Raw genomic sequence first — 144179 nt, 5'->3', positions numbered from 1 at the left:
CAATTAGAGGCCATGGTAGAGGTCATGGATGAGGAAGAAACATTAGTGTACATGAGTCTATCCACGAAGGCCTTAATCAGGAAGATGATAGAGAAGAGCATATCAGTGAGCATCAGGAAGAGAACCATAGAGAGCAGTAGGCTGACTCAGAGGAGGTTGACCTGAGGAAAATGATGAGAACCATCATGGATCACCTACCTCCTCTTCAGGGTGTTGGTTAGGATGGAACACACCAAACATGGAATGAGAATAGACCTATGTCTAGGAGCCCTCAGAGGGATCGAGAGAGATCAGTTCTAGCTACTCAAATGAAAGACCTTTAGAGGTTCGAGGTCAAACCCTTTAATGGGTTGGGATTAGGTTATGTAGTCAAGCAATGGCTTATTGTTCTTGACAGGGTTTTTTCTATTCAGGACTTTGACACTAATATCAAAGTGAGATTTGCTATCACCAACCTAGAACTCTTTAGAGCCACATGGTAGACTATCAAAGAGAAGAAACTAGGTATAAACAAGAACAATGTCACATGGGAGCTATTTTTGGAAAACTTATGTCAGGGATTCCTACCAGAGCAATGGAATTAGTAGAGAGATGATGAATTCCACAACTTAAGATAGTTCACTATGACCATAGTAGAGTATGAGCATAAATTCTATGAGCTCATGCCCTATGTGGGAATTAGTGATAACTCAGCACAGTTGGCACAACATTTTATCAAAGCCTTGAACAACTGTCTAGTTGGGGGTGTTAAGGTATTTGAACCTAAAACCCTCAAAGATACGATACATCAAGCCATACTTGTAGAGCGGAGTGTTAAGCTAGGAGATGGGGGTTTTGTGGAAGCACCTATAGTATTAGGATCTAAGGGTAACCACAACTTAGGTGGGAATAGGAAACCTCCTTTTCCTAAGAAGAATCAGAACGAACAACAGCCACAGCAACAATAAAAACTGAAGGGATCATACCCTCAGGCATAGAGTGGTGGTAGTGGTTCTACCTCTAAGAACTATCACAATACACAACGCAATAGGTGAAATTAGAACACTTAGTCTGTGTAGAGCAACCAGTCTTTTTCTAGTAGGGATAGTCACCAACAGTCGAGTGCACCTCCACTAGGGAGGGGATCTGACAGAGGCATATGATTTTATTCTTGTGGACATTTTTGACAAATTACAACCCACTACCCACAACGTACATCTCACTATTCAGGTTCTAGGCTAGCAATATCTGAGCCTATAGTTGGGAATGCAGGTAGAGCTCACAAAGTATTTGGGGTGGTGGATCATTGTCAAATCATTAGGGGACTGTGGTTGAGACTATGGGAGCTATCCAAGGTACACCTCTCTCCATCTTGTTTGATTCAGGTGCCACAGACTCTTTCACTTCACCATCCTTAGTTGCTAAATGTAAGTTGGAAGCAGTTAAGAAAGGTTTGGTTTGGCAAGTGGAACTAGCCTCATGCACTAGGGTTTCCACAGATTTTGTGGTATAGAAGTGTGAATCAAGCTTAGGAAGGTTTGTGACGTCAGTTGACCTTCGGGTCATTACTCTTGGCTCTTATGATGTGGTCTTAGGTATGGATTGGCTTGGCTCTCACAGAGCTAGTATAGACTGTAAGAAGAAGACCATTGTGTGTCAGTATGATCAAGGGAAGGATGCAGAGATTGTGGGTATCTAGAGACCTATATCTCTATGGATGATTATGCTATGCAATTGAAGTAGAGCTTTCGTAAGGGATGTCAGGTATTTGATATTATGGTAAGCGAGTTGGAAGAAGAAGACCCTAATGGAAAGACTATAGACTACCCTATTCTACAGTAATATGTAGATGTCTTTCCTAGTGAGATTTTGGGCATGCCTTTGAAGAGAGATATTGATTTCAGAATTGATCTCATTCCAGGAGCGGAGCCTATTTCTAGAGCTCCTTATCATATGACCACTTAGGAATTGAGTGAGTTGCACCTACAACTTGAGGACCTTTTGGCCAAGGGTAGTATCTAACTGAGTGTATCTCCATGGGGAGCACCAATGCTCTTCCTGAAGAAGGATCGTTCATTGTGCTTGTATATTGATTATAGATAGTTGAATAAGATGACAATAAAGAATAGGTGTCCTTTTCCAAGGATTGACGATTTATTTGATTAGATTAAGGGAGCTATAGAGTTCTCCACAATCAATCTTAAGTCAGGATACCATCAGCTTCACATTTGGGATGCTGACATTCATAAGACTACCTTCTGAACTTGCTATGGGCACTATGAGTTCATAGTGGTCTCATTTGGACTAATGAACACTCCATCAGTTTTCATGTGTTTGATGAATGGAGTGTTTTATTTTGATCTTTCTTGATTTGTACTTGTGTTCCTAGATGATATATTGATATATTCTAGATCCTAGAAGGAGCATGATGTACATCTGTGTTTGGTTTTGTAATGCTTGAGAGATAATCAACTTTATGCCAACTCGATGAAGTGTGTTTTTTTCAATTAGAGATACAGTATTTAGAGAATATCATATTAGGTGAAGGTATCTCTATAGACCCTGTGAAGGTTCAGGCAATGGTAGATTGGCCCACACCCACTACTGTATCAGAGATTGATAGCTTCATGGGTCTAGCTAGTTATTATTGCAGGTTCATCCAAAACTTCTCCAGAATAGCACATCCTATCACTTCCCTTCAAAGGAAAGGAAATAAGTTTTTATGGAAGGAGAAATGAGAGGAAGCATTTTGGAAGCTCAAGGAGCTTTTGACCAGTGCACCTATCTTATTAGTACCTGATCCAACAAGTGACTTCATGGTGTCTATAGATGCTTCCCTTGAAGAGATTGGAGCAATATTGATGCAGGATGGACCAATGATTTCATATGAATCACGCAAACTCAAGGATCATGAGTTCAATTATCCTATGCATGATCTTGAGCTAGCTATGGTATTTCATACCTTAGTGAGATGGAGACATTTCTTGTTGGGACACAAATTTGAACTTCATAGTGATCATCAATCTACAGTACATATTCGCGTTGCCTAATCTGAATGCTAGGAAAAGGCGTTGGATGGAATTTCTTTGTGAGTATGACTTTGAGGTGAAATATTTTTAGGGAAAGGAAAATGTGGTAGCTAGCACTTTGAGTCATAGGAGACATGTGACACTATCTTTGACTCTTAGTGTGGATTTGAGGAGTTGTATACTTTAGGAACTTCCTACAAATATTTGGTATCGAGAGGTGAGTAGAGAGATAGATTCAAAGAGACCATTGGAGGGAAAGTTCTCAGGTTATGCTTTGGAGTTAGATGGCCTTTTGTGATATTCAAGAAGGATCTATATACCATTACTAGATGAGATTTGAACATTGATCCTATCAAAGGCCCATTGTTCACCTTACTCGGCACATTCAGGTGTCAAGAAGATGCATGCAGATTTGCGATGTCTATACTATTGGACAAGGATGAAGTATGATATGTTTGATTTTGTGGCTAGGTGTCTTGAGTGCTAGAGATTCAAGGCAAAATAGCAGCATCCATTAGAGCTTTTATAGCCTAATCCCATTCCTTCATGGAAGTGGGATATCATCTCTATGGATTTCATTGTAGGATCACCTATGACTACTCGTCAACATGATGCTATCATGGTCACCATTAATCAGTTGACTAAGGTGGCACATTTTTTACCAATGAGGTCATCCTATGCTGCAGCTTTTGTAGCTAATTTCTTCATGCATGATATCATGAGATTATATGGTATTCCCTGGAAGATCATTCTGGATAGGGATCCTATGTTCACTTTCGTATTTTGGACATCACTGCAGTATGATCTTGGAGTGTAGTTGAACTTTAGCTCAACTTATGACCCAGAGATAGATGGTCAGACCAAGAAAGTGAATTAGGTTCTAGAGGATATGTTGAGGATGTATGTGATGGACAGACAAACTCTTTGGGAGGATTATCTTTAGCTAGTGGAGTTTGCTCATAATAATGGATATCATAGTTCTATTGGGATGGCACCTTTTTAGGCTTTGTATGGTCGTCCTTTTCCTACATCTTTGAGTTGGTATAATCTTGAGGATCGCATCCCATTGGGTCTTGAGATGATTCGAGATATGGAGCAATAGGTAGTGCAAATTCGTGAGCATGTGTCTAGAGCACAGGATAGATAAAAGAAATATGTCAATGTTCATAGGATATATAAGCAATTTATAGAGGGTGAGAAATTTTTCTTGAGAGTGCATTTGCAGAAGAGTCCAATCTATTATGGAAAGGGTTCAAAGCTAGCACCTCACTTTGTGGGACCATTTGAGATTCTTCAGAGGATAGACCCAGTTGCCTACCGTCTTGCATTGTCACCCAACCTAGTTTGTGTTCATGATGTTTTCCATGTTTTTGTACTTAGAAAGTATATTCATGATGTGATACACATTCTTGATTGGAATATGTTACATGTAGAGGATGAGCAACTGGTTTTGGAGTTGGTTTGCATTCTACAGCAGTGGCAGTTGACCCTCAGAGGTCAAACCATAGAGTAGGTAAGGGTCCAATGGGACCCTACTAATGAGTCATTAGCTACATGGGAGGATACATTTGGTTTACAGGATTTATATCCCTACTTGTTTGTAGGCTTCCAGGAGTAAGCCTAAGTTTGGCGGGGTGGATGTAGTGCCAACCCCTAGTTTACTTTCAGTTATTATTGCCTAAACCTTTTAGGCCAGTTTATGTTTATGCTTGAAGATTAGTAGCATTGTTTTCCAAATTATTGGATGTTGTTTTCATCCTTAGTTGATTGTATAATGAGACTAATTTGGTACTAGTTACTTCATATATGTGTTATTATACTTTGATGACGATGATTTATAGTGATTTCAGTTATTTAATGATGTTAGCTAGATGGATTATTTATTTTTATTTTCTATAGATACTGACCCCATACTACATGTGTATGGTGTGTGTGTGTGTGTGTGTGTGTGTGTGTGTGTGTGTGTTTGTTTTCTTTATGTATGACATTTTTAGTGTGGTTAAGGGAGTCGTAGTCACCTGCTAGTTAGGATCTACATGATGCACCACTTCCAGCCATTGCATGTTTAGTTTAGAATATATGTGTTTGTGTTTGTACATGTGTGGATTTTATGCAGATTGTAGGTATCGAGTATCGACTTCCCTGAATTGCCAAGATAAGCGTACCCTATTGCAATATCTCAATGATAAGAGAGGGGAGATAAATTCTTGAGTCTAAATCTTAACCTTAAAACCAATTGTCCTAAAAATTAGGACAAGTATCTAAGATGATTACTTTTCCAAATTTGTCATATGACATAAATCCATGATTTTATATAACCCTTGAGTTTGATCTTATATGTGGTATTTCATGATGGGTTTTCATATTTTGTCTTTTAGATCTTTGGTGATTTTTTTGTTAATTAAGTCAAATTAAAAGAATATTTAATGATTCAATTTAATGGAAAACTATTAAGATAATTTTAATATTTAATTAATTAAGAAATTAATTAAATAGAAGAATTAAATTTAAATGATAAAATTATAGTTTTTATTTTAGAGCATAATAATATTTATTTAATTTAATAATAATATATTTAGGAGATTATTTTTTTTAAATAAATGCTAAATATTATTATTACTTAAGTTAATAAATATTTTATGAAAAAAATGCTACGAAAATTAATTAAAGAGAGAAAGACAAATTAATTTAAATAAAATATTTTAAATTACAAAAATGGTGCATGAATATCCAAAAAAAAAATAACAAGTTAAAATATTGTGATCAACGAGTTCCCTCCTGTGATTGCACAATTAGTGCCACAAATTTAGGGGAGAACTTCTTATCAAAGATTGAGAGTTCATTTTGCAGCAACCGAGATTTTGGAGGAGGGATTTTTAGAAAGAGGGTTTTGAGAGAAAAGAGAATTCTCTCACAATCTTCAAGTGGTTGCGCATTAGCATCAGAATCAGGTAGAGTCTTATGTTTTATTCGCACAATAAATTATGTTCTTCAAAATTCCTATCTACATTGTATTTGTTGAATCTATTTTTTTCAAAATGCATTATGATGAATCTTCCATTGTGAATTTACTGATATTCATATCAAATTCTATCTATATATGAGCATTGAAATATTAGAAAACCCTCGTTCTATAAAATTGAATAGTTGGTTTTCTTTTAATCAGAAAGAGTTTTTGAAAAAAAATTGAAATTATAGAGAGAAAACTTGATTGGTTTGATGGGCTTCCTCTGTTAGATTAAACTCTTATATTTTATATAATTAAAATTATTTTTATATATGGGAGGGGGCTTTTTTTTTTTACTAGACAAATTTATATATAAATAAAATAATATTACGAGGATGGGGGTGGGGCCACCAAACCCCCACCCCTCCCCACCATTGTTATGCACGACAGCAGAATTATCGGCAGCCTTTAATGGTTGTGCACAATAGTTACTGCTACTGTGGCAGCAAGAGTAGCACCATGGGCAATACTCTGCTACCACATCGTAGCCTGCAACTACTGCCAATGGTATAACTGGTCGACGGGCATTAAAACGCAAACCCTTTTTTAAAAAAAAATTTAATTTAGTTTTTAAAAATATTTTTAATTAAATTAAATTTTATTAATCATTTTTAATAATAGTTTTATTAATTATTCAATATTAATAATTAATAATTACAGTTACAATTTAGTATTTATTAATTAATTTAATTAATTTAGTTTGATTAAGTTTAATTACTAATAAAGTTTATCCAATAAAGTTTAAATTTATTTATTTTATTATTATTATTAATGATTTTGGTTTTTAATAAAATTGTAATTATTTTATTAGATAATCAATAATTATCATTTTAATAATTTAATAAATAATTATCTTTAAATTATTTTAGAATATTCTATTATAATCCTTGTAATCTCATAAGATGAGGGTAATTGTGTAAATTGTTCTATCATGATAAATGGGTTAAGTGGTAAGGGTAAAATGTAAATCTCATCTACTCAAAAACTTACATTGAAATGAAAACTTAAACCTTACTGTAAACTCAGATAGTTTGTCTTCAAAACCAAACAAAACTATGAAACTACATTGTTAACTATATGTTGTCTTATGTTGGGATTTGGGTTGACTAAAATGTTGACCACTCCTAGGATGTTTACCAGAGGCTCGTGAGTTTGGATTTTGTGATAATGTTTTGATCTCAATCTTTTATACTCAGCCATGGTAATGTGTCTGGTATGCTCTATGATGAGTCTAGATCTATTGTTCGTTATTGCTTTCCAGTGTTCTTGAGTGAAACTAAGATGAATGATATGACCTATTTGACTTAACCTTTGAGTCTTCAATTAGTTATTTTTGGATGCTTTCCTATTGCTTGTAAAGGACTAAGGTGTTATTGTGAATTTTCTTTTGATGCTTTCCACTCACTTATATAGGGCTAAGGTGAAAACTATGATTCTTTGATTTGTATTTTTATGAGCTTAGGGTAGGTTATCTGTATGTAATGTTAAGAAGTGGCTTCCAATGGAGGTCGGAGGCCAAAGTGGTTTCCTGGGTAACCCATTGTAGGTTATTTTAATAATTGAAAACACTACACTAAATGAGAGTAAAATGAACCTAATAAGAGTATTTGTCTTTCCTCACCCATGCCTTGAGTGCTAGTACAAACTAGAATGGGAGTAGAGAGGACGTTTGGTTTCGACCATGCATCGTTAGTATGCCTTGTTAGTATGAAAGGATACTAGTCCCGCATAGAGTCACTAAGGGGCCGGGATCAAGTTAGACTACCAGGGTAACTCTAGAGTTGACTCATGGGATAACACTTGCCCGCTTTCATAGTAGATTCCCTATGTGTCTTTGTTTGCCTTTGTGTTTAGATGTCATTTTATCTTGGAACCTTTGAGTTAGATTACTTTTAGGGTTTTCCTTAACCTAGATATTACTTTTGATTTTTGGGATTTTTATCTTGTTTGGGACTTGAGACTATCTCCTCAACACGATGGGATTGGACCTTTTTGGGTTACCACGAGGTCGAGTGGTAGTGCTTTTTACTTTTACCATTGAGATTTGTCCATTGATGTCATGGCTGGAGTTCCTTGTTCTACATTTTCCTTCATTCTATCTTTGTGTATCATGATGGATGATTTTACTTATTGTATTGTATTTTGTTTCATGGATCCAAAATGGATGATGTAATCTATTTATAAATGTATATTCTTTCAGCCTTTCATACCCTATGACATGTACAGTGGATGATTGTGCATTCTGATTATTGCCAAGTGGCATTTGGAACAAATGTATATTATTTAAATGAATTTGAGCTTTTAGTTATTCTTTTATGTGGCTGTGTTATTTATTGGACTTAATATTCTTTAAATTTAAATGATTCAATGTCCTGGGATCCTTAAGGAATGTAATATGTTATGTGTTGCTTATGGATGATTATACATTATTGCGTCCACTATTTTATAATTATTGCTATATGTTATCTTTAAAAATTAAAATGTTTGCTAAACATAGTAAAACTTTAGGTTAGTTCTTTTGGATCCCTTGGTGGGGCATTACACATAGAGTCCATGGTCTTGCAAGGCAGAATATACGTGTTCCACATGTTGTAGATGTTGTTCCCAAGTTTTGATAAAAACAAGAATGTCATCTAGATATGCTACTACAAAAGAACTAGAGTGAATGTCCTAATTAGATCATTCATCATCCTCATAAATGTGTCTAGATCATTTGTGAGGTCAAAAGGCATTACCAACTATTCAACTAATCCATGATCCTTAGATTTAAAAGCATTATTGCATACATTTGTAGATCAATTGTCACTTGATGGTACCCAGATTTCAATCCAATTTTAGTGAATAATGTTGGACCCTCTAAGTTGGTCCACTAGATCATCTATCAAAGGATTGGGATAACTTTTTTCACAATGATCTTATTCAATGCTCTATAAGCAATAGAAATTCTTGATGTTCCATCTTTTTTCTTTGCAAAAATAATTGGACTACCACAAGGAAATGCACTTGGATGAATATGCCCCTTTTGAATCAGTTCTTGTATCTTCCTTTTGATCTCATTATTTTCTGACACAAATCTCCTATGGACTAGCTCAATAGGCCATAGTGTCCATGGAATCAAATCTGTAGAATGTTTGACTTGTCAATGTGAGGGTACTCCTATTGGTAACTCAAACACGTTTTGATATTTTATTAAAAAAATTTCCATTGACCCTTGTTGTTTTTTTGTGATGGACATGGTAATATGTGAATTACATACCATTTAGTTACTTCCTCAAGAAAAATCATCAATAACACAAATGTACCAGTTTGGGAAATCAATCTTCTACATTATTTTGCACTAATGAAAGATGCAAAGTGTGCATGACTTACCTCTGGTATTTGATACTTTTGTTCACCCAATTTGATTATCACACTTTGTGGCCTAGACTCATACACCCCATGGTGTTGATACAACCATGGTTGTCCAAATAAAATATCGCATACATCAAGAGGAGCTACATTGTAGATCACCTCATCTTTGAATGGTTTTATGGAATATGAAATATGACATTTCTTGTTTACTTGAATGTCTCTCCCTTGGCTTACCCATCGCATAGAATATGGTTGTGGGTGTGGTGTTGTCTTCAAATTTAGTCTTTTTATAGTCTCAATAGATATCAAATTCTTTTGGCTACCATTATCAACAATAAAATGCAAATATTTTCCTCTTACCCACATTTGTGAATGAAATAATCTCTCTTCATCAACCTAAGAAAATACCTTTGTAGTGGCCACTATGACATTGATCCAACCTCAATGATGTTGTCATATTCCTTTTGTTTTCCACAATGTGTCACCTTGGGTTTAGTATCTTCTTCATGGTTTTCCATCATTAAATTCTTTATAGTTCTGCAATCTTTAGTGCTATGAGAGGGACTTCTATGGAATTCCCACTACATACTTGATTCTTGGCATATTTCTTCAAACCCCATGTCTTCTTTTCTAGTGAGTTTGGAAATGGATCATTGGCTATTTGTTTCCATGTAGGTTATTACCTTCACCTTTCCATTCTTGTTCATTGGATTTTCCCTCATTTTTTGTTTGAACTTCTCTTTATTTTTTATGCATACTTGAAAGCACTGGGCAGTGTCTCTATATTCAAGAAATCCTTTTTGGTTTGGATGTATCTATGAAAACCACTCTTATACTTCAAAACTCAATGTTTTTTTTTCAATTATTTGATGTTAAGCTTCACAGAGAGAGAATGAAATATGTCAGTGTACTCTTGAACTAATTAGTCCTTCTTCTATCAAAGTAATTACCATTGCATATATTTATGTTTATAAGTATCTTCAAGGTAATATTCTTGTTTGATGTGCTCCACAAAATCTTCCCATATGGGTGTACTATCCAATAATACAAAAAATCCATGCTCATCTCGAGATACTTGGGCTTCTTTAGTTTCTACATAAACTTCCCATGCCAACTTCACATGATTCTTAGCTTTGAGGAGGGAAAATATGATTTTTTCAATATCTATGAAATTATTAACACAAAAGTACCTCTCCGTTTTAGTCAACCAATCATCAATAGTGGATGCATTGATTTTCCCTTGAAAATTTGGGATATCAAAATTTACTTGTACTTTAAATGGGCTTTGCCCACCAAATGTTGAATTCCTTGGATTGGCTTGCAACTCTTGTTTTCCCAACATCTATGAAGAAACCTTCATTATTTCTTCACATTGTTTATTCAATGCATCTTCCACTATTGTTTTGAAGGATTCTTCCATCTTGTCAACTTATTATTTTTTTCATTTGAGATTGTCTGTGTCTCAAAGGATGATAATCTAAAATATTTCAAATACCCAATCCCAACCTTCAATAAGTTGATTGTGTATGATGGGACATACAGGAGTGAACAAGATTTGATATCACTGATCTGAATTATGATTCCAAATTATAAGACCTAGTGTGATACTTCTGGTATTGTTAATTCAAATGCAGATAGAATAATTTGTGGACAACATATTATACAAGCCAAAAAGTAATCTATTTCGTTCAAAATTCAAGTTTATACAAAGTACGATGGATCAGAAGAGCCACCAACATCCCTTCAAAAAGAAATGAATAGTCCACATATTATTTATTACAAAATAAAATATAAAAACTATGAAAACTAATAAAAAAATAGTTGAAAATTTGTTACAAATTGTAGAAGTCATAACTTTATGTAAATAGCTCAAAAATGCATGTCACTTACACCATTGGAAAGATAATTAAATTATCTATCTCTAATTTTCAAACATATAAAATCTTGGAAACTTTCAGGGCCCAAAAAAGCCCCAAAGGCTTCTGAAAATGCCAATTACTGAAACATAGAAAATAACAAAAATTCAAATTTTTATATTTTCCCATTTTTTCTTCTCCTAGCCTCCTCTAGATCATCATGGACCATGTTCTGATCATTCCTCCTCCCTTGAGATGCAGTGGGACCATTGCATCTGCAATATGCAATACGTGTGGAAAATGAATCTGTATTTGTTCATGTGTAAGCCACTTCCCCTTATGAGAAAATTGATCTGCTTTCCCTTCACGATACATGTAAATAATCTAGTTCTTCAGGTTCTTCACGAACTTCTCTATAATTTGATTAGTTTGGAGTGGATTAGCCACTTCTAGATTGATCTCCTTAGAAACATTTGCAATCTCTCATAATGGAGGAAAATAAGACTTCAATAGTACAACATTAAAAACTATGTGAATACCCAAGAATGGCAGAAAATAAACTTCAAATGCATTTTCACCAACTTTTTTGATAATCTTGTATGGACTATAATGAAGGGGACAAAGCTTTCTATGATGACCTTGCAATCTCTCCTTCTAAAAAATGCAACCATACCTTATCACCAACCTATAAATTATGAGGAGTTTGATGCTCATCATGCCTTTGTTTATGCTTCTTAGTGGACTGCTCCAAAATCTCATGAACATGTTGTTGCAAATGGTGAATTTTGTCAATGAACTTCATTGTTTTTTCCTTCTTCTTATCCAAGCATGGTGTCAAATTAGATTACATAACTAGGATAAAAATATTTGTTGGTGCCAATAGATAATATCAAGGACAAACTTCAAAGGAGCTATGGCTAGTTAAACTATGAATTGCACTATTGTAGCTATGTTGTACATGGGGAAGGATTTCATCTCATGGATGGGAATGTTTTGAGTGAATCTCTAAAGATACAACATTTTCAATAGACCCTAAATCTACTATAACCTTACATACCTTTCCATGAGATTTGTATGTGTCTCTAAATAAAGTCTTTCTTTAAGGAGGCTATTTGTTTTGAGGTACCTTCAAGAGTGTCTTTCTCAACATTAGATTCTCTCCTTCAAGAACTAGTCCAACTTTTCCAATAGGTGAGGTCACACTAGCATTATATTCCTCTTGAACAATATCTATCCTTTCAATAACATGAGAACTTGTAGCCTTCTCTGGACATCTGCTCATGGTGTGCCCAATTTCACCAGAGTTATAGAATTTACCAATAAATAGTGTATTACTGCTGCCTTGTCCACCAAACATGCCTCTAGAATTTATCATGTCTCTATAACCCCTTCTATATCCTCTTCCAATGCTTTCTCCATGTCTTTCTGCTAAGGTGGCTTCACCACTTTTCTTGAAAGACTGGTTCCTTCCAAACAAACCTCTTCCTCTATATCTTGTGTTACCTCTGCCTCTCTAGTTTTTCTCTCATCTTCTTTTTTGTTTGTCTTTTTCTCTTAAGTATAGCTGAAAGAATTTGTGCACTATATCAGGTGTTAAGATATTTATTTCATCTTGGATATTTTGTATCAAGCCATTGAGGTACCTAGCCAATTTATCTACTTCACTTTCTTTCCTTTTTTACCTCAATTTGAGTTTGTGGAACTCCTGTACAAAAGCATTGATATATAAGTTCCTTTGATTAAATTTTTGTAACCTTCTATACAATTGCATTTCATGGTCAACAAAAATAAATTAGGTTTTGGGTCTAATAAGCAACCTTTCCCAAGTAGGGATTTTCTTCTTACCAACTTGCACTCTTTTCTCTTGCATTATGTTCCACCATATTAGAGTTGATCCCTTCAACCTTTCTTTGGCCACAATTACCCTTTTGTATTCAAACACCTCTTTAAGGTCAAAATGGTTATTCATTGCATCAATCCAACCCACTAACTCCTCTCCATTGAAATCACCATGGAAAATGGTTAAGCCATCAAAATGATCTTTATTGATTGACTTAAATACATTCAAAAAGATCTTTTGTTCTTTAGCCAATTCAGGAGACACAATGACTCGTACATTAGTCTTTGCCTCTTCTTCCTCCTCTTCATTAGTTACATCTCCCCATTACATCAACTTGCCTTTCTCCTTACTCTTTTCTACCTTGGCTTCTTTCTTTTGGGCTTCCAACATTTTTGGGACTAGCTACTTCACAGCTTCAACATTCATTGTGTTGGAAGCATTATGCCAACCTCTGATTCCCTAGGAAACACTACTTCTTTGGTATCTAACATACACCAAGGTTTTACTTGCATTATTAGATCTGATACCAATATGATGCAATGACACTTGTGAGTTTACTAAATGGTCAATTGTTTCTTAAACTAAGACTCTTACCCGTCCAAGGGTGAGAAATGCCAAGACTTTTCCAAGCTCATAAAGAGTTGGGTGCCACCTTCCCAAGGTGTCTATTACCCAACCTATTACTTGCTTATCAAATTCCACTAAGAAATTTAACTCCACAAAAAGGAACTAGCTCACAAGTGCCTCTACCAAAAAGGTCTCTTGTTTCTTTGGGGTTTCATGTCACTTTAACATGTCCCTCTCAACCTTTGAGTTGGAATCAGTTTATCAAGATTCGGTAACTTGTGGTAACTAAGCCTAATAGACCTACTAGAATGAGGCCTTCATTTTGAGTATTTCCATCATAACTTTCAAATTGATTGAGCATGGTTAGGAACTTTTCACCTTTTAGACACCCATTTGGATTTTTCATACAATCTCAAAATATTGGATCTGGGTCTTCTCTTTAACCTGCCTAACCCACTTTTATCCCTCTTTTAGGCTAATGAGGCTTAATGGGGCAACAATTGTTACTTTGAGTTCAAACTCACTATCATTGATTCAACTCTCAAATTAAGCACTTAGATGAGGTCTATTAGAGGTTAACAAACACCATTCCACCACTTGATCTCCTTATTTAATCCATATAATGAACTTTCATGGGTTTTTTCCAAGCTTTCCTAGCTCACCACTTCTGAGTGATCAACCCAGGGCATCAGTTTAAAAATAGTAAACCAATCAAGCTCAACCAAAAACTACCAAAAATAAAATCTATACATCCTAACCTAACATTCTACCAAGCCATTTAAAATTCTAACCATGGAATGTCAGGTTTTGAGCCATTTCTTTGTGAAAACCCTGATTTTGGAGGGTTTGTGACCAGTTTGGCTTCAAACTCAAGGTAAATTCACCTACAAACACTTCAAACTTCAAACAAAATAAAAATGAATGTTAACTCACTATGCTACAACCTCCAATCAAATTTACTTTTAGAAAGTACAGTGGTGTATGGAAATGTACAGAAAATAAAGAAAACTTACCAAAAACTTATCTTGATTGATCAACTAACTCCCAAAATTGATTTTCCAAGGCTCTTAGATCAGTTAGGATAATTCCTAACTATTTTTTGATTCCATTGTGCCATTTTCGTTATCGTACTCTAAAAGATGCAAAAGTTGTCAATTTGCAACGTTGCAACTTTGCTACATCACTACCTAACACTTATCCTAATCATCAAAACATCAAATATGACCTCTTAACTTTGACTCATATTCTTTGACCATCCTAGATAGATTTGACCCTCAAGTTGCACTAAGACAACCTCTAGGACTTAGATGTGAAAAATGCTTTCCCTTGGCTCAATCTCACTAGTTTTGTTGCCAAAAGGGTTTATTACATCAAATTACCTCAAACACAGGTCACAAACTTGCAAACACAAATTAGGTTCTCCTATACCACATACCATTTTGAGCACACCTATATATCATTATAATTATATGAAAACACATTCTCTTAGGCATTTCATAAAGTGGCCACTAGTAAAAAATATATCTTACTTGATCGACTAAGGCTTCATGTTTCATCAAACTAGCGTCCCTTATCACTAATAGAAAATAAATATTTTTTGACTTTGGGTTCTCTAATTAGCATGTTAATGACTAACTTTGTTTTTTTTTAAAGTCCCTATTTGGTACATTTTGCATTATTTGAAGAAAGAATAAAACTTTGCAATACAATCAATTATCAAAAGCTTCTTATTGAAGAAAATAATCTCATTGTTCAAAATCCTTAATTTTCATTAAGAATAGTTGTACAGGTTCTTGGTACTCAACAAGACAAGCTCACAAGCATGTTTGATAGTCTATTACTCCAAAATTTTGTTCTCCTCTCATTTCATTGATGAAGGGAGGACATATATTTTTCTATTATATCGTAAAGCTTCATTTTGCTCTCACATTAAACACCTATCGACATATCCCTTGCATCATCTTTAAGTAAAGTTGTTAGTTCTAGTTTTTATGGAACAATGAAAGAAAGAATGACCTTACCCAACAACAAAAAAAGACATTGACCATACTAAAAAGTGTTTACCAATATTGTGACACACAAAGGACTTTCACCCATTACCACTTGTTTCCATAACACATTAAAAACTCGACCAATGAAAAAATAGCATTTAAAATTGATATTTAGTTGCCAATGTTTTAGATTAAGGTAAAAGCAGGTTTTGAAGGGGCCCCGTAACCCATTACATCAAAGAGAAAGATAAACCATTAAGCACAACCAAGTTTTAAAAGGACCTGAAACTAGCCAAACAACTAAACCAGGTTTTTTAGGGACCTGAAACCAGCAGATATGACCAATAAAATTAACCAAAAACTCTAGAATCTGAAAGGACAAACAGACTGGAGCAAAGCAGCCAGGAAGGCTATCCAAACCAAATACCAGAAAACCAGAGACAAGACCATAACACCAACCCAGAAGAACCAGTCAGCATAAGGGAACAAAAGATTATCCTTTTAAAATGAGGTTACCCTTATGCGACCGAAGGGTCATATCTAAAGGGGGAGCAGAAGGCTTAGCCTTCTTCCCTTTAACCACAATCCAACCATCCTTAAACTTCGTTGCCTCGGTCACTGAATCCTCAGAGGACAAAGACCCATGGATCCCAGGGGACACAAAGGCCTCAGCAAACACCCTATGAGATACAGACGACAACTGATCCCTAGGAGGGTCAACCGAAGCAGGGGGAGAGACCAAATCCTTAACCACCAGCTTGAAAAGAACTCTGCCCATAGCCACAGAATCCACAGGATGAGACGCCAAAGCAACCTTCGCAACCACCGGCACGAAAGGAACACTAGCCTCAACCTCTAAAACTGTAGGAGCAACCGAGGATTGTTTCACCGTATAATGCTCAGAGGAGGCCCCAGTCCACCAAGAGGGGGAACGCCTGGGTTTGGATTTCTTAGCTACACAACGAGCAGAAACGTGACCCGTCAAGTGGCATTTCCTACAATGAAAAGGGATTCCCTCAAAATCCAACATTTGAGACCAAGACCCCCTCGGGGAATCCAAACAGACCGCCTCAGGAAGACCTTTAGAAACATCCAAGTCAACAAGGAAGTGAGCACAGGTCGAGTGGAAAATATCCGAAGTGTCAGCATCCACATATAAGAAATCCCCAATAGCGTTCCCAATAGATTCAAAAACTGAATCCTGCCAAAGATGAATCGAAAGATTAGGGAACCGAACCCAGATAGGGTACTTATTAAAGGATTCTGAGAGAGGATCAAAATCCATATGCCACGGTTTGGCCATAAGTGGAAATCTGCCCTGCCAAGAGAAATTATTGTGACATAAAATAATCTTCCTGTCATTAGAATCTTGAAACTTAGCTATAAAAAAACCTTTAGCACACGGAAATATGTGAACATTATAATCAATCAGTGGCAACCAGTTCTTGGAGATCCAACCATGTAGATCAGCAAGGGAGGGCCAATAGCCACGGAAGCAAAAAATTGCAGCAAAAGAAGAAAGGTCATCTACCGTTTGGAAAATGTCTTCAACTGAATCTAGATCCAAAGGGACCCTAATAGGCTTTAAAGCACTTACAAGCAAAACCAGAGAGGGGCCAGATGAGTTAACATGAGGGAGAGCACCATGAAGCCCAACCTCAAAGGCGGCAACGTCAGCGAAAGTTCTTCCCCCAAAATCAAAAGAGCCTGAACCAGGAGCAGGAGAACCAGAAGCCGACAGAGGGGCAAACGGGACCCTACCCCCATCCGCAGAAGAGGTCGGGCAAGATGCAGAAAGAGCCTTAGCCCCACCCACAGGAGGAGCGGGAGCGACTCCAGCAGCTAATGTTACCTCTATGTGACCTCTACAATTAGAAGCATAGAAAGTTGTCAGTGATAGTGAGTATTGAACACTCAATAGTTTAAGCCTAATAGTAAGGATGAAACCATGGAGTGAAGAATCCACTAAGAAAGAGTTTTAGTTTATAGAGAGAGTGAACTAGAAAGCACTAGGAAGGGAAATTATAAAAATAAAAATCTGGGGTGTGGGTTTGAGGTGGGTTAAATGGTTTTTCCAGAAGCAGTACCTTGTTTAAAGGAGACGACGAGGTGTGGCAATATTGAAAGTCTAGTCCTCCTAGCAGTGTTTCATTACTAACATAATTAAGTTGATAGGCTAATTTCTATCAAGCTTTCCATTGGAATGTTGTGACATTCTGGTTGCGTCGGATGCTATGAAAAAAAACCAGACTTGCACCTCAGTATGGAATGTAAGGCCTTTATTTCAATCTCAAACTGAATTTATTTCATTAAGTCGATAGGATTATTTCTATCAGGCTTGCCACCATAATATTGTGACATTTTGGTGGTGTTGGATGCCATGAAAAACAAACTGGACTTTCCAGCTGCTCGCACTATAAATTGTTATCACTACTAGGAAATGATATCTACAGGTTCTCCTCCATTAACATATAGTAGTCTCGTGCATCTGCATTGAAGTATGTACCAGGCTTTATATAGTTATACTCCATGGTCAACAAGAGTTTGACTATCTCACATCTCCATATTTTAAACAAATCATCATTTAATTATATATAGAGGAAAGAGGTTATTGCAAAGAGAGCTCCATGGAACACGTAGATGGCTCGTCTAGTAGCATTCTTGGTGCTTGATGTGGAGCACACAGCAGAAGGGTGAATAAAGCCCAGTCAATAGCTCATCTAGTAGCATTCTCGGTGCTTGATGTGGAGCACACAGCAAAAGGGTGAATAAAGCCCAGTCAAATATATTCAAACACTGCATAATTACCAAGACAATATGACTGTGCCTGATGGCCAGCGGGAACAACAATTCCCAAACATATCATATTTCATTAGTTCAACTTGCTGTTACATCTTGCCTCTCCTCTATCGAGACACCATCCACTATCCTCTTCTATTCTACCATTACTACTCCTGTCTCTCCTTGTCCCTTATCGGATTTCCTTACATTATTTATAGCTTTGCAATAACCGAATAACTAACTCCACTAATTACTAACTTCCCACAACCGAAAATATTCCTATTCTAAACACATTAACTAAACTATAAAGTTATCATGGTTTATTCAAACCTTTCTAAATATCGATAATACTTAGACCAATTAGACTTACATTCAATTTTTCATAACATCAATTTATCGTGCACTACATAGTTCTTGCCTTTGATCTTGGTGTTCCTGCACCATACTCCCTGACTTAGAAATTGTTCCAAGTCCTCTTGGAAAGCTCTGTCAAACAAACTTTATCAAATGTAGTTCCATTTCTTCTCATATCTTTGACACATTTGTACTCATCTCCTTGATGCTCCATCCTTGCTTGTTTTCATGAATATCTTGTGACTATACTTTCTTCCTTGCCATGCTTCTCCACGGTTGATTCTTGCTGTCCACACTGATTATCTATGTTTTCATACACCTTTTGGAAGTGTGTGCCCTGTACTCTCCTTCTACACCTTCATTTCTTCTTCTTGTGCTTTGGAGTTAGTGACCAAATTAGTATAAAGAAAAGGGCATAACATAGCCCTGCCATTATTGGGCTTTGACACAACCTTGTCAACTCCATCATGCCATAAATCTGTACCACAATTGGATATACCTGCAACACAAACAAACTTAGTACCAAAAAGCATAGTAATATCTTCATACTAGTACAGGCTTCCCCTATACACATGCTTGGACTGATTTCCTCATGACTGTTCATCCTTATGTTGTTCTCATATTCAGTTACTTCGTGTTTATACACCTCCACCCCTATCAGTAACTTATCATCATCATTTAGCCATGCTCCTTGTCCTTTCACCTTCCTCTTGGTGACTACCTTACCATTCTCCCCAAACTTTAATGGACATAGAATTGTACCAACTAGTATCATTTTTTCAGCATCAAATTTTACTTCTTCCTCTTTGTCTTCATCAGAAATTGTATTCTTTACTACTATCCTGCATCTTAGAACCTCTTTATTATGAGATTCACTCCTCTCCGTGTAACCTATCTGCTGCAATCTTTCTTCTTGTCCCTTAGATGGACCACATACCTTTGTATCAGCATTCTCAATGTCTTCATGCTCCAAAGTACCATCACTCTTCCTCAACATTTTATCTTCGCCTTCATGTTCCTTACACCTTAGGAACTCTCTTCTTCCCATCAACCATGTCCTTGACATTCCCCATGTAGCCTTATCATCTTACAGTGAACTCATCACAAACTTCTTTCCATCCTTGTTAATAACATATTCATTTTTCCAACCACAATGTATGGCTTTGACATCAACTTGCCATGTCCTACCCAAAATCATATGACAATCATCCAAAGGTACAATATCAAATAATATTTTATCAACATATGGACCAATACTGAAAGAAACATATGCTTGTTCTTTGACATTAACCCACTGATCATTATTCATTCCATACATTCTATAAGGTGTACTATGTGCTATCTTCTCAATATTCAACTTAGAAATCATTTCACCTGAAACAAGATTAGTGAGAGTACCACTAGAAACAACCACCCTACATACCTTACCCTGCATTTGCATTGCATCCTGAATATGGATGACCTTTGAATGTACCTTGTACCATCATTATCTACCATGATGACCTGCTACCAACCTTCTTCAAACAAAAACCTCATAAACCACCTTCAATCCAAGATCTATCTTACTTGGAATCACCACTTTGGAACACTCCTGGAGGATGATTCAACTCCAAGCATCAACAAAGGACTCTTGGTCTTCAAAATCTCACATTTTCACCCCAAACTAGATCTTTTACTGTGCTCTGATACCAATCTGATGCGGAGCGCACAGCAAAAGGGTGAATAAAGCCCAGTCAAATATATTCAAACACTGCATAATTACCAAGACAATATGACTGTGCCTGACAGCCAGCGAGAACAACAATTCCCAAACATATCATATTTCATTAATTCAACTTGTTGTTACATCTTGGCTCTCCTCTATCGAGACACCATCCACTATCCTCTTCTATTCTACCATTACTACTCATGTCTCCCTTTGTCCCTTATCAGATTGCCTTACATTATTTATAGTTTTGCAAAAACTGAATAACTAACTCCACTAATTACTAACTTCCCACAACCGAAAACATTCATGTTCTAAACACATTAACTAAACTATAAAGTTATCATGGTTTATTCAAACCTTTCTAAATATCAATGATACTTAGACCACTTAGACTTACATTCAAATTTTCATAAACATCAATTTATCGTGCACTCCATAGTCCTTGCCTTTGATCTTGGTGCTCCTGCACCAATGCTTATTTTCAGCCTTTGTGATGTGGGCTATCAACATGTTGGTTATGGTTATCATCTTGTTTCTGTCAGTGAAGAGCCTCATGGTGACCTGATTGGAAGCTTGGAAGTCATACAAGAGACTGAAACATATGGGTCTGATATTCCTTGTCTCAAACTTTATGTCAAGTATCCTTTCTTTGTGTTTCATTGTCACTACATTACTGGTTTTCTTTCACTAGATAATAAATGTGTTTTGGGTTTCATCTTCATGTTAAGCATATGCTCATTTATTGTGATTTTAGTTTATTGCCCACATGAATGCGTGAGCCCTTCAAAATGTGTTAGTATCACACTCGGTAGCTTTTCTTTTTCATTTTCCATATTTTATGTTCCAAGAGTTGTAAATGTCATATAGATCCATTCTTGAGAGCAATCAAAAATTAAGTTATTGACAATTGTCCTTACATTAAGTTTATCCTATTCAGTTAAATGGATCTAGTCGTAGTCCTGGGTTGGCAAATGCATAATGTTTTTCTAAAAAAAACATACGGAGCCAATAATCCAGAATCAACTTTTCAATTCTGGAGACAAAAGCCATTAAACGTTCATCTAAAAAATTAGACCATATAAATTAAATGAGTAAAACTCTATATTGTATATACTCTACAAATCTAAAAAAGAAAATACATGAAGAATTATAAATAGCCAAGACATTCCTCTATCCACTGAATAATATTTACACTTGCAACAAATACTAATCATTATCAATTCGTAAACTTTTCTTGATAACTGGTAGGTAGGATTTTAAAATTAATTTTTGCAAGCTTACGTGTTAAAAAGTGCAATGCTTGTTTATTTTTTATGAGAGCCTAATAAGTGGTGGGTGAGTGGCTTCAATCTTTTTGCAATTCCTATTTTGCCCCCTTTTTCTTTTAAGATATAAGTATACGATGAGCTTTAAAAATCAAATTTGCATAGACTTTTCAAATATATAGACAATTTTGACATCTAAAATATTTTTTTTAAAGGATTGTGGATATTAGTTATGATTACATTTAATTAAATATTTAAGATTTTACTATTTTATATTTGATTCAAAATATTTTATTTTTCTTATTTTATTATTAGTATTATAAATATGAGAGGTATGAGCAAACCAATTCATTTTATGAAACTTTTAAAAATTCAAATTTTAATATTAATAAATATTTTTTGAAGAGCTTTGTCACTATTTTCATATATATATATATATATATTGAAGAGTCTTTGTAAAAATGTAATATTTTTTGTTTAAACATATATGGTGCTTGGATAGATAATTTATGGGACGGGAAGCTTGAATCTTTTTTTTTTTGCAAAATGTTTTGATATTTGTAATAATAAAATTAGTATTTCTTATAAAATGTATATTACAGTTTTTGGGGCACGAGTTTAGAGTTTGACATTAGGACCAAGCATTCGATTTATCTCTCTCTATTTGCACAATGCTTCTACGAAAATGTATTTGTTTTAAAAAAACATAAAGGGTACAAAATAAAACTTGTTTCATTAATGTATAGCTTTAAAAATAACTTTTAATATTTAACATAAAAGATTATAATTATTGTATTTAATAGAAAAAAATATAATACAATAAAATATATCATTCGTAGGTTTATTATTTATGTTGAGACAAAGACATTAAATTATTTATGTTGAGACAAAGACATTAAGTAAAATTAAAAAGAGTTTTTAAAATATAGTTCATTTGTGGCAGTTTGGAAAAATAAAATTTTAAAAATTAATAGCTATAGTAAAGATATGTAAACTAAAACAAAATTGGATTATGCTCAATGAGATTAAAAAAATATGTCATTTTATCTTTTCGTGCAATACCCCAAAAAATCTATTCAACTAAAAGATTTGATTATAAATATTAAATATTTATGAATTTATTATTATTATTTAAAGATTTTATAAAAGTATTAAAGATATTGTTAAAATATAAGTTAGAAGTATTGCTAATATATAAATTAGAATACTATAAGTAATTTAGAATTAATTTAAAATGTAATGTAAATTAGGAGTGAATTTGAGTGGAGTTATTATGGAAACTAGGAGTGAACAAAATTGCTTACAATACAGTTATATAAATTAGAGTAATCTCAACTAACTTTGATTGAGTGAAATATCCTTCCTTTATTGTATTTGACGTAGCCAATATACTATTTGTTAGGAATAAATCACGGATAGAAATAACAATTACATGCAAACATAAACAATATCAGGAAATAATAGAACACAGAGAAGAACACAGGACACCAAGATTTAATGTGGTTCACCCAATCCCTGGGCTACATCCACCAAACAACAAGTCTGATATTATTACGATCTAGTGATTACACCCTGATTACAATCCGTAATCCCTTACAGCTCAATACCGCCGCAAGAACCAATTTCGCATCACCTACTATGAAAACAATCCCTAATCCTAAGCCCTTTTATACAATTATTTTTACCACTTTAGGTTTACAATTAATAATTACATGTCAGCCCAAAATCCTGATAAAATAGGGCCCAAAAAAAAAATCGGCGAGGAATTATGGAGTATGTACAGTACTTCCCTGATCAATCACCACAATCTAACACTATTGCATTCACTTCTTCTTATCGAGTGATTAATCTTTTTAATTTCAACGAATTAGAACTATGTATTTTTATTTTGAATTTTGATATTTTATTGTTCTAATGTATATTTGTGAGTTTTTTAATTTCTAAAATCAATTTAAATATCTTACTTCAATATGATTGACTCATATATATGACGTCTTATAGGGGTGTATTTCTAGGAATCACTACTCGTAGTACAAGGTGATATTTTAGCATGTGTAATTTAATGATCCTAATCAAAATTTGAGAACTCTTATGCTACTATTCTTTTAAGAGAGCTATTTAACAATCATGCGTAAAAATAATAATTAAAGTATGCAACAAGATAAAATTTATTGATTAGTTTTTAAATTTAAATAAAATACACATACACTAAATACAACTAAGCTATACAGTAGCATTACATTAATATTATAATTTTTCAATTATAATAATCTAATATTATTATTTTAAAAAAATCAAATATATAAATATGTGTGAGTTTTGCAAAGTCTCATTTAAAAATGTTACATATTACTTCAAATATTAAAATATTAATTAAATTATATTAAAAATTATCTTATTTTTAATTTTACAACACTATCTAATTAAATTAATATACTCATGGCAAATACAAGGCACTATGTGACACTTGTTTAAAGAAGTATTGAGTACCTTATTGTTGATTTTCTAGACAATTATAATTATATCATTGAACAACTAAGACAACAATGTTAATATCTTGAGTGTGGGGAAGAACTTCAAATTTACATTTTTTTATGATAATTTCTTTTCACCTAGCTTTTGTTGTGTTAGATGCATATTACAACACCACAAAAGAAGCACATTATGTAAGGCTCTATGGAGTTGAAAGTGAAGGATATCTCAAGTGCTCATTTTGTAACTTCTTGAATCAAGTGTAGCATTCACATATACCATGGAGTAATTTTTCTTAATTAGTATTATATAATATTAGAATAATAGCTAGAAACATATCCTTGATATTAATTATCATATTTGTATAATTTAAAAGTGTACATGGCTTACAACAACTTAGATGGTGCATTATGATTATTGCCAGGTGACATTCAAGATGATTGTATATTATTTAAATGGAATTTGTACTTGTAGTTATTCTTTATGGATGTGTTATATATTGGATTTGATATTAATTATTTTAAATGTGATTCAACGTCATGGGACCCTGAAGAATTGTAATCTATTTTATGGTATGTGTTTATATGTTGTTAATGCTTCCGCTATATTATCTGTTGTTGTTAAGTTATTATCTTCAACTTTTTTTTAAAAATGTTTGAAAAACTTAGTGAAACTTTAGGTTAACTTATTTTGGGTTCCCTGGCAAGGCGTTACATCTGGTATTGTGAGGCCTCGCCCCAACCCATCGTAGCATAGTGATACATTATTATTATTTTGATACTCACGACTCGAGATGTCGAGACATTATCAGATACTTGAACATATTATATTATTTCATGTTGTGTGATGTTTACTTTCAGATATTTGAGTTTGTCATTTAATGCTTTATGAACATGTATGTTGACGAAATAAGTAAATGCAGGATTAACACTTTGATTATGAAATTTTTATGATTAAGAATATGAGTAGGATGAGAGAAACCCTGATTTGATTTATAGATGTATGTTTTAATTTATTTGATTCCCTGATACGTATATACATATGTGCATGTGATTTTATGGGACTATTGATGTGTGCAATGAGTGTGCAGGATATTTTAGCCGAGAAACCCGACAGAGGAACGGAACTAATCCCTATGTGCTATTTGTGGAAACCTTGTTGTTCGTAACTTAATTATTTTGTGAGATGTATGAATGTATTTTTCCATGATTAGTAAATGTTAATGTTTCGTAATTATGTTCTTATAGTGTCACTTGACACTCGTGAATTGCATATGCATTTCAGCATGCTAGTTAGGGTTAACTGTGTAACCTTTGGACCTAAGTCAGTTTAAGTTAGTGTCATTTTTTTTGCTAATTTTTTTTTTAATCAAGTTTAGTTACCCCTAATCTGGATTAGTGCTTAATCTGCATTTTTTGGAGTTGTTAGATGGTCCTAATTATTCCTAGCTTTTGTTGGGTCCCAAATCAATTCCTAAGGCCACAAAACATGAAATCTTTATACCCAAGGGTTATGGGTATGGGTTGGGGCCATTTTTCACCCCCTAAGCCCCTTTTGTTGACTTTTGAGGTCACTCAAAAAGTCTATTTTTGCCTTTGTGCAAAAATTGAAAGTTGTTACCATGAGTTGAATAACCACAACTCCACTTGGAGGTTAACCTTGGGCTTGGTTGAGTTAGAAACTTCTAGATTTTTAGGTGAGTGGGGGAAGTTATTGCCCTTTTGGTGGTTGAGTTTGGATATTATTTAGAGGCCCTTTTTGGAGTAGTTTTGGTTGTTACCCAATATCTACTTTTAGAGAGGAGTCTTGGAAGATTGAAGGCAAGGAAGGAAAAGCTCTTCTCAATTTGATCATTTTACCATAACCTCTTTGTGAAGGTAGGAGTTCTTCATCTTTGTTTAGATTGTTCATGCTTTTCTCATGCTTATGTTATTGTGATTGTTTGTTGGTATGCTTGTATGTATGTTGGGTATGTTTGGGAAGGATTGAAACCATGTTTTCTTGAATGCTTTTCTTTCATGTTTTGCTTGAATTTCGAAGTTTTCTTGTATGGGTGTTTTGGCATTACTCACCCTTGGATAGGGCAAAAGTGGCCAATTTCGGGAAAGGTATTCAGTTGGACTCCAACAGTGTAGAGTCTCTTCTCAGGATGAGAAGAGGGAGAGAGGGTAGGGTGTTATGGGGCCCTACCTGTCTGCACAAACCTTGTATGATTTTTGGCATGTAAGAATGGAAGAACGAAAGTTCTTGAATTATAGCCCCAATTGGGCATCTATTTTGGTGTTGTGTCTGACATCTCCTGTTGGAAAAATCCACCTTTCCCTAGTTTTGATTCTGTGTTGGAATCCTGTTGTGAAAACCTAGTATGGATATGAATGTTGATTTTGTCTCCTTGTTATGTTTGTTGTCCCCTGGTCAGATTTCGTTCCCTCCACGATCTTAGCAATGTATTGCAGAAATGATATGGATCCCTTGATAAGGGTCATGAAAGAAATTTATTTGATTTTTGTAATTTTGAGATTGGAATCCTATGTAAATGGTATTAAAAACTTTGTTGTAATGGCAACTACGTCGGGTTTTCTTCCTGGTTCTTTCTCGGCTGAGCCTTTGAATCAGGTTGCCAATAAAATAGTGATTGAGTATTATTGCTTCTCATGAGTTTTCTTTGTAATTTTCGGTTATATGGATACACATCAAAAATAAGATGAAATGATGATGTTCAATTAGACAAAATTCAAGTTTCATATATGTTGAAAACGAAAAATTAAGTGGTGAACGTAGATTCATTTTCGTGATTTTTGAAATAAAAAAATCAATCTTGCAATGTTGTTTAAAGAATGTTATTCAATTCTTGACTTAACTATGTTTTAGCAAAATTCAATAGCATTATATATATATATATATATACCTTCCTTTGAATAATGGATAAAATTGGTATTCACACTTAGAAAAATATTTATCTTTATGCCTTTTGTCCTTAAAATTTGCAACACTTAGAAAAATATGACACAAACAAAAAATTAATACATTCCTAGAGCAAAAGCCCTCTGGATTTTGTATGGGCTTGAGTTAAATGTCACATTGCAACAGAGAATATTCTTGAGAATATTCTTAAATTTAAAATTAGATATTAAAAAGAAATATATGTATATAATAACAAGAAATTGTATAAGTTAATAACTTATCTAACTTAATATCCTAAATATCTATCTTCTACCAAATAAACTTTTTGCATTAACTTTTTCTTGTATCCACTTGGCGCCAGCTTTTGTTTGGAGGGGTATGATTAATTTTAAAACTAGTCAAATCTCATTGTGGGTGATAGCACCCTGTACTTTCTCCCATCCTTCATTGCCATAGTCAACCGCTTGGGAGGATGCACTAATGTTCCTATGTCTTTTGGAGATTTCAACATCCATATTTCAACCTGCCTTTGCTTTTATCATGGTCGCCACATCACTTGTAAGCTTGTGACAGTGCTAGGTACTCTTGGGCAAAGCACCTCTTCCTTGACAAAGTGCTTGAGAAGCGCATGGTTTTAGGAATATGCGCTTGGGGGTGTAGGGTGTAGGGTAGAGTTTGGGGGGGGGGGGGGGGTGTAAGTGGTAGGTGTGTTATATGGTTGAGTTAATTTAAGTAAATTTAGTTTAAGTATCATGTTTTTTCTTTAATTTATTTAGTTTAAGATTTAGTTAGATTTAATGCTAGTCTAGTATTAATGTTAGGATTAGTTTTAGTTTTAGTATAGGGTTAAGATTAGTGATATCATTTAAGTTGTTAGTATTATAATGTACTGTTAGTATTGGTTAGATATTAGAATTTGTTGTAATAATACTTAGATTTGTAGTGAGTTTCAAATTTAGTTAGTTGTTTTTGTGTTGATTTTTTTAATATTTATTTTAGTTAAAGTTTAGTTGTAATAAAAATTAGATTCATAAGTAATGTTAGTATAAGTTTGGATAGTATAAACGTTTTAAATATTAGTTGTCTTAGTATGTTTTAGTTTAGATTTCATTCATTCAATTTTAGTTATATAATTAATGTTATTATTATACTAGGATAATTCTTAAATTTTAAATGATTTAGTTTTAGAATAAAGTTTAACTATAGTTGGGATTATTATATGACATGATATAGTAGAAATTAGTTCTTGGTTTTTATGCTATGAAAAAATTAGACTTATACTCCACCCGATCAATATTAGAATTTATACTATATATTGTTCATTAATATTTTGCTCGATAATGTTTTAAATGGTTAATCTTCATATGTATCTAATTAGATGACAATTATGTTTTGAGTGAGTTGATTTATTTTAACTGACATATCAATCTCTTGTACCCTAGTGAACCTGGTAAGTTTAATTATTCTCTTTTTTAAAAAAAATTGGTGTGTTTTGGCCCACGTATTTTGGGCATGATAGGTATCATAGCCCGAGTTTCTACATTGGGAGCTCTATGTATATTGCAACACCACTAGTTGTTAACTAGTTGAACTGAAACAGAACTTGAACTATATATATATATATATATATATATATATATATATATATATATATATATATATATATATATATATATATATATATATATATATATATATATATATATATATATATATATATATATATATATATATATATGTATGTATCTATTACAAACTTAATCACTTGAACTAATTGAACTGAAATGAAACTTAAACAGTGTTGAGTATCTTTTGCAACTTGAATACTTGAAACTTTAGACTTGATACTTGAAACATAGAAAAAGGCAAAACTTGTAAAACTCTTGAGTTGGATTTCAGACATATTTTCTTATGATTATGCTTTAAGGTAGTATGCATTTGATTGTCTTTGCAAGCATTATGTTGTTCTTGTTTAGGTGTTTTCAGTGGAGTTGCAAACTTGAACCTAAACAGTTTGAACAAGAAAAAAAAAATTAGAAGCAGTGGAACTTTTGAACATAAAATTTAGATATGGAAAATGCTTTCCCTTGGCTCAATCTCACTAGATTTTCTGCCAAAAGGGTTTATTACATCAAATTACCTCAAACACGGGTCACAAACTTGCAAACACAAATTAGCTGCTCTTATACCACATACCATTTTGAGCACACCTATATATCATTATAATTATATGAAACCACATTCTCTTAGGCATTTCATAAAGTGGCCACTAGTAAAAGAGAGGCTTCGTATTTCATCAAATTGGCGTCCCTTGCCACTAATAGAAAATAAATATTTTTTTGACTTTGGGTTCTCTAATTAGCATGTTAATAACTTTGTTTTAAAAAAGTCCCTATTAGGTATATTTTGCATTATTTGGAGAAAGAATAAACCTTTGCAATAAAATCAATTATCAAAAGCTTCTTATTGAAGAAAATAATCTCATTGTTCAAAATCCTCAATTTTCATTAAGAATAGTTGTACAGGTTCTTGTTATTCAACAAGACAAGCTCACGAGCATGCTTGATAGTCTATTACACCAAAAGCTTGTTCTCCTCTCATTTCATTGATGAAGGGAGGATATATATTTTTCTTTTATATCGTAAAGCTTCATTTCACTCTCACATTAAACACCTATCGACATATCCCTTGCGCCATCTTTAAGCAAAGTTGTTAGTTCTGGTTTTTATGAAACAATGAAAGAAAGAATGACCTTACCCATACTAAAAAGTGTTTAGCAGTATTGTGACACACAAAGGACTTTCACCCATTACCACTTGTTTCCATAAGGCCCCGTTTGGTTGGGGAAGATGAATTTTTCTCATAACCAGGTTATCTGATAACCAGGTTTTCGAAAACCTGGTTATGTATTTTAGGAAGATAGTTGGACCGTTTGGTTGACACGGAAGATGAATTTTCAAATCCATATTCTGTGTTTGGTTGCCAATTTAGAAATTGGAATTGGAACAGAATATGACTAGGAATATCTTTTTGTTGTGTTTGGTTGTTCATTTTCTAATTGGAATTGGAATTTGATGTAAATTTTTTTAATCTTATTTAATTAGTGAAACACAAGGATTAGAATGAGTAAAGTATTAATATTTATGATTTAATTTATTTATAATTAGACTACATTATTATTATTTTTTATTCTTGAATATTCACAGTTTTATTTTGTTAGTCAATAATAAATAAAATTATTATTATTTTTTATTTTAATTCTATTTATTAGCAAAGAAAAGTAAAAAATAATCATACATGCAATCATTTGTACGAAGTTATTTTTTGTCCCATTGTTGGAAATTGTGATCATATATATTATATATTTTTGAAAAATTGTGTAAGACAAATTTATCATCGAATTGAATTTATTGTCAAGTTCATCCGAACTTCATAATTGTCGAACTCAAATTGAAACTTGAACCTTGTGACTTAGCCACTAAATATGTGTGTTTGTGTCCTCTCTTTATCCCTCCCTGTGTTTGTGTTCATCCACATGATTTGGCAGAAGGATTGGACACAATAAATGGTGTTTATGCAGATGAATTATTATCTACACTATATGAGAATTATCGCATCTCTTAAGACTAGTTGCCGACACAGAGAGGGATTGTGAGGCGTGTTGTGGCTCTTGGTCGGTATCTTCAGAATCCATTGGCCATGGTTGCAACATTATATAGTCTTGGAAAAGAAATATTATCATTGAAGCTTCATTCACTGGAACATTTCCTTACTCCAGATGAAAAGTATGAAGCTGTTGAGCAGGTAATAGTTACAGCAACCAACTATAGAGGCTATGAAGCGACTTGTCTTTATAAATGCTATTGGTTTTTTTAAGGGTTAGAGGGAATGGACAAGCAGCATCCGAAAACCATGTTATGGATCCATTGGATGATACTAGAATTCATCCAAAGTCATATGAATTTGCCATGAAAATGGCTAAGGACATATATTGTGAAGAAGCTGGACATGATATAGATGATATGGATGAGGAAACACAAGAAATGGCTGTTGAGCATGTCAAAAAATATCATGATATGTTAAATGCCCTTGATATTGATGAATATGCTAGAAGTGTGGAGCAATGGACATCCAATAAAAAGCAGGAAACCCTTGCTAACATAAAGAGTGAATTGTTACATGGATTTCAGGATTTGAGATCGCCATATAAAGAGCCATCCCAGGATGAGGAATTTTATCTGCTGACTGGAGAAAATGAAGAGACCCTGTTAATGGGAAAAATTGTCCCCGTAGAGTCCAAAATCATCGTATAATTTTTGATCTGGAATCAAGCTTGACATGAATAATATTGAAAGAGGAGCTTTCTGATGATCTAGATATAGATCCTTTAGAAAAAATTGCAGAAGGCAGCATCCTTACTTGTTGGGTGAAAACTATGAAAAAAGTGAAGTACCTAGTTGAGTTAACTTGCAAAGAGAGTTCACTAAAGAATGATAACTATCAGGGTGAATAGGATAAGGATAAGGAGGTTAAGGATCCATATTTTGTGGAAGAGGATTCCATTTCACGAAGTGAACAAGAGAATGAAACCATTAAGTTCCTAACAGATAAAGAGCCAGGGGAGAGTATTATCCGTCCAAGCTTGAAAGGGCCTACTCACTTGATTCTAACACTGAACATTTTCAATGGAGTTTATGCACACAAGGATATTGTGGAGGGAGGAAAAGACCAAAAGGATTTTGCTAGCTATCTTCGACTTGGAAAATACTTTCAATTGGGGAGGAGACATTTGAAGATCTTGATGAGGTCATAGACAGATATATATTCAAGAGAGGATAAGATATTTCAGTATTTCATTCTACTGTTTGGTGAGTCATAAAACACACATCAACAGATACCTTTCTACAGATGCAGGAACACACAAGCTCCTCTCTCTCTCTCACTCTCTCCCTCTATCCCTCTGTCCCCCCTTCTAATCCCACACTCTCTGCCCCTCTATGTATCTCTCCCTTTTAATAAATGTATTAAGTTAGTTAATTATTCAACAAAATATGCAACTAAAATTTTACGTGAAATATTATATAGGAAAAAATATACCATTTTACATTCACATACATTAAACATTTGATGATAACTTTAACAAGAAAAATGATGCTTTGTTAATAATTGCTCTTAAAAAATGTGGAATTTTGGCAACATAGATTTTACATGCAATTTTAAAAAAAAATCATGAAAATCATTAATCATATAAATCATATTTTAACATCATGAAATTCTAATAATGAATTTCACATAATTACTACAATATGAAAACTTGCTAACTTGATAGAACAATATCCATGATTTGATGGTGGTGTGAAAACACACCGTTAAACACAAAAACACTGAGAAATCCACGATGTATGCCTTTATGCCCCACATTCGACGACACACCGTTACATACGAAAACACTAAGAAATCCATGATGTATGCCCTTATGCCCCACATTCGATGGCAACCCTCTCATGCTGCTCAATCTTCCCATTACTGTTTATATTGTTAGATGGTCAATCCTGCATATATGAACTAAACATGCTTGAAAAATTAAAACCTGATTATTTTTTTAATGGAATACACCAAGGAGTGGCATCAGAAATATTGATCGTTTACAAACACAGTAAACAATCATCAGATAGCTCATTTTTTATCAGCATGTGTGGTCTTGCAATATTAGCAAATCAAGAGCAATAAAAAAATACAAGAGAAAGACACTTTATCAATACCATTGACAATCTTGTCAAGAAGCACATACATAGGAAACAAAATTGTGGAAAAAAAAATAAGAAATTTAAAAAATATCCAAGCAAATTAGGAATATACATATAACATGGGACAAAATCATGACTGTACAATCATCTACCAAAAATCCTCAATACTTTTGATAATCTTGTCAACGAGAACATACATAGAAAATCAAATAGGGACAAAAAGACAAAAAAATAAAAACATATGCAAGCAAATTAGGACTATAGATATAACATAGGACAGAATCATGAACTATACAATCATCTAGCAAATCACATTTCTATATGCTTTCAAGTTCTACAATTGAGCATTCATCATTTGCCACTCCTTGTGTATTCCACGTATGTATGGTTCAAATATAACTCTAATTAACAATGCAATGAACAACTATACCAAACGTTTACGAGATCATAAACTATGTGTTGTGAGAGATCAATGCAATACCATTAAACAAAGCCAACTAACCCTCTAGAATTATTTCACATGCCAATCGTGTGAATGCCAATGAAATGAACAACTAAACTATGTACTGACCAATGCCAATCATGTCAATGAAATGAATGACTAAACTATGCATATATCAAGTATGTATACATACGTACATACATGCGTGAACATACATATGCACAGACATACATACATACGCACATACATACATACATACACATGTACATACATGTGTACATACATACGCACGTACATACATACATACGCACATACATACACACATACATACATACATGCTTAGCAAAATAGAAAAAATGTGCTCAGTAATGATTTCCAATATAGTGTTGTGACAGATCAGTGCAATACCATTACACAAAGCCAATTAACCATCTGGAATGACTTCAGATGCCAATCGTGCGAATGCCAATGAAATGAACAACTATCCTGCGTATTGACCAATGCCAATCATGTCAATAAAATGGATGACTAAACTATGCATAGATCAAGTTTGTATACATACGTACATACATGTGTGTACATACATATGCACATACATACATACATACGTACATACATGTGTGTACATACATATGCACACACATACATGCATATGTACATACATGTGTGTACATACATACATACGCATATACATACATACATGCTTAGCAAAACAGTAAAAATGTGCTCAGTAATGAGTTTCAGTATAGTGTTGTGAGAGATCAATGCAATGCATAGATCAAGTATGTATACATGCGTACATACATGTGTGTACATACATATGCACATAATACATACATACGTACGTACATACATACATGTGTGTACATACATACTGTTTGTTTCAAATCTGTTTAGCAAAATAGTCAATATGTGCTCACTAATGAATTCCAGTATAGTGTTGTGACAGATCAATACCACTGAAATGGACAACTAAACTTTGTAACATTTTCTTGCCAGTAATGAGTTCTAGTATAGTGCTGTGAGAGATGAATGCAATACCATATAAATAGAGCCAATTCATAAGCTATGTATAGATCAATGGCAATCATGGCTTTTATCTAGACATAATCAATATGTGCTCAATAATGAAATTTACAAGTATATCACTAGCTTTTATCTATACATAGTTGACCTATACATAGTTTATCATGGTTCTATTTCTATCTGCTATCTGCTTAGCATAGTCAATAGATGTGGTAACTATTTGTTTCAAATCTATTTAGCAAAATAATCAATATGTGCTCACTAATAAATTCTAGTATGGTGCTATGAGAGATCAATACCAGTGAAATGAACAACTAAACTTTGTAACAGTGTCTGGCTGTTTGTGTCAAATCTGTTTAGCAAAATAGTCAATATGTACTCAATAATGAATTCCAGTATGTGCTCATGTAATTACTTGTATATATCATAATGCCAATCATAATAGAAAAACATGGAAATCATGCTTTTATCTATACATAGTTGACCTATACATAGTTTATCATGGTTCAAATCTGTTTAGCAAAACAGTCCAATATATGTTGTAATAGTTTGTTTAGAATCTGTTTAACAAAATAGTAAATATATGCTCACTAATGACTCCCAGTATAGTGTTGTGAGAGATCAATGCAATACTATTAATCAAAGTGAATCATGCCAATGAAATGAACAACTAAACTATGGATATATCAAGTATGTATAGATCCATGCAAAATCACTCAACATACTTATGACGTCATAAACTATGTACAAATCAATGCAATACCATTAAACGCAGCCAACTCATAAACTATGTATGGATACATGGAAGATCAATGACAATCATGGCTTTTATCTATACATAGTTGACATATACATAATTTATCATGGTTCAAATCTGTTTAGCAAAATAGTCCAATACATGCTGTAACAGTTTGTTTAGAATTTGTTTAACAAAATAGTAAATATATGCTCACTAATGAGTTCTAGTATAGTGTTGTGAGAGATCAATACAATACCATTAATCAAAGTGAATCATGCCAATGAAATGAACAACTAAACTATGGATATATCAAGTATGTATAGATCCATGCAAAATCATTCAACATACTTATAACGTCATAAACTATGTACAAATCAATGCAATACCATTAAACGCAGCCAACACATAAACTATGTATGGATACATGGAAGATCAATGACAATCATGGCTTTTATCTATACATAATTTATCATGGTTCAAATCTGTTTAGCAAAACAGTCCAATACATGCTGTAACAATTTGTTTAGAATCTGTTTAACAAAATAGTAAATATATGCTCACTAATGACTTCCAGTATAGTGTTGTGAGAGATCACTAATTAAATAGTCAAAATGTGCTCAATAATGAGTTCCAATATAGTGATGTGAGATTAATATAGTTTCAGTTTAGTGCTATTAGAGATTAATGCAAAACAATTGAATAGAGTAATCATGCAGCATAAGTCATTGCAATCCAGTCAGTAGCTGAAATAGCTAAATGGTACCAAATGTCATTGCAATCCACTCCACTCTCTCCACCTCATCCATCATCAAGAACCCTTTGGCTCTTTCACATTGAAGCACGAAGGTATCATGTGCTTTCACGAAAATTGCTCGACTCAGTTCAGGGACAGCTTTGAGAGCAGTATATGCAGCAGTCAAAATATTATCATCTTCAGTTTTTCGACTTTTACAATCTGAGGCTTAATGAGGCCATCTTTCAGTTCCTTCATAGTTTCGCATATCACATCCAATGATGCAGCCAAAGATGTCTTCTTCCTCTTTCCCCTCCTTGATGATGATGTTGGAGGAGTCCCTCTAGCACTTGCACTTGACTGATTGGAATGATATAACTCTTCATCAATATCTGGTTGGCTATCAAGAGGTGTACCACAATTGGTATCATCCTCATCAAGCACATTAAATGCATCGTTCATAGGGTGCCCTTCTTCAGCATCAAGGGGTGTTGTAGATGCGAACCCTTCAGCAATGTCATTACTGACAATTATAGCCAACTCATTGAAATATTGGAAAGGTGACCTCTTATACATTTTTGCATTTTTGAATTCTCTCCTCTACATATAAGCATTAATAGATAGATTAGGTTGTAAGTTTTTCATTATTAAAATAAGAAGGGAAAATTTCTTCAATGAAAAGAGTACAAAGATCATCCTACATTCAAAAGGTCATCCCACACTGAATCCTCAGCATCCACAGTTTGAGTTTCTTCATTCCAAGCTAACCCACTTGTATTTTTCAAGTCCTTCATTACTTTATATCCTACTTTCCATGTTTTTAGCTTATTCTTAAAATGATCTCGTGACAGATTCGAGTTCATCGTTGAATTGAATGTCCTCTCTATCGCAGTCCATGCCTATTTTTTAAACCCACCTTCACCTTTCCGTCTGAGATGGACTTGTTCAAGGAGCAAGTCTAAAAACTTGTGTTCCATCAATTTTGTCCACATTTTCTTCTTTGAAGAAGATTTGTTGCTCACAGCGAGGGATCCATCTATATCACTCAAAGTAATGGGAGAACACATCTGGTTCACATGATCAGATCCGTCCATGCTCATCATGAGCTCGGTATATGCCATTGTGTACTCCTTCCTGTATTTCATTTAAATTTGAAGTAGAAAATCTTTAACTATCAATTTGTAATACGTCATAATGGAACAAGGCTAACATATTGAATAGGTAAATGTATTACGATTTAAAGTAATCATATGACTGAAATTGAAAGTTATTGCTCTTTAAATTTAAATGGAATACAGCAAGCAGTAACATCAGAAAAATAAGATTTTCAACGAATTCGTTGTTCTCTTCTTATTAGTGGGCTTATGATCTTCATCATTTGGTACTCCTTGTTGTATTTCATTTAAAATTGAAGATGATAAACTTTAAATATCATTTTTTAATACATCCTAATGCAATTAGGCTAACATTTAATAAACTTGAAAGAATTTAACTGAAGATGATACACATTTTAAGCAATAATTGATGATAGCACATCAACATCAAAAAAACTACCAGTAAGACAAAATGGTGATATCAATGGCAAGTAAATAGTCATGAGCCCCATTATGAAGCATGTTATTGTACTTTCTCAATGCAAAGATGTATAATAATTGTGCTTTCTTGCATTTAAATCAATGTAATCTATATTTCAAGTTGAATTGTGTATTGTAGATATGATCAACAATTTTTGTACATAATGTAGGTGTGAAATTGAAAGTTAATGTTCTTTTTATTTAAATAGAATGTAGTAAAGACTGATATCAGAATAACAAAATCACACACCATCATTGTATATGCATACATCAATTTAATCATATAAAGCACATTGCCTTCTAATAAATCATTTATTCTCGAGATCTATAATCTTCCCACATCCTATTTGCTATATCTTCTCGAAATTGGGCCCACTCATTTCTATCCTCCTAAGACAACCCATATGTCTCAAGCAGTGGCACCTCTATCCCATCACGATCATCTTCCTCTTCAATAGCTTCTTCCGATGGAAGGTCATCCTCTATCGTAATGAAATTGTGAAGTATGCAACATGCTAAAACAATATAGGATTGTGTCATGATATCATAAGACGTTGCATGTCTTAAGATTGGAAAACGCTGCTTCAGAATACCAAATATACGTTCTACTGCATTTCTAAGAGAGGAGTGTCGATGGTTGAACAAGTCATGTGCAGAGTTTATTGGGTTTTCTCTTGACCACTCTTTCAAGTGGTAGCGTGTACACCGATAAGGAGCGAGAAATCCAGGTGCATTTGGATATCCAGCATCCACGAGATAATATTTTCCTATATAAAGAAAGTATATTGTCAATACTTGAACCATTTAGCATAACCTTGAGTATATTAAAATGTGATTTGGCTTACCACGGGGAAATACAAGTGGATCTGATCTGGATAGAGCTGAGGCTAGAACACGGATATCTGCAGCAGAGCCTTCCCAACCAGCAAGGCAATACTGAAACTTACAATCAAAGGAGAAGACACCCATAACATTTTGCGATAGGTTCCCTTTTCTATCACGATATTTACCCTGTATGTCGACATCAACTCGCACTGGAATATGGGTACCGTCGATGGCTCCAATGCAATCCTATGGGATATGATACACTGATCAAATGTATGCTCAAGTAATAATAAGATAAGGACAACATTCTAGACAATAAACTTGTAATAATGTGTGATTTACCTTGAAGAATGGTTCAAAACGATCCTTCCCACTAATTTCAGGAGGAGTGCCTGGACTAGGTGGTATGAAGTAATCTCTGTGAAGGGCTAAGATAGCCATCAAAACCTTGTGGAAGTACCGACTGACTATCTCTCCTGAGTGCCCAAAGTTATGGGCAATCTTGTGGTTCCTTAGATTGTGCCCAAGGGTGTGGAGGAACATCACTAGTTGTTCCTCTAACTTCAAGTGGATCGTATCTCTCAAGCTTCCTTTCAGCCTCAGAATACGAGCTAGAGAAAAGAAGGCTGCCCTACTCATTCGAATCTGATCATGACAATCCACCTCATTCGAATGAATAATGTCTCTACAAAAGGAATTTCCTTTTCTTATTCATTTACCCATTTGACTACCTTCTCGGGCTACCAATAATTTGGCTATGCCAACAAAAGCAAAAAGAATTGTGAGAATGCGGGTGTATGTGGTCTTCCTAACTATGCTTCCTTGGACCTCTATACTCTCCATAGGATCCATCAGTGACCTGAAAGGTGGACAATTTAAACACTATCAGTTATGAAATATCAACTATCACCTATCGAGATACAACATGATTATTTGCTAGCCTCATTGCATTAAGAAGTCAATTATTTATTCAAATACAGCAAGGAGTACCAACTACCGAGGATCATAAGCCCATAAAGAACAAATTACAATGTGTCATTATACTCCATGTAATCTATCTATACCAATGAAAGCATAATATTGATTCCATTTGTCTATATGTATACACACATGTATGTATATATGTATGTGCACACACATGTATGTATGCATGTATGTACGTACACACACACACACACACACATGTATGTATGCATGTACGTATGTACACACACATGTATGTATGTGTGTATGTACATACATACACATGAATGTATGTATGTATGTATGCATGTATGTACGTACACACACACATGTATGCATGCATGTACGTAGACACACACATGTATGTATGTGTGTATGTACATACACACACAAGTATGTATGTGTGTACGTACATACACACACATGTATGTATGCATGTACACACATGTATAAATGTACAAACATATGTATGTATGTACACATACACATGTACAAACTATAACTTGAATTTGGGCTTTTATGAATGTGTTTTAATAAATCGTCGGGTCCGCTGAAACTGAGGCTCGTCTTTTAGAAGATGAAAAGTAGCATAGTTGGCAATGGGAATAGAGTTTCTTTCTGCATTGATCTATACATAGTTTGAAATCATGGCTTTTATCTATACATAGTTTATGACCTCATAAGTATGTTGAATGATTTTGCATGGATCAATACATACTTGATATATCCATAGTTTAGTTGTTCATTTCATTGGCATGATTCACTTTGATTAATGGTATTGCATTGATCTCTCACATCACTATATTGGAACTCATTGGACTATTTTGCTAAACAGATTTGAACCATGATAAACTATGTATAGGTCAACTATGTATAGATAAAAGCATGATTGCCATGTTTTGCTATTATGATTGGCACTATAATATATACAGGTAATCACACAATCACATACTGGAATTCATTATTGAGCACATATTGATTATGTATAGATAAAAGCCATGATTGCCATTGATCTATACATAGTTGATCCATACATAGTTTATGATTTGGCTCTATTTAATGGTATTGCATTCATCTCTCACAGCAGTACACTAGAACTCATTACTGGCAAGAAACTGTTACAAAGTTTAGTTGTTCATTTCACTGGTATTGATCTCTCACAACACTATACTGAAAGTCATTAGTGAGCATATATTGACTATTTTGTCAAACAGATTCTAAACAAACTGTTACAGCATATATTGGACTATTTTGCTAAACAGATTTGAACCATGATAAACTACGTATAGGTCAACTATGTATAGATAAAAGCCATGATTGACATGTTTTGCTTGATTGGCACTATGATATATACAGGTAATCACATGAGCACACACTGGAATTCATTATTAAGCACATATTGAGCACATATTGATTATGTATAGATAAAAGCCATGATTGACATTGATCTATACATAGTTGATTCATACATAGTTTATGACTTGACTCTATTTAATGGTATTGCATTCATCTCTCACAGCAGTATACTAGAACTCATTACTGGCAAGAAACAGTTAGAAAGTTTAGTTATTCATTTCACTGGTATTGATCTCTCACAGCACTATACTGGAATTTATTAGTGAGCACAAGTTTATGACTTGGCTCTATTTTATGGTATTTCATTCATCTCTCACAACAACATACTAGAAGTCATTACTGGCAAGAAATTGTTACAAAGTTTGGTTGTTCATTTCACTGGTATTGATCTCTCACAGCACTATAGTGGAATTTATTAGTGAGCACATATTGACTATTTTGCTAAACAGATTTAAAACAAACAGCCAGAAACTGTTACAAAGTTTAATTTTTCATTTCACTGGTATTGATCTCTCACAGCACTATACTCGAATTTATTAGTGAGCACATATTGACTATTTTAAAAACAGATTTGAAACAAACAGTTATCACATATATTGACTATTTTAAAAACAGATTTGAAACAAACAGTTACGCTTGAATGAACCAAAAAAATTTTAAAAAATCTAGTATGCAAAGGTGGGTGTGAAAGGAGAACCGTTTACCGCCGCCGCTGTTCAAAGTGGAGAAGAGAAATCACAGAAAATGCCACGGCCACAGGAAACCACGGCCACAGAAAACCCACAAACCAGAAACCCTCGCAAACCACGGCCACAGAAAACCCACAAGCCCAACAAACGCAGCAAACCAGAAACCCTCGTCTTTGCACAACAGAGCACGAAAACAATACAACCGTCGTCTTCCAAAAAACCCAATTTGTTCTTCCAAAAACCTAAGGCGGATTCGGCGGACCCGACGATTTATTCAAACGCATTCATAAAAACCCAAAACCTGGTTTTTATTTCAACTTCCACCTATTTCTTGGAAGAAATTTCTTCCAATTTTTCAGCGAAATTGATAGACGAAACCCGAAACCGGGTTATGCGTTTGATGAACCAAAAGCCACCGTTTTCTTCCATAACCCGATTTTGACGCTGAAAACCCTATTCCGCGCCCGGTATTCCCGTAACCAAACGGGGCCTAACTACATTAAAAACCCGACCAATGAAAGAATAGCATTTAAAATTGATATTTAGTTGCCAATGTGACCTCTATGTGACCTCTACAATTAGAAGCGTAGAAAGTTGTGAGTGATAGCGAGTATTGAACATTGAACAGCCTAAGCCCGATAGCAAGGCTGAAACCGTGGAGAGAAGCATCCAAAAAGAAGAGTCGTAGTTTATAGAGAGAGAAGCTTCCAACTAGAAAGCGCTGGGAAGGGCAATTATAAAAATGGAAATCCGGGGGGTGGGTTGAATGGTTTTTCCAGAAGCAGTCCCTTGTTTAGAGGAGACGGCGAGGCGTGTCAACTGTGCCCTCTTTCCTCGGTTAACACCGTTTGTTTTGGGAGCGACGGTCTTTCCTCGGTCCACCGTAAACTGTGACGTAGTTAACACTTACTCCGTCCACAGTCCACAGATCAGTTTGCGGATCTTGCCAAACCGCTACAATATACATCTGAGTCTCCTTATAAATAGGCATAAAGCTCACACACCAATGTCGAAAGCATAAGAAAAAGAAATTGAAAAAGATAAAGATAAAGATGGAGAGTCCAGTGTGCGTAACGGGAGCTGGAGGTTTCATTGCCTCCTGGCTTGTCAAGATGCTCTTGAGTAGAGGTTATACTGTTAGAGGAACAGTCCGCGACCCTGGTCAGTATTACCATTTACGTATTGCATTCACATATTTCTTTCTTATCTAACAATTTGATCTTTCTTTTTTAGGCTTTGTGCAGGGGACCTCATCCCCTGCATTTTCATTAACGTAGTCACGGTTTCACATTACATTTCGATGAGCAACATATAATTACATTTCAAAATAAATATGCGCAGATGATAAGAAGTATGCCCATCTCAAAGAGTTGGAAGGGGCGGAAGAAAGGCTCGAGCTTGTGAAGGCAGATATTCTGGACTATGACAGCTTGATAACAGCCATCAGAGATTGCAAAGGAGTCTTTCACACGGCCTGCCCTATTATTGAAGATCCGGTAATGTCCCTTGCTTATTACCAAATTATGCGTTTGATGACCAAATTATGCAATTAAGTTTTGAATGAATGTAAAATGCCCACTTGGACACTGGACAGGCACAAGTGGTGCAGGCGGCAGTGAAGGGGAGTCTGAATGTGTTGAAGGCCTGCAACGAAGTGGGAGTGAAGCGAGTGATACTCACGTCCTCCATCGGCGCCATTTACCTCGACCCCAACAGAAATCCGGAAGCCATTGTCGATGAGGACTGCTGGAGCAACCTTCACTACTGCATCCAAACCAAGGTAATTACCCATTTGCTTTGCATTTGTATTTGAATTTTGTATTTGTATACCATGGAAAGACTTGTTTAAACTAATATCCATATTATCCCAACTCCTCTTTCTCTTTTGGTGCTCAGAACTGGTATTGCTATTCAAAGACGGTAGCAGAGAAAGCTGCGTGTGAGTATGCGGAGAAGGTGGGTATGGAGTTGATAAGGATTAATCCCTCTATTGTATTGGGTCCTCTGCTCCAGCCCACTATGAACTTCAGCACTGCCCATGTTTTGAAGTATTTAACTCGTGAGCTTCAGCTAACATTTAAAGTGGTCCTATTCCCCCTCATGCTCATGCTCACGCTCACTCTGTCAAATTAACTCTTTCTCTTTTTCATTTCAATTCAATTCAATCCAGGGTCGGCCAAGACGTATGCAAATGCAACTCAGGTATACGTGGATGTAAGAGATGTGGCGAGAGCGCATATTTTGCTCTACGAGACTCCCTCTGCCTCTGGTCGATATCTGTGTGGAGAAAGAAGCCTGCACAGAGGAGAGCTTGTGGATCTCTTGGCACAACTCTTCCCGCAGTACCCAATTCCTACCAAGTAATTATGGATTCTTAGTATTTCCCTACTTTCCTACTAACCCTGAATTTTTATTATAACATGGGTTTTCATTATCTTCCCCTCCTCTGCAGATGTTCAGACCAGGTAAATCCAAGGAAAGTAGCATACAAATTCAGCAATCAAAAGCTAAGGGAATTGGGTCTCTCATTTACACCCATAAAAGAATGTCTGACCGATACAGTGGGCAGCCTGAGGGAAAAGGGGTTTCTTCCCTAGCTACATGTAGACAGTAAGAACACTCGAACGACAATGGCGTTACACCCTCCTGCTGCTGTTCTCACTCAATTGTTTGCCATAATATGGCATTCCGCATCTCATTTTTATATCCGTCCTGTACCGTCCCCAATCCATATTGTAGAGTTTCTTGAAATAAAGAGTGTTACACTCATAAATTGTAACCGTCAGGTAATATGGAATTGAATTGGCACCTTCATTACCGTGCATTATAGTGTTATTGAAGCATTCTGTCAAGAAATTGTTTGTGTTCAAGTATAATGAATTAGAATGCATTTTCACCTTGTTCATTAGATGGAAGTCTATATTGTTAATAGAAGCATATGTCTTATTATGAGTAATGATTAGGATTTTCTTAATTGTCTTTAGATATGATTGTAATTCTTATATACAAATCATCAGGATGATGCATTTTATAAAAGGAGGAGGATGTCACAATCTGTAACTCACATAAATTGGAAAATTTATTGTCACATAGATTTTGTTAGGCAAATTGATTAAATTAATAGCATAATTAGCTGGATAGGAATCATGACATCATGAGAAACAACGAAAAAATAGGTTGGTGCGAAAACGTGAGAATTGGGTTAGATATGTACCTAAGAAAATTATAATAAATATAATAACTAATCTTGAAACATAACACACGGAGGCGATTGGGAAATTGGGGAGAACTGGAAGAAGCAGGGGGGGATAGACACATGCAGTCTGGGGAAGAACTAGGAGAACAAAGAGAGGAAGCTTAGGAATCGAGCTTCTTGCAAGCAACGATCAACTACCAGGTGCTCCTTTTCACTGTATGTGCATATTCATGATTGCATGTTGCAGAAGACAATAGGAAATGAATTGATGATGGATTCTTTGTCTCTTTTGCTTGTGTGTGTGTGTGTGTGTCTGTCTGTCTGTCTGTCTGTCTGTTTGTCTGTCTGTGTGTATATGTATGTATGTATCGTATTCTTGTTCGAAAATCATAGTGTAATCATTTGAATGCACCTAGTAATCGGATATCAAACTTAGACTACTCCACTGTTAGAAATTGGATATAGTCACGCAAGCATAAAATATGTCATATTACTCATTGATGGGAAGCCAAGGGAGTAGTTGTCCAATGCGGGAAAAGAGAAGCTAACACCTCCATAAACACAATCAAGAAAGCCATAGGAAGTCTAGGAAAACTATATGTCACCATTTGTTGTTTTCAAATCGAATGGAATTAGTGGCATTATATAATTATTAACTAGCACTTGCAACTTTGAAGGGTGCAAGGGTTATGCCTATAGTCTTACATATTATTGAGTATTTTTATTTTATTACTAATTCGAATTCAATTTTATGGTTTAAGCAAGTTAATTTATTTAACATTATCTTTTTTTATTTCTTTTCATGTTCGGATATAAACATTTTGTTTGAAGAGTCGGCGAGCCTCTTCCTTTTTCCATATAATTATATATGGACTACTTATCATTTTGGAGTATCTTTCAAAAGTGAAAGTTTCTCATGTTTATACCTTCCATTTGTCTTGTTGTCTCTATTGTTTCTATCTACATCTTTTTATCTCCCTCCCTCCCAATTCTCACAAAACATCAACTTATTGCAAAATTCAAAAAAAATATACAATTGAAAATATTTGTTAATATGGGTTGTGGTTGGTTGACAAATGTCTTAAATGAATTAAAATAAATATACATTAAGTTTCAATTTTAAATAGAAATGAATCGCCATTGCAAATGTTCAATATGTAATCAATATTTTGGTTTATTTTGTCATTTGAATTGTTAATATGTTTATCTTACATGTATACAGTTTTCTCTCTCTGGCCCTTTTTTATCCTCCTTGTTTTTACCCCACCCTCTCTCTCTTTCTCCCCTCCCGCTCAACACACCCCCCCCCCCCCCCCCCCCCCCCTCTCGCTCTCTCTCTCCCTCTCACACACACACACACACACTTATTCACTCACTCACCCACTCGAACATTTTATTCTTGTAAATTTGATAAATAAAATATATTTTATTTTTATATCTATTAAACTAAAATAATTTTGTGTTTGTATTCGACTAAAAAATTATGTGTTTAAATATTTATTATATTAAAATAATTTTGTAAATATGAAAAATAAAAAATTATAATTCTAAGTAGAATATATACAACTAATAACATGTAATTAGGATTAAGGGTTGTTTGAAATTAATAATTTATACAATTTTTAAAAAATAAAGATATATTTCAAAAAATCTTAACTCATATATTCAAATTTATTTATTTTTAAAGATACCCTATTTTTCAAATGTGTAATTAAGATAATAAATTCTATCTCTTCTCTCTTTATATTACAAACATCTTAAATCAAAATAATTTTGTTTTTATATTCCACTACAAATTTATGTGTTAATATAATGTTAAAATTTTATTGTGTTTACATTTTTAATTAATATACTTTAAAAATATAATTCTCAGTATAATATAAGAGTCGTGAGGCGTAGTGTTAGGCTAATGATCTTGGTGCTACGCATCAACTCCGGTTCGAGTCACACTAGGTTACCACAAACCCTTTTAAGGGTGAGTGAGTAGCCGAGTTGGTGTGAAGGCGAGTCGTGAGGCGTAGTGTTAGGCTAATGATCCCGGTGCTACGCATCAACTCCGGTTCGAGTCACACTAGGTTTACCACAAACCCTTTTACCAATAGTGGCATGTTGTGATGGTTAAGTTGTTGCATTGTTATCCTTGCCATCCAGGTTCAAATCTCATGGGGATGAGGTCCCCCGTTTGTGGCCTCACTGGTTCATAGCTCTAGGTCAAAGCGTTGGTGGTACCGGTGGGCATGTCGTGCCAGCGCTACCGGTCACGTTAAAAAGTTTACCAAGCACATTTATATTATTAAAAAAAAAAAAAAAAAAAAAGTAACTAGGACTAAGGGTTGTTTCAGATTGAGATTTCATTTTTAAAATCAAATCTAAATTAGCCTTAATTTGTTCATTTAAAAAATAAAGATATATTTCAAAAAATAATGTAAAATCATTTTTTAAACTTAATTTATTTAATTTAAAAAATTATGTATGAAATTTTATTATTATGCTAATACCTATTAATTAAACATTCTAATGTTGTTTCTATGTAATTTAGAAGAAATTAAAAATGTTTTATCGACATCACATGCTATTTATTTTATTTCATATTGTATTTATTCTTATTATAAACTTTGATCCATATAAAAATCAAAAAGGAATTTAAAATTATTTTTACCTGAAGTGTATATATTGTGACAAATGGTCATTAATTTTTACCTCAACTTTCAAAAATCATAATATAATTCATTATAATCTTCTTAAAAAAAATTATTAAAAAAACTTTTTAATTGAGTATCCAAGAAATGTAAAAGCATTAAAGACAAAAGTTAGAATATAATTAAATGAAAAATCATGGTAAATTTGTACGCCATCTTTATATTTTACTTATTCACACACATAGACACTACTTTCTCCCTCCCTATCTCTATCTTATCTTACCTCTCTTTACCTGTTTCTTAGATGAACCTATATTTTATTTATTCTATTTGTTTCTTTCTTCTTTGCCTTTTCTTTCATATTTATCTCCTTCATACAGATAATGTCTCTCTTGCTAGTTTTCCCTCCCTATTTTGGGTTCATCAATATCAATATTTTCACTTGTATATCTCTTTTCTCTCTTCATATTATTTATCTATTCAACCCATGCACAGAATATTTTATCTTACCATAAAAATAAACAAAATAAACACTTACAAATCTATTGATTAATATAGGCTAGGCTAATTGAGAAATGTGGTCGAGAAATAATATATATGTTCAAAAAAAATTTGTGCTATAATGTGGTCTAGGAAAAGTACAGGTGCTTGATGACTGATACATAAACTATATATATATAAGATGTTGTAAGATCGATGCTCATTTCATAAGCTATGTACATCTAAGTTGTTGTAAGCCATGTACACTTTTAAATTGTACGTATATGATAATTAATATCTAGGATATGCTTCTAGCTATTATTCTAACATTATAGAATAATAATTAAGAAAAATTACTCCATGGTATATGTGAATGCCACACTTGATTCAAGAAGTTACAAAATGAGCACTTGAGATATCCTTCACTTCCAACTCCATAGAGCCTTACATAATGTGCTTCTTTTGTGGTGTTGTAATATGCATCTAACACAATACAAGCTAGGTGAAAAAAAATTGTCATAACAAAATATAAATTTGAAGTTCTTCCCCACACTCAAGATATTAACTTTGTTGTCTTAGTTGTTCAGTGATATAATTATAATTGTCTAGAAAATCAACAATAAGGTACTCAATACTTCTTTAAAGAAGTGTCACACAGTGCCTTGTATTTGTCGTGAGTATATTAATTTAATTGAATAGTGTAGTAAAATTTAAAATAATATAATGTTTAATATAATTTAATTAATATTTTAATATTTGATTAATATATAACATGTTTTAAATGAGACTTTGCAAAGTTCACACAAATTTATATATTTGAAAATTAATATTTTTTAATAATATTAAATTATTATAACTAAAAATTTATAATGTTAATGTAATGCTATTGTTATAGCTTAGTTATATTTAGTGTATGTGTATTTTATTTAAATTTAAAAATTATTCAATAAATTTTATCTTGTTTGCATACTTAAATTATTATTTTTAGGCATGATTCTTAAATAGCTCCCTTAAAAGAATAGTCGCATAAGAGTTCTCAGTTTTTTATTATGATCATTAAATTACACATGCTAAAATATCACCTTGTAGTATGGGTAGTGATACCTAGAAATCTAGCCCTATAAGACCTCATATATATGAGCCAATCATATTGAAGTTGAATATTTGATTTGATTTTAGAAATTTAAAAGCTCACAAATATACATTAGAATAGTAAAATATCAAAATTCAAAACAAAAATACATAGATCTAATTCATTGAAATTAAAAAGATTAATCACTCAATAAGAAGAAGTGAATGCAATAGTATACTGGCTACGTCAAATACAATGAAGGAAGGATATTTTAGTCAATCAAAGTTAGTTGAGATTACCCTAATTTATATAACTATATTTTAAGCAATTTCGTTCACTCCTAGTTTCCATAATAACTCCACTCAAATTCACTCCTAATTTACATTACATTTTAAATTAATTCTAAATTGCTTATATTTATTGTAATTTATATATATTAGCAATACTTCTAACTTATATTTTAACAATATCTTTAATATTTTTGTAAAATCTTTAAATAATAATAATAAATTCATAAATATTATATTTATAATCAAATCTTTTAGTTGAATAGATTTTTTGGGGTTTGGATGGAAAGATAAAATCACATTTTTTTTTAATTTCATTGAGCATAATCCTATTTTGTTTTGTTTACTTATCTTTACTATAACTATTAATTTTTTAATTTTATTTTTTCGAACTCCCAAAAATGAACTATATTTTAAAAACTCTTTTTAATTTTACTTAATGTCTTTGTCTCAACATAAATAATAAACCTACTAATGATATATTTTAGTGTATTATATTTTTTCTATTAAATATACTAATTATAATATTTTACATTAAATATAAAAGTTATTTTTTAAAGCTATACATTAAGAGCTTGAAACAACTTTTATTTTGTACCCTTTATGTATTTTTTAAAAACAGATACATTTCCGTAAAATTATCGTGCAAATAGAGAGAGATAAATTGAATACTTGGCCCTAATGTCAAACTCTAAACTCATGCCCCAAAAACTGTAATATACATTCTAATTTTATTATTGTTACATTTTACAAAAAAACAAAGATTCAAGCTTCCCACCCCATACATTATCTATCCAATCACCATATATATTTAAACAAAAAAAATATCACATTTTTACAAAGACTCTTCAAAAAAATATTTATTAATATTAAAATGTGAATTTTTAAAAGTTTAATAAAATGAATTGGTTTACTCATACCTCTCATATTTATAATACTAATAAAATAAGAAAAATAAATATTTTGAATCAGATATAAAATAATAAAATCTTAAAGATTTTATTAAATATAATCATAACTAATCTCCACAATCTTTTAAAAAAATATTTTAGATGTCAAAATTATCTATTTAATCCATGCATGCTTGAAAAGTCTATGCAAATCTGATTTTAAAGCTCATCGTATACATTTCTAGGGCTCATTTGTTTGTTGGAATAGGAATAGGAAATGTATTCTATGTTTGGTACCACAAATCGGAATAGGGAATAGGAATACATATTCCAATTTTGCCCCTAAAATGAGCATATGTCCATTCCAAAAAAATAGTTGTTATTGGAATAGGCCATTTCTATTCCCAATCTGATTTTTTTTTAACTGTTAAAAAAAAAAAATCTTTTAACATTTTTTCTTTTAACATGGCACATTGTTCAGTTAGCTTGACTAATAAAACTTATGAGAAATCACTCAAACTTAAAACTCGATCAATAGATCCTCAATAGAGTTTTTTGACATACCTTGTCCATTCCACTCTGCATTCATGAGGTTTTGAATCACATCCCTCGCTTGGAAACGAACAATCTTCACTCAGTAGAAAATAGGGTAACCAATCACACGATGAATGATGGACTTTGTGGTCTTGCTTGGCCCATTTTCTAGCCATAACTTCATGTCATGTATCATGTTTAGCACAATCTTAATCCATTCAACCTTAAATACCTTTGGAAATGCTAGGGCACAAGTTAACCATTTCTCGGCCACGATCTTGTTTTCATCTTTCAACATCTCATTTTCACCCAACTTGTCATAGGCATTCCTTTGCTCAAAATCACCTATCTCTCAAATCTTACACATATAACACGATCTAACATCATCAACCATTATCACTCAGGGTGGAATCGCACACAATACTCCTGAGAAATCTCCAATTAGCACAATGTCAAGGTATGCCTTGAACTTAGGTGGAGGCCATACATCATTACAAACAATTTGTGCTTTGTTATCCTTCAATGCTTCCCTCTTCTCACTTGCATACACAGATGGTGTCATTCTCGCAATCTAGGGTTTTCAAATTCAAACAAGTTCACAAATTTACAACTCAACTCAAATGACTTTGCACAACTTACACGTTAAACCAAAAGCAAGCACTAGAATCTCTTTATATTCACACAAATTGCTCTACAAATTGCCTTAATTATTTTCTATGTAAACTCAATAACCTAGAGAGTCCAAATGAACTTCAAAATCAACTATATAGCTTCAAAAGGTCGAATTGAGATTCCATTAAATGATTCATACAATATTAGGTATGCACAGGGTGCATTACAGCTATCTCGGCTTACACAATAAAACTTGGCATGCACACATCCTTCATCGTTACTTAGTTAATATCAAAACTTGGTTCATATTGACATTCAAAACTGACACTCAGTCTCTACCAAATTTTCAACTCAGTGCCACAATTCAACTTCAACTCAAACATTAACATACGTCCTTATACATCTTCAATCATGTGGATTTGGACTTTCATGCATGCAATATTAGGAACTAATGTATGATATAGCAATCCATAGATACCTTATTATTTAGTTTGAGGTGGGAGAATCACCTAATCCATTGGATTCAATGATCACAACTTCTCCATTTGCATTGTTGCCTTCATTTGACTTCTTTCTCCATGATTGATTCATTTCACTCCTTCAATATTGACCTTTGCCTTTCCATTGTTTACGTCAAAATTTGATGCTAGTGTTCGATTCACATAGTCCTTGCTTAGATGACCGACCTTCTGAAAATTGAAACATACTAGTCCAAAATTTCTCCAATTACTAGATCTTCCTCTAAGATGTATCCAAGCACAATTTGCTACAATGTGTCCATACTTTTCACAATATTGACAATTTACCCCAAGTATTGTAATCCAAATTTATGATATTAGCTTTCTTAAGTGTTTTGCTTTGACGTTTAGGTGTCCAATTGTTCTTTTCCTTAGATCTTCAATCTTGTGTCTTATGACCATATTTCTTACACATATAACAGTAACCTTCAAATCTAGAAGTTGGTGGTGCCTTATTGACCTTTGATTTGCACTTGTGTGCTTGATGAACTTGTTTGTTGCAAGAAAAATAATAACCATTGAATTTTGGTTTAGGGTATGGCTTACCATTCTTGCTCCTACAAATGTTTGTTGTGTGGCATGGTTTTCCATAGTGATAGCATGTAGGCTTCTTGTTCTTTGGTTTTACAGTCACATTTGTTTTTCCTTGCTTTGATGATTCTCCTTGCTCAGCACCTGATAGGAACTCGACATATCCTAGTCTAGAGGTGTCATGGGGTGTCCTAGGTGCATTCATCTGTTCATTTAGAAATCCCATAGTCTCTTTAGGTTCATTCAACCTCTCAACGAATTCCTTTTCAACTTTCAATTCATTTGTCAGTCTATCATTTTCATATTTCTAATTTTTATCTCCAATTTCTTTCTTGCAATCTCATGATTTGCACTTAACAATTGATTGAGCATATCAAATTGATTGTGTTAGTTTTTTTCTTCTTTGATTCTTTTATCAAGTCTGGTAACCAATTGTCTCTTGTCTTCATCAACCAATGCCTTGTCATCTTTAGCCTAAATGCTTTGTCTTCCTCGGCCTTATTCTTTTGTTTGGTCGCTTCAAATAGCTTCACTCCTTGAATTTCATGCTCTAACTTCTTCATTTACAATATTGTTCCTTTCCAACAGATCTGTTATTGTTGCACCAAATTCACTAGAACTTCATCAAATAGTTCTTCAACAATCTCTTCTTGGTATTAGGTGTCATTTTATTGTATGGCCATCTCCTTCCTTCTCTTCAAAAATTGCCTTAGTGTTTCCTTTGCGGCTTTCATTTGTACATCTACAAGATGAACATCAATCTTCTAGTTCTCAATGATCTTTCCTAGTTTATAGGTTTTCATTCAAGATCTTTTACTCCCAAGTGGTTAAACTTCTATCAAGCTCATACACTGCTCTGATACTAATTGTTGGAAATCTAGTAGGGAAAGTATGATACTAAGAGGGGGGAAATTGGGATCTATAAAAATTCTTTCACTTCAACATGAAACATAGTTGATAGCACCACATAAAACTCTCATTAAACGTTCATCTCATATAAATGCAACCATTCACATTAGCATAATATCAAATCTTCCTTCTAACTGCATAAATATAAACTTGTAAACACATCACACATTAACACATAGATTTGGTTACACAGAAACCCTCCAAGGTGAAGGTAAAACTGCGGTGGGGATGACACCCACAAAATCTTCACTACTACGACAGTAAAGTTGTGCATGTTAAGGCTACAATGATTTGATCACTTCTTAAGGCTAAAAGAACTGTTAGGTTCTACCTTGGTTAAAGCATTTTTACATCACAATGAAGTAAGTACTTTGTTATGAGATTTACATAAGCCTGTTAAAGCTACTCTGTTAAGAGATCCAAACCCTGAAACACCTATTAGAATGTTCAGTACATTAACCTTCAATTAGCACTTTAATGCTTGATAACAAAGCTCTTCTATGCAATAAAATATCACCTGATTGTGATAGATCTCCTCTATCTTTGATCAAAACTCTTCACTGCACTAATCAATCTCAACACTCTAATTCACCTTCAAAACTCCGCTCTTCACTTATTCACACACATGCTTCTCATCCATAATGAATTAGGTCATAGACCCTCCTTAAATAGAAAATTGGAGGAACCTTCTAGATCCAAATAAATGATCTAGAATCAATCCTTTTTCCATTTGGTCCTTGCATTTTTATGATTGGTAGATTTTCGTGCCTAGGGATTAATGATCTCCCTTTGAATGCGTAATCCCCTCCTTGATTACCTCCTCAATCTTCAAAACACGATTCCAACTCAACAAAAATGGTTAACATAGGATTCAGTGCCACTCCAAACAAAAATATGAAACTATGTTACTCGACACTTACATCACACCAGTTCTCGGCATATTTGTTTCTTCATGTTGTCCCTCGAACTCAGCTATTCTTCGCATGAACTAAATAACTCAGCGTTTATAACACTCGACATCCACTATTAACTCTAACTTACTCGACAATCACACTTAAATATTTGATAAGTCTATGATAAGCTCATAAATCATTGGCTCGCATGACATGCATTGGATTACTCAACGACCATTAGCTCGCTTAGCAGTAAGTACTACTCGGCACATTACTTGGAATATGTACAAGTCTCCATTCATTTTCTCAGATATATAAGATGACTTGGTCATGGTGATGACCGAATAATCCTGCCTCGTGAATGACTAAGTGTTTGACACTAATAAACAACATGGTTTAGGGATCAACACAACTAATCTGTGGTACCAACGTCAAATTTCTCAGACAACACACAATATTTCAACAATTGAAAAACATGAGTTAAGCATGAGACATTCAAAGTAGGTTGTGACCTTCATGTAAATGGCTATCAGCTAATTAGGAAGAACTAATGAATAATTGAGAAAGGAAGAGTATTACAAAAGTTACAACACGTATTTCTATTGAATAGTGATAAAAAAAAAAAAAAATCATAAGGAAGTTGTTTAGAGAGGAATGTATAACATATAAAATATGTCTTAGTTCTAGTTTCACATGAAACATTGAAAGAGAAAGAGTGATTGACCTTACAAAAAAACAGTGATTCACCATACTAAAATGTATTGGCCAATATTGTCACACATGAAAGGACTTTCACCCATTACCACTTATGTCGTCACTACATCACAAGCTCGACCAATGTAAAAATAATGGCAATTTAAATTTATTTTTGGTTGCCAATGTGACCTCTACAACTAGAATTGCACTTTTGCGTGCAATGGGTACGTCGAAGAGGTGGAGATTTTATTAGGAAAATTTTTTAATTTTTGTTTGCATATATTTTGTTTAATAGGCAAGATCAATTGGTAGGTCTAGGAGATATGGAGTAAGAAAGGGAGGGAGGGATGGGAAAAGATAAAAGCGGGGTGATATGGATAGAAAAAGATAGATAGGCGAGCAAGAGGGGCATAAAGCCTGAGAAATATATTGAATAAGAGAGGGGCATATATAATGATATATAGATATAAGACTTGGAGAGATAGGAACACGATAGTAAGATAAAAGGTGACATAGATAAATAATAGAAAGATATAAAAAGCGAGGGACAGAGAGATAGAGAAATAAAGATAAAATATTACTAAAGTTAGGACTTGTGTTTCAATCGAATAGTGATCAAATATTTTCTCCAAAATAAAGTTGTTATATTGCTATCAAGAACTAGCTTCATAGTATTTTGAGTCAAACTCATTGACCCATGTTTCATAAGTAGTGGTTCAAATGAATTCATCTCTTCTGAGAATAAATGGAACAATTAGCACTCATTGCATCTAAATGATATAGAACATATAAAATGTGCCATAATTCTAAAGAATGGTTGACCTTAATAAAAAGAGAGATTGACCATACTAAAATGTGTTTACTAATATTGTCACCCACGAAAGGATCCACTTCATTCAATGACCACATGACAAACTCGACCAATGTAGAAAGAATGGTATTTAAAATTGATTTTTAGTTGTCAATGTGACCTCTACAACTAGAAGCGAAGAAAGTCGAGAGTAGTGATAGCGAGTATTGAACGTTCTACTGAAGCCCGATAGGAAGGATGAAGCCGTGGAGTGAAGCATCTAGTAAGAAAGAGCTTCAGGTGTTACAGTCGTAATTTATTGAAAGAGCGAACTAGAAAGCGCTAGGAAGGAATTGAATGGCACATCGGCATTATAAAAATGAAAATCCGGGACGTGGGTTTGAGGTGGATTGAATGGTTTCTCCAGAAGCGGTCGTTTGTTTCAGGGAGGCAGCGAGGCGTGTAAATTGTGACGTGGTTAACACCGTGTGTTTTGGAGCGTCAGCGGCAGTCCACCGTTCTCAGATCAGTTTGCGAATCTTGGTAAACCGCTGCAGTCTGCGAAAACATACATCTAATTCTCCTTATAAATGGGCAGAAAGCTCACACAAGAATGTCGGAAGGAAATCCAAGACATAATAAGAAATTGGAATTGTTAAAGATGGAGAGTGTACTATGCGTAACAGGAGCTGGAGGTTTCATTGCCTCTTGGCTTGTCAAGATGCTCTTGAGCAGAGGTTACACTGTTAGAGGAACCGTTCGAAATCCTGGTCAGTATTAGTTATTTACTTATTAGTACTGCATTCACATATTTCTTTGTTATCTGGTAATTTTATCTTCTTTAGGCAGAGGACCTCGTCCCCTGCATTTTCATTAACGGAGTCATACTTATCGATGAGCAATATAATTACATTTCAAAATAAATATGCGCAGATGATAAGAAGTATGTTCATCTCAAAGAGTTGGAAGGGGCGGAAGAAAGGCTTGAGCTTGTGAAGGCCGATATTCTGGACTATGACAGCTAGGTGACAGCAATCAGAGGTTGCAGAGGGGTCTTTCACACGGCCTGCCCTCTTATTGAAGATCCGTAATGTTCCTTGCTTGTTACCGAATTATACAATTGATTTCCAAAATAGTTGATTTTTAAATGAATGTTAAATGCCCACTTCGACACTGGACAGGCACAAGTGGTGCAGGCAGCAGTGAAGGGCAGTGTGAATGTGTTGAAGGCCTGCAACGAAGTGGGAGTGAAGCGAGTGATACCTCCAGCATCGGCGCCATTTATCTCGACCCCGACAGAAATCCGCAAGCCATAGTCGATGAGGACTGCTGGAGTAATCAAGGATTACTACATCCAAACCAAGGTAACCCAGTTAATTTGTATTTGTATAGCATGGAAAGACTTGTAAACTTATATCCATATTCCAATTTTATTAAATTAATTTCTCCTCTCTCTTTTGGTGCTCAGAATTGGTATTGCTATTTGTATATGTATAGCATGGAAAGACTTGTAAACTTATATCCATATTCCAACTTTATTAAACTAATTTCTCCTCTCTCTTTTGGTGCTCAGAATTGGTATTGCTATTCAAAGACAGTAGCAGAGAAAGCAGACGTGTGAGTATGCGGAGAAGGTGGGTATGGAGTTGATAAGGATTAATCCCACCATCGTATTGGGTCCTCTGCTCCAGCCCACGATAAACTTCAGCACTGCCCATGTTTTGAAATATCTATCTAGTGAGGCTTAGCTTGTCATCGTTCCTTTTGCACTCAAGCTTACTCTATGAAATTAATTATTACGCCAATAGGCGTCCCCTACAGTGGAAGAAGGATCATCAAAAATCCATGTTCATGTTTATTCAATCATAAATTGTTTATTCAATCATAAATATTTGACGTAGTTTGACTTTTCAATTCATTTTTTTGCGATAAATACAATGGTTATTCAGTAATAAATATTTGTTGATGACAACTGCATTTTGACTTTTGCATTGATCTTGTGATAAATACCAACTACAATTTGACAGTTTCTAATGATCTTTCTTCGGTGATAAATACCAATTACAGTTTTACTTTTCCGTTGATTTTGTTCTCTGATAAATACCAACTACTATTTGACAGTTTCGAATGATCTTTCTTCGGAAATAAATACTAACTGACAACTACAGTTAAACATATATTACTTAGGCTGACAACTGCAGTTCAAAATTAAATACTTGTGTCTGACAACTCCAGTTCTCCATTTTAACTCTATAACTACTATAGGCGCCTCAAAAAGATATCGATCAACATATCTAATATAGATATTATCTAAATAAATATATATATAAGCTAGTTTTGTTTCAATCATGTTGTAAATGTAGGGATAGCCAAGACGTATACAAACGCAACTCAGACTTATGTGGACGTGAGAGATGTGGCGAGAGCTCATATTTTGCTCTACGAAAATCACTCTGCCTCTGGTAGATATCTGTGTGGAGAAAGAAGTTTGCACAAAAGAGTGCTTGTGGATCCCTTGGCACAACTCTTCCCGCAGTACCCAATTCCTACCAAGTATGGATTTTTAGCATTTCCCAACTTTCCTACCAACCGTGATTTTTTATAACATGGGTTTTGACGATCTTCCCCTTCCCTGCAGGTGTTCGGACCGAGTAAATCCAAGGAAAGTGGCATACAAATTCAGCAATCAAAAGCTGAAGGAATTGGATCTCTCTTTTACGCCCATGAAGGGATGTTTGACTGATACAGTGAACAGCCTGAGGGACAAGGGGTTGCTTCCCAAGATACGTGTGGACAGTACGAACAATAACGATAGTGGCATTACACTTTGATGCTGTAGACATTCATTTTTCATTTCTTAACTGCAGACATTATTGCTATTCTCACTCAGTAGTTTGATAATATAAAATTCAACCTCACATTTATATCCGTCATGTACCATCCACATCCCATACTATAGAGTTTCTTTAAATGATTAGTATTTTATTCTTCAATCGTGGTATTATCCACAATAAAATTGAACATTTTTCATCTCTTAACTGCAGACATTATTGCTATTCTCACTCAGTAGTTTGATAATATAAAATTGAACCTCACATTTATATCCGTCATGTACCATCCCCATCCCATACTATAGAGTTTCTTTAAATGATGAGTATTTTATTCTTTAATCGTGGTATTTATCCACAATAAAATTGAATACCATGCATAATATTTTCTGGTTTATCCATTCGTGAAGCAAAAATGAAGGTTGCAAGTTAAATGTTAGGCAATTGTTTGTGTTTTTGTCTTATAGAAAAGGAGACAATGAAAAGGAGAATATCTTATGCAACATAAGAATCATCTATTTTGTAATTTGGGCATTTAAAGAAATTAAATTACATGCAATAGCTCTCATCATCTATTTGACCAATCATCTGATTTAAGGAATAAAGATGAAATATTAGTTCTCCTACTGTGTACACATATAGCTGATCAACATGTACCCAACACATCTGCTCAATAAGTTTACCACCTTATTATTATTTTACTTGGTAAGTTGTGTCAAAACAATTGATAAGTTCTAATTGAATATAAACATATATACACTAATAGGCATTGTGTATAATAGCATTTAATTTCATTATTACACTGATGTACATCCTACACTCATAATAGGGTCTATAAGAAATCATCACAATCCATATAAGTTTAAAAAAGAAATCCAAAAAAAGAGAACATAAATTATATTTATTTTATTCTAAAAAAATAAAAAATTTGATCTTAAAAAAAAAATGTGATTCCTTTTCAGTTGCCACAACAAAGGTATCAATCAACAACTTAATATTAACAGCTTTTGCGAAAAATAAATCAATTGTATAAATGTATTAATATCATCACTTATGCGGCCATGACTGGAGGGCATTTTGTTCTTATCAAATTAATTTTATGAGAAACAATAAATTAACAAGTTATTCTGACATCAAAACTTGTTCTTCCAGTAGACAAATTAGTCAATTACTACAATCAATCTGTAATACTGAAACCACGAAATAATGTCATTGTGTGAATTATCAAACTTAACATTGTCAGCTCGAGCAAATTCAAACAGTTCTCAATTACTTGTTTTTTGAAGTGTAAGCCAAGTGTATAGTACAAGAATAATACAGAATTAGCAGTGTCTATCGCAAACTTGTAGCAAAGTTTAACTATATTATGTTCACCATTGGAAATTTTCAATATGTAATTAAGAGTGGCCATTCTTTTAATGTTTTATTCAACCACAAAGCCATGGGGGATACTATGTGGAAGAATGGCCAACTTTTATCAAATCCATCACTTCACCTTCTATTCTCTTTCAAAATTCAAAAAGCCTTCTGAATCTCCTATCACAATTATCATAAATGTAAAATGTATCAAACAGTTGTATGGTGATAAATTAATATAAAAAATATTTCCGACAAAAATAAAGTGCCTACATCATCTATACAATGTAAGCCCCAATTACTTAATATATAAAGTTAAGGTCTATAGTAGAAATTGACCAAACAGATTTACTAGCGTTACACACTAAGAACAAAGTTCAATACTGAACAAAATCAATGGCATTGTGCCTTGTTATATGGAATTATTTTAGCCGGTTACTCATTGTTACCATTTAGCTCCAATTGCACAAAACTAGAGATACGAACCGATCAACACAATACCATGGACACTGTGAAGTGGGGAAAAGGGAGTTTCTATTAACTTTAGTTTGCTAGATAAGTTTAACTTCTTTAAAATTATTACCTGAAAATACAATAAACATTTCAAGACAAAGTAACTGAAAAGTCAACATTCTTTTTTTAGCAAGTAAGCATGCCAAACATCTGAATGATAGGCAGGAACAAGAAATGAATATCAAAAATTTTTGAAGCCTTACGAGACTTTCCACCATTATCTAAGTTGGCATTATCCTCTTACAATTATTGGTCCTCTGCAAGACGAGACAGACCTCTCTCAACTTCCAGTTGTTTGCCTGGAGTTTCAAGCTATGATGAACAAAAACTTGCATAAGCAGCACAAATGGAAAACATAGGCAACCAATGTTGTTAACACGATAAATCTGATTCAATCAATGGGCAGCAATTCTAAAACACAAACAGTCCCTCACATTGTTACAACAACCTCTGTGCCCGCCCATAAGTAAAATAGCAGTATATCCCACTGCACACATGGAGCTGAAGACCAAGCAATGCTCCAATCAAGGCAAGACCACACGTCTTACTGGTAGTATGTCAATATATCCTTGAAGACCTGCTCACAAGCACGCAATTAGCAAACCTATCCAAAATCCTGTAACACAAAAGTATATGATTTTATAATGTAACAGAATACAAAAGCAACATACAAATACAAGCTTATCATTGGTCAAAAAAATACAACATTATCTTACTACATAAAAATTGGGCTTGCAATTTGTAATCTCTAATGCAAGAAACCTAATCACCAATCATACTTATTTGCCCTGATCTGAATTATCATTTTCATTTCATATTCCTCAAACACTACAAGCACAAAAGCTACAAGGTGTGAAATGCAAATTTTCAACAATTTGTATAGGCTCCTTGGCCCTTAACCAAAGAGAACTGGATTTCTCTCTGAAATTAACATGCTCCAAATTTGATTTGTTACCTAGTTTTCTTTCTTAAAACTTCAAGCTTCCGCAGTCCGTAATTGTTGAAAGGAAGAATTTCTCGATAAAAACTGCGTAAAAGAGGTTGAAACATGATTACTCTTTTGACAATCTTTGCTCTATTAATCTCACTTGAAGCATTATTTCTCTTAACACTTGTGAACTCCTCAATTACAGTACTAGTACACGTGATGTTACCAACAAAATAGACTAATTACAACTATAAGCTACCATATGTAAATTACAAATGCAACATGCACAAAGGAGCTATGTTTGTTGTATATATCTTACACTAAATAATCTTTCAATCTGAAACATGCCCAGACATAAGTGATAGACTAATAATATACAAATGAAAGGCTACAAGTAAACTGCTCCCATGGAGATGTTGTCATCTAAAGGTTAAATAATGAAACAATTATTACAAATGGTAAAAACCTTATCCAAGTATTTAAAAGTAAATAAGAAAAATTCAGTAGCATCTTTATAAAAAACTCATGAGACCAAATATAGAAACAGAAGGTATCATTTTCTCAACCTTCTTATGCAATATAATTGCATATTAGAAGTTGTAAGGTTTCAAACAGAAAATCTAAACAATTGAATTGCCTCGTGAAAACTTATTAAGAAATCAAGTTAAGGATATAAATAACTGTTCTTACGGGAAGTGCACATATAGTTATAACTTAACAGCAGTCCTCAGCCTTGTTGGATCTGCACTGAACCAGATAATAGCAAAACTGAAATTTTAATTAATTATACAAATAATATCAAAGTTGCATATTGATTATCATTAATTCATCAATGATCTAATACTTGTTTCCTTAGTATAAACATGCTTTCAGTAGTCCATCTATTCAACAGCCTACAAAATAAACTGTACACAAGTGAAGCCAAAATTGAACATAGGATCAATTCAGGAAAAGTACTTCTCGTTTGCCAACCAATGGAGTGCCAAGTTCATCTCCTTAAAGGTTCTAACCCTACAATAGGTTTTCCTATTGGTATAAAGCACAAACAAAGAAAACACATAGTGATGATGTAGACATTTTTCCTAGCCTTAAGGTGATTATGCCGAAGAGAAATGAACTTGATTTTTTTTAGGTTGAGAATGGCCCCATTGGCGATAGGAAATTATATTTCTCAAACATTGGTACACATTAGAAATGATTAACTAATCTTAAAAAAATTAGCTCATTCGATGGTTGGTTACTCCCAAGAAGTTTTATAAATTACAAGTTTTGTATTACATATTTGTTCTTCAATATTAAAAACAGAGTACTGCTTATTTAGGATATCTTGCTTTTGTGTTTATTCTGTTTTGTGATGCGTGGCATCTGAGCCATCCGAAAGAAATGGAGAGAGTTGTGATGAGACATTCAGGTGTTTCAGAAAGAATAGACTTGTTAGAAAAGGAGAGGATGTTTGTGGATTAAAAAGGATGACTGTTGGTTTTAATTTGCCTCAGTGCCATATTTGGAGCCACATTCTGCAACCCTGAAAATGTGTAATCTACTGTGCAGATAATTGTTGGTTGAAGAATGATGCCATCATGCTCATTTTATTTTGCATAAGCATCATATCTGGGGTTGCAACACTGAAATACATATAGTACTTGCAAAAATAGTCACAAAAGAATGCATAAGAATTACAAATTAAACTTTGGCTAACTAGTATATGCTAAGTACTAAAACTACTAAACAGTAAAATTTATACTGAAGTTGTGAACACATTTCAATTATTGCATTAAACAATTTCATTTTGAAGTGAACATTAACAAACTAACAATTAAAATGTCGAAATTGAAATTTATATTCAAATTTCAAAATGGTGTTTACAATAAATAGTTTGATATCTCAAAATGGAGCAAAAATGAGGCCTCTAATCATCCTCAAACTCGTCATCACTATAACAGTTAGACTCGACATTCTCAAGCTATTCCAAACTAATACCAATCAAACCAGCCTTAACTATGTAACATCCTCATCAATACATACTAGCTCTAGCTCTACATCCCACCATGATGGTAGAATCTCCTTGTATGTGTCTTGAGATCAATGAAATGTAAGGTAGTATGTACAGCCACAAGCTTCTTTGCTCTCCTAGAGGTAAGCTTCTCACTCTTAAAAGAGTGGATGGAGCTATAAGTAGAGCAGATCCTCTCAACAGCAGAGCTAGAAACTTGTGTTAGCAAATGAATGGTTGAAAATGTAGTTATAAAAGTCAGCCTGGGCATAATCCACCACAAAATGAGTCCTCTTATGCCATAGTTTCCCTATCCATCTCGTCATTCTCAGAATAACCTCTAAAGGTGGCAAATTTTGTCCACTCAACAATGAGGCTGGCCTCTACGAGGAAAACAGTATTTTAGAATTTCCTTCATGGTTCTTACCCCCTCCTCAGCATCTTTTACGAGTATAACTACTTTGCATGTATCACTAGGGGGTTTCAATGCATAGGCGACCATGTACAAGGGAGTGTTGAGCTTCTCCCATCATTGATGAATGATTGGCTGAATGTGCTCATTGTAGACTGCTAATGTGGATTCCTCTCACACAAACAGCCTTCATTTGGTCCAACATAGAATTAATGCACTCATGCACTTCGCCAAGGCTAAGTGCATTGATGTCCTCATATATCTAATGATGGAGACAATATATTTTGCATTACAACAAAAAACATCACTCTTCACTCCATCCTCAGCCTCTTCCCTAGCTCTGTCTTGAACTCAGGCCACTATTTTCTTTCTGCTGTCATAATCATTAGGTGCAATGCTTCTTGCTACTCAACCATCCTCTCCAATAATACAGTGCATATATAGTCTCTACATGTTTCAATAATTCCTTCTTTGTGAAGGTCCTCAACAGTGCATGTGAAGTGCAATAGTTGCATATAAACATTTTCACATCTCTAGCATCACTGACAACTATTTTGATCTTTGACTGCATTATTCATAGCATGCACATAACAAGAAGTATGTGGAAATGAAAATCGGCATCCCTGTCATGTACTAAAGAATCAGAAATCCTAATAAGCCCTTTAAACATGTAACCATGATATCGATGAGTGGGCAATTTCTGAAGTCCATCCACCCATTCATGACTATGCTGCATACACTTGTGGCCCAGCATTCCTTCATTTTCTCCAATGAAATATTTATCTTGGAATAGTTCTTACCCAAGATTGTTGTCCTAACTTTTGCCTCTCCTAGGGCACATACAGTAGTCCTACCCCTGCTATCTTCACCATTGCATCCTTATGATAAGGAGAGACAACCCTATGGAATGGAATGCTGTTGGCAGTGCAAAGAAGAATTTGTTAATGGGAGCAAATTGAGGTATTCTACTATTGGTTTCGGAGTATCACTTGTCATCTTGTGATCCACCTAGGCTCTGCTACCCTTTAAGTGAAAGAGCTGGCATATGCACAACTCGTCTTCATAAAGTAGTAGAAGTAAAATGTGTCCTTGAAGACCCCTCGACCTTAGAGACACATAAGCAGATGCAAGTACAATGTCATCACTATCTGACCACCCAATAACCTACTTATCTCAGTCCTAAAGTTCAATCTTCCAGTCTACTTCTCACATACTTCTACATCTTTGTTTTGGATATGAAGCAACTGTGCATGAACTTCGGTAACACTGCCCTGCAATTCTAAGTCACAAAAGTGGCACTTCCACAGCTAGTGCCCCCAAATACCCCAAGTTTAACTTGATATTTTGTTGCAAACTGGACCCTGAGCATATTTTGCCAGTGTTGTGGTAGGGCAATCAATATTTACACTAGCAATTGGATACATAGGTCCAATGGGCACGCGGATATTAAAACTTTGTTAGAGGTAGATACAAAATGTATGTAGTTTAATGAATGGATTAACTGCAGGATAGTGATCAGGAACTAACTTTTATCACAGAGCAATAGGCAAAATATTAGAACTAAAATCCATGTAGCATAGCTGAGTTTTTATCCCAGCCGAAATCTATTAAAACTAAATAATAAATTATTAGAACTGAATCCTTCATAATTGAAATTTTGAATTTGGTATCATATCTGATCTCAACATGAACGTAACTAAAAAGGGATGTCTTGCAATTGAATTATACTTCTTCATAGAATTTGAAATGTATCATTCTAGGATCGATCTATCATTTAAACTCTATGTTACCCGGGGACGCGTTTCCGGCAAAAATTGACCCCGTCCCCACATCCCGGAAACTCGGAAACTTCCGGAAACCTTTCCCTTGGCTGTCCCATAAAATTAATGTTTCAGTTTTGATAATTTGTTTGATTTCCACTCTCATGTGAACTCTAAAGTTAAATTATTTAACACAAACATTATATGTTAAGGTTCTACAATTTATATAAGCATGCATTATCCATGTTTTTATATGAATATTTAAATTTCCATGTATATTTTAAATTTTCCCTACTTTTTATATAGCTGTTCCCACTGCCGTCACCTGCTGTCCCCTGCTCCGAGAAAAAAAAAATGTCCCGGAAACCCATTTCCCCGTCCCGACGTCCCCTCGTCCTAAAAACCTGGGGTAACATAGTTTAAACTAGGATCGATCTATCATTTCATAGTATGCATGAAATGTAGAATGGCATGCACATCAGGAGCATTCTATTCATAAGACAGAGTACCCAACTGCATTATTACTCATAAATTTAAAAAAAATTATGTTAAATTATTGTGACCTAATTAGAAAGGTAAAGATTCTCAGTTGTAATGTCCCCATTTTTGGGTTCCCAATGAACCTATCAAAATAATTTATTTTTAAGTTGTCCAGAAAAAAATTATTAAAAGCCAATGTTAATTAATCATTTATGAAATGACAGAATGCCTAAAATACTAAATATTTAAGTAACCACATGGTTGATCAAATATCCAACCAGAGAGGGTCTCAACAGCAGACTCATGTCACAAAGCATTCAGAGGAGTCAGCCTTCTATACATTCATGGCCAAAAGTCCAGCAGATTCTGCATGATAATTAGTAAAACAGCAAGGGGGTTAGTAAAATAACAGTGCTATACTTCGTTTATAATGGTCATTTAAGACAGAGTACCCAACTGCATTATTACTCATAAATTTAAAAAAAATTATGTTAAATTATTGTGACCTAATTAGAAAGGTAAAGATTCTCAGTTGTAATGTCTCCATTTTCGGAATATATTTTTAAGTTTTCCAGAAAAAAAAAATATTACAAGCTAACGTTAATTAATCATTTATGAAATGACAGAATGCCTAAAATACTAAGTATTTAAATAACCAGTTGGCTGATCAAATATCCAACCAGGGAGGATCTCAACAGCAGACTCATATCACAAAGCATTCAGAGGAGTCAGCCTTCTATAGATTCAAGGCAAAAGTCCAGCAGATTCTGCATGATAATTAGTTAAACAGCCAGGGGGTTACTAAAGTAACAATGCTATACTTAGCTTATAATGGTCATTTAAGTTTGCTAGTTTATTAACATTCTATTCTGTAAGCCAGTTAGTTTAGTAATTTCTATTCTGTATTTATTTAATCATTTCCGTAATGGAAAAATCTACCTGTAATTGTCTATATAAGGATTATTCCTTTCCTTTGTTTACAAGAACATTGAATTATCATTTCAGATTCTTAGCCTACATAGTTAGCACTTTGGCATATCAGGCCACACTATTTATCACAAGGACAAATATATTGGTGCTCTCACAAGCCAAAAACACATACTTTGATTAGTGTAAATAGATGATGCATTTCCTTTATTTGCCTCATTGTGTTAAACACATGTAGAACCAAACCATTCAAATCAAATTTCTTAAAAAACAAGTGAAACCAAAACGTGAAATATCCTTCATGTCACCTACCACTAGCACTTAAATGAAAGCATAACGTAGAATTCCATGAAAAGAATCATTTTCTTCTAGAACACCAATGCATCCAATGTCCTTACATGTTGAACAAGCCTCTCATCAAATTCCACATGGAAACCAACAAGATGGTGATAGTGATAGTGATAGTGATAGTGATACTCCCTAATCAAGCAAATATTACCACAATTATCATGATTTCCTCAACTCTGAACAAAAAGGCACCCCTAATGGACTGACTCATTAATCAAAATAAGGATGGCATACTTAAAATATTGTGGCTAACCTCAATATCACAAACCAAGATCCAACCAAGAACCCAATATTCATCAAACTAATGTTGACCAAGACAATGTTTATCCAAAAGTACATACTGTCAATATAAATAAAGATTCACCTGACCCACAACATTAAGACAATTTAACAAAGTGAAGACCTCGTCACTTGATTTCCCGTGGCAACCAAATGACTATTCAAAATCCTCAACAAAATCAACCCAATCAATACAATGAAACAACCAACACAATCCAGACAAACAAAGCAATTTGCAAAATCAATCCAATCCATACAATCAATCAAGTCCATCTAATCCCAACAATCAAACATACCTACAATATGTGCATAAGCAGAAATAATCAAACACCCCATTGGCAGGCCATTTAAGATATAATAAAAAGTTTACAAACAAAAACCAGACTCAATGCAAGGGATGCTCTTTTAGAAAAATATGACATTATCTCTTAGATAGAACCATGAAACAAAACCCCATTCCTTCACATTTCAAAATTCTACATTTGATAAATATAAGGGAAAGGAAGATCCTTGAGAACGTATTGAAGAATTCAACATGGCTAGCCAAGAAGTTATTAAAGAATTATGTTATTTCCACAAACCCCAGTCAAACAGCCCCTTGAGAGGTTTTTACACTTCAGATAACATCAACACTTTGAAAGATTTAGATTAGAGATTTTTCAAATATTTCTCATATAATGTAGAGCTCAAACACACCATGATGGACCTTTGTAAAGCCGAATAACAAAACTAGGAAAACTTCTCATCCTCCTTACAAGAATAGAAAAGCATACCAAGTGAGCTTCTTGGCCACTACCTAAATAGCAATTGGTCAATATCTTGATTGCAAACCTAAACTAAGAAATGGCATTTCATTAACAAGTACTGATTTGATAAGCACAAGTTCATTAGCAAAATCAAGAACGCAATTGGCGATGTTGTTACCAATTCAAAACATGTCCAAGCTTATGACAACCCTAACAAGACATTTAACTTAAACAATACACACCTTTAGGTGTGCCATTAGAGATACTATTCCATAAATTTCTCAAAGTAAACATGATCATCTTCCCACCACCAAAATTTGATGAAAACAAACCCAAACCTGCATGGTACAATGAAATTAAATAATGTGAATATCACAAGATTAAAGGACAGACTACTAATAGATGTATGAAATTGAAAATTCATGTCCAAGAATTCATTAACAATGGGGTTGTTGCGATAAAAGGGTGCAAATCATTGTCGCAAAATAAACAATTATGGTTATATCAAGACCCCTTTTTCAAAGCATGATCATAATGCATCAATCACCCAACCAAAGTCAAGATGCCCTACAAATAATATTAATTAAATCTTTTTCATACATATAATGCTATAGGAAATCATATTCAACATTTTAAAAACCAAATAGCCACAATCAAAATCAAATCTCCTACTTGTGTTATTACCACAGGACATAGGGAAGTCACTATCAAAGGGCCTCCCTTGCCTACTCATCGAGTAATTGCTTAAGACTCCAACAAAAAGATCAATCATGAAGCATCTAAAAATATATAGTGTTCATAAGGATGTGATAAACATAGAACTCGAGCAATCAAGAGTCCTACCAGTAGCTATCAACCAAATAACTAATTCTCCCACAACAACAAAAGGCTGTCCTTCACACGTTAAGCTAACACTAGCTTTGATACCCAATGTTGAAAAAATCTACTTAAATACTTAGATTAATAGCTAAGTTGCCAGTTTGGGTATGGGTGTGAGAACCTAGTACGTAGGCACGTGCAAAATTACTTTTGGGGTTGTGTATGTTCGAATACATTTGTGTGTGCGCACACATGTGCTTATACAAATAAATTAAAGAAATATAGAAAATTGTAAAACAAAGTCGTTTGATAGAATCATCATGATCAATGCCAAATGCCAAAGATATATATTAAATGTGAATTGAATAAAACTCAAAGGCACAAGAACATCAGCAAATACACATACTATGCAAGCTCAAAGTTGTAGTGCAATTCGAAAATTACTTTTGGGGTTGTGTATGTTCGAATACATTTGTGTGTGCGCACACATGTGCTTATACAAATAAATTAAAGAAATATAGAAAATTGTAAAACAAAGTCGTTTGATAGAATCATCATGATCAATGCCAAATGCCAAAGATATATATTAAATGTGAATTGAATAAAACTCAAAGGCACAAGAACATCAGCAAATACACATACTATGCAAGCTCAAAGTTGTAGTGCAATTCGAAAATTAAATGGGGGCTTGGGGGCATTACAAATAAATTAAAGAAATATACAAAATTGTAAAACAAAATTGTTTGATAGAATCATTGTAAACAATGCCAAATGCCAAAGATAACTATTAAATGTGAATTGAATAAACCTTAAAGGCACAAGTACATCAGCAAGTACACATACTATGCAAGCTCAAAATTGTAGTGCATTTCAAAAATCAAATGGGGGCTTGGGGGCAATGCCCCCAAGGGGGTCGAAGGGCAACACCTGTTGCCAAGGTTTGGGGGCAGTGCTCGCAATGGGATCAAGGGGCATCACTCCCTGAAGAGGTTGAGGGACAGCGCCCCTCGCGATGTTCCTAGGCGCATTTGGACCAAAGCACATTCAGACCTAGTGTGCACCAGCAAGATGTCCATCTGGTAACTTAGAATAAAGGCATAAAAAAGGTTTTTATAAATTGGAAATACAACTCAAAACAAAGCCAAAACACAATATTTGTCCTAGGAAAATCTTTTCAGGTATAAAGCTCAACCTTGTATGGATATCCTCACTAATATTATCTTAAAACAAGCTTGCAAATATAATGAGCCAAACTAATAAGTGATATAGCTACAGCCTCCCCAATATTGGAAGAATAGTACAACTAAACTCCACACTCAAACCTATGATGATCAAACCACCATCACATGGCTTGTATATATAGACAAAACACTTCAGTAAAAACTACTATTTCTTTCCAAAACCATGGACCTCCAAATGTCACCTCATTAAGGCATCCCAATGAGGTTCTGGAGCAAAAAGGTAAAAATAAAAAACAATACAACAAGATCTCTTCAAAGCTTATGCAAATCTAAAATATGTTTATTATTACAGAACCAAGATTAGAAAAAGATAATTAGATCAACAATAATAAAAAAATTAAAAAACCATATTGACATGGGATTTACATATAGAAACCAACTCAAGAAAAAAAATCCAACCAAAACAAAGACGAATGTATTCTTTAGTATACATACACTATCAAAATGCTAACACTACACTCTGACAACATTCCAACAATGCCTATGTGCCTATAAACAATGATGTGAAACCATTATCCCATAGCTCCGATATACAAGAGAAGTCAATATTACAAAAGGTTTTAACCAAAACCATGGTATTATGCAAAAATCCCCATACCCACTATGGAGAGAATCTTCCAAGAATGGTAAATACATCAATGAATTCAGGTGTGAATCGCATGTACTCAATCAATGAGTCCCTAAATAGTGAACATAATTGTAAAGGTGTGTATCACTAATAACCCCTTGACGTATCCTCGATTGTAGCGCTCTGTTTTCAAGTCCACTAACTCATAGCAGCCACAACCAATATTACAAGATTCTCCACTCCTTCCTCTAGTGTCTAAGAATGGAAAAGTACCTTTAAGGAAATCAAAGCCAATTGTCATCACCACAACTCCATCATGAAACTAAATACTATGTATTTTCCAACTACTTCCTAGGCATCCAAGTAGACCTTCCAAGAGTGTTGGAGATACATAACATATGAGTAGGATCACAAGGTAAATGGCATCTTAACCCTAATAAAGTGGAACACATTCCAATACCTTTCTACCTAAGGGCCCGTTTGGCTGTGGGAATAGGAATACGTATTCTAGAATAGAAAATGGGGCTACGTATTCCTATTCTCCGTTTGGTTCAGCCAATATTTGATGGGAATTCCGGACCTCAAAATTTATGTTTTCTAAAATTTAAAAAAATGGAATAGGAATGCGTATTCCAATAACACCTATTTTGGTGGAATTGCAAAACCCCATTTTTGGGCCAAAAATGGAATACGTATTCCATTTTTACTTCGTATTCCAATTCCGTTTTGGTGCATCCAAACGAGGAATTCAAAATTTTTGGAATTTACATATGCCTATTCCGCTTGTATTCCGCTCGCCAAACGGGCCCTAATAGAAGATGCTTTTACACGTATTACCAGCCAAATCTAAAAAATTGATTCTTTTTTACTTACAGCTTAAAGAAATTGGTCTTCTTGGGGAATGTGGTGTCCCATTCCATCTAGCTGTCCTTTGCATCACTTAGCAATTCAAACTAACTCCTGATGTGTCACATCACATGACAAGTGTCCAAATCCTATATCCTTTCTACATGGGGGTCTATCCCTCATATGGTAAATATCTAGGGAAGCCCCATGAGTAAACAAAATTAATGTGAAGGTTGCACAAAACCTTTAGTCTAAAGTTATTATCATGTGATGATTCTTCAACAATCATTAAATCGCTTTGAAAACATTAGGTAAACAGTTGAAGACATCTTACATCCACACAACTAAATTTATTTTTTCTTATTTATCTCCTTGGAGTTTAGGTCAACCAAAGCTTGTTGACTGGCAAGCAATGAAACACGACACATTCCCATCCCCCCCCCCACTAGAACCATGCGTTTTTCGAGACAAGGACATCCCTGCAACTTGGAGACTGGGTCAAGGCATCCCCCCACCACTATTGTCGAAGTGGCTAAAACAACGGAGAAGGCTAGGGTCTCCAAGTCATCTCAATGAGACCCAAGAGCCCCCTAAGCATCTCGATTACTTTTGGAAGTCTCTTGTCTGTAGATGTCTCGAAAGTGAAAAATATTAATTTTAATATTTGCAAGCAAATCGAATATGTGTGTATTTTGGTTAATTGAACATTTTCAGATCATTTGCAAACCTAATATGGGTGATTTATGAGGGTTTCTAGCTGCTATTGCATACACTTGCTGATTCTCACAAAAAAGTGAAATTGGTGTAATCTAAAGGAGTTTTATATAACTCAAAAAGCTGATGAGGGCTTCGACATCGGGCATAAAAACTTGCTTTTTATTTTGCTTCAGTTAATAAGGCAACTATATGTTGAAGCTTACTCTACCACAAAATAGCTCTGGAGGTGAATAAACAGATGGCTTATAGTTGATATTTAAGTATAAATTGAACCAGTCCAATTGAATTTTGTGCATCTTAGCAACCTGAACATTTTTGCCCTCTATTAGAGAATTCAAGACTAGTTTTGTTACTCACCAACAGTGGTCCACTACCCATTGGGGACGGAGGGACAGAGAGTGTTGGCTACCCTAGAAAAAAACCAGAATTGGGGTTTCTACATTGTTGTTTCCATGTTTTCAATTCATGTGATGTTACTATCATATTTATCCAAATATTCATTATCCAATTCCATTTTCATATATGGTCAATTTCAATGTATAAAGGTTTCATATAATAAGTGGTGAATGACAGTATCACTGTCCATAAAATATCAGTCATATTTGACATGTTTGAGACACACAATTGATATCTCAGTATTTAGTATTTGTAATTTTGCTATTTTACTCATTTGTCAAAGTTTCATTTGAAATGTAATTCTTATACAACCTTTTCATAACTAGTTTTTTCAAGTACTATATGTATATTAGCACCACCTCCTCCCCCTCCTCTGCTGTCCTTACACCCTTTGTCCCTCCATCCCCAGTGGGTGGTGGAATGAGTAACAAAACTAGTCTTGAATTCTCTAATAGAGGGCAAAAAAATTCAGGTTGCTGAGATGCACAAAGTTCAATTGGACTGGTTCAATTTATACTCAAATATCAACTATAAGCCATTTTTTATTCACCTCCAGAGTTAATTTTGTGGCAGAGTCAGCTTCAACATATAGTTGCCTCATAACTGAAGTAAAATAAAAAGCAAGTTTTTATGCCCGATGTCGAAGCCCTCATCAGCTTTTTGAGTTATATAAAACTCCCTTAGATTACACCAATTTCACTTCTTTGTGACAATCATGTCTAGAAGTTAGGCATAGACCCAAAATATCATGCTCACACCAAGCAAATTAAGGTTCCTCGTCATTAGGTTTGGCAATTGGTTGACAATTCTGATGGAATTACCACACAATAGGAGACTGTCAACTAGACTAATGACTAAAGCTATCACTACTATTCTATATATCAAGATTTTCAAGACAAAATTAGAGTTGCATCTAGTTTAGTCATTAGGAGGGTATTAGATATAATAAAATGTTAGACATAGAGTAACATTGCTACACATGTACTATATACTTAGTTTAATGATGTAATAAGACAGCATTATTAGTGACTACAAAGGAAATTTGAATCCAGTTGCATATCCATTCAATAACAATATAATCTTTGAGATAATGTTACTCTTTGTCGCACAAACATTTTTTACATAGGTTAATGATTTAATAAGATCACATCAGTATCGTCTAAAAAATAAACTAGAATTAAGTTGCATGCCAATACCAAGACACTCATTGAAGTGAATGCCATCCAATTCTCTCAAACTTGTGCATTTATTCTTCCAACACATTTGCGGAGTACCTTGTCATTGTTTGTGGCTTACAAGCAGCTCATATCTATGCTCCCGTGTTTCCAAGATGATGATGAAAATAGATGATGGAACTCATTCCCTATAGGTTCTTTTTTTCCATTGGGACAAGAGAAGAAAGCTACTCAAAATTAAGGATTTTTTTACAATATAAAGAAGCTTCAAATACTCATATGCTAGCATTGATAAAGCATTCATTGTAGATATTAATATATTATAGAACCTTTGTGAGCACAGGTAATTGAAGCAGAATTATGATGTTCTTTATAGTCACACATGAGCATGTGTTAATATAGACATCCTGACCCATTTCTATAATCAAGTGCAGGATTTTACTAAGGTTTTATTTAAGCTAAAAAGACTGCATATTTTGTTGTCAAACTCGTTAACAAAGAGCATAATATGCAAACCTGTTTCCCAAAAAATTTGAACTCCCCTTTCACCTTTCAATGATTTAGATTTTCAGGCATGTTGTCAAAAGTTTGCAGATTCTCTCATGATCCAGATTAATCAATGTCTTTTGAATGGAATTATGTTTGCATATGAACTGCAACAGACTTCCCATTCACTTAATTAGCAGACAATAATTATAAGTCACAAAGTTAGATGCAGAAAAGAGTCTAAATTTAATCTATAACCTGTTTGAACATCAAACTAATAATGATCGAGACTTTGAAGATGGAGATATACCATATCTTTGAATAGCAGTAAGTTTCAGACTAGAACACCATATACATATATAAACACCAACATTCACATCGAGGAAGTAGTACCATCAGCATAGAGTTGTTCAGACCTGGTCTAATCCATTAATGGAAACCCACAACTTGGTATGGAGATTTCAAATTTAACATGCCCATAAATTTGTCCTTACATGCAGATTGGAGTTTTCAAACCATACATTGCATACTGAAGTATTATTCAAAACACATCTTACGTGCATCCTAGTAAAGAGATGAAGATCAACCTGCAGTTGTTACACAAATAATGGCTCCAAAATGGTACAGACCTGCCCACATCTCAAATTACAAAGTTTCTGCTCACAAACTATGCACAACTATACCTTGTTCAATACAAGGCACAATCATTAGAGTTTATTTTTCCTTTAATTCCCATGTCCAAGCTTCAAACTGCCTTCTACAACTGTCACCCAGAACTTAATGCACTCTGACCTCCACAAAATTTAAATGCTGCTATTTAATCCGGAGTTTGTATTTATGCTCAGGAATGAATAGCCAATCAGCTTGCAAGCAAGATAGCTTCATGGTTAGCATAAAATAATGAATAGTCCCCATATAAACTCTCATGCCAAGCATTAATACCTTCAACCCTTGCTCAGAAATACTTGACTCCTTGCTTATTCATTGTTGAAACCCCTTCGACCCTATTAATATGCGGATTTGTTCCTCTCTTAGCTACATGGGATTATTGGTGCCATGAACTTTGCTCTTAAAATATCATCAACCAACAATAATTTCTTAACACCGTGCCCTTCAATATAAACACAAGGAAATAATATGTTTTATGTCTCCACCAAAATTGACTTGCACCCAGCAAATGACCTTGAAAGCTTTATAGAATTTGCTCAATCATTTTTCCAGCAATAATTTCTTAACACCGTGCCCTTCAATCTAAACACAAGGAAATAATATGTTTTATGCCTCCACCAAGATTGACTTGCACCCAGCAAATGACCTTGAAAGCTTTATAGAATTTGCTCAATCATTTGTCCATTGATACCTTACTACTGCATGCCTAGGGTTGAGTTGAAAACACCTGAAACGTCTTCACAAAGGCTGAACTTGGTAAAAAGAGCAACCACCATCGACTATAGGATACAAAATGCCTACAAAATAGTTTCTTTGCAAATGTCTAAGTCCAGATAAGCACAGCTTCATTGAGTTCATGTGTTTGATGTTTGAGCTCTAATAGCCAAACACATTTTAGATTATCATTCAAAGATAACAAATAAATCCATGCATAGTCCAGGTGGATAGTCGACTCATGTTTTGAATATTAAATCACCTCCAATATCAAGACAGCAATCATTTCATAAAAATACAAGGGAATATAATGTTTTATGCCTCCACCAAGATTGACTTGCCCCAAGTAAACGACCTTTAAACCTTTCCACAGCTTGCTCAATCATATTTTTATTGAACCCTTAGCATGCCAAAGTATGAATTAAAGAACAGCCACCATCGACTATAAGCTAGGATAGTGATGCACAGGGTTTTGGCCCGGAAGCGGAAGCGGAAGTGGAAGTGTAGTGGGCCAAAGGAGGAGTTGAGTGCCCTAGGGATGCCACCCGGCACCTCCACAAGGATCCAAGTACCCAAGATGTGCTTTCGGATAGCGTCCACAAGGCACACGAGCACATTTGTGGGCACCCAAGAGTCCAACATCTAAAAACATGCTTTTTTCAAAAAACGAAAAATACTTAAAAGCACATTCTAACATGTGCTATTTACATTTTTCTCTTTTTTTCCTCCTTACCCTAAAACGGCCCCAAAAGAGGTCATTCTATGATTTTGCATCTCATTTGGTCTCCATTTTAGCATTTTGAAGGCCAAGTGATTATTTTCACAGAAGATCGTTTGTGGTGTCAGATAGCCTCTGCAAAGGAGTTTTAAGCATCTAAGCTAAGCATTTGATCCTATTCTCTAGTCCTTTAATGGCTTTTTTTGAGATTTTGATGAATTTTTTCAAGATTAGGGCAAAAAAATTCAACCTTTTTTTTAAAGAAATAAAGAAACAAGTTTAGCTATCTATTCTAGTAGTTTTCTATCAATTTTTTGCACTCGTATGCTTGATGTTCATAGTTTTTTTCTAATTTAAATTTATTTAATTTCTTATTATGGCATGAAATTAGATTGTGTTGTGCAAGATTGGCTGCCACTAGAAGTCAAAGTTCATTGGGTGGACAAGGAGGTGATGGTTTCAAAATTAATGTAGGATGTCCTTTATGGAGAAATACCACAAGAATGTCACAAGTTTCAGGAGGTGGCTTATATCTTTGGAAGCGTAATTATTGTCAAAGTAATTATGGCAAACCATTCAATGGCTCACATTCTCAAGTCAAATTTCACTTTGTGGGCCCTCCTAACCATGGAATGGCAATGTGCAAAGGCACGGATGGGAAGGGGCTGTCTAATGCACAAAGAGCTTCATATGTAAAAGAACAAGAAGTTGCTGACAAATTGGTTAAAAGATCAAAACAAAAAAATTGTCAACCTCCATCCGGAAAGAAAACAATGCAATTGCTCATTGAACCAAATGTATCCTCCAAAAATCCATTCTGCAAGTACTTGTACCGGGAGAGGAAGAGGAAGATGTAGAAATTACTACCCCCAAATATGTACATTGGACACCACATTTAAAATCAATGGAAGAGAGCTAGATAATAAAGTCATTGGACGTTGCCTCTATGCCAATGGTCTTCCTTTCAACTTGGCGAGATCACCATATTGGAAGGAAATGGTTGCAGCCATCAATAAAGCACCGGCTGATTACACAAGTCTCGAGAATGAAAAGGAGTAAACCACTCTATTGCAAAAAGAGAAGAGTTCTTTAGAGAGAGTTATTCAACTAATTAAGAAGTCTTCGAAAACTTCAAGTGTTTCTATTGATTATGATGGATAAAAAGATACAAAAAACTGACCATTGATTAATGTTATTGCGATGTCCCTCAAAGGGGCAATGTTTTCAAAAGCACTTGACTGTAAAGGGGAAGTGAAAGATTCACAACTCATTTATGGAATTTTAATTGGGGCTATAAGGTGGGTAATAAGAATGTGTTGTAGGTGATTATAGACAATGCCAAAAATTGTAGGGGTACAGGTGCTTTGGTTGAGAGTTGTTATGACCATATTTTGTGGACACCATGCACAGTGCATTCCCTCAACTTGGACATGCAACAAATTGGCACTCAAATAGATTGGGGGAAGCATATATACCAAAGGGGGGAGGAGATACAAATGTTTGAACCATCACATGTCACCATCAATTTTCAAATCATTCTCCAAATTGGAGTTGTTGAAGGTAAATTGTAATTACTAAATTTAATTTCTTTATTTTATTTGAATACATTTTATGTCATGTTCAACTATCAATTTGTATATAACTTTGTAAATATTTACTGACATATTGTTGTTAACTTGCTTAGGCTGTTGAGACTCGCTTTGCATCTCATACTATTGTTATGAGACGTCTTGTCAAGGTGCAAGGAGTATTAAGCCAAATGGTTATTTCTAGACAATGAAGTAATGGGGCTCCGAATTTAGAGAGGGCACAAAAGGTCAAGGTATTGGTTTTAGATAACAATTGGGGGGCTCGTGTGTAATTTGTATCAGATTTCACCAAGCCTATCATGACAATGCTCCACTTTGTTGATACAGATCAACCTTGTTTGGGGGATGTGTATGGTAGTATGGACACAATGATTGAGAAGGTAATGTTGATGTTTTGGTAGCTTTAGTAGGATAAACCTGTGAAATCAAAGAGAAATTGACATAATTACAATGATATATATATAATTAAGTTTGCCATTATATTAATTATATTGATGAATAGACATGTCCCTTCTCTTGGTTTATTCCTCATACAAATAGACATTATGGCAATGCTATTACATTTCTAGTGACCCTCAGAACTTTAACATAGTATTAGAGCAGATTCGATTGAGGTAGAATTATGCTTTGATATTGAAGAAGAGCTTGCGGTTGTGCAAAGACCAATGGAGCAATCGTGAACAGTAGAATATGTTGCAGGTAGATTGTGTTGTAGATTATTAGATATCAAATAAAGACAATTGTTGCCGCACCAATAATATCACAGAGATTTTAGATTGAGGTCGTCATGTTTGTGAGTATAATCTGAAAACACCAGTTATCACAAAAGTATGCAAATTGTATTAAATAATGGTTTATGTGAGTCAAGAAAACACATAAGAGTGCATACTTGGATTAGTGCACATCCAAGACATCCAATGATATTTACAGAATGGCAAATTAGAGAAAATTAGAGAAAATGTCATGTCATAAATGTGAATACGGTAACTTCATATGATGTGTCCCGTAATTATATTGGATCCTATAGCTTCATATTGGAACCTAGACAAGATCAAGTTAAGTATGAGACTCAGTTTCTAATTCGTTGTTATCACTAAATGGCGATGGAGTTGGAACTTTAATTATATGTAATGGAAATGAATATCCAACTTGGATCTTTAATTATATGCGATGGAAATGAAAATCCAACTTGGATCTTTAATTATATCCAATGGAAATGAAAACCCAAATACACCAGTCAGCAATGCCAGTTTTCATGGAGTTGGAGATGGGCAATGTAAATTCTCATGGATTTCTCGTGTCATGCGTTTGGTTCACTAGTGACGAATACTACCACTGGGTTAATAACGGTGGCTTTTTTATCACATTTTGTATAGGATTCAATGCAAAAGGTAGACGCACAAGGACTTTCGGAGGTTGTTGGCTAAAAGATTAGGCAGGGTGTAGAGGCAATACACTCTGACCACCTCTATAATCATCAGGTCCTATCTGAGTCGCAACATTATGCACTTCAGGTTCAACCGGAGGAGCTCGATGGGAAATACAGGCCTAAAATGCCTAGACAACACTAGAAAGATGAAAGCAACTCAAGGAGGGAGCCACAACAAAAGGAAAAGGCAGATGCATGAATTGTCGAGCTCAAATATGGGAGGAGACTCGTACGAGCTAGGATGGTGGGTTGAATAGCTATATGCGGGTTTTCTTCTTGGACCAAATCTATGCACCCGATCTGACATTGACCTTGACAGGTGGCAAACTCATGTTCAAAAACATAAATGATTTTAATCTTGAATATCGAGTTTGATCAACATCATATGAATACAAATGTTATCGGCACTAGGAATTGTTGACTAGTCCAACGACTAGGATGTCATCCAGAAAACATGGCAGATACATGGTGTCAAGATGATTGCCAGCAAACACACAAATCTCGGTTACGAGACTTATTTATGAAGGATTCATTAATATAGGAATGGAGTAACGCACATTGTCACAACCTATGAAATAGATAAGATATTAGAGCTGCTTGTATAGTTACTGAATCAACAAGTATGGGGCCTTAGTGAAATTCATTGATTTGGATATAAAATTAGCTTTTAACAAAGGCAAACTGGTTTCATGAAAACTAACTTTATATCAAAAGGTAAAGACATTTAAGATGTGCCTCTTCAAAAATGGAAGGTGCTAAGCAACTACAATAGATATAAATTTTTAAAAAAAGGTGGGAAGTAAATGAAAATGAAATTAAGAGTCCAAAAGGAAGAGATTATTTTGATAAATAGGTTATGATGTTGTGCATCAAGAAATTTTGCAAGAATTCAAAGAGTGTGTGTATATACAAGAACTTGAGATTCAGAGGGAGTATTGATATTAGCATAAAGAGGATGAACCAAAGTACAAAAGATTGCATCAAAGATGTTGAATTACAAATAAGTAATTGCCTTGAGTATTATATTTATCTATTCATTACAATCTCTCTCTTATTTATATTTACATACTATAAGAGCTATGTGCCTCGATCTTTTCCTCCGAGAATGTTATTGCAGGAAGAGGGTTATTGAGATTCAAAGGGAGCCTGACATTTCATTAGAGGCAACCTTGAAAGAGAGGGAGCAGATCGAGGATATGATACAATCAACCTTCGATGATCTCGGTCATATTGATTCAAAGGGAGTAAACCATGTTGAGATGGATTCTCCAATGATCAATAAATTGTAACAGTCAAGAGGACTATGATTCATGAATATACCTCGTGACTGTGATTTAAATGGTCTTACCCCCTATGTACATCATGAGGAAGCGAAAACTTCCAAACGATGTCACTTGTATTTGTAGAAATTATTGAAAGTTAACGCTCTTACAATTAATTAATTTTCTATTATGATTGATATCTTACGATGTCTATGCAAATCATGATAGATTATACTTTGTATGGTGGATGTTTATATGATAAGCATTATAAGAATGTATGTGCACATACCTTATAAACATTTTTTGAGTACATGGTGAATGTAATGCAAATTAATGTTCTGGAGGCCATTACACAGAGTAGTTGGAGAATATCATGCAAATTGATGTTCTGGAGACCATTACTCATATTACTTGGTGAATATCTTGCATCTCAACATTTTGAAGGCCCTTACTCAAAGAGTATTTGGTGAATATCATATATTGTTATTCTAGAGATCAATACTCAAACGTGATATCAAAATGGTGAATATCATATGTTGATATTTTGGAGACCATTGTCTTATAATTGGGTACATGGTGAATATCAAGTGTTGATATTTTGGAGACCATTACTCAGAGTTTTGGTGAATATCATGTGTTGATATTTTGTAGGCCAAGACTCTTGATATCATATGTGATATCAAAATGGTGGATTTCTTCTAATCAAAGATATATTTAAAATTTGTCACACCTAATATTACCAACGGTGTAATATGTGTCCTGTGTTTATCCTCTCTAGCTAAGAGGGAGTGTTGATGTTTTGGTAGCTTTAGTAGGATAAACCTATGAGATCAAAGAGAAATTAATATAATTACAATTATATATATATACAACTATAATTAATTTTTCCATTATATTAATTATATTGATGAATAGACATGTCCCATGAAGGGACATGTCTCTTCTCTTGGCTTATTCCTCATGCAAATATAAGAGTACGCTGCCATTTGGAAAACACATACCAGACATGATAGCAGTGCTATTACATTTGCAGCAATCTTCAGAGCTTTAACAGATAAAACTTGCCATACAAATACATGAGAGTGACCATACAAAATGTGAAACCTTCTGCAATAAGGTGGAAAGCACCATTCATCATCGTTGGGAGAAATGACCACCCCATTGCACCTCCTTCAGTATGCCCTCTCTCTGATGTGCTATAGCAAGGAAATACTTGCCATGCCAAATAGAATAGCACTATATGTGGATGAAGAAGTTGCTAATAAGTGCTACAAAGCTTTTGCAAAACTCTTCCCAAATAAACAAATGCACAAAAAGTTTTTGGAGAGCTTATTTGCCTTAGGAGGTAAACTTGGTCCAATTGCAATAAAAGACCAAGCAGCATGGGAGCTATCACCTGCTGGTACCTCTATGGTCAACCATTTAAGCATCTACAACCTATTGCAATTAAGGTCCTCTCACAAGTAATTTTTTTGTGTTTTTTGTTTACCATCTGTATTCAACATTTCCTTAATTGCATTCTAGAGACCATTACTCATAGTACTTGGTGAATATCTTGCATCTCAACATTTTGAAGGCCCTTACTCAAAGAGTATTTGGTGAATATCATATATTGTTATTCTAGAGATCAATACTCAAATGTGATATCAAAATGGTGAATATCATATGTTGATATTCTGGAGACCATTGTCTTATAATTGAGTACATGGTGAATATCAAGTGTTGATATTCTAGAGACCATTACTCAGAGTTTTGGTGAATATCATGTGTTGATATTTTGTAGGCCAATACTCTTGATATCATATGTGATATCAAAATGGTGGATTTCTTCTAATCAAAGATATATTTAAAATTTGTCACACCTAATATTACCAATGGTGTAATATGTGTCCTGTGTTTATCCTCCCTAGCGAAGAGGGAGTGTTGATGTTTTGGTAGCTTTAGTAGAATAAACCTATGTGATCAAAGAGAAATTAATATAATTACAATCATATATATATACACACACAACTATAATTAATTTTTCCATTCTATTAATTATATTGATGAATAGACATGTCCCATGAAGGGACATGTCTCTTCTTTTGGTTTATTCCTCATGCAAATATAAGAGGATGCTGCGATTTGGAAAACACATACCAGACATTATAGCAGTGCTATTACATTTGCAGCAATCCTCAGAATTTTAACAGATAAAACTTGCCATACAAATACATGAGAATGACCATACAAGATGTGAAACCTTCTGCAATAAGGTGGAAAGCACCATTCATCATCGTTGGGAGAAATGACCACCCCATTGCACCTCCTTCAATATGCCCTCTCTCTGATGTACTATAGCAAGGAAATACTTACCATGCCAAATAGCGTAGCACCATATGTGGATGAAGAAGTTGCTAATAAGTGCTACAAAGTTTTTACAAAACTCTTCCCAAATAAACAAATGCACAAAAAGTTTTGGGAGAGCTTATGACCATAGAGGAATACTACCACTGGGTTAATTCTCATGGATTTAATTTTGTATATTTCTTGCATTTCTTTGTGTGTGTGTATATATAACATAGTTACACCACCCTGGGGGACGGGGGGACGGCGAAAAGGGGGGACAAGTTTCCGGGACGGGGGGACAGAGGGGCCTTAATTTGGGGACGGGGGGGGGACGGTGGGGGGACGGCGGTAGGGGACAAGAGAGGTGTATATATCTATGCATATGGTATTTAAAAATGTTAGTTATGAAAATATGTATTGCAATATAGGATGTAAAGATGTAAAAGAGTGAATACTTGAAACATTGCATTGAATTGGAACATCGAACATTAAACATAAATAGTTGAATTTGCAAATAGTGAATAGTAGGATGTCCCCCATCCTCGGTGGAGGTGGTGGAATCTAGTGGCACCGCTGGGGACGGGGAGACGGAGTCCCCAAGTCTCCGGTGCGTTGAAGTCTCCGAGACGTCGGGCAAAAAGGGGGGGGACGCGTCCCCGTGTTACTATGATATATAATGCATCCAATACCCCCAAAAAATTATGCATTTGCACACCCAATAATTGCATCTGCATCTGAATCAGCAACTTACAATATAAGATATAAAATACCCAGCAAAATAATATTTTTGCAAATGTCTAACCCCAGCTAAGCATGACTAGCTCTAGCGGCCAGAAACATATTAAATTAACATTCAAGGATCGCAAATAAATCCACACATAGTCCACGTGAGTAATCGACTCATGTTTTGAACATTAAATCACCTCCAATATCAGGCCAGCAGAAAAAAATAAGAGTTCTCCTTTTCCAATTGCCTTCCCCTAAAACTCACACTGCTTTCATAACTTCAAAATAATACTTATTTATCATTTATTCGTTCTTTGAAACAGCAGACCTCACAAATATCTACATAGCAACATATACACAGCTCAAAAAAAATCACAGAACCCTAAACTGCAAACCATGAAAAATAGAAACACATTTTTAGAAAAAACAACCAGGGAGTCTAAAGTGGTTAATCGACTCATGTTTTGAACATTAAATCACCTCCAATATGAAGCCAGCGGAGAAAAAAATGAGAGTTCATCATTCCAATTGCCTTCCCCTAAAGCTCACACTTTTTTCAAAACTTCAAAATAATACTTATTTATTCCTTCTCTGAAACAGCAGTCCTCACAAATATCTACATAGCAACATGCACACAGCTTTAAAAAAGTTACAGAACCCTAAAATGCAAACCATGAAAAATAGAGCCATATATTTAGAAAACAACTACAGAGGTTACTTCCCATTTTTTATGCCAACATCCTTATCTACAGCAAACCATGGCAAGAACATCTTAAGCATATTGAATAAGCCCTAATCATTTTGGTACAAGAATCTCTATATACCAAGGGCTCCAAATGTAAATTTGGACAAGAAGAGATCCTCCATCTTGCTCATAAAATCAATGCACAAGGGGTGAGTGTGGATGAAGACAAAATCAAGGCTGTTAAGGAGTGACTAAAATCGAGAACTCCAAATACAGCTGAAGGGCTTTAGTGGGTTAATGAATTTGTTATCCAAATAACCAAGAAAGGGGCCTTTGTGTGCAATAAAGTGACTCAACTAGCTTCAAGAAATTATTAATTAATAAAAATAATGAGCTTGTGCCTACTCTTAGCCATTCCCAGATTTACATTACCTTTCAAATTGTCAATGTGATACTTCTTGCTGAGATTAGGGGAGATTGATGTCGATTGTTGAGTTGAAATTGTTGTTGACATTATGATATGATCACAAGTTTTGTCATTGATGTCAACATATTCTGCAGTTACAAGACAGACTCAGATTCTATATGTTGCGAGGTATTAATCAGTACAGAACAGGCAGTGTACGACAGTCCTGAGTATGCGAGCATGGATTTGTGTTGCAGGATGAATATAGACCTTAGTCTGCAATCACAGCTTCTTATGTGTTGATTTGAATGTATTACAATTGGTTTGGTGAAGACTGGTTGTAGGCCAGCGTCAGGGAATTATGCCAGAGGCAGTTGCAATATTTGGTTATAACATGATTGTGATTAAGGTTTGTGAGCTTAGAGGATGATAGAAGACTTGGTCGTATGCATATCTTCAGATTTGTCGGTCATTTCGTTCATGCTGGATTGATTGCTAGCGTGTCGCATGTGATTTATCATTCTAGTAGCCTACAAGATGATGTAGCGTGTTAATCAATATGGCAAGCATTAATTGTGGATCTTGGCATGTATCTTATGAATGTTAATTGTTGTATATTTGCTTAAGGAGGCATATATGCATGGGTTTATTCATTTATTTGTGCTTGGGGGAAGTCCTAACAGGCTGACCTAAATGCTTGTTTGTATCTTGTATAAAGGAAAGTAATTTCCTCATTTGTAATGTACAGAAAGGGAATGAGATTATATGTGCAAGTCTTTATACCAGATATCAAAGCAGAGATGAAGGATTGCCATATGCTTTGAGAAGAGGTATGAGTGGAATTCGTTATCAGTCCTAGTGGACTTCAATGAAACTGTAAAGGCAATTGAATTGTTGATCAGTCAGTTCAACAAGGTTGGATTTAACATTTACTCTATCAGACAGTGAGTCTCTTGAATGTTTAACCTTCTCCTTTGGGTAGTGTGCTCGAGCAATGAGCCTTTCGTTCTCGTCAACTTCTAACAAGGTTGTGAACCTTTTAACAGGGACTTTTCCTTTAATAGGGACAAATGTACTAAATGCATTATATCAACTACTAAAAGGGTCAGATCCTTTAACAGGAATATTTATGTAGTACATGATCTAGTCAGTATCATTCCTGCCGGGGTTTTTTCCTTAACAAGTTTTTCCTCGAGAAAAAAAATATGCGTTCCAGTGTTGGCTTTCTAGTTATTGTGCATTGTTGTATTATTGATTGGTGATTAGTTTAAGAAGTTTGAATTTCATTGTTATTACTCACAACTGATTCACTCACCCCCCAATTGTGAGGTATGGACTTTGGTTACTAACACTTACAGGGAAGGTACTAGAGCAATCCTTATGCAAAAATAAGCATCACATCGCATATGAAAATTGCAAGCTCACTGCAACCATAAACATTACTTCATATACAATAAAGAGATGATGATCATTATGCACACATTAACCAAGTCTAAACAGTGCTTGGTTTGTGGAAAATTCTGTTTTGAGACATCATAATAGGTTAATGTTCTTTATGAGTCAAAAAGGTCTAAACAATAGAGAGTGGATGTGGGTAAGCAAGATACGAGCTTATGAATTTAACACTAAATATGTAAAAGGGGCAAACAATGTCGTAGCAAATGCCTTATCATGATGACCTTATTTGAACTCCCTATCAAGCATCGCATAGACTAGAAGAATGGTTTCATTGCCAAACATGTCAAAGACCCAAAAGCTAATGGTATCATAGAAGGATATTTACCAAGTAAAAAATACATGGTAGTAGAACTTATCATATTTGAAAATGGGATGTTCCTTGTACCCAACCGAAAGATGAAAGACAAGATCAAGGGAATACCACAACAATCCCTTGGTCGGCCATCAAGGATACAATAAAGGATACAAACAAACAAGGGAGATATACTCTTGGAAGGCCTCGGCAAAGATGTCCTTAAGCATGTATAGGAATGTATGACTTGTCAAAAAACAAAATTGAACAAAGCCATCCAATTGGTCTTGTACAACGTTAAACCATTCGAAATCAAAAATGGGAAAGCATCTCTATGAAATTCATAACAAGATTACCTAAAGTTCAAGGTAAGGATTGCATCTATGTAGTAGCGGATCGATTCACCAAGTACACATAATTCATAGCAATATATACTAAGCATCAAGCTCCGCAAATAGTCGAGGTATTTTTCAAAGATAACTTCAAAAAAATGGTCTTCTAAAAAATATTGTCAAAGACCAAGATAGCTGAGTCTTTAGCTTATTTTTGCAAGTACTCTTCTACTTAGCAAGGAGTAAACTCCGAGCATAAGTTATCACCATCAAATGGATGGACAAATTGAGATTGTGTACAATCAGGTGGAGGGCTAGTTGAGAAATCATGTCACTAGCCAACAAAATGCATAAATAGAATTATTACACCTTGGTCAATATTGCCACAATACCACCCACCACATGTCAATCAAGATTAGTCAATTCAAGGCATTGCATGGTTATAAAGCAACATCCTTTGGAAGTGCGATTTTACAACATAATTGGGTGCCAAGGGCCCCACGGGCATGGACATTATGAACACACTCAAGGACAATTGACAATGCAATGCCTCTTTCCTATCAACCTCTGACTTTTCCCTAAAATCACAAATGCAATTAATTTAGGGTTAGGGTTTACCATATATAGGGTTTCATTTATGTAATTATGTAACTTGAAACCTTGCAAGACAATTAGGATTCATTTACTATCGTAATGTCATATTTAGATTAAAAATAACATATATGAGGGAATACAGATCAATTCAATTGATTGTTGGAGTTAAGGGCAACCCAACCATAGAAGTGATATGCTGGGGTGACTTGATGAGGTGACCCTACAACCTCCAACCCTGACTCCGAAAGCAGATTTATCATCCCTCTTGGCCTCACGTGAATCATGCCATACATTTAGGTGGTACAACTAGTGTGAACTCCTATCATCGTTCTTCTTCATCTTGTCACTCCTAACTTGCTTCTAATGATTGAACACCCATTTACCACACTAGGGATTGTGAGGAGCATTCAAAAAAAGGCAGGGGCAAATATATACCAATCGTAACAATGCGGGGGCCGTTGAGGGTAACTGGAGATGGCAGAATGCCCTTCCTAAGCTCACGTTTAAATGTCTGCCCTGAATTTACTGTATTACTGACTGTGAACGCTCGCTTTGATGTTAGTAATATTTCGTCCTCCTATCATATTCACAGTCTCTTAATGCCTAAGTGTATGTGCTTGTATACTGACAACGTTAACTTCCTAGGCTATGCCATTGCACCCACACTCTGCCAATATAATGTATGTGCACCACTGAAGATAATGGCCACTGAATTGTTATTGTCTAAGCCGGTCGTCCTCCTAGTGATGATATTCAGTGTAGGACGCTATTCTAAAACAAACCGATTCCCTTGTCCAGTTCCCTTAACCATGATACATCAAATCCAGAGATTTGTTGCTAAACAGAGTGGTCACGGTCGACTGGAATGGAAGATATTCACATGGGAAATTATTTCAATGTCCAAGAAACACTGTTATTTTCTTTCAATACCCATACTAACCTGTACCTATTACTTCTTAATGATCTTCAAATACCAGAACACTCTGTGCCATTGCTTTCCCAATACTGAAAGATATTAATCTAAAGTGAAAATGGTGAAGGCTAGGTTTGCATCTAGTCTCACACTTTTCCTTAAGGGGTTCCGTCCTTACGAAAATATCCAATCACATTTAAGCAACCATTAGGATTTCGTAGAAATAACATATATTCGTTGTGTGAATCCCAATGCAAAAGGCTTCCTTTTATCACCTTTAAGTGTGGAGAGATACAAACAGCTGAGCAATGTGGGATAAAAGACTATTTCGTCTTTTAGTCACTTAAGTTAATTTGTCCTAAAGTGACTTTAAATAATTAAGTACTTTACATTACAATCCAATAAAATAAAGTGACTTAAATCTTAGGATTTCCCATTTAAATCTCCTCAACTGAAACCCAAATTCCTGTGACTTGCTGGCATCCTAAAACATATGTCGTTGGCTTATTCGGATGAAAAGATAGACCAACTAGGCGCTATTAACTAGCGCGGAGAAGGGGACATTACATGACCCCTTGAGGAATCCTAGTCACAACCATGACTTGGCATGCTTAGAAGATAGCCTGATCACCACTCTCCCAATTGTGATTAACTCATTTTAATCGTCATGGTTGATTACAACAGTCAATAAATATAAATAACATCCTATACATAGTTTCCATATTAAGTAATTGAACCAGCAATGTACCTATCATTGCTAAATCATATAATTATAAAATGCATATTAATTGGTATGGAAATGCACGAGTATATTGGAACACCTTATTTTAATAGTCACTCATTGAAAGCATATCTCTAAAATGTACATAAAGTCCAAACAAAGAATAGTCGTAAAAATATTTATTGTTCAACATATATATGTGTGTGTGTTAGATGACACTCATACTAAGGAATCGATACCCTGAATTATTACGTTTTATATTTCTCTTTGTCGATAACTAAATGATAAATATAGACCAGTTGAACTAATTGAAGAATTGATTGCGAGTTTGTTTGCTTGATTCCCAACTAATATTTGATGAATGATAGAATGATTTCCTTTCATTTGACGATTTGATAGTTTAGTGAATGATAATTAAATGAATGTGGAACTCATTAATCGAGGAGTGATGATTTGAGTGTTGATTTGATGTCTTGGTAAATGACGATAGATAAATGATCCTCGAACGCTTAAAATGATTTCTCCTTTATAAATTATTCATGAAAGCGTCAACAACTTTCATAAGAATTGAGTCACCACTTTTTATTGTGGCCTTTGAGAATAATATATTATTTCATAACTTTATCTCTCTTAGATGCCCTTCTCTAATGAAACCTTCTCTTTTTGTATCTTTCAATGTGAAAGAGCCCATCTCTTCACAATATTTGCCCATTGCAATGGTCACAACCTTTCACAAGTACACCCTTTAAAAGGGTCACAACCCTTCATCATTGATGCCGAAGGTACTTATTTATTCTCTTCCCCTTCTTTCTTCCCCTTCCTTGATTCCTATGCTCCCTTTATGCCTATCAGAATTGTCTTATAGCTCAAGAAAGAACTTATGATGGTTACCTTCCTTATGATGATCCCTTCATGCCTTACAACAAATGACTTTCCCTCCTATTTATATTTTCATGATGGAAGAGTCGCACCCTTTCATTATTATAACCTTTCAAGAGTCACAATCTATCATCCTTTACACCTATGGAAGAGTAACAACCTTCCATTACTATCACCTTTTCGTAGAGTCAAAAACCCTTCACAGCCTTTGCCTTTTAAAGGAGCCACTTCCTCCTCGTTTCTTCTCCATTAATTTTCTCTTGATTCCCCTTCAAATTATGTCATCTCTCTATACACTTTTTTAACCCTAAATTGACTTTCCTTTCCCAATTTCGAGCAGCATATACTCTCAATTTAATTCTACTACGCTCTTCTTACAATTATACCTTCAACCTTTCTTCAATGGTCTTCCTCTTTTCTTCTCCCTTGTAGAGCTGCAAATGTAAGTCTAATATGAACTCTAGCTCCACTCAAATGCACTATACAACTTCTTGATATATCTTACCAAAAGTGGTTTCTCTTCCACTTTTTTAGCTGCTCCTAAACTACTCTCAATTGTTGCTCTTTGTTTCTAATTCAGATTTATTTTTGAGTTATTTTCCAATTCTGAGTATTCCATATTTCATCTTCCAATTTTCCTTGCTCCAACCATGACCCCTTCACAATGAAATATTCTTTCTTTTATATATTATGTTGGGGGAGTTGCAACTCTTTAGCAAATGCCACTTGACCTTTCATTAAACTTATCTAGCTTGTAATTATATTTTATATTTTAAAATTTTTACTTTTTATTTATTATAAACTTCTATTTTAGAAAGGGGGCATTACATGCATCAAGCACAAAATCATCAAAATATCTATGCTAATTGAAATCATACTAAAAGAATGTTTTAAGTGGGAGACTCAATCTTCAACTACAACCAGATAAGCAATCCTCAATCAAGGTCAACAAAGCAAAAAACTAAAACTCAGATTTTATAGGCCACATAAGATCCTAAGGAAGATAGGCGAAGCAGCTTACAAATTCGAGTTGTTCAAAAATAGTCGAATTCATAGTGTCTTCAATGTGTTCTGACTAAAAAGTGTAATAAAACAAAACATCACCCCATGTGTGGGGTTACACCCACATGTAGATAAAGATAAACTCATCTTGGAACCAAAGTCGTCCTCAATATAAGGGAGAAGCAATTGAGAAATAAGAAAATTCCTAAATTCTTGATCAAATTGAAGGGTCTATGATGCAGGCAAGGGATGAATAACTAGGGCCAAAGGCACACCCAGCTATCCAAACCACCCTACAAGAGTTAACACAATGGAAGCAAACATGAGGAATAGCGCCAAGGAAAGAGAGAACAAAGATATATTTATTGATTCGTCAAATATTCAACATTCATGCCCAGCTGTAAGGCCTTCTGGATTACAGCGAATTACAAATGTACAACTTCCAGATCTCCAAATCAGCGTTTTAAATCCACATATCTCTTTTCTTTTGAACTCTCCCCAAAATCTGCCCTAACCCTAAACCTAAACACCTTACTTATACTTGCCAAAATGGCTTACGGATAATTCTAGAACATAGAGAAACCACAAGTCGGCCCTCATCAAATATAATTAACTATACCAAAATTAAATGTGAGCAAAGTCGGCCCAATTCGAACTAGACAGAATGAACTAATGTGCAGGCTTACAAAGAAACCCAGGATGCTCCTGCATTAGACAACCAGGGTTGGGAAAAAAAATGATTCTCCTAAATCATGCAAGTGTCACACCCTGAGCTGAATCCAACTCAGACTAAGAAATCCATGTAGCATCTTCAACTGGTCTATTCTTCCACTTCACCAAATATTCATAGTAATCTTTTCCTCCTGTGCTCTTACCAACTCTTTGATCCAGTATCTGTTCAACCTCTTTATTTTGCTTCTTAGGATAATCATCAGGTACAGCAATTTCATCCTCTGACTCATGATACTTATACAAATCAGCAATATTGAATATAGGAGATATATCCATGTCATCAGGTAACTCAACTTCATAAGCATTACCACCATCAAACTCCTTCAAAATCTTACAAGGTCCAAATTTCTTCATCTTCAGCTTACTGTATGTTCTAGCTGGGAATCTTCCTTTCTTCAGATGAACCATCACCTCATCACCAACCTGAAAATCATGGTGTCTTCTAGACTGATCAGCATTCTCTTTATACTTCTGATTACTTTGTTCCAATCTCAACTTCACTTCCTTATGCAAAGACTCCATAAAATCAGCAAATTCTTCTCCTACAGCGCTTCTCTTTTCTTCACCAACAACATCTCTCAAATCTGATATGCCTCTAGGATGCATTCCAGTAACAATCTCAAAAGGTGTCTTCCCTGTACTCTTATTCACAGAATTGTTATATGCAAATTCAGCTTGTGCCAATACCATCTCCCAATTACTTGGCTTATTCCCAACCAAACATCTTAGCAAATTACCCAAGCATCTATTCACAACCTCTGTCTATCCATCTGTTTGCGGATGGAATGTAGAACTAAACTTCAACTCAGTACCCATCTTCTTTCACAAAGTCTTCCAAAAATATCCAACAAACTTACTGTCTCTATCAGAAATAATACTTCTTGGTAATCCATGCAATCTCACAATCTCTTTAAAAAAAAGTTCAGCAACATGCTCAGCATCTGATGTCTTCTTACATGGTATAAAATGAGCCATCTTAGAAAATCTGTCCACTACCACAAATATGGAATCATACCCTTTCATTGTCTTAGGCAATCCAAGAACAAAATCCATACTAAATGTCAGTCCAAGGTTTCTCAGGAATAGTAATAAGTGTATAAAAATCAGTATTTTGACTCTCTCCTTTTGCAACTTGACAAACTCCACAACTCTTTACAAATTTTTGAACATCCTTATACATTTGTGGCCAATAATATTTTTCTTTCAGCAAACCCAATGTCTTATCAATTCCAAAATGTCCAGCTAATCCACCACTATGCTTTTCCTTAATTAGATTCAACCTCATAGAACTTCTAGGAATACACAACTGAATGCTTTTGAACAACATACCTTCTTGAATGAAATACTCATCATACTTACTTATGTGATCTGTCAGATTTGGTGCTCTACACTCTCTCCATGCCTCAGAAAAATCAGGATCAGCATCATATAATTCTTTCATCTCATCAAAACCAAGAACTTCAACCTTCATTTCAGTCAACAAAGAACGTCTTCTACTCAATGCATCAACAACTTTGTTAGTAACTCCACTCTTATGCTTAATCACAAATGTAAAACTCTGCAAATATTCAACCCACTTCATATTTCTTTGATTCAATTTATGTTGACTTCTCAAGTATTGTAAAGCTTTATGATTAGTATACAACACAAACTCCTTAAGCATCAAATAATGTCTCCACTTCTTCAATGCTTGAACAATAGCATAAAACTCTTGATCATACACAGAATATTTCCTTCTAACATCATTCAACTTTTCACTAAAGAAAGCAACATGCTTACCTTCTTGACTTAATACAGCTCCTATTGCATTACCACTTGCATCACATTCAACTTAAAATACTTTGTTGAAATCAGGCAAAGCCAATATCGGTAACTCTGCAACCTTTTGTTTCACAGTCTCAAAACTCTTATCAGCTCCATGTGTCCACTTGAATTCCTTTTTATCGCCCCTCATTGTCTCAATCATAGCATTGCAAACAGCACTGAAATTCTTTATAAACTTTCTATAAAAACTAGCTAAACCATGAAATGATCTTACCTCACTCACATTCTCAGGTGTAGGCCATTCCAATATTGCTTTAACCTTCTCAGGATCCATCTTCAAACCATCAGCTGAAATCACAAATCCCAGATACACAATCTCCTCTTACATAAAAGAACACTTTTTCAGATTAATCAGCAACTTTTCTTCTTTCAACCTCTGCAATACTTGTCTAATATGCTCAAGATGTTCTTCCTTAGTCTTACTGAATATTAGAATATCATCCAAATAAACAATCACAAACTTACCCAAAAATATTTTCAGAACTTCATTCATTAACCTCATGAAAGTACTAGGTGCATTAGTCAAACCAAAAGGCATAACCAACCATTCATACAAACCATCTTTTGTCGTGAAAGCAGTCTTCCATTCATCACCTTCTCTGATTCTGATCTGATGATAGCCACTCTTCAAATCAATCTTGGTAAAATACTTTGCTCCACTTAAACAATCCATTATGTCATCCATCCTTGGCATAGGAAACCTATATTTCACTGTTATCTTGTTAATGGCTCTGGAATCAGTACACATTCTCCATTCTCCATTCTTTTTAGGTGCTAATACAGCAAGTACAGCACATGGACTCAAGCTTTCTCTGATCAAACCTTTCTGCAACAACTCATGCACTTGTCTATTAAGTTCTTCATTCTCTATAGGTGTCAATCTATATGGTGCTTTGTTTGGCAAACTTGCTCCAGGAATCAAATCCATACAATGACTTATACTTCTTACTGGAGGTAATCCATCAGGAAGATCATCAACAATAATGTCTTTATATTCATTGAGCAATTCTGCAATTTCTTCTGGCACTTGGTCAATACTACCATCTGTCAATCAGTCACCACTATCTGGCACTCGATTAGCATTATTCTCTTGCACTTGGCCTTCATTGACAAAACTTGGTTTTCTTGAAATTATGGCAAAACAAACCAGATTCTTCTTCACTTCCTTTTCAAATTGTTTCCCATTAACCATACAAATCTTTACAGTAGTACAATTAACCTCATCTGAAACTTCAATCAAAGGCAACAATGTTTGTTTCTTCCCATTCACCCAAAGAGTATATTGATTCAATCTTCCATCATGTACAGCATGTCTATCATATTGCCAAGGTCTACCTAACAAAATATGACAACAATCCATGGGCATAACATCACACAAAACTTCATTAACATAATGTCCAATTTTAAATTTCACAAGGCATTGCTCACTTACCAATATCTTATGCTCATCTTTGATCCATGAAACATGATAAGGTTTGGGATGTTTTGGCCTCTCTAACTGCAACTTGGTAACCAGCTCTTCTGATGTCAAATTTGTAGAACTCCCACTGTCAATGATCACTTTGCAGCATTTTCCAGCCATCTTACATCTTGTTTTGAAAAGACTTCTCCTTAAAACAGGTTCCTCATCACTTCTTTTATTACATAAGGTTCTTCTCACCATCAAATTTTCTCCAACCTCAAGTCCACTTGGTGAACTTTCAATGTCTTCTTGAATCACAGTATTTCTATTATTCTGTCCACTTTCAGAGGATCTACATTCAAAAGATCTATGCCCTTCTTTGCCACATCTAAAACAATTACCATGAAATCCACTTCTAGAATAAGAATTACCTCTTCCCCGGTAAGAATTAGTGCCTCCTTGGTAAGAATTACCAACTTCCCATTCGGTCTTGCCTTTATCATCACTCTTCCATTCAGATTTGCCTTTATCTTGCATAGAATTGTCAGATCTACTACTTTCTCCATAAGATCTACCTCTACCTCTTTGGAATCTACCACCTCTACCTCTTTGTCTTTGTTCATGCTTCTTTGTCAAGATTTCCTCAGCCTTCAATGCATACTGGTATGCTTCTTTCACAATTTCCAACCTCACAAAACTTATCTCATCTTGAATTCCAGATCTCAATCCATTAATGTACCTTGCAATTTTCTCAACATCATCATCCACCTGTCCAGATCTGATGTCCAATCTATAGAATTCCTTGGTATATTCTTTCACAATCATGTCCCTTTGTTTCAAATTTTGCATCTTTCTCAATAAGCTAACTTGGTAATCAGCAGGAAGGAATTTGTTCTTTACCTTGTTCACCATCTTTGACCAAGTTCTTATCTTCTCCTTTCCTCTCCTTTGTCTATCAATTTGCAAGTGCTCCCACCATAATGATGCATGACCTTTCAGCCTAGTGACTGCAATCTTCACCTTTTTATTATCAAGAGTGTTTTCATACTCAAAGAACTTCTCCATATCAGAGATCCAATCCAGCACAGTATTGTATCCAATTTCCCATCATAAGGGACAACTTCTACAGCAGGCTTTGAATTTGGCCTAGACAATAATCGCAACAATCTTTCCTCATCTCGATCTTCTTCAGGTTCTGGATTATGGTTTGGTGTTGCTGCTTCATCATCACTTACATCTTCAAGATGCGCTCCTCTCCTCTGGGCTGTCTCCACAGCATCTAATCTGGCTACAATTTGTCTTAACTGATCCAATATAGCGTTATGCAAGTTATAGGTCAAATCCACAAATCTGCCACCCTACAACCAGATCCAAATCAGGGTTCTACACGATCCAATCTCCACAAGGATGAACTTCGGGCTCTGATACCAACTGATGCAGGCAAGGGATGAATAACTAGGGCCAAAGGCACACCCAGCTATCCAAACCATCCTGCAAGAGTTAACACAACAGAAGCAAACACGAGGAACAGCGCCAAGGAAAGAGAGAACAAGGATATATTTATTGATTCATCAAATATTCAACATACATGCCCAGCTGTAAGGCCTTCTGGGTTACGGCCAATTACAAATGTACAACTTCCAGATCTCCAGATCAGATCTTCAATCATCCTAATCAGCTATCCAAACCACCCTGCAAGAGTTAACACAACGGAAGCAAACACGAGGAACAGCGCCAAGGAAAGAGAGAACAAGGATATATTTATTGATTCATCAAATATTCAACATACATGCCCAGCTGTAAGGCCTTCTGGATTACGGCCAATTACAAATGTACAACTTCCAGATCTCCAGATCAGCTTTTTAAATCCACATATCTCTTTTCTTTTGAACTCTCCCCAAAATCTGCCCTAACCCTAAACCTAAACACCCTACTTATACTTGCCAAAATGGCTTACGAATAATTCTAGAACATAGAGAAACCACAAGTCGACCCTCATCAAATATAATTAACTATACCAAAATTAAATGTGAGCAAAGTCGGCCCAATTGGAACTAGGTAGAATGAACTAATGTGCAGGATTACAAAGAAACCCAGAATGCTCCTGCATCAGCCTACCTATGGAAGATGCTATTGGGAAGTAGAAGAGATCTTCAATCATCCTAATCAAAAATTGCTTGAGAGCAAGAAAGTTTAGGAGAGGCAAATTGTTTTACTCCCACCACGAAAGTGATATCTATCATAGAGAGAGAAGCTAATTATGAACAACAGCAATACATATAATAGCAATCAGTATTTTAGGTTATCAATAACTATTAAGACGGCAATAATTATCCAGCAAACTTTATTCATTAAGAGATAACAATCTTAATCAAGGAGAAAATTACAATAATAACATGAAATAAGACATAACACGAACTAAAGGAATAATCTAGGTTGTGATTAAAGAAACTATTCTTTAGTTAGCAACCAACTAAAGGAATAAAAAGCATATGTGTCCCCTCACAAAGGACGGCCATCCTAAAAGGACATGCACCTTCAAGGATTGCCAGAGATACTTAAAAAGGCTACTAGAGACGAGAAAGAATCAACAGGTTAAGCAAGAAGGCATTCCAATACAAGGAAGCAAATAAACCTAAGATCAAACTTCTATATATCCATCAACACATACATCAATTATTATCCACAATGGTGAAAGCATTAGACTAATAATCTTTCCAAATTTGTTTTTCTAAGTATTCTATAATATTACAACTACTTTGCGGCAAATATATCGCTTATGCATAGATAGAAAATGATTATCTATTTTATATATATATATATATATATATATATATATATATATATATATATATATATATATATATATTCATATTCATGTGACGGAATAAAAATGCATATGTATGATGATTAAACTATTTGAAAACCATCTTGTAAGAACGATAGGTGATGTAAGAGAGGAGTTATAAACTGTCTACCTAAGTAAGTCATCCTAGGAATGTCCATGTTGCTTGCCCCTAGGGGCAAGACGGCTCTAAATACCAATCCAACACTCTTGGGCTTACATAGAACAATCAAAAACCCCACTTTACAATTTCCTTTCCGACTCTACAATGAAGACTCTTGGCTTTGGGAGGGGGGCTTTTTTAATAGGGAATGTGGTCACAAGCATCCCACCAAATAGACCACCTTGATGGGTGTCCAGGTTGCCTTGCAACTAGGACCGAGAGCATGAGTGTCATATCTTGCGCTTAGTGTATGTCCCTTCCTCCAAACCCAAAGAGTGTTTTAAAAATATTATAGATATTATATGTATGTTATGTATTCTTGACTAACCCTAATAGTTGGAAGAAATATAAGATCACATTATTTAAAGGGGATATTTTACTTGGTAAATATGTAACCCACTATGGCAAATTTAGAAGGCGATATTATAGAGAGGTTGGTGGTTGCAGTGGAGGATTAGAAGCTTTTGTTATTTACATTTTGCAATCTCTACTTCAGGTGTTTATGTTCCCCCTTTGCTAATTTCTCTCTCTATTCTCCACAAACAAGCTAAAACCCGATTCAAATGCCAAATATTAGAACCTTTATTCAGGAGTACTCAAATTGAATCTACAACCTTATTATGCGATTTAATAACCTTTCCAAATTTACCTATATAACTCTCTACCATTTGGTAATTTCTATGTTCCACTAGCGTTGAGAATAGGGACAAGGGCAACGTAGGGGACTGCAATGTGTTTCCAATACGAGTATGGTTCAGGGCCAATTTTTTGGAGACAGTAGAGGATGGCTATTTATAAAATAGGGCAAATTTTATATGCAGAGAAATTTTAAATCTGTATCGTAACATTGATAAAGCATTCATCATAGGATTTGAATTGAGATTTCACATGTGAATCAATAAGAAAATTAACAAAATTCAATTGATTTTCATCATCTGATTTGAATTGAGATTTCACATGAGAATCAATAAGAAAATTAACAAAATTCAATTGATTTCATTGTCAATATATGGCATACATGTAGCAAAAATGCCCAAAGAATTCAAATTTCAACGATGACATGACATAAAATATTAAGATGTAAATACTGTAACGAGACTACTAAACAGTAAACATATAAGGCTGAAATAACATACAACTGTCCATAATCAGCAAATGGTAGGTCTAGAAGTCTAAATCAAGTAGATTTGATGCCCTAAACACCCCTTTCAACTTTTGTTTGCTCCTTGATCAATTGCTCCTTATGTTGTTACTCTTCTCTTTTGTGAATTTAAAAAAGACTATTTTTCTTCTTTTTGGTTATTCTATGCTTAGATTATGTTTTGGTAGTGCTAAATGTGGTTTGGGTGTCCTTGTCGGCCAGTCAGCAATCTTTGAAATTTTAAAAATGCATTATTATTTAACACTGGTGGACAAAAAAGGCTTCGGCCATAGGGGACGGCCAGAAGTTCCCAGGACAGCTAGTGATCTTTTAGCTGTACCCCTGTACCCTGCTGCCCTCAAAGTGGCATTTCAGGGACAGCCTCATTTTTTAACATTTTGTGAACACCATTGGGGAGGGAGGCAGGCCTAAAAGGCCAGAGGACGCATCCTCATGGAGCATAGGTAATAACAGAAGTAACAGAAAGCCTACACCAGATCCATCAGTTCCAGATTACATCACCCTACTCTGGAAGCTCCCCAACTTCCTCGAGCAATCTAAGCAGATGCATAATTAAGTGTAAAAGTCCATTGGAAATTATGTACTTTCAAGCTCGCCCAAAAAAAAAAGTTGTTGTAATCCACTATTAATAAAAATGGGCCACGCCAAAAAAGGTTGTAGACCGCGAAGATGATTTAGATATTACCTAGTAATTGAATCCTGAAAAAAACACAGTACTATCCTAAATAATGATGAAATGATTAAACACCAAATGCAGAACGATGTAATTTCCTATTATTTGGTAATTAATCCTTGCTAAATCCAAAATATTACTTCTATAACGTTAATGGTAAAGAGATACTTTACATCCTGGTTCAACTGCCACCAATAGCTTCTACGATACTGCGCGCCAAAAAAATGGTAGTGCCATACTGGGAGAGAATGAAGCCCCAGATTTACCATTTAAAAAGAAATTTGTTGTAAGGAAAGCTTCTAAAACAATGACTTGCAAAGGAGAGTAGCATACATACCGAGAGGGAGGGCGCTTTTAGCATTGCGGGAACTAAAACTGAGATGGGACACAAGCTTTGCAGCTGCAATTGCACTGTGCAGTGGAATCGATGTTTCTGCTAAACGCCGCCGAAAGATTGCGCCCTCATTTCTTAAGAAATTCCTTCGATGCGCCGATTGGGATTGAGATTGATATTGCGACCGATATCGATGCGCGCCGTTTGTTGAAGATCTGAATGTGGATGTGAATGCATTCCTTGCTGATCTTGAAAATGTGCCATAACGAGCTGCCATTGAACTCTTAGTACGAATATATGTGGTACTCTTCCATCCCAATTCTCTACTTTCTGCCCGTGGTGGGGTTTATGCTCTAGGGTTTTAAGCGTCACTGAGAACGGTCAAACGGTTAAATTTAAGAGCAAACGCAAATTAAACTGTTGCCCGAGCAGGTTCTATACCCACGACGGTCACCAGTGTTATTTTATTTTCGTCATTACTTCTAAATTAAATTCATGTTAATGATGCCAATAGTGGCATGTTGTGATGGTTAAGTTGTTGAGTTGTTATCCTTGTCATCAATGTTTAAATCTAATGGGAATGAGGTCCCTTATTTGTAGTCTCATTGGTTCATAGCTCGAGGTCAAAAGTGTTTATCTTTTTTTTTTAAATAAAAAACTTTATTTTAATGAAGTGAGAAAAAAATATTTTTATTTTTAAATTATTAAGCCGATAGGCTTTATGTGGGAGCTTTGCTCCTGAATTTTGACTTTATGACGGAAAAGTTGTAAGAGCAATCAGATTTTTAATTTTCCAATCATAATCTTAAAAATCTAAATTTTAGGATTTTTTTTTTATAACTCAAGTGCAACTTTCTATTATGTTAAAAATATAAATTTTAGGATTTTAAAAAAAAATGCAAGTGCAACTTTCTATTATGTTAAAATTCTAAATTTTAGATTTTTTTTTTTAAAACGCAAGTGCAACTTTCTATTATGTTAAGATAAACAATTGGTGTTAACATAGTTGCTTCTCTAGCATTGATATGCATTGTTATGTACAGACAAAGAAGGCACCAAATGAATTCGCACCCATTAGGTACTAAGAGAGATTCATTCAAAACAATGTTGTTTTGCAAATTTTCTTCTGATACATACATCGTCACCTATCTTTATTATGTTTTGTTAACAATATTGTAGATGGACATTTAATATTGGTCATGGTAGCAGACCCTTAAGTTGCAGGTCATTCAGTGCGCTGGAGATGAAGACAACCACATCCAATTTCAGCCAAAAGATTCCATTTCGACTTCAATTCCATCTTTTCTTTGACTTTTGATTTCTTCTTGTATAATATTCTTGAGTTTTTACCATCTAATGAAGGGGCTTAAATACTTTTCAAATGAAAATTATTGCTCTTTCAAGCCAAATGTAAGCAGTCCAACTAGTGATTGAGGAAAAAATGGTAGCAATCAAAAATCTGAAATATTCATTTTACATCAAACTTTTATTCCTATATAATGATTCTTAAGACACTAAAAAGATTAATTCTTCTTAATCTTTATATGAATAACTTCCTTAAATATTTTCTTGTGCTTTTGCTTCTTGTGAAAAATTATTTAGTTTTTACTATTTGATGGTGATACTTATATGCTTCACAAATTCAACAAATATAACCAATTTGTATGACATTAAGTTAATTTTTCACTAAATATATAAATGATAGATTTTGACAAATAATTTAATGATTTTGAATTATGTAAACTTGCCCTCACTTAAGCTATTAAATTGTGAAAGCTTGAATTTCAAACATAAAAGCTTTTAGATATTAAAGTGACATATTGAAGCTTATAATTATTTATAGGTAACGATCTTTTAAAGCCATGAATGGTTGAAGCTTTAGTTTTTTTAAAGTGTGATTCTTGGAAAATTTTATTTTATATATGAATTTGTATACATTATTCAACTATTCTTTGAAGATTGCAATTTATTTAAAATAACGATTATATTTTAAATAAGTGGCGTGATCTTAAATGTTGATGAGAGAGACTTTATACATTTAAATTATTATAATTTTTGAATGGCAATAGTCTGAATTTTTTATTGTTGCATGAAAAAATTGTGAATGTCTTAATTTTATTTTCTAATCATGCAGTTTTTTTTGTTTTTTTATCAAACTTTTGATGTTATGGAAATGGAATATTTTCAAGATTTGCATACTATTTTAGAAGTTAAAATTCTATTATAAAATAAATTACTCCTATCGGCTTATCGTTGCATGTACAGAAACTTGCAACTGCTAGTTTATTTATTTTTAGATTCAATTGTGTATGTTTTATTTTAATGTCATATATCATGGTGTTATAAGAGAGTTCAAGGAGTAAAATTTATTCTAATGATGGATGACATAATGTGATTCAATTGATGCAAAAAGTATACATAATCCAATTCAAAAACAAAGAAAATAAGTATATATTGTGGAGATTAGTATCCTAATTAATTTTAAATACTAGATCAATTAATTAATATGTGTAACAATTAATTTTAGAACAAGCCTTGCTTATCAAAAAATTAAAATTATCAACCACCTAAAGTTTCTACTTCTTTGGCGATACGCATTTTGTAATATGTGTTTAATATATATTGAAAAAGTCTTAAGTTGAAACAGGAAATAAGAAGAATATTAATTTGAAGAAATTTTAAGGAAAAAAGGGTATGTGAGCTAAGTTTTGTGTCTTATGGGGGTATTAACTAGAAAAACCAGAGATTATTAGGTGGTCATTATGAAAGTAGGTTAAAGGTATATGGAGGGAGCAAGTGGTGCTTGAATTTAACTATGTAGCATGTTTTGGTGTTTTAAAATGTTGCACTTTAAATTTCCAATGAGAACAGGATACATCTAGGGGTAGCAACTTCCCATCTACAACATACCCTTCCAAGCACTAGGACCAACTATAAGGCTATACCCTTCTTCTACTTAGGCTTTGCAAAACCTAGGCGAGTGTACCTCAGATTCATTTATATGGTACCAGTGTTCAAAAGCATACACTTGAATCTAACAAATAGATAATACCCTTAATCTCATAATGCTTATATAGACAACAAGGCATTGAATAGCTAATAACACAATCTATGCACTATATAAGACAAGTGAGGGTAACTCTTTTAACTCTTTCAACTTAAAAGGGAAAAGATTTGATTAATGATGTTGAATATTAGCAAAACTAAGATATGAACAACAAGAACATCCATTCTCCTAAGTCGATCAGTCCCTTATCCATTGAGCATAAGCTAAATCAAAACATACATATGGATACCCGAGATATACTCATAGATTCAGATATCTAATCTATCCATTCACCTTGTAAACAAAGATCTATCTTCAAAATGAAATTCATACTTATAAGATCCTCTCATGATCCTTGCAATTCTATCAATGCATATCAAGCAATTTACTCGAGCCCTTGACCCAACACTAAAACATGCAATGGCATACAACTTCAAAGCCAATCTGCAACTGGACAATATGTACCTTATACATATATCAACAAAAAATTACAAACCCATGAAGATGGAGACAAAGTTCAGATTGAAACTTTCAATAAATCTTTATATTAATCTCCTTGAAATCAATACATCAAATGTATGCAAGACTCAAAATATACATAACAAACAACTATATAATCTATTGCTCAGAAGAAATTACAATTCTTGTCCATAACAATAAAGCTGGAGTCATCCCTGTAATCACAATAGTAAAGACTGGAACCCTGGTCGCACAAATTTAGCAAAAAGACCAAAAACTCTAACCCTTTAGAAAGAGAAAAAAAGAGATTATAAGGAATGGAAGAATTCTCAGATTAAATATGATGTTGTCATTTATCCACTTGGAAAACCTCCACTTGTTGATGAAGAACTTCTCTCCTCAAACTGAAAATCAAATCACATCATTACGACATAACAAACTTGTAAAATAACTCAACCGAATGATGGAAAATCTTCTTCATAAAGAAGATTAAATATGTTGCACGCAAATTCACCCCAGAAAAGATAGAAGGTGGTGGATATGAATGCTCTGGAGAGTAGATAGATAACCATGGCCATAGAAAAATATACTTTGCATTTATCAGACATGGGAAACACCAAGAAGTAGCCGCAAATGATCAAAAAATTGCTCATCGTCAATGAAATACAGAAATGCAAGGCTTTGCCTTATTCTACCTAAAGATTGTATAATATTTTCTGCCACCTTAGTCAAATCCCATCTAATTGCCCATTGGGAGCCATGTGCTGAATACTTGTTTGCCAATTCACAGGCCGTGGGACCCATCACTTCCTTATGTGTAACTTTGGAGCTTTTAAAAATTTTGCCTCATGATCTTTTGATCGAATAAAGTATCGTATTATCGAGTAACCTCCTTAAGCTTCCTATGATATTACGATGCCACCTAGTACCCTTTGATTTGGCAATCAAACCAATCAAACCCTAACACATGGATATCTATGTACCTTGTTGGCACTCCCCTTGTAATAGTTTCATGTCATAAGACATGTGTTGACTTGTCATTATGTCACTATGGCTAAAATAACTTCATGTTTTCATAGCAACATGACAACGACTACACATCTGCTCTAAGATCTACAGTCCTCCATGCTCTTGTTGACTATTGTGCCTGACTCCAACCAAGTGGGTCCACTTGTTCCACATGTCCACCTATCACTTTGTTGCTATGAATATTGATCGCGCAACTTTTGTTAGCAACAAGGCGACATCAGTCGATCTTGAAAGGATATGATGGCTCTGAAAAAACACCTTTTTTCCATAATGTTTACCTTTGCATACACGTAATATACTTCAGCAAATCAAAATAAGACATTTGGTACGCAATCCATCTCAACATTACCTAGCAACCTTCGCAACAACTGACTCCACATGGCCATGTGTCACAATGTTGCTGCCCCACTTTTTTAAAAACTTGATCATCTTTATAATGTGGGCATACGTCCACCATGGATCCTAGAAAATTTGGCAACCTAGAAACATTGAAGACTTCCTCTGTCTATGTCTTCGTTCCTCCATGTGTTGAAATCTTGCACCCTCACTGCATTAACCCGTAATTATCATGAAACTCAAACGAATGTGTGATTACAAGTACTTCACATCATCGTGACATAAACCAAGGGTTGAGCTTAACCCACTATGACCCTACAACTAAAGGCAAGTTAAGCATTGAGCACTCAGTCGCAACTTAAAATCTTGATTTATCTTTAACTCTTGCAAATCTGCGACAAGGCAATCACAACATCACCACATGAACTACAGTTAGGCATAAACTCATGTGATCCTGCGATAAAGGCAAAACTTAACTACATCTGAAATTGGCCCACTAGTCCACGTGTCCTATAGGCCTATTCCTGCTTTCGTTAAACTACATACATCTTCAAATTGTAGGCATACACCCACCATCAATCTAGGAAAATCCAATGGTAGCAATAAAAGCATTAACCTTGAACTGCATAAGGGATCCATCAAGATAGGTGGCAATTAGTCACACCATCGCAACTTAAAATATTTGACCTCATTCAGACCCTACAATGCTACGAACAAACTACAGATAGACCATTTAACCCTTGTCGCCTAGTCGCAACATAAAATGTAACTTCATCTTTTAACCTACGAAGCCATGACCTCAAAGATGATAACCATTTCGCTCGATCACACCACTGACCACATAAAAAGTTGTAACCATTGTGAAGCCACACACCATGAAAAGGAATAGCTATCACATAATCACACCTCCAAATGATGTTAGCGGTTAAAAGGTAGCGAAGCTACGCATGGGAGCTTGTCGCAAAGTCACAACTTAAGGGCAAGACAATATAAAAGATACAAAGGGCCAAAACTTAGGGATATGAACATATAAATGGTTTTAATGAATCCCACTAAAATTTCAAAATCAAAACCATTAACGAGAGAAAATACAAGGTAAACCCTAGGGCTTGGACATAGATGTCAAGAAATTTGAAACCCTAGGCAATTCTAGACAAATGCTTCCTGATTTTCACTATTTTTTTGGAAAATTTTAGGTAAACTGAAAATCAAGCCAACAACTTGTTTGATTGTCAAAAGTGACTTTCTTGCTAATACTTAAGAAAGCACTTTGTTGTCGTAATGTCATAAATTACACCCCATGTACTTCTTAATCACAAGATGTCTCTTATTTGGCAAAAAATAGAAATTCCACATAAGCTTCAACATCACCTCATCTCCCTTGTCATCTTCCTTATCTCAATTCTTTACCATGTGACTTGTTTGCCCGAGGACTTATGTGCACTTGTGAATTTGAATACTTGTAGATGATCACTAAGATGTTACACCTATTAGCATATATGATCATGTTTTAACTAATATTTTTGCTTTATTTTCTCTCCCTTGAACATTTTTTGTACTCTCTTGGCTCTAGACCACTCTCTTAATTATAAGCACACTCTCTATAGCTCATAAAGGCTTCACTTAGTTAACCTAAACCATAGCAAGTGTATTTATGACATAATGAAGAATCCCCTATTTTTTTTAAATGTTCCCTCAAACTCCTTTTTTGTCACCCCCCTCATCCAATAACCCATGCACCCATTTTACAATATAGACCTCCACCCCCTCCCCATGAAACCCCTCTCCCCCTAATTAGGCAATTAGGTAATATGTTCCCCCTTTTTTGCTCATCTGAACCCCCCAATATGAACGCACGTGATATTGTATTGCCCATTCAATAAAGATCCTACACCATAGCCTTTCTACATTATTTAGTAGTATCGTGACATGTTGATCATCAAGTTCATTGCTCCAATAGATTCCATTACTCACCAACTTGTTCTCACCTTCATTCCACCAAGTTTTGGCTTCTTGGCCTTGAAGAGGAGTGTCTCTTTTATCCATTTATTCTTTTTGATCTGGTATAGCATGGCTCTTTAACAATCTTCTTATTAGTATCATTTTATCATAATTGTTTGTCAATTTATCATATATCATATTAGGTCTTGGTTGTCCATGGAGATAGAAACACTAAATCATGGATGGAGAGATTCCCACGAGATATTCTTGATGAGTTGTATTATACCACTGTCATATTATTTGATGTAATTATTTAATATTGACGAAATAAACTAAATGCCCAATACTAGATGTAAAGTCAATAGGGTCAGGTAGCACATAATTTTATATAAACCACCTGGTGGTTTTGTGGGATATTTTTTCTATAAAAGAAGTAACAAGGGTAGTTGTTAAGGTTAGACAATTTAGCCAAGGTAGCATTTGTGAGGGTTAAAAGCATGACATGGGATGTGTGGGTTCATGCCTATTCACATGGATTGTTTGTTTATGGCTATGATTTTGAAGGCTTCCATTATTGTATTTTGATGGTATTTTGTTGAATAGTGCATGGTGATGGATGCTTTTGGAGGTTGGGGTTTTCCCCTCATAAGGGTTTCCCAAGCTATATCTTGTGTCACATTTTTTTAGGTATGTTTTCTATTCTCTTTCACGTGGACTCTAAGTATTTATTTGCATAAAAATCTATTTTGGATTATGTGTAAATTATGTTTTTGTTGGCTACAAGTTTCCTTAAAAACATCATCTCTTAGTAATTTTACTTAAAATTATATATAAAATGAAGCTTTATGTTCCTCCTATATCTATTAATATAGTTACAAGATTTTTGGAGAGCATACCTGATGGGGTTATAAAATAGTATAGTTTTATGGGTTTTCTAGTTATGTAAAGGGTCTTTTCCTTTTAAGTTTAAAAGACTTTTTATCATATGCTATGTATAAACCTATAATTATTGTGCTTTACTGTGGTATCTAAAAGACATTATATGGATTTCTAAATACAATTTTGTTGTTAGAACTTATGTGTGATAAATGAGATCATGTGTGTGTATATTGGTAGATACTACTTTCTTCCTTCAAACTTTTATGGGGTAAGTTCCTATAGCCATATGTGCTAAGCAAGGATTAATCTATCCATACATTTAATGATATCTATGAGTTATTTAGATGAGTGTATGTTTTGATATTTGGCATGTGTACTAATCTCTTAGAGGAACAAGTCAAATAGAACTAGGAAGAGCACAATCAAGGGAAGTAATAACATATTCATGTGAAAATCCTATCCCAATGGTTCAACAAAAGATCGGGTTAATGCAACTAACAACAGCTCATCTGTAAATCTAGAGTCACGACATGATGTATTTGATAAATACTTGTTCAATCAAGAAGAACATATTATAATTTGATGCATCTCATTAATGATGTTGCTAAATCCCTGTTGTTGAAGGATCCTAGATTTAGGGAAATTGGTTTTTCTTTGATGTTATAAATAAGTTTTTGATTTGAACCTCTAGGGATAGTTTAGAAGTGATTATAATTTACAACAACATTCAATATATAGTCAATTATTTTTAGTTTGTATTATCGATGGTTCAATATCAATAAAAAATGATAGTGTTACTTCTCATCACTTTATCATGAGTTTATATTCATTTGCTCATCCAAGGGGGCCTACTTGTTAAGTGAATATAATTAGTAGGAGTATTATTTCATTATTTTTTAGAATGGATAGAACTATGTTGCTCCTATAGTCATTGGTAACAAAACTATTGGTTTTTAGTGTAGAATCCTATTTCTATTTCAATTTCTGCACTCTAGATTAGTTGCTCAATTTTGTGCTTAAGTTTAGCATTTTCATTTCGATTAAGTTAGCATTTCCATTCTCGTAGATTAGTAATGGAAACTAGGAGGGTTTAGAGCATATACTTTGTAGATACCATTTCAAGTCTACATCCCAGGTTGATAAATTAAATGAGTTGAAAGGAGTAGTTGGATGCTACTTAAGGATGTCCAATCTATAAGTCATAAGTGTAAGTTCTAGTTTCTAGATCAACTAACTGACCAAGAATTTTTTACGTCATTACCTTAGATGGTGTCAATCTAAATCTTTCTCAAGGTCATTTTTCCAAGTTCCATAGGATAGAAATTTAGTTTTTATTTTTTTTTCTATGCACAGAAGAAGAGATTGTCTTGGGAGAAACCTTCCTTAGAATGACCCCTTGGAAATAGAAAAAATTGTATACCTTGAGCAATAAGACCCCAGAGTTGAGAATCAAGAAGAAGAAGAAGAAGACCAACCTATTGAAGAAGAACCACCATTTGAAAACCCATTTGTTGATGCCCAAGAAGAGTTGTCCTCACCACCATTATCCAAAGCATCATTGCATTTGAATGACCTTTTTGTTGAACCTGAATATCAAGACAATCATCTAGCTCTTGTAATTTACCAACCAGGACAAGTAGTACCACCTCCACCACCAAGGATGGCTCAACAAGCTTGGCCTACCTTTCCCTTTCCTATACCTAACCTACATGATAACAATAATTTGAAGAACACTCCTTCTGCATTGCCAAAATTTAATGGCCTTATTAATGAAGACCCCAAAACCTTTTTGTTTGAGTTTGATATCCTATGTCAAAGTTATGACTACACAACTAATGCTCACAAGTTGAAGTTGTTCCCATCCACTTTGAAGGAGGCAACTTTAAGATGGTTTATGGGGTTAGGTGCAAATGTTGTAGTTGACTAGGATATAATGAAGAGCTAGTTTCTTACAAAGTACAAGGAGTATTGCAAAGATTATGATGTAAAAGGGGATGGCATTTTATAAATGTCACGGTAAGAGGATGAGACATTAGAAGATTATATCTTTAGGTTCATGTTTAATCTACAAAGGAATGCTTAATATCAATTGAATGAAGAATCACAAAAACATATTTTCCATAAAGGTGTTAATGATGAAAATATTGAAGCATTGGACCTCAGGGTGGGATGTTATGTCACTCAAAGAAGTTGGAAATATATCAAGACAATATGCCTTAACTACTAAAGGGAAACCGTGAAAAAAGGAAGAGGACTTAGAATTGCACCTAGTAAAATGAATGGTTATGGAGTATCAAAGGTGGAGCTTTCTAATCTATTATCTGATTTCAAGCAAGACATTATAAATAATGTTTCTACACAACTGGACACTATGCAAGCAAAAAGGAAACATGGTGAAGCTAAAGCAATGCTCACTGAATTTAATCCACAATATAGAGAAAAGAAGATAAATTGCAAGTGCAAGACAATAGCCAATTTGGATGCCCATCCAATGCCAACTAAATTCAAAGCCATAGATGAGCATGAGGATGTTTTTTACATTTCTCAATGCAAGCCTTGAGCCCAAAGACAAGGTATGCCTCAAGACCCTTTGCATAATTTTGGTTATAATTGTAGTCAATGGAAAAACCAATATTTCTCAAATCCTGGTCCTCGAGGTCCTAATTGGAATAATAGTTAGACTAGTCGGTCCCAACCTCAACGGAATAACTAGTGGCAAAAATTCTCATCCAATCAATGGAAGTAACCTAACCAGCCATGGCATCAACCTTATCAAAATTAGCAGAATAACCAATACAATAGCCTCAACAATCTTGGCAACAATCCAATCAATGACAAGCTCCATAAGGAAACTAACAATAGTCACCTTAGTGGGGGAGCTAATCAGCCTAATCAGTAAGTTGTACTACCACCACCTCAACAATAGGCTATATTGCCTCCTCCTCTTGTAACCAATGCAAGTGAGCCAAAGAAAACCTAGTTTCCCGCTCAACCTAATTTCAATCCTAATAGTAAGCAACCTAATCAATAGAAAATATATTCCATAACTCTTAATGACATTCACTTATGGTCGAGGACTTCTCTACCTACACCCAAGGATCTAGTCATTACTAAGGTGACTATTGAAAATGAGGATGTGTTAGAGTAATAAGACATTGCCTGTTAGAGTGGGGTTGTCATTGCACCAAAAGATCGATCTATCAATGCCCGATACAATCACTCAACTTATAGTACACAGGAGGTGGTTAAGCCCTTGTCACAAATCCTAAGGGGAGCATTGAACAAATTTCTAACAATCTCCCCCTCAGTGTTACAAAAGGGTTCGAAGATTTGAACCTGTGACCAATCTCTAATACCACTTGTTAGAGTGGGGTCACCATTGCACCAAAAGATTGATCTATCAATGCCCAATACAACCATTCAACTTATAGTACATAGGAGGTGGTTAAACCCTTGTCACAAATCTCAAGGGGAGTGCTAAACAAATTTCTAACAATTGCCTTATTAATTAAATCATTTTGATTTAATTATTAAGTCACTTATTATCTCTAGTTTACTTAAGCTAAACTTTAGACATATAATAATTAATTATTATCATGCAACTTAGGTTTTACCTGTAAGGGTTTTGATCTCCTTCATAAGGACAATTTCTCTTTGTAATTTATTCATTCACTTTTGATAATAGCAATCTTTTTTTTTGCTCATCAAGAATGTCTCGTCTATGGATATGGGAATTCCAACCTCCATAGCTTTTGTTTCTCTCTTTCTGTGGCAGGTGTTTGCATGTAGGTGATTCTTGGGAGCTGTGAGATTGATCTTTCATCAACTTCAACATGGTACTAGAGCTCCAGATCTTCATGCCTCTGTTCTATTCTTGAGAGATTTGACGTTGGTTTTCAAATTAGAGCTTTCAATGATTTTTTATATTGGATCTGGAGGGGAGTCACTAATTTTTGAGGCACATTGAGTAAAAACGAACATCACTGTTGAGCTCAGAGCACTCAAAAACCCCATTTTCCATATAAAATACATCTAGTTTGGACACTGTTGAAATCTGAGGCAATTTTTTTTCACACCTAGGTCGTTTCGTCCTGGACATGCAAATCAAGGGAGCGATTATTTTTTATTTTTAAAGAAAAAAATTGGAAGCATATGATTGATGTTGAGATATGTTTGGACAAGGCTAAAAGCTTGAAAATTTATTCTTCATCAACTTTCCATGCACTAGGAGTTCATTTTGAAGCTCGTACCCAACTGCAAGAAGCATTGGTTGCTTACAACAATGTACTTTTTGTGGATCTGAATTGCGTGCCTTCAAAGGTGTCCATTGGAGAATTAATGGGACGAATTGTTGGCAAGTCCTTGCATGTTGCTTGAAGTGTTTTGTCTAATGCTTTATGTCTGGAGCCAATGAATCATATTGCATGGTATTGTGTAGATTGGGAGTTTGGATTGCCATGTTTAATTTTCAAAGCATTGGGCCAGTCCGTCAGCCTCCTCACGTGGGTCCATCACTTCTATCTGCATTTTTTGAAGGTGTTGTTTTTGTGAATTTGTTTTCATCATTAAAAAAAAAATGACCTCTTTTTCCTGCCCCCATACTGCCTATAATAGTGCCTCATGTGCCTTGGATGGGCTTATTTCAACAACCACCTTTTATGCACTCAGACTCTGCCTTGGGATTCATCTCTGCTCACACGATCTCCTAACTTTGCCTAGAGTGATTTGCGTTTCAAAATCTACCACAACCGTGGATAATTTAGTCTCTTGTTGCCTTAAACTCTACTTCCAATTACGAGCCTCATGGTTTCTTGGTGTCTGAATGTGATCTTGCCTAATGGTTTTTGGTGGATTTGATGCACCATGATTTTGCGTGAATTCTGGATTTTGGGTAGTGGAGCATTTTTTTGGCAACCCTAAACTCCATCAACTCATCCAATGTGGGGTACTTCATGCTTCATGCGAGACATGTTGTTTTATGAATGTAGCATCCTCCCATGCCACATCAGCGTGTCCTCTAAGTTGGCACATTGTTTTGGCTATAACATGTGTAGATCGGGCCCCATGTCCTCCTTTATGTTAAGTGCACATGATTTTTGGTGATTGTTCATCGATTTTTTTGTGTGGGGCAATCTTCTTTCTATAATTAAAGTGGCTTGTGGATTCTTTGGTGGAATCAAATTTGAAGAGAATCAAGATCATGACTTTGGAGAGAGGAAATACCCTCCAAGTTGTAATCAAAGGCCTAAATTCGTGTGCCCCATCTATTGAGTTTTGGATGATATTTTTTCTTTCTTTTCCATGTGCATTAATTGTGCACCCCTACATCAACAGATTTTTGGAGTTGTTTGGCATTATTTATGGTAGAAGTCTAGTAAAACCATGTCTCTTTTCTTGATCTGTATGACATTCATTGATGTTTTGGAGATCATGTGGCTTGGCACAATAGTTTGGCATTTGAATGGTGGTTTGCTATTTTCTGGCAATGTTTCTGAATGACATGAATATTTTCCATGCATTGGGCATGATTGGTGATTTAAAATTGATTTTTTGACATCTTATATGTCAAACTATGACATTTCCACCACATGCTATATTGGCCACCGATTTTTAATCTAGTTGTGACCCTTTGATCTAGCTCTTGTTTTTGGTAATTGGACTTTTTCTCCAGTAGGAGTTTTTTTGGGCATTTTTTTGCCTTGACGGTCATTTTACCCATCAAATTTGGGCTCGTCACTTGCTGACATTAGCACCACATCAGCATTGCATAAATGTTCCTGTCACCTCCTCAGGCTCTATTTGGACCTACCTTCACTTGTTTGCTTATATCTCAGGCACATAGACTCCATTTTCCAAAAATGATATCATCAGAAAGCTGGTTCTGAGCCCATCATAGTGGTATAGTTATTTTTTAGTTTTGATGCTTTTTTGATGGCTTGTTCTGCTGTCAAAGTCAAGAATTCAATTTTGGACTCTGGGAGACATATCTTAAGCATCTGATCTCCAATTTGGGAATTATTTATATCATTGGAAATGCCTTTCTGAGATCTTTTCAGTGATGTTGGTTCTTTTTCTAGATTCTGATCCATGCACATTCTATTCAATCTTTTGCATTTTTGCATTCTAGTGGATATCTTGGTTGTTTTGAGTTTGAGGATCAATTTCGTTGCTTCAAATGATTCATCATGACTTGCACTATCTATTGTATTAGTCTTGTGTCTCTTCTAGTCTATTTAGACATCATTTGTATGCATTCTTACAAATGCACTAAGATAAAGTATCATACTGCATCTGTATTTTTTCTTTCAGTTCTTTTGCCTTGTTTTGCCTTCCGATTTGAGTAGTGTCATTTGAGGACACTCATGCGGATTATTGTATTCTTGGGATTCATTATATGTTGTGCCTTATTGTACATGCACTACTCATGATTAAAGTGCCATGGGGGGTTGATGTTTTATCTTTGTTTGCCATCTTCCTTTGTCTAGTGAATGTCCCTTCCATGACATTAGTCTCATGACGTGTCTGAGATTGATCACCTCAATACACACATATGTACTCTTTTGTGCATCTTGATATTGGTTCCTTGGCATGTAGTTCTTTTGGCCCACTTTTCAAGTTGCCTATCACCTCACCCTTATCTGCATTAAGGGGGGTTCTTTTGTTGCTTCTCATGCTTCCTTGGTTCGATTGATCGGCTCTTCAGGCTTTAATGTTTCATTCCATTTGTATCTTTGAGTTCAATTGTTTGCCTTTGTGTCCCTCCTGATTCAATGCAGATTACAGTCTTCTCTACCTGATTAGGTTCTATTTTAGTGGAGGTTCTTTAGATTAGTAGTTACTTTTGACAGAGCTTTAAAGCTTCTTCATGCTTCAACGGTGTTCTTCTTGATCATCTTTTGTTCCTATCTTCTGGAACATTATTTCCATCTCTTTTTGGAGTGGGGCTTTTTCCATGTCGTTTTCTCTATTTTTCCTCTTTACAAAGATTTGGTTGTGCTTGGGTACCTCATCAGGCCTTGTTGTCGAGAAGCAATTTGCTTTCAACAGTAGTTTCTAGGTTTTTAGCTACTCCCTAAGTTTATTGTAAGGGGGGTGTTAGAGTAATAAGATATTTCCTTATTAATTAAATCATTTTGATTTAATTATTAAGTCAATTATTATCTCTAGTTTACTTAAGCTAAACTTTAGACATATAATAATTAATTATTTTATTAATTACTATCATGCAACCTAAGTTTTACATGTTAGGGTTTTGATCTCCTTTATAAGGATGATCTCTCTTTTTGTTTTATTCATTCACTTTTGATAATAGCAATCTCTTTTTTTGCTCATCAAGAATGTCTCATCTATGGATCTGGGAATTACAACCTCCATAGCTTTTGTTTCTCTCTTTCTTTGATAGGTTTTTGCATGTAGGTGATTCTTGGGAGCTGTGGAGTTGATCTTTCATCAACTTCAACATGATGCACCTACTCCATCATCCACTCATGTGACCACTTTTGTAGCAAAGACTCCACCCTTTCCTCAAAGGCTTGCTAATCCTATTGAAAATTTGACAGTAGTAGAGTTGCTTAATAAGTTGAGGTAGATGGTTGTTACCATTCCATTGATGGATTTTATTAAAGAGGTTCCAACATACACAAATTCCATTAGAGAAGTTTGCATTAAACAACTAGGTAGGAAGAAAAAGGATCCTCAGACAATACATGTTATGGGTCAATTGTTAGACTTAATGTTGGATAAATTATCAATTCCCAAATACTTAGATCCTGAAAGCCCCATGGTTACTATTTTTAGTAATGGGGTTCAGGTTCAAAATGCCTTAGTTGACTTCAGGGCTTCCCTTAATGTTATGACAAGGGAAGTTTTGTCTCACCTTAAAATCATTGGCCTCAAAGAAACCCCCACAATCATTTATCTTGTTGATAGGTCTACTGTGAAATCTGATGGAATGGTTGAAGATGTAATGGCTACATTATATTCTTGGGAATATCTAGTGGAATTTGTGATTTTATCCCCTAAAGATACCTTAGGGAGCTATCCTATTATCCTAGTAAGACCATGGCTCAACATTGTTGATGCTTTTATAGCTTGTCAATTTGGCAAAATGACAATCTCCAATGGAATGAATACAAAGAAATTAACTTTGTCTTCCCCTACTCAACTGCTCCTACAAGATGACAAAGTTATATGGCCGGATTTAGGAGACAGTGAATTAGAAGTTAACTCAGTTAGTCAACTCATGGTAATTGACAGAAGTCTATTTACGGTATCACAAGATGATGATTATATCATTACAACTATTTTGGCAAATGAGTATGGTATTGACTTTTATCCATGTCAAGACAAATATTATTCCTTAGAAATAATCCTTCCACCTTCAAATGCACCTCACTTTTTTGAGACATCTCAGTGCCTTTATACATTTCTACCTCGTGAGATTCACTCACCTCCTTTTTCCTGAAGTGAATCTCCAAAGTTGAAGTTAGTCCAAAAAAATAACTAAATATTTGCAAAAGTCTTTTTCCAAACCACCAACAAAGTCTTCTTAAGTTGCTACAGATAAACCAACAATCATTTACATGGACCTGACATGAAGGGCCTTGATCCTAAATTGTGTACTCATAAGATTTATATCAATCCAAAATGTAAATGAGTTAGACAACCTCAAAGAAGAATTAATCAAGTCTTTGAGAGTCAAGGGGTTTCTCCTACAGTTATAATACCTAAAAAAGAAGGTAAATAGAGAGTTTGTGTGGACTATAAGGAGCTAAATTCAACAACTAAGAAGGACCATTTTCCCTTACCTTTCATTGATCAAGTTCTTGATACCTTGGTTGGTAAGAAATATTTTTCCTTTTTAGATGGGTTTAGTGGTTATAATTAGATAAAAATAGCACCTAAGGATCAAGATAAGACCACCTTCACCTGCCCTTGGGGAACCTTTGCTTATTCGGTTCTACCTTTTGGTCTATGCAATGCACTTGCCACTTTCCAGAGAGTTGTGATTAGTATATTTTCTGATATATCTTCTCATTTCATGGAAATATATATGGATGACTATATTGTATATGGTTCCACCTTTGAGGAGGCACAAGATAACTTGGAAAAGTTTCTTAAATGATGTCAAGATTTTAATCTTTCTCTAAACAATGAAAAGTGATACATGATGATGGAAGGATTTATCTTGGGACATCATATTTCCTCCTTGGATACTCAAGTTGATCTAGATAAGATTGAGGTAATCAACACACTGCCAACTCCTAAAAAGAAAAAAGATGTTAGAATCTTCCTTGGGCATGATGGTTACTATAGGAGATTTATTAAAGACTTCAGTCAAATTGTAGCTCCATTATACAATCTCTTGAAAATGGATGTTGATTTTTCATGGAATTCAGAATGTGACAAATTATTTAACCAGTTAATGGAAGTACTAACTACAATGCCTATGTTACATGGTCCTAAATGGATCCTACCATTCCATATCCATAAAAATGCTTATGATTATACTATAGTTGTCTTGGGGCAAAACAAAAGGGAGTTGTTAAACATAAAATCTATTATATTAGTAAGAATTTGCAAGGAGAAAAGTTCAATTATATTGTCACTCAAAAGGAGCTACTTGTAGTAATCTGTGCACTTAACATGTTCATATACTATATACCTAGTTATGAAATATTTTGCATACAGATCACTCTGCTATCAAGTATTTGATGAATAAGCTTTCTATTTCTAGAAGATTGGCTCATTGGTTGTTGCTCATGCAAGAATTTGATTTGACTGGAGTGGACAAGCTAGGGAAAGCTAATGCACTAGTGGCTAGTTTTCTTTCATGGCTACATGTTCCAGAAGATCCTAGAACAATTGATGACAACTTTCTAGATGACCATTTATTCTCTATATCAACACAAAACCCATGGTATGCTAATATTGCAAATTATCTTGCTACAAGAAGGACATAGACCTATTTCTCTCCTAAGGAAGGCCGATTATTAGTAGAGAAAGTTTCAACTTTTCTTGGATTATTGGTTGTATGTTTTACACTGGACCTAACTAAGTGATGCACAAATGTATTAGGGAAGATGAAACATATGACATCTTATGAGCATGTCATGATGAGCCATGTGGAGGACACTTTGTAGCCAAGATAATATCATTCAAAATTTTGACAATTGGTTACTACTGGCCCACTCTACACAAGGATGTAGTGAGGTATACTAAAAAGTGTGACAAATGTCAAAGAATGGGAAGGCCTACTAAGTCTAATGAAATCACCTTACAGCCATAGGTGATTGTTACACCTTTTGACAAATGGGGAATTGATTTTGGTGGACCCATAGAACCTTCAACAAATGCAAAATCATACATTTTAGTTTGTACTGGCTATGTTACTAAATGGGTGAAAGATAAACCCATGAAGAATGTTAGGGATATCAATGTAGTTGTGTTCCTATATGAAGCAATTTTTACCAGATTTGGTGTCCCTAGGGAAATAGTAACTGATAAGGGTGCTCAGTTCACTTCTAATTTGATCACTACTCTCATGGATGAATATACCATTAGACATGGTATATCTTCCCATTATCATCCTAAAGCCAATGGAAAAGCATAAATTACCAATAGAGAAATTGAAGTCATTTTGACCAAAATAGTAGCTATTCATATAAAAGATTGGGCATAACATCTACCTAAAGCAATTTGGGCTTATAGGACAACATGGAAGACTACAACTGACTTCACTCCCTTTGAGTTGGTCTATGGTAAAAAAGTTGTTATGCCTATGGAATTTGAGCATAAAACACTAAAAACAATGTTGTAACTCGACATTGATCTCACTAAGGCACAACAAGAAAGAACCCTATGGTTGAATGGCCTAGATGAGCATAGAAAATCTACCATGCACAATACTGACATTATCTGACAACAAAGAAAGAAGTGTCATGATGAGTTTATCAAGGATAACTAGTATTTTGTTGGTGATTGGGTGCTACTGTATGATTCCCGTTATTGGCATACTCTGGGAAAGTTTTAAACACAATGGTTGGGGCCATATGAAATAATATCAGTCTTTGGCAATGGTGAAATACAACTTTCTATAGTTGATCTTGTCCATTTTAAATTATTGGCAAACACTGGTAGGCATAAAATCTATCATAAGTCACAAAGTAAGGAGGATCTCTTGCAACACTTTGAATTTAAAGAGCCACATCCTCCTCCTGCAACCATAGCATCTAGGTATTCTACCTAGGCTTCCTCATCTCTTTTCTTGGAAACTACAGCTGGAACAATTATTATATTATCATTGATGTCAAACCCACTAGTGGGACATTGTCAAACCTACTGGAGAGACATTTACTAATAGTCTAGAGTGTCATATATGTTGATTGATGAAGAGGATTGAAAAAGAGAAGATAACAAGTTGAGCTAGTCTAGTTGTTGAGAAGAAAGAAGTTAAATATCATGGAATTACAATGGGTACTTGATAAGTTAGTCATTGACAAGATAATATGTTGTTTAACTATTACATGAAGTATAAAAGACAAGTGAATTGATTTATGAGTGAAATAGCATGAAGTTGAGTTAAACCCTAAGCTTGACCAAGTACTGGTATTGATTAGTGAATAAATAAGTTGAAAAAAATATTAAGGAACATAAGAAGAAGCTGAAAAAAGAGTATAAGCCGGGTGCTAGTTATTATTGAGCAAGTTAGAGTAGTGATCGAGTGAGATAGTAGATGTCGAGTAAGACTAAATAGTGTATGTTGAGCTACATAGTAATGATTGAGTAGAAGAACTTAGTGATTACCGAGTGACAACAAAAGTTATAGTTTGTAAAAGAATCGAGTTTGAGGTTGCACAATATTTTTTTTTGGATTAGTGAAAATGCATGGATGATAAGGATTAATGAGTTGGAGTATTTATTCCACGAAGAGAGTTTATTATGTGATCAAAGGAAAGGATTTGATTAGAAGTTTCTAAAAGTATCAAGAAAGGAGGCGAACAAAATGATGGAAGGATTTGATGAATCTAGCATAACCCTAAGATCTAGGGTGATGTTTAAGTGGAAAAATATCATATTACCTATTCAAGGAGGCACAAGAGATGTTTTCTAAGGTTGGTTCATTGTTGATTGACAATCTTAAGGAATACCTATGAAGAGTAGAGTAGTAGAGGTGAAGTGAAGAGATTAGTGAAGTGTGATTGCTTGAATGGATGCCAGGAATATTAGTAATGGAGACGATAATGAAGGTTAGTCAATGAGCAAATAGAGATCTGAATTTGCAAAGTGAGTTGTGTTTTATAGATAAAACCTAGCTATTACATTCTAACCATTGTAGTAGTAGAATCCTTTAATCAAGGTTGACCTAAGAGTCACTTTATAAATCCTTTAATCAAGCCGACATTATAGTGGAATGATCCAAAGTCCTTTAACAAGGCCACTCCTAATAGGGTGATTAAATCCTTTAACATGATCACATTTAACAGTGTATTTTGTAACCTTTAATAGGGTTGGCTATTAACTGAGCTCACTTTAGAAGAGTGAAAAAGTGGTAGCATGTTACTTGGTGGTTTTTCCCAAATTGGGTTTTAACATTAAATCCTGATGTTATTTACTTGTGTGAATGTTACTTTATGCATGCCATTTTATAAGTTGTTTATTTTATCGTTAGTCGACATACATACATAGAACAAAGAGTTAAAGAATGTTAAATTGTTGATATATTGTTATATAGGTTGAGTTGTTTAGTGATATTGTTTGAAGTTTTTAAAGTTGAATTTGGTACATCTAGACCTGAGGATAGCTGATTCACTAGTTTTCCCCTGATACACTAGTTCATTCCTAACAAATTAGTAAAAAAATTTAGGGTTTTGTCTATTTGTAGTTCCCCTCTCTAAGTACTCCAACACTACATATTTCTTAGTCTTGATTAATGTGAATTACCAAACCCCCATAACCCATTAATTTTACTAATTTTTATACTTTATTACAAAAACTTACATGTAGAGCCAACCTACATAGGGCCATGGTCTCTAACACATAAGATCCTTGGGAAGCCACTTTCGAGCCCCAACACCTATTGTGAGCCACTCACCTAGGGCATCTACCCTACTTATAAATCCAAATCCAAAATCATAGAGTTTAGGGAATAACACTCCTAAGTTCCAATAGCCCTAGTTTAAACAAGACCCTAACTCATCATATAAGCATCACAATACATAAAAAATCATAAGGCACAAAGGTTATAAGAATATGTATTTACAATCATCAAATTTATACATTGAATAACAATTTGACATGCCTCTCGTGTCTTAAACAATAATCGGGAGTATGAAAATCCAAGCATGAGGTTATCTAGTTAAAAATCCCCTAAATCAAGCACATATAATTCCAAAACTTTTAATAAAAACATGTAGTATGTAAAATAATGCATAGATAAGAACACATGGAAGATATCATAATACAATATTCATTTTCTCTAGTTACCAACAACCCTCTAATAAAAGGTAATATATCTCCAAAAACTAGTGGCTAAATACCATAGGAAAACACATATTTATTTTCACAAAAAGGAACTCAAAACCTTTAAATAACTAAGGGAATCAAATATACAAATACAATACATCATTATAACATATAAATAGACATGTTTTTATCAAATAAATAATGCAATCAATAAGTTCAATCAATGCCTCAAGTCCAACGAAGATTTAGCGAAATCGAGAGCAAGGAGACAAATAGAGTAAAATAAATCCACTTGAGATGCATCATTCAAACTCACTCCAATTTCACAAACCTCCCTGGTTGAGGAAGAATAAATTCCACAAAAATAAGTCCCTCTCTTATTTCTTTAAACTCTCTTATATAACTCTCTCTCCAAAAGGAAATAAACTTACAAATCCTTAAAAAATTATACTCATAAACTCTCCCTCACATATCATTATTTTTTCTCCATAAAAATTTCATAAATAGTACAACCAACCTCTCTTATACCTTTAAGCCATCCTTCCCCTTCACATTTATATTTTACACCACATATATATGTTCTTGAATAACTTGCATACCCCTTTAGGGGAAAAGACGCCACCCTTTTAAATAAAAATAATTCCAACACCCAAAATTGCCTTAGTTTATGTAATTAACTACCATTTTACAAGTTGTTTAGGCATATTAGGGGTAAATTAAGGCTATTTTAGGGGTATATAATGAATAAATGGTCCAAAAATTATGTAAATACCTTCTTTGGTGCTTTATCACCCAATATTTTTTTTATGCATGTCATTGTATTTATGTTTTGATCTCATATTGTTCCACATGGGTAACACATATTACCTTTTTTTTAAAATCTTGAATGCATGTTATAACTCCTCTTCTCTATACTTATGCTTTTTATCTTATCCCTTTTAATTTCTTTATTTCTATATTCTAATAAATTTCTCTTTATATCTAAGTGTATAAATAAATTACTCACAAATAATTTATAACATACACAAATACTTAAATACATTAAATATATAACGATGTATATTTATATAGGTATATATGTGTGCACCCTTATATGCTTATATAAATATACCAAAAAAATATCATATAAAATTTATATGAAAATACAAATATCAAGATCATGAACACATAATTTTAAATAGTAGAATCCATTAATCAAACTATAAAAGGAAATGATAAAACCATAATTCCCGGACTAGGTGACTGACTTCCTATTATATTTCTAAGGATATAAGGATGCCTATATGAATCATGGTTCCATCTCCTTTTAGCAACAACTGGTTTGAGGATTTTGAAGCATGCTTGGACCTGTGTGGCCAGGTGGAGTCGATGTCTAGTACCTGCAGATACTTGCATCACCAATAGATAAGATACAATACATGTGTGTGTGTGTACAAACACTGACAAAGAAGGAAGAAGGAATGTGACATCATGTAGATCTCCTGAAGAAGTAACTAAGACTACCTCCCCTCATCCAGAAGACACACCAAGTAGAGTAAACACACACATGTATAAGCCATCAAGGGTTAGTTTGGTTAGATTAAGAATAATAATAATCATAACATTATAAACAAGGTATCTAAAGTATAAATAATGAATTTAGAACAATGTATAAAGCATGATATAATTCAAACATATACCCAATCTCCTAAAGACATTATATAGAGCATGGTCAAGTATCTAATGCAAAGCAATATGTAACATCATAAGCAAGAAAGAATGTGTATGATAAGTATAAATATATTATAAAATAAGAACCTAGTTGATTACTAGTTTAGAGAAGATAGGTACCATTCTTTTGTGTAAGCATGTGAGATGTTATCTTATAGTTTTACCTATGCGTGAATTTATAAAACTATGAAATCAAAGAGTACTAGAACTAACCTTATCTCCCAAATCGGTATAATGTTGGAAGCATGAATGCTGATGATATTTCTATGGGGGAGTATTGAAGAAACATGATCAGATTATTATCACAATGATATGTTATATTCATGACTGTGTTTGTCATTGATGTCAACATAGTAATTTTCTGTGGTATCTGACAGAAAAACAACAGAAAGATCAAGTCGGTACAGACAGATCATTGAGTAATTTCAGTAGTGAGGTTAAAGGGAGATTATACTATGTGTCTAGTATGTGAAGGTAACCTCAAAAGCATAAGATATTAACTCTAGAAGAAGTTATGCAAGTTTCAGTGAATATTCTTCTGAGATAGAGTTTACAGAGGCATGTTTTGGTAAACTTGTTATATCTCTTAGCAAATTTGTTATTCTAGTAAGCTGAAGTTAAAGATGTAAAGAAAACATTTTGGTGATGACGTATCTAAGCTTGCTCATCATAATGTTATGTGTATGGAAAGTTATTCAAGTTGAAATGTGAAAGATTAATGTTATCGCTAAGTGTAACATGTTCTTAATGTGGTCCTATAATAATTAATTGAGCAGATGTAACAGTTAACTCAAGGAATTGTTTTGTGGATTCAGTATAAAGGAAGGACATTTTCCTTTATCATGTATGTAGTATGTATTGATGAATGTGAATGATTGAAGAGTGGAATGTGAAGTTAAGCAAAGCAGAGTGAAAGTGAAGGAAACTTCACTGCCGAGGTTTTATTGTGTGATTCGAAGTTGGATACTTGGATCCGAGGTTTGTGACTTGGTCTACAAGGTCTAATAGTGATTGGTCTGATTGACAGGACAGAGGAAAGAAGTTTAAGTATAGTACACACAATTATTTTGCAAGGAATAGTTGAGAGATTAGTTGGATAGTGAGTTCAATCGTCTTGCCCCATAAGATGTTTGGACAATGGGTCCTTCTGTCTTCTACAACTCCTAACAAGTTTGGAATCTTCTAACAAGGATTCAAAGTCTCCTAATAGGGACTCATATGTACTAAATGTTGTAATAGGCTCCTAACAAGGTCCATCCTCTAACAAGGAATATTTATATTAGTACATCATCTTGTGGGGATCATTCCCATTGGGGTTTTCTCTTTGATCAAGGGTTTCCCTAGTTAACAGATGTGGTGTAATTGTCTATGTGCATCTTGTTATGGTTGTTGTTTACTTTGGTTGAATGGATAAGATTGTTTAAGCTTGATAAATATTTTCATTATTGGATAGCTAATTCACCCCCCCCTCCAATTATCTTGGTGGACTATTGTTTCTTTCTAACAATTGGTATTAGAGTATTAGGTCCCTAAAGATAAAGTTTAGCAAGTCTGGGTGGCAAGCATGTTTAGGAAAGCTAGTCTGAAGTTCGATGGAACAAATTATGACAACTGGAAGGAAAAGATGAAGACACATCTGTTGTGTATGGGTCCAAGATATTGGATCTTGACAAGAACATCAAAGACAATCATTGCTGCAAAAGATTTGGAAACTTGTACAAAGGAAGAAAGAGATATTTTTATGTGGAACATGAGAGCTAGAGAAGCACTATTGACTACACTTTTTGAAATTGAATACAATCAGATAAAGTCACTTGTTACTTCACATTTCATTTGGAAAGCTTTGAAACTATTTTTGAAGGTGATGAACATTTTAAGAAATTAAGGCTACAAATTTGGATTTGTGCATTTCAAGATGCTAAAATGATGGAAGATGAATCTATAAGAACATATGTAGGGAAAATATCATAAATCAATACAAGTATTAAATCTCAAGGAGGAACCAAAGAAGATGATGAGGTTATATGGAAGATATTGAAGATCTTAACAAAACCATTTAAGTCAACAGTTCAAATGATAAAGTTGTTGATATCTTGTACCAAAGATTTCATAGAGGAGACATTGCTCATAAGACTTGAAGTAGTTGAGAATGAGCTTAGACAGTTTGAAGAATTGAACAGAATAGAAACAACTTTCAGTGTCTTGAATATTCAACCTAGTTTATCAAGGAGCACAAGTGCAAGAGGAGACTTTGCTAGTAGTAGTAAATCTAATGAGGACAGAAAGATTGAAGGAGTAGCCCTTTTGGTAAGAAGAGAAAAAGATGGTAAGAAATTTTTTAAATGTTGGACTTGCAATGAATTTGGTCCTTAAAGAAAGAAAAAGTATAAAGGAAATTTCAAACCTAGAAGAGATAGAGAGTGCCTATATGAAAATGAAGAAGATGAATCTGATGATCAAGTAGTAAGTGCTAGTGATGATGAAATAGGATTTGTAGCAATCAAAGAAGAAAGCCCAGAGAAAGTAGCTTTGGTATCATAGGTTGAAAAAAAATTTGATTGGATAATTGATAGTGGTTGTTTACAACATATGACTGGTGATATGAACAAGTTTGATGACTCAAAAGTCAGGATGGAGGCATTGTCAAAATTGGAAACAATGCAACATGCCATGTTAAAGGTATTGAATATATAGCTCTTGATGGTAAAACTAACACTGAGGATGTATATTTTGTTGATGGTTTGAAGCACAATCTTCAAAGTATTGGACAACTAGTGGATAAAGGTTATCAATTATAGTTCACAGAAAATACATGCATGATTAGAGACAAAGATGGAAAGGTAATTGGAATAGGAACTAGATCTAGAGGTAACGCATTTTAGTTGAATTCTACTAAAATGACATGTTTGGTTGAAAAGGTAGATGACAGTTGGTTATGGGATAAGAGATTTTGTCATATAAACTTTGACAACAATGTGAAGACTAGTAGTATGTTTGCAGTTAGATATTTGCCTAAGATTATAAAGCCTACTAACATAATTTGCAAGCAGTGTGTTTTGGAAAAGCACAACAAACCTTATTTTCCCTGCAAGAAGTTTACTACTACAACAAAATTGGAGATTCTACACACAGATCTTAGCAGTCCTAAAAAGACTAAAGGATTCTATGGTGAAAGGTATTTCATGATTTTTGTTGATGACTTTTCTATAATGGTGTGGGTTGCATTTCTTAGATAAAAATATGAGGCATTTGATAAGTTCAAGATATTCAAGAATAGAGTTGAGAATGAATCAGGCATGAAAATTAAATGTTTAAGATCAGATAGAGGAGGAGATTTTACTTCAAATGAGTTTAGCATCTTTTGTGAAGCTAATGGAATCAAAAGACAGTTATCAGCTCCAAGAACCCTTGAACAAAATGGTATAGTAGAAAGAAGAAATAGGTCAGTAATAGAAGTAGCAAGAGCTATGTTAGCTGAGAATGATGTATCCAAGATGTTTTGGAGAGAAGCTATGAATACAACAGTCTACACTATGAAAAAAGTATAGATTAGGAAAGACACAAACAAGACCCCATATGAGTTGTGGTTTGGTCCCTCACCTGCAGTTAAGTATTTCAAAAATTTTGGGAGTAAGTATTATATCAAAAGAGATGATGATATTGGTAAGTTTGATGTTAGAAGTGATGAAGGTATGTTTCTTGGTTATTCGTTGAAAAGCAAGGCTTATGGATGTTATAATCAGAGAACTAAGACTATTATGGAAATTGCAAATGTGAGAGTTGATGAGAAATTTAGGATACAAGAAAGAATAGTTGATTATAATTCAGATGATGATGTTGTTACTAAACCAAGGAATGATGAAGTACTCCTTGAGACTAACAATGATTTGCAAAACAAAGGAGAGCCAAGGTAGGAACAAAGCTTAGAATCTTCAACAGAGCCAATAGTTGAGATAATAACTCCTACTTCAGGTAAGAATATGACAAAGAATCATCCACTCGAGCAGATCATCGAAAGCAGAGATAAAGGTGTGATGACAAGATGTAGATTCAATGAAGAACTATATTTGATATCTCAAGTTGAACCTAAGAATGCAGATGAAGCATGTAAATATGACTACTGGAAGCAAGCTATGAAAGAGGAATTGGATCAAATAGTAAAGAATGAGACATGGGAATTGGTCCCCAGACCAATAGACAAGAATGTGATAAGAATTGAATGAGTGTTTAGGAACAAGATGAATGAACAAGGAGAAGTTGTAAGGAACAAGGCAAGATTGGTACGTAAAGGTTACTCACAGCAAGAAAGAATAGATTATGATGAAACCTATGCTCCTATGGAAAGAATAGTAGTAAGGTTTTTCTTAGCATATATGGCATATATGAAATTCTGAAGTATATCAGATGGATGTCAAGTCAATATTTCTAAATGGAGAACTTGAAGAAGAGGTATACATTGAACAACCTGAAGGTTGTCCTTTAACAAATGACAAGGACATGGTATGCAGATTGAAGAAAGCATTGTATGGCTTGAAGTAAGCACCTAGAACTTGGTATGCAAGGCTAGAAAAGCATTTAACAAAGCTTGGATATAACAAAGATATAACAGATAGCAATCTTAATTGGAAATAAATTGATAATGGATTAATGATTTTGGTAATATTTGTTGATGATATCATATTTGGAGGAAATGACGATGAAAGTGACAAGTTTGCAGAAGAAATGAAGAAGGAATTTGAAGTGAGTATGATAGGAGAAATGAAATATTTTCTAGGATTACAAATTGTACAAGATAAAGAAGGAATCTTTATTTCTCAGACTAAGTATCTAAAAGATTTACTAAAAATATTTGATTTGGAAACATGTAAATCCATTGGAACACTTATGGTAACTGGACACAAGTTATCTACAAAGGATGAGACACTTACTGTTGAGCAGAAGAAGTACATATCTATAATTGGAGGTTTGCAATATTTGACTCACACAAGGTCAGATATAGCAAATATAGCTGGAATTTTTGCAAGATTCTAAGCTAATCCTAGAGAAGCACATTATGCAGCTGTCAAAAGGATATTTAGATACCTAAAAGGAACCCCAGAGTTTAGATTGTGGTATGATAAGTCTAATGATTTCACTTTATGTACTTATACTAATTCTGATTTGGCAGGTAGTATGGATGATAAAAAGAGCATCAGTAGTGGAGCCTTCTTTCTTGGAGGAAGATTGGTTTCTTGGCTAAGCAAGAAGTGGGATTGTACGTCACAAAGTACAACAGAAGTAGAATATGTTGCAGTAGCAAACAATTGTAATCAAGTTATTTGGATGAAGTAGATGTTGAAGGATATAAGGATAGAAATTAGTGAACCTATTGTCATACATTGTGACAACACAAGCACAATAAATATGTCTAAGAATCCAGTGTTACATTCTAAGACCAAGCATATTTCTATCAAGTATTACATGTTGAGAGAGAAAGCTGCAAAAAAGGAAATTAGATTGGAGTATGTGAGCACTAAAGAGTAGATTGCAAATATTTTCATTAAGCCTCTTCCCAAAGAGACTTTTAAGTATTTGCGAGGTATGAAAGGGGTTATGCCCCTTCTTACATCATAGTAGAAGATGCAAGAATGCATCAGTCCAGTGTAATAGAACACCATTGTTTGTCTAGACTGAATGCTAATGCTTCTTGTATAAGAGGGTATCTATGATGGACAGAGTCATCTAGGACTCTTGTTGCATGTTTTTTTGAACAAACACTTGAGCTAGTGAGAAACAGTTGTTGCAGAGTTTGATGGTTGTTGAAAACTTTGACATTGATGTCAATGGGGGAGAAATTTAGCATGAAAAATAATTTGAATACATTGAAGGAAGAAGAAAAGAGTTTGGGAGAAGTACTACATGAGATAATGATTGATGAAGAGGATTTGAAAAGAAAGGTTAACAGTCTTTTGCAGTTGGTATTCTTGGAACTAGTTTTTTTTCATCTATGTTGCCATCAATGTCAAAGGAGGAGATTGTTGGAAGCATGAATGCTGATGATATTTCTATGGGGGAGTATTGTAGAAACATGATTAGATCATTATCATAATGATATGTTACATTCATGACTGTATTTATCATTGATGTCAACATAACAGTTTTCTGTGGTATATGACAGAAGAACAACGAAAAGATCAAGTTGGTATGGATATATCGTTGAGTACTTTTAGTAGAAATATTAAAGAGAGATTATACTATGTGTCTACTATATGAAGGTAACCTCAAAAGCATAAAATATTAAATTTGGAAGAAGTTATGCAAGTTTTGGTGAAGACTGTTCTGAGATAGAGTTTACAGAGGCATGTTCTGGTAAACTTTTTATATCTCTTAGTAGAATTGATGTGAAGAAGACATGTTGGTGATAACATATTTAAGCTCATTTGTTATAACATTATGTGTACGAAAATTTATTCAAGTTGCAAGGTGAAAGATTAATGTTATCGCTAAGTGTAATGGGTTCTTAATGTGGTCCTATAATAATTAATTGAGAAGGTGTAACAACTGATTTAGAGAATTGTTTTATGGATTCAGTATAAAGGAAGGACATTTTCCTTTATCATTATGTAGTATGTATTGATGAATGCAAATGATTGAAGAGTGGAATGCAGAGTTAAGTAGAGTAGAGTAGAAGAGAAGGAAACTTCATTGTCGAGATTTTATTATGTGATCCAAAGTTGGATACTTGGATCCGAGGTTCATGATCTAGTCTACAAGGTCTGATAGTGATTGGTTTGGTTGAAAGGATAGAGGAAAGAAGTTAGACTACAATACACACAATTATTCTTTAAGGACTAGTTGAGAGATCAGTTGGACAGTGAGTTTAGTAGTCTTGCCCCAGAAGCTATTTGGACAGTGGGTCCTTCTGTCTTCTACAACTCCTAATAGGGTTGGAATCTTCTAAATTGGATTCAAAGTCTCTTAACATGGACTCATATGTACTAAATGTTGTAATAGACTCCTAATAGGGTCCATCCTCTAACAAGGAATATTTATATTAGTACATCATGTTGTGGGCATCATTCCCACTGGGGTTTTCCCTTTGATCAAGGGTTTCCCTAGTTAACATATCTGGTGTAATTGTCTATGTGCATCTTGTTATGGTTGTTGTTTACTTTGGTTGAATGGATAAGACTGTTTGAAGTTGATAAATGTTTTAATTATTGGATAATTGATTCACACCCCCCCCCCCCCCCCCGCCCCCTCCTCCTATCGATTATCTTGGTGAACTATTATTTCTAACATATAAGTGTACTTATACTATCTTCTAAACCACACTTAATACTTGTAAAGATAAGAGGAGTATTACAAGCACAATCAAATGATGATTGAACTAACAACAACCCTAAGTTATGTTGAATTTGATTATGTAAAGAAATGTACTACTACAAGAAAAATGTGGGAGAAGTTAGCACAAATCCACGAAGGAGACAAAAATGTATTGAGAGCTAAGGAAGAAAGAATTAGAGGTAAAATTGATGATATGAGAATGATAGAAGGTGAGACCATTACACAACATTGTGTGTGAATCAAAGAAGTGGTGAATGTTATCAGAGGAGCTAGAGGCATCATACATGATGAGACTATGATAAGTAAGGTATTGAGGACTTTACTTCCTATCTATGCAATTAGAGTATCTACAATTCAAGAACTGAGGTGTACACCTGGTAATGATCCAACCTTGGATAGTCTAGTTGGTGGACTCACTACATTTGAATTGTCAAATTTTGATAATTATTCCCTTGCTAGTGCTGATCTTCTTTTAATGCTCAATTGACCCTTGATAGATCTAGAAGAAAGAAGAAGAGTAAGTATGTAGAAAGTGATAGTGAATTTGATGATGACCTTGATGAACTTGAAGCATTATTGGCCAGAAGTCTACTAAGAGGAAAAGGAAAATACAAAGGTAAAATCCCTATGATCTATTTTATATGTAACAAAGTTGGTCATATTGTTGCAAGATATCCTGAGAGAGATGAGAAGGAAGAAAGGAAATATTTCAAGTACATAGGAAGGAGAGACAATAGAGACAACTAAGGTAACAAAAACTATAAAGACAAAGGTAAGAAATCTTGTTACATTGCTAAAGAAGATGGTTATGATAGTAATATTGATGATCACGATGAAGAAGTTGTTTATGTTGCAATGAAAGATGATTTTGATGAAGATGAGAAAACTGCATTGATTTCACATGTGAATAAGAATGATAGATGGATAATCAATAGTGGGTTCTCACATCATATGACTGGTGATACAAGTAAGTTTAGAACATGATAATGGAAGTATTGCTTGTTAGTTTGTGGTGACTAATCAGGGAAGTACTGTACACTTTCCACAATTCTTTGATGGGGCTCAAGGTTTGGTTGGGCCCTGAGTGGAGGTTTGGGGGTGGTAGCCCCCAATACAATCATGGCTACTAGGCCACACCTATTGGAGGTTCGGGGGCACAGGCCTTGAGAAATGTTTTTGGGGGGCTATTATATCGGCAATTTTTGTCCTAACATGTTGTAATTAATTATAACCCTAAATCATCAAAAATCTTGTATAAAATGGCTTAGGGTTAGGGATTTCATAGTGTATGATGTGATAATAGCTTCTTGCAATAGTATTGAGTTGTAAGGATTATAGATTGTAATTAGGTTGTAATCATTAGATGATAAAAATATTGGACATGTTGTTTGGTGGATGTAGCCCAGGGATTGGGTGAACCACATTAAATCTTTGTGTCTAGTAGCAATATTAAAGAGAGATGATACTATTGTTGAAAATGTTTTAGAATAACTGAGAGGGGGAGTGAATCAGTTATCCAAGGTATAAATGCCCTAATAATACTTTTTCACTAATTATAGTGAGCCCATTAAACTATTCATGCATCCAAGCTTAAAACAACCATCTTAGCAAGTTACAACAAATCAACATGCAGGAATAAAACATGCAAGATCAACACATGACACAATGATTTATGTGGAAACCAAATTTGGAAAAAGCTACCAGTAACATGCTAATCAATTTTCACTCTTCTAAAGTGATGCCATGTTAAAGGCCTGCTCTGTTAAAGGCTTACAACACACTGTTAAATGTGACCTTGTTAGAGGATTTCACCACACTGTTAGGAGTGGGCCTGGTCAAAGGAATTTGGAACATTCACTTGGAATGTCACCCTGTTAAAGGATTTATAACATGGCTATTAAACCAACCTAAGTCCATAGGATTTATACTAACTGTTACAATTGCTAGAGAGTAACAATAAGGGCTTTTGATCTAATACAACTCACAACATATCTTGTAGATTTCAGATCGTACTTCAGTTCAATCCTTTGTTTGGCTTTAATCACTGCAGCTTTGACAGCTTGTCTTCCTCTCAAGCTTCATTTCCTTGAGTCTTCTTGCTCATCATACCAATGCAATCATCTCTGTGGTCACTTATTGAAATAGAGTTTCTATACTCTCTTCCTCCTTAGCACCTTCTTTAGCACTTCATGCTTTCATACTTGACCCACCTTTTTCTTCGTGACCTTATGACTCCTTAAATAGAAATCTAGAATGATTTTCCCACTCAATTCTCCTTCTCCAATTTTAGGGTTTCAATAGATTAGGTAGGATACAATGTATTTGTCCCAAATCTCATTTTTATCTAGAAACTTCATCTAGAATCCAATTGTATTCGCCAAAAAATGTTTTACATAGAGTTCTGTGCCACCAGCCCATCATTCTTATCTTCTATCTAGTTCACAAAATTCTAGATAACAACCATGTTAGCTCAGATCAGGTGAATCTTCGACTTTTCAAATAATGCAGCAGCTCAGCACTTATTGACTTTTTGATGCTCGACACATGAACATAACTCAACACTTGATGAAAATTTTCTCGGCTTGAACTAGCTTGCTCAGCTCCCTCTAATGAATTTAATCAAGCTTTGTAAATAGTCATATTATGACTTCTTCTTCTACAGTTTCTAAGTGTAGCCAACCTCTTCATCGTCAAGTATATTGTCAATACATCACTTTATCATTGTCTTAACTGATCTTTGCACTTCATTACAAAACCATAACTCAAATTTTCCCTTAGGTGCTTTTGTTACATCTTATTGATTCTTCATCAATCAACTAAGTGATAGTGCTTGGATCTTATAAGCAATTTCCATTCCAACAAATAGTCGGTTTGACATCAGTGACAAAATAATGATTGAACGCATTCTGTAGCAACAATATCTTTAATACAATGATCTTTTTCAATTAGATTACAACAATCTCCCTCTTTGGCATTGATGGCAAACCAAACTTATCAACCAAACCAAAATTGACTAATCAACCAAGTTAACAAAATCTAACTAGGCTAAAATAGTAAGTCAAATGCCAAAAAGAAAACTTGTTGACTTTTGTATCTCCCTCTGATCTTATTCCTTCTGATCTATCTATTAACTAAATATCCTGAGCTGCTCCTTCTGAGATCTATCATCTTGATTTTTTTCTTTGCTTCTGCTCCTCCCTTTCATATCTCCTATCCTTTTTGCTTCATGATCTGATTAGTTTATGCTATTTCTCTATTTCAGGGATTTGATCAATTGTAGGTATTTCTCCCTCTTTTCTAGATTTGATCAGTTTCTGCTATTTTTCTCTCTTTGACAACAATGCCAAATACACATTATTTCAACATCTTATCATGCATGTGTAGCATTTACAAGAACTTCCAATATCTCCCTCTGCCACCTTGCTTGTGACTTGTTTGGAATGTCAGTACTTTGATTACTTCAGACTAAACCTAAAGTAAGTACCCTCTGCATCAACTTATATCATCTGAACAATCAACTCATTTGATGCAGGGTAGTCTTGTTGTTACTTAAGCAGCCTTGGCTAGGGGTATCACCCCTAACTTACCTCTAAGGTATTCAAATGCATCTTTAGGTAATGGTTTTGTGAAGATGTCAGCAATTTGTTCTTTTGTATTGATATATTCCATCTTCACTTGCTTGTCTTCCACCAATTCTCTTACATAGTGATACTTGATTGCAATATGCTTTGTTTTGGCATGCATCACAGGGTTCTTTGATATGTTGATAGCACTTGTGTTATCACAATAAAGTATCATAGGTTCAGTTATTTCTTCCTTCATTCCTTTCAATAGATGCTTGATCCACATTGGTACAATTTATAGCAACAACAACATACTCAACTTCTGTTGTGGACTGCAATGTATAACTTTGCTTTTTACTAGTCCAGGTGACTAATATTTTTCCTAAGAAAAGTGCTCCTCCACTGGTTCTTTTTCTATCATCTATGTTACCTCCCCAATTTGTATCAGTGTAGGCCTTCAAATCAAAATTTTCAGTCTTCTTGTAGTACAAACCAAAATCATATGTACCTTTTAGATACCTTATTATTCTCTTGACAACCATAAGATGATTTTCTCTTGGGTTTGTAGAAAATCTTGCCACTATTCCAACAGATAAAGCAATATCTGGTCTACTGTGTACAACATATTGTAGCTTTCCAATCATGGATCTGTACACTTTTTGGTTTACTTCAGCCGAATCATCATTCTTAGATAACTTATGTCCTGTCGCCATTGGTGTACTCACTGGTTTTGATTCATCTAAACCAAATGTTTTGAGTATTTCCTTGATATATTTTGATTGGGTTACAAATATACCATGTTTTAATTGATGTACTTGCAATCGAACAAAAAATTTGATCTAACATTGACATCTCAAATTCATGTTTCATCTGATCAGCAAAATCTTTGCATAGAGCATCTTTTCCTCCAAATATTATATCATCAACAAAGATCTTAGATATCAAAACATCTTTACCTTTCTCTTCCTTGATATACAGATTGTTGTTGTCAACTATTTTCTCAAATCCTATCTTGTCAAGATATTTGTGAAGTCTCTCATACCATGCTCTAGGTGCTTGTTTCAAACCATAGAGTGCTTTATGTAGTTTACAAACCATATCCCTGTTGTTCTCATCAAAAAATCCCTCTGGATGTTCAATATAGACTTCCTCTTCCAATATACCATTCAGAAAAGTAGACTTTGCATCTATTTGATAGACTTAAAAACCTTTATAAGTAGCATATGCAAGTAAAGTTCTTACTCCTTCCATTCTAGCAATAGGGGCAAATGTTTCCCCATAGTGCAATCCTTCTTCTTGAGCATAACCCTTACATACTAGTCTGGCTTTGTTTCTAGTAATTTCACCATTCTCATCTAGCTTGTTTCTGAATACCCACTTGGTGCCAATCACATTCTTGTCAGCTGGTCTGGGAACTAAACTCCAGGTTTTGTTCTTCTTTATTTGATCAATCTCTTCTTCCATAGCTTTATACTAGTCACCATCTTGTAATGCGTCATACACTATCTTAGGTTCAAATTTTCTTAGTAGACATGATTCATTTCTTAGTCTATTCCTTGTCATTGGTCTTGCATCTTGTCACCAATTATCTGTTCAGTAGGGTGATGTCTCTTCACATATTTGGATAATCTTGGTTCTATCCTTGTTTCCATGTTTGATCTTTCAAATTTAGGGTCACTATGCACGACGTTGTTAGGTAGTTCTACATCTCTTTCATGTGTACTGATTTCAGAGTCAGAATGTGCATTTTCTTCATTCTACAACTCGGCTTCTGAATGCAGCTCGACATTCACTAGTTGTGACTCGGCTGAAACTGAAATTTGCTGTCGAATCCCAATTTGATTGATAACATTCTCATCAATAGGCATTCATTCATAAGAATACACAAAGGTTATGTATTCATCTAATCTCTTTGGTTCTTCAACTTGGACTTCTGTATGCTCATCAAAATTTACATTTGCACTTTCCACAATTTTGTTAGTGTTAGTATTTAAACACTTATATGCTTTACTTCTAGTGGAGTAACCAAAGAATATGCCTTAATCACTTTTTGCATCAAATTTTCCATTTCTAGTATCTTTAAGGATAAAGCATTTGCAACCAAATACTTTGAAATGCTTTACATTGGGTGAGTGACCATACCATAATTCAAAAGGTGTTGCATTTGTATCTTTCTTGACTTGTACTCGATTCAGTGTGTGAACAGCCACACTTACAACTTCTCTCCAATATTTCAAAGCAACAGTCTTTTCCATCATCAATGTTCTGGCACAGTCAATCACAGTTCTATTTCTTCTCTCAGCAATTCCATTCTGTGGGGGAGTTCTAGGAGCTGATGTTTGTCTCTTGATTCCTTTGTCATTGCAAAATATCTCAAATTTGTTTGAAGTGAATTCTCCACCTCTGTCTGATCTCAGGCATTTCAAACTCTTTCTTGTTTCCTTTTCAACTCTAGCCACATACCACTTAAACATTTGAAAAGCATCAGATTTTTGCTTTAAGAACATAATAGTCATCATCCTAGAATAGTCATCAATAAACAACATTATATATTTATCTCCTTTGTAGCTTTGCACTTCTATTGGACCACATAAATTAGTATGGACTAACTTAGGTACTTCTTTAGATATATAGTTTTTACTTTGAAGATTGACTTAGTCATCTTTCCTAGCTGACATTGTTTGCACATGATGTTGTCAGGCTTCTTCAGTTTAGGTAAACCTCTGACTTTCTTTATTTTGTTGATATTGATCAAATTATCAAAGTTGACATGACATAGCCTTCTATGCCATAACCACACATCATCAAATTTTGCAACAACACAAGAAGCATTTTCCATATCAAGATAGAACAAATTACTTCTTGTTTGATCTCCTTTTCCTATCAATTTACCATCAGTATCATAGATTTTTACAGTTTTGTTTCCAAATTCTACTTTGCACCCTACATTGCCTAACTATGAGACATTTAGCAAATTGTAGTTTAGTCCTTCAACATAGTATGCATTATCAATGAAATTTGCTTTGTAAGCTTAATGGAGTCTTTTCCTTTGATTTGACATCGAGCGTCATTTCCAAATCTAACACTATTTCCATCGTACTAAGTAAAGTTAACAAACTTACTTTTGTCTCCTGTCATGTGATGTAAGCACCCACTGTCTATGATCCATATGTCATTCTTGTTCATACATGTTACCAATGCTGTAGGCTCTTCTTCATCAGACTGGTCCTTCATGGCCACATAAACAACTTCATCATCATTATCATCAGAATCGTCTTCAGCAATACAACACTTCTTGCCTTTGTCTTTGTAATCTCTCTTATCATCTTCTCTTCTATTTTTGTACTTCCTTCCTTCCTTGTAATCCTTTTTCTATGTACACCTTGCAGCAATATGTCCTACTTCATTGCAATTGAAACAAATGATAGGCAACTTACCCTTGAATTTTCCTTTGCCTTTGTGAAATCTACTAGCCAGTAATGCTTCCAATTGTTCCACATCTTCCTCAATTGTGCTACTGTCACTGGATACATATTTCATCTTTCTTCCCTTCTTTGATTTCACTTGTTTAGTATCTTCTAGTGATAGCTTGGCCTTGAAAGCAAATTCAACATTCTCAGGTCTGTAGTTGTCAATGTTAGATAACTCAAATGCAGTAAGTCTACTCACTATACCTTCAAAACTTAGATTGTTTCCTGGTACACATCTTAGATCTTATATAGCTGATACTCTAATAGCATAGATAGGGAGAAAGGTTCTTAATAACTTACTATTAACAATATCATCATCTAATTGACCATTCAAACATCTTATTGTGCTTACCACTTCCTTTATTCTAGAGGCATATTGAGCAACATTCTCACTTTCCTCCATTTTCATGTCATCAAACTTTCCTCTCAGGCTTTCTCTTTTTTTTCTTTGAACATTCTGATCTCCTCCATAAATGTTTGATAGGGCTTTCCACATCTTGAATGTAGTGTTACATCCTTTGATATCATCAAATTTAGCGTAGTTGAGTGCAGAAGCAATCTCCAGCATTGTCTGATTGTGTTCTTGTTTGTTCTTCAAATCTTCTGCAGTAAGAGTACTAGTTGGATCAACATGTTTAGTAATAATTAAATTTTGGGCATAATCACCTATGGATCCAAGATGCAGCTTCATCAAATTTTTCCATGCAACAAAGTTGTCTTTGTTGAGCTTGGGAACTTCTCTTTTAGGCATTTTGATCCTTTCTGCTTCTAGTTCCTTTAAACTAAACCAATAGCAATGCTCTGATACCAATTATTGGAAATATTTTAGAATAACTGAGAGGAGAGGGGGGGGGGGGGGGGGGGTGTGTGTTGAATTAGTTATCCAAGGTCTAAATGCCCTAATAATACTTTTTCACTAATTATAGTGAGCCAATTAAACTACTCATGCATCCAAGCTTAAAACAACCTGTTACCAAATTTTACACATGCTGAATTTTACTTCAAGTAACATCACAGAAAGTAACATTGTAAAAGGAAAATGTACATTTTATATTCATTTATATTCCATCATTTTTGTAATCATATATGAAATCTTGAGCAAAAGAAATTCAATGTTCATTGCATAGATCATCAACTGATATGTACAATTTTCATTTTTACAAAGTATGAAAGCGTTAATGCATTGAATAGAGAAGATCTCACACAAGCCATGAGTATAACTACTAGGTTTCTTTCATTAAGAAATACATGAACAAATATATATAAATGAAAGAATAAAGAGTAGAGATAACCAGTCATTGCCTATTGCTTTGACTAGTTTTGAATTCTCTCCCTACTGCACTCATCTAGCTCCAAACTCCATGATCTCCAGTGTCTGCAAAAAAACATAAAAGCAACTGATGTTAGATCCCGAAGGATCTAAGCAATGGCTAAATATCTCTATGACTACATATTCTATCTACCAATGCATTCTGTCATGAAAGAAAATAAGCAGTGATATTGGCATTTAGTGCTGAAAGAAATAAAATCATTTGTGAGTGTCACTAGCCCGTGCTCGAACCTCATAAGATATGCAACAGGATAGAAAAGATGAATAGACTAAAAAATCTATATTATGAAGCTTTGGATTCCTGAAAGGTAGGAATTAAGACTCTATATGGTGCAACGACCATGAAGGATTCTTCAAAACCCAAGCAATAAATCCATTTGGAAGCATCTGCAGTCTATCAAGTTATTTATGAACGTGTGCAAAAAGAAAATGGGAATCCGAGTTCCAGTTTTAAATTCAACAAAAGAAATATGAAGGGGGAGTATCAATCTGAACAATGCAGAAAATCTTTAAAAGGATGGACAGTTATAGCTTCAAATTAGAAGACAAAAGTGCGGTAAATGACAGGGATATCGAGGAATGCTGTTTGTATCTTATTTTCAACAAAAATGATAAGTACCTCAGATATAAGTTGTATCTATAGCAAGTCATTTATGTTTGTATTGAGCATTGAAAACATCCATTCAAAAATTTCCATCCACAATGGAAATATGCAAATTGGCAATCAACAAGAAATACCTTATGCAACATGACAGGAGGATAATAGAAATCAAATTAAGTATTTCTCAAGCAATATTAATAATGATGTCCTATCTATGGAGCTTCCTTCTGGTGAGGATGGAATTAGTAGACTGAAGTGGGCTACCCGGTTTGCTATTCTGAGTATAATACTTACAGTCACAGTATATACAACTATTGTCTTTTTTTTGGGTGCTGCCCGTTATGGGGATTAAACAAGTGATAAAATTCTTCAGAACAAATAGATGGAAGGTAGAGTTAGGCAAGGAGCTTCTGATGTCTGTGTCATATCATTTTCTGAGTCTTATTGTTATTATCATTTTCTGCTTCTACTTAACAAGGACTGGTCTATGGTTTGAGGTATCATCACTCATGATGAAGTGTGCTAGATCTGGGATGTATCAGTCATGAATCTTGGCCCAGTGAGAAGGATTCAAAATGATAAAAGCAAGTGGAGTTATGCATGCTATAACCTATATTAAAACAACAAATTCAATTTTGACAAAAGCTTGCAGCTGAAAAATGTGAGGAAAGCACGAACCAACAAACAACACACATCATGTTTTTGCTTAAAAAGGGACCAGGCTGTTACAAATTTTTGCCATCAAGTTTCATGTTTAGCCACTAAAGGTTTGGGATCCAGATCCATAGAAATTAATCAATGAGATTCATGATTATATGTTTAAAAAGCAACTCTTTCATCTGAACTTAGTCCTGTGACAAGATAACCAAGATGCCTTGCTACCTATAAGCTTGAGGTTGAAGACCATCCAAATGCAATTGTTGTAACAAATACAAGCAGAGGAGATAGAGAAAATCTCATCACAAAAAACAACTTCCAGCAAAACCCATAGCGAATTCAAATAAAGAAAACCTTGCAGACAACATTAACATTGTATATTTGACCATGGGAATACATTTAGATTCATAGAACAGCAATGAAATCCAAACATAAAATCCAGAATGAGTTCTTTTTAATACTACAACAGATATAAGATCTCAATCATGGCGGCCAACAAATCTACAGTATGAAGTGATAGATAAGACACCAAATGCATCTTCTAGGAGCAACAATGGTATATGCAATAGCCGCCAGTAAATGAAGGAAACCAATTCGAATCCATGAAATGAGTGTCCCACCAAGCAAACAGAGGAAGCCATGGTCATTTTTTCCTTAAAAAACCCAGAAAGGAAAAGTGACAATAACAAACTTAGATGCAGCGAATACCCATGGCAAATTTAGCCAAAAACAAACATTTTGGGTTCTCACCAAAAAACAACTCTCAAAACCCATATGTGAAGAATGTAAACTGGAGTATATAGTAACAACAAGTAAGCATGGTGACCTTCATCACAAAAAAAACAATATGTTTTAATGAAGATTAAAAGAGTAAAACCCTTCCAAAAATAGTAAATCTTTGTTATGGTAGCTGTAAGATTAAAAAAAAAAATGAAACCCTCCTATGCGTGATGCCATCAAATGTTCAAACATATGGACATCAAAGAATAGTCAGAGAGTTAAACTCCAGATACTTCTTAGTAGAGAAAAGCCAAATATACATATAAGAATAGTGAAAAGGAAAGGAGCAACAGAGTAATTTTATAACGGCACCACACCTCCAAGCTTGGCAACAGAAATAAAATGAGTGTGTGCCTAGCATAAAAGAAGGCTCATATGCTCACAATTTTTGCTAGAAGAAGGGAGCAGTTTGACCTTTTTTTGTAGTTCCAGCAAATACAAGGATGGCGGCCAAAACACTAGTAAACTCTTCTAATAATAGCAAGCTCGATAACGTTGGGAAGGAAGCAGTCAAGTTCTACCAAAATACCAGCAAGCTCTCATGGCGACTTTGCAAAAGCCATCAAACCTTTCCAATGGCGCAAACTGAAACCCTCATTGCCTCCTCACAAATTCCTCATTTTTCTAGAACATGCAAATTTGAAAAATGGTGAAAAATTATTTCCCTTTTAGGGTAACAAAGGTTTTTTTTTGCCTTTTCAATATTTCATAATCAGTGAAGTCCGCAAGTAGTAATATGGGATTTTAATCCCTTTCAAGTTTTTTTGTCGTATGAGGAGGGGGGTGTTATGTTTTGCCTTAGGAGAAGCTTAACATAGTAGTGTTTTCTTTTATTTTTGCATTTTTGCATAGTTCATTATTATAAGAAATAATATATAAATGATAATTTAAATCATTTAATATTATTTTCTTATTCCAAATGCAAAATAAAAGGGCATTATTTTAATTATTTTCTTGCATTAATATCAATCATTGTAAAGGATTAATATTTAATGATAATTTAAATCATTAATGTTAATTCCTATTTTAAAATGCAAGAATGAGGGTTATTATTTATTTTCTTTTACATTAAGTTTACTTGCAAAGAAAATATTAACGTGATAAAATTATAAATCACTTAATGTTTTCTATCATCAAATGCAAAGAGAAAATATAGGTCATCTTTTTCCTTGTCATGGCCTTTATGTCAGATATTTTGGAAATATCTAGAAGTTTTATATGTCTGGGTCAGATTTGATTTTGTCAGGGCAGTTAAGGGGTCTTTATTGCATCTTGGAGACTGCTTTTTTCAAATTTGCTTTTTCGGACTGCTTTTTTCAGATTGCTTTTTTCAGACTGCTTTTTTCAGACTACTTTTTCGGATTGCTTTTTTGGACTACATTTTGTACTCAAACATTTTTTCTCAATGTAGCACAAATAGAAGACTGAAGTATCTTCCTCCCAGCTACAATAATTCAAGTGATATTTCACACCCTCAAAATTGCATACCAATTGAGAGTTTTCGTTCTCAATGGCCAATTATGACTACTGCAGAAACCCTAGGCTCCACAATGCACATCAACAAACATCAACATCAACAACAACAAATCTACCCTAGTGAGAATGAAGCCCAGGATGCCTATTTATTCTTTTTCCTCCACTTTCTCCAAAAACTTCTAGAACATTAATTTATTTATTAAGTGACTTTATAAAATATTTAATAATTCAAGTCACTTTATTAAATTAATTAAATATAAAGTTACCTTTTAATATTTGTTTATTTGATAACTTTATAAATAATTAACTTAATACCACTTATTTATTTAATTAAAATAATTAATTAGTCATCCTCATAAAATATTCATTAATTTGGACAACTTAATTAATTAAATTAATTAAATCAAATTACCTCCAAAAAAAGGGACATGACAAGAGGAGCTGGAGGCATCATATATGATGAGAATATGATAAGTAAGGTATTGAGGACTTTACTTCCTATCTATGCAATTAGAGTATCTACAATTCAAGAACTAAGGTGTACACCTGGTAATGATCCAACCTTGGATAGTCTAGTTGGTGGACTCACTACATTTGAACTGTCAAATTCTTATAATTATTCCCCTGCTATTGTTGATCTGCTTTTAATGCTCAACTGACCCTTGATATATCTAGAAGAAATAAGAAGAGTAAGTATGTAGAAAGTGATAGTGAATCTGATGATGACCTTGATAAACTTTAAACAGAAAGTGTCAATGAATCTGATGATGACCTTGATAAACTTTAAACATTATTGGCCAGAAGTCTACTAAGAGGAAAAGGAAAATACAAAGGTAAAATCCCTATAATCTATTTTATATGTAACAAAGTTGGTCATATTGTTGCAAGATATCTTGAGAGAGATGAGAAGGAAGAAAGGGAAGATTTCAAGTATAGAGGAAGGAGAGACAATAGAGACAACTAAGGTAACAAAAACTATAAAGACAAAGGTAAGAAATCTTGTTACATTGCTAAAGAAGATGGTTCTGATAGTAATACTAATGATCATGATGAAGAAGTTGTTTATGTTGCAATGAAAGATGATTTTGATGAAGATGAGAAAACTGCATTGATTTCACATGTGAATAAGAATGATAGATGGATAATTGATAGTGGGTTCTCACATCATATGATTGGTGATACAAGTAATTTTAGAACATGATAATGGAAGTAGTGCTTGTTAGTTTGTGGTGACTGATCAAGGAAGTACTATACACTCTCTAGAATTCTTCGACGGGGCTCAAGGTTTGGTTGGGCCTTGAGTGGAGGTTTGGGGGTGGTAGCCCCCAATACAATCATGGCTAATATGCCACACCTTTTGGGGGACATGCCCCAAGAAATTTTTTTGGGGGGCTATTATATTGGCAATTTTTGTCCTAACATTTTGTAACTAATTATAACCCTAAAGCATCAAAAATCTTGTATAAAATGGCTTAGGGTTAGGGATTTCATAGTGTATGATGTGATAATAGCTTCTTGCAATAGTATTGAGTTGTAAGGGATTACAGGTTGTAATTAGGTTGTAATCATTAGATAATAAAATATTGGACACGTTGTTTGGTGGATGTAGCCCAAGGATTCGGTGAACCACGTTAAATCTTTATGTCTTGTGTTCTCTGTGTGTGCATTATTATTTTTGGTTATTGAATATATTTGCATGTAATTATTATTTTTGTCTCTTTAAATCCTAACAAATGGTATCAAATCTTAGTTGTTTCAATTATCCTCTACATAAAAGTCTCACGGTTAAGTGGGAGCGATGGTAGATGAGGGCAAGCTAAAGGTTGAGAAGTTTAATGGACAAAAATTTCAGTTATGGAAAATGAAAATGAAGGACTATCTTTATTAGAAGGATTTATGATGGAAATGGGAAAGAAATCCAAGAAACTGATAGTTATGACTAATGAGGATTGGAACATTTTGGACAAAAAGGCACTTGGATGTATCCATTTATGTTGAGCACAATCAGTGGCATTTAATATTACAAAAGTTAAGATGACACAAGAGTTGATGCAAACCCTAGTAATATTATATGAAAAAATCTCTACTTCAAAAAAGGTATTTCTCATGAAGCATTTATTTAATATGAAGATGACAAAAGGTGGATCTATTACAGATCATTTGAATGAGTTTAATATGGTTACTAGTCAGTTATCTT

The 144179-nt window shown here is 34.4% G+C and overlaps 2 protein-coding genes and 1 pseudogene across 19 annotated transcripts; 2 read left to right on the top strand and 1 right to left on the bottom strand.

Annotated features, from left to right (window-relative positions):
• Nucleotides 1-41965: 41965 nt before the first annotated feature.
• Nucleotides 41966-44022, top strand: LOC149569987 (cinnamoyl-CoA reductase 1-like). Its single transcript, XM_089817847.1, has 6 exons — nucleotides 41966-42359; nucleotides 42540-42694; nucleotides 42793-42978; nucleotides 43095-43257; nucleotides 43369-43558; nucleotides 43651-44022. The coding sequence occupies exons 1-6, from the start codon at nucleotides 42251-42253 to the stop codon at nucleotides 43793-43795; spliced, it is 948 nt and encodes a 315-aa protein (XP_089673973.1). The 5' UTR covers nucleotides 41966-42250; the 3' UTR covers nucleotides 43796-44022.
• Nucleotides 44023-55809: 11787 nt separating this feature from the next.
• Nucleotides 55810-58158, top strand: LOC149569986 (cinnamoyl-CoA reductase 1-like; annotated as a pseudogene). Its single transcript, XR_016362876.1, has 6 exons — nucleotides 55810-56015; nucleotides 56179-56348; nucleotides 56427-56617; nucleotides 56819-56982; nucleotides 57609-57798; nucleotides 57884-58158. The product of XR_016362876.1 is annotated as a cinnamoyl-CoA reductase 1-like (transcript).
• On the bottom strand, nucleotides 56134-100330 carry LOC149569985 (uncharacterized). Of its 17 annotated transcripts, XR_016362867.1 has the most exons (6): nucleotides 99919-100329; nucleotides 99750-99819; nucleotides 60898-60969; nucleotides 60377-60519; nucleotides 60146-60254; nucleotides 56134-56593 (listed from the first exon to the last, which is right to left on the bottom strand). XR_016362867.1 is itself a non-coding variant. In XM_089822647.1 (4 exons), the coding sequence occupies exons 1-3, from the start codon at nucleotides 100190-100192 to the stop codon at nucleotides 60919-60921; spliced, it is 423 nt and encodes a 140-aa protein (XP_089678773.1). In that variant the 5' UTR covers nucleotides 100193-100330; the 3' UTR covers nucleotides 60118-60519; nucleotides 60898-60918. The 17 variants fall into 17 exon arrangements, 6 of the variants coding, with proteins under 6 accessions (XP_089678773.1, XP_089678774.1, XP_089678770.1 ...); XR_016362864.1 differs by having other exon boundaries at nucleotides 60146-60519; XR_016362870.1 differs by lacking the exon at nucleotides 56134-56593 and adding an exon at nucleotides 68058-68153 and having other exon boundaries at nucleotides 60118-60519; nucleotides 99722-99819.
• Nucleotides 100331-144179: the final 43849 nt, after the last annotated feature.

Source organism: Cupressus sempervirens, chromosome 3 (genome assembly GCF_028749045.1).
Source record: "Cupressus sempervirens isolate cs-2001-9-10 chromosome 3, ASM2874904v1, whole genome shotgun sequence".
Taxonomy (NCBI): Eukaryota; Viridiplantae; Streptophyta; class Pinopsida; order Cupressales; family Cupressaceae; genus Cupressus; species Cupressus sempervirens.
Note: the sequence above shows the minus strand (reverse complement) of the source record. Positions and strands in the feature narration are given on the sequence as shown.

Excerpts from the sequence above, each read along its gene's own strand:
- LOC149569987 (XM_089817847.1), top strand. The coding sequence starts at position 42,251 with ATGGAGAGTCCAGTGTGCGTAACGGGAGCTGGAGGTTTCATTGCCTCC. Across the intron at positions 42,695-42,792 it reads GCCCTATTATTGAAGATCCG|GCACAAGTGGTGCAGGCGGC; the intron begins GTAATGTCCCTT and ends GACACTGGACAG. Across the intron at positions 43,559-43,650 it reads CAGTACCCAATTCCTACCAA|ATGTTCAGACCAGGTAAATC; the intron begins GTAATTATGGAT and ends CCTCCTCTGCAG.
- LOC149569985 (XM_089822644.1), bottom strand. The coding sequence starts at position 100,192 with ATGGCAGCTCGTTATGGCACATTTTCAAGATCAGCAAGGAATGCATTC. Across the intron at positions 99,820-99,918 it reads TAAAAGCGCCCTCCCTCTCG|TATGGCACTACCATTTTTTT; the intron begins GTATGTATGCTA and ends ATTCTCTCCCAG. Across the intron at positions 60,970-99,749 it reads CAGTTGAACCAGGATGTAAA|TTTTTATCGAGAAATTCTTC; the intron begins GTATCTCTTTAC and ends TCTTTTACGCAG.